Raw genomic sequence first — 144,179 nt, 5'->3', positions numbered from 1 at the left:
TGGTACCTCTGTCAGTCAGTATTTCTTTTGGGAAACCTACCCTGCTGAAAATCTCTAAAAAGCATTTGCCACCTTTTCCACCTCAATAGAGGACAAAGCCATTTCCTAGGGTATCTGGTAGCATAATCCACTACCACTCAGATATACTTTTTCCCTGTGGAACATTGGGTACTCAGAGGCCTCACAATATCTACAGATACCCTCTGAAATGGCTCCTCAGTCACAAGCAAAGGCATCAAAGGAGCTTTCACCTTGTCTCCTGCCTTGCCTACCATTTGGCACTGCTCACAGGTCCTGCAGTACCCTGTAACATCTCTGGAAATTCCAGGCCAATGGAAGTTCTGCATAATACGTCTCTTTGTACATTTTGTGCCCATATGACCTGCAAAGGGAATATCATGGGTTTTGGCTGGAAGTGCCAGACAGTAGGCAGTAGGCACTACCAACTGCTGTATTCTCTCACCGTTTAGCCATCTCTCAGAGGGCCACTCTCTATACAGTACCCTTTGTCCCAGTATACAAAATCCCCCATTCCCTTGAAAATCAGTGCCTCACTAGCTGCCTCTCTCAGGCCTTGTAATGTAAGGTGTGAGAGCTGAGCCTGTCTCAACTCTCCCTTTGTGACCCTTCCCAGCTCCTCTTCCACAGGAAGTCTGGTATCCTCTGACAGCGGTGCCTCACTGTCAGCCTAGGTACTACTACTCACCTCTGCCCTTGCAGTCACTCTATCCGAGGGGCCATCAGTACCCACAAGCAGCTGTGGCTCACCTTCAGTCTCACTGCTACAGTGTAGCTCCCTCCCTGAAGTAACCACCTCACCAGTCCTGGCTGCAAGTATGTGGTCTGACTGGGTCTCCCCTAGGCTACCAGACCCACATGCTTGTCTCCAAGTCTAACTGCATGTAATTGCATTAACACATGGTAGTGCATTATCAAAATCTTTCCCTATAAGGACATCTGCAAGATGGTAGCTTAATACCCCTGTTGTCTCAAGACAACCTACTGTTGGCATTTTGTCATTTCCACTTACTGGATCTCCCACCTTTTGTTCCCCACCTACCTCCATGGAATCTATATGCTACATGACCCCACTGGTTGTATTCAAAACATTTAACCCTAGGACCTGGACATGTACCTGGACTAGTGGCTTCCCCTGCTACTGTCAGATTCTGTTGAGGCAGTCTGGTCTGCCCACCATGGTGTCCTTTACCTGTGCAGTAATGCCCTGCTTGCTAGGTATAGGTCTCCCTTCTTCCCCAGCTCATCTACAGTAAGTCATTGTCTATCTGCTAACCAGATCCTCATGTCCTCAGGCAAAGTGCTAAGGGCTTGTTCCCTCACCAAAAGGTCTGCCAGCCCTTCTAAAGTGGTGACCTGACATCCACCCATCACCTATGAAAATAAGTGCTTAGTTCAGCAACATATTCGCACACACGTTCATCTGTTTTGAGTCTATGCTCACAAAACTTTTTCCTATAAGCTTCAGGTGTTAGCTTAAAAAAATCTAGCAAACAATTCTTTACAACATTCTAGTTTAAAAAGTCAACATCAGATTGTTTGGAAAGAACATTTACAGCTTTACCACTGAGTAAGGGAGTAAGGAACTGTACCCAGAGCCCTTGGTCAACATCATACTGTTTACATACCCTCTCAAACATATGAATGAAACTATCAAAATTATCCCCCTTTATAAATTGTGGAAGAAATTTACTGACCTTTGTTGCTTCTGACGTTCGGTCACTCCCTTCCCCATTTTCTCCATGACTCTGGCAAAGAGTCAGCATTTCCTTTTCATGTTGCCTCTGCCTCTCTTTCTCGTTAGCTTCCAGGAATAGCTGTTTCTCATTCTCCTCAGCCTGCAGACGTCACAGTTTCTCATTTTCCTCGGTCTCTCTGCTGCTTCTGTTTCCAAACACTTGGCCTCCATCTCAAGTCTCTTTAACTCCAGATGGATTTTTAAGTCCTCTGTAGAAAGGTTGAACTGTTCCTTCTCTGAGTGTTGTACATCTCCACTGCCAGTCTGATCATCCTCCTGATTGCTATTCTCTGATGCAGCTGTGACCAAAGCTGCAATCATGTCTGCTTTAGTCAGGTTTCCATGCACCAGTCCTTTAGCCTGGCACGTCTCAGCCAAATGGCTCCTTGTCAGCTTGCCATGCTCCTCCGTGACATGCTTGCCTGCTCTCCCTGACTAACTAAGCTAATAAAAGAAATAAAACAATTGTGATATGAACTTTGAATGTTCACTGTGTGGCTGATTTAGAGTACAAAAACACCTTCAGTGATCACTGTACACAAGCTACAGGACTTCAATCTCTACACCACTATAAGCCAATTAATATCTGATGTGGCTATCTCACCACAATCAAACAATTAATATTTGATGTGGATATCCTGCCACTGGCAAACAATTAATATGTGATGTCCATGCACTGGCCAAGTAATCAAGGAGCCTCAATCCTCACCACTAACACCAGTAAGGGACATGCACATTGGAAGGATGAACAGTGCACGTGCAGTAAAGTACAATTTCCCTTAAGAGCACACAGAGATCACAGTCAGTCTGGGGCAGGTTTCTCCCTTTCTCACCAGATACCCAATAAGACTTCCCACTGGCACAGCTATAGGATTCAAATCTCAGCTGAGTGGTCAAACTAAAACCTCCAGCAAGAGAAACTAGGTTCTAAATAAATTAATTAAAAAGCAAGGCAAAGTGCTAGTGAGATGATGTGTTCAGGTTCAGAAACAAATACAATATTCCCTCTTTCTCTCTGAGAAAGTTCTTAAGTTAATAATACACATTACTGCTGGGTTAGCTAGATGACATCACTATTTGACACTTGCATCTAGTTCCCAGGCTAAACAGATACCAACAGAATTTAACATGTCTCTATGAAAAATACTTCTCTCTTAGAAGCTGACAATTCTCTCTTAGAAGCTTGCCAGAAACTGGAAGTTGTAAAACAATTACCTTGGAAACCTGTAATTACTTCTGTTTCAAACAACAGAAAGAATTTCCAGCTGTAGACATTTTGTGTCTTTAGCTGAGATAAACTAACTTTATACACATTGTAAAGCACTTTACTTATCAACTTATTTTCTTAGAGTTTTGCAAGTTAACTCTGTATATCCCAATTTTTACTATGAAACATATACACATTTCTGTTCTGTTCCAGCAGGGTGCACTGTGGTTACAATCTTTAAACTCTGTACAGAACATATTTTAATCATAACATATAGTTCTCTTACATATGTAAAACAAGTGTGTGGATCATATTAATAGCTTCAAGTGACATATAATTATTTACAAGATTCCAGCTAGCTGGGCTGGCAGCACCCCGGTTTATCATACCTTGGCAATTTGGCATAGAGTTTGTTGCAGGTGGTCAATACTGGGTATCTATTGCCTCCATCTCTGTCCTATTCCTATTCTCACAATAATGAGAATGCTCTATCTGATGATTCTGGTGTGGTTAGAGGTAGGGTTTAGGTTTAATCTCCTGAGGGTGCAGTAGCCCAATACATTCTGAATATTTAGACAGTGAACCTAAAAATATAAAAATAGAGGCTTTTTCCTTCTCTAGGATTGCCTCTAGGCTAAAGGATGTATTTTCTTGGGAACAGGTGTATGTTCCCCTCGAAATGGACAGATACTATAATTAATAGATAAGAAGCCCCTCATACTGCCCTAATTCCCCTTATTCTGCCAGCCTTGAAGTTTGCTTTCAATGCCACCTATAACTCTCCTGATTCACAGCCATCAGTCCCTAATAAGGCTAATAAACTATATAAAGTTTTTCACACTAATAAATTTCTTTTTTTCATGTTCTGATCTTAGTGCTGATTCTGCAGCCATCACCCCTGCTGCTTCTGCTGTAAACAGGCTCTGTGTCACCCCATCCCAGTTCTTGGGGATAAAGAGGATATACGTAGTCTGGAGACTGAGTAAGATACTTTTTGTCTTCAACTACTTTACCTCTACAATACTCAGGTATTAAGTCTGTATGAGGAAATTTATGCTGAAGTGTGCAAATAGGTTGAGAGAGTTTTCTGCTTTACAACTTATTAAAGGTAGGATTTATTTAAATCAGGTTATATCTAACCTGTCCGAGTATGTAAACATCCTTTAAAAAGGATGTGTGATTGTGCTGATACTATTTCTCTGGCTTCTCCTTCGGCTGCAGTCTTAAGAAGATTTGCTTGAGTATATAATCAAAAGTTTTTAGATCATTTCATGTCAGAAATTATGAATTCCTTCAGTTACAAGAAGAATTTATTTGGGCCTTTTGCTACGCAGGTTCTCAAACATTGGGATGAGATGGATATGCTAATGTAGGCATTTCTAGGATCTTTCAGGTTCATTGGATCTTTCCCTCCAAATCCTCTACCCTTTCAGAAGACAAAGCAAGCAGGTGGTACCACCTGCAAACAGATAGACACCTAAAAATAGATGTCAGAAAGGCCAAATAACAATCCCAGTAAACAAGGACCTTTCCCAAATAAAAGTCAGGTACCAGCCTTTGAATGATTATGCCAGAATTTTGGTCACCTTCCTTCTCTTTTCTGCCCCAGCATCTCTTCTTCTTTCTCAGAATCTGGTCCTTAATGCTCTTTTGTGGCAGCAGATTTTCTCTGACAAATGGATTTTGAAGGTGATCCAGGAAGGATACTGTTTGCAATGCATAGAAAATCCTCCTTACAGTCGGATCTCTCCCCATCCTCCCTTCCAAGTATAGGTGTTTCCCCAAGTTTTCCAACATATGTTCCATAGAAGGAGCAGTCATAGAGACCAGTATTAGACCTGTACCTGTCTTTTCTCAATCTTTTTGTGAAAGTTACAAAATTCAGGATGTTGACCCTTCAAACAGCCTTAACTCTTGTTCTATATCAGAGTGTCATGGCAACCTTAGACCTCAAAAGATGCTTACCTTTCCATTCCATTTGCAAACTTTTTCAAGAGATTTCTAAGATTTAGGGTGCTTGGATCACATTATCAATTCTTTACATTACTCTTTGGGCCATCCATTGCAGCAAGAGTGTTTTGCCCTAGTTGCAGCCCATTGCAGATTGCAGGGTATCTGTATTTTTCCTTATTAAGATGACTTGCTTATCTGTTTAGAGTCCCAGATGTCAGGAGTGGTTAACAAGAGTTTCTTCTATCCTAAGATATTTGAGATTCCAGATAAATGTATAAAAAGCCTCCCTCATCATGCCATCACACAAGATTGTGTTTCAAGGCTGCCTTATAGATACTGTGATGGAAAAGGCTTTCCTTCTTCAAGAGAAGATGGATTTGAATCTGGAAATCTTCCTGAACTTTTCTCATTAGTCTCAGGCTACTGTCAGAGAATTTCTTAGGATACTAAGCTTCAAGGCTTATAAGATTTTCATGATTCTCTTTGTCAAATTATATATGAGAAAGATTCATTGGTATCAAGAACATGTGGGTCCATCGTTCTTATACTCTGGATTTCAGATTCTAATCTTGGGCTCTGTAAAGTCAGAACTGCATTGGTGAAGAGATCAGATAGCTCAGAATCAAGGTCTTCCTTTTTCTTCACCCATCCCAACACAATCTGTAAGACTGATTCCTCAGTTTTGATGGAGCAGCAGTTTCAAAAGGGGGTAAAAGAATAGGAACTGTGGAATAGTTCAAACAGACCAAAGCACATCAGTATCAAAGAAATGTTGGTTGTGATTCATGCCATAAAGTCTCCACATCACCTATGGAACCCAGATCCTCTACAAATCATTACAGACAATAAAACAATGACGTGGTACATAAACATGCGGGGGGGACCAGGTCATACCCTCTGTGCCAGCAGTCAATGATAGCTTGTGAGTTGTCTCATCAGCTTTCTTTAACATTTCAGGCATCTAACATACTGTCAGTGGCAGGCAACATATGCAGGTCCTGGACAGGCCCTCATGAGTGGAAGCTCAATGAAGAGGTCTTTCAGAAACTAGTCCAGATGAAGGTAGATGGGTTCACCTCCTTTCAGAACAGTTGAACAAATTATTTTCTAGGCCTCCTTGTAGGCAAAAAAAAACTATTTAAATGATTTTATTTGTTTTTAAAAGATATCTATAGAACTCACAATAACTATGTATCTATAATGGTGTTTTAAGTGCAATAACCTTAGAAATGCTTTAATAGAAATCTGGTGAACATTTCTAAATAATTCATATCAAATGAATGTAAGCTCCGGTTACGATGGTAACCGCATAAAAGTTCACCCAGTATTATATCTACTAGCATTCTGATGTTCTTATTGCCTTTTGTCTAAACATGGACTTACTGTTGAACTGCACTAAGTTCTTTAAATGTCCACTTGTTTGTTTCTTTAGTTGCATTGGCAACCGTAAACAAGTCTTTCTAGGGCTATACCTGCTAGCATTCTGTTGCGCAGTGTTCTTATTGCTTTTACTTATTCCATTTAAGCACAGAGTTATAGTTGAATTACATCAAGTTCTATAATTGTTTGTTTGTCTAACTTATTATATATATATATATTTACACTTTTAATTAACAAATTGCAACATGAGTTATGTTCAAGACTTATTATTTTAGAATCTGTAAGCACTATTAATGAAAGCATTGCTTCTGACAGTTTGCCAGTTGATTTTGGAAGCTAAGCATTGCTGCTTTAAATATTTAATGAAGTACCTAATTACATAGGGCTTGGTTTTAATCTATGTAATTTATGTAGTATATAAGCACTTTACTGCAGAATTTTCATTTGTCTGATGAAGCGTGGCTGTGACCACGCGAAAGCGCTTACCTTTCAATTATATTCATAATAAAGAAGAGTTTTACTTTTGCTACGGCTGCCGACAATTTCTTTGAACTGTGCATTTGGGAAGTGTATTTTAAACAACAACCGCTCATTACTTCAACTACATTGCGGTGAGATCAGGTTTCTGCTTTTCGCATTTGCACCCGTTTGTGTTACCTGACCTCTTGGAGTTGCAGTTACCTCTTGGTTTTTTTCAATTTTGTCTGTGTGGTAACTGCTCTACGCGATGGATTCCACCAATGTAGAATTAGACTACAGACCAGAGTCGAGGGAACTTTCAGCTATACCAGAAGGATTGCTGCATTACGTCGCTAACCCTTTATTGGCTTTGGAACTAGGTGGGCCAGTTAACATTCCTGCTTCCACCTTACCTGAAGAAAATCTTGCTGAATTCAACTTGGTTGTGAAAGAGTTTGAAGACAAGTTATACCTATTACAAAGGTACGCCTGGCAAAGGCAACATCTTGAAGCATCCATACATCATAGAATTGTACCCCGAGGAATGCGTGTATTTTGCATGCCATCTTATGGAACTAATCATCCGGTGCTCTTGAAAAAGTGGCAGGACCTAAATATTGAACAAGGATTCAGGTACATGTCACTCTTAAATGAATATTTTCTACCACTTGAGACTAAATTACGTACTGAAATAGACATAACCCACAAAAATTTAACTGACAAGTTTAAATCAGATTTTGCTAAAAATAGATTGCAAACTATTTTCTCACAAGTGAATTCTTTCAGTGAGAAACTGAAACAAATCAAACTGAAAAAGTTGCAGAGAGATTTTAATGATTTCCAAACAGGTCAGATTTTTGTCTGGCCCAGATACAATAATGCACAAACTCAATTGCAAAGGCCAGCTTCTTTAACACATGCTAATGACAATGTTATAACTAGTGATGCTGCTTCTACATCTGTTGGTGTTTCAGCCCCGTCTACTCTACCTATAACTGATAATAATTCTGCTCAACTTAGTGAGACGGAATTTCCTAGACTGACTGCTTACTCTGCAACACCACCTCCTAACCAACTAGCTTTTGCTAATATGCACAATGACATTCGTTTAGGCGCTAAACCTAAAGTTGCTCAAGAAGCAAGTCGTTTTTTACCTTATCCCATAAAAACACAGTATCAAGGGAGAGGGCGCTCTCAGAGCAGAGGGCCAAGAAAAAGGAAAAATTCAGAAGAGAGATATGGAACGAATCGAAGGCAAAGGATGTGACTGACATATTTGTTAATTTATCTAACTATGATTTATGTATATCAGATGCTAGCTTGATTAACAAGGGCTTAAATTTCATACCAGCACAGTGCAGTAACTTAGCTGATGTTTTATGTGAGCTACGTATTTTTTGTAGAAATGTAGCCCTTAAATTGTTTTTTAAAAACACCACTACAACAAATAACACTGAAACTCTACAATCTGAATATGTGTCACTAAGACAAAAAAGTAATTTTTCACCTCCATTACCCTTCAGTATTGATTGTTTCTTAAAGGCCTGTGAGAGAGATTTTTATAAACTCTTTTCTACTAAGAAAAACAAAATAGCTTATGTTAACTTAACTTCTGGTGAAATGGCATCTTTGAAGAAGTTCAAGCAGTTTTCTGACATCACCTTTAGACCTGCAGACAAAGGTGGTGGCATTATAGTCATGAATACAGCAGACTATGTTACTTTGATGTTAAATATGTTATCAGATCAAGAAACTTACTCCACTATTTCTCAGAAAAAGTTTGCTCTATTATAACTAATGTACATGCAACATTACATGACCTTCTAATGTGCCGACAAATCACACCAGAAGAATATAAGTACTTGTACATTGAGTTCCCTACTACTCCTACAATAAAAGGCTTGCCCAAGATTCATAAACAGGTACATCCTATACCTCTTAGGCCTATAGTCTCAGGCTGCAATTGGGTAACTGCCACCATTTCGACTGCTCTTGAAAAATATCTTAGGCCTGTAGTGGATTCGGTTCCAACTCTGTTAAGAGATACCTATGATTTATTAAGCAGCCTTAAGAATGTAACACTGAATACTGGGACAGATGAGTATATGCTGATAACATTAGATGTAAAAAATCTTTTTACGTCCATTCCCAATGATTTGGGTTTGGAAGCAATTAGAGAATTACTTGTAAGAGATACCAACTTCTCCTCTGATAAAATTATACTAATTTGTCAGCTCTTGGATCTAGTGCTTAACAATAACATCTTCATGTTTGATAGCATGACGTATTTGCAGACATGGGGTGTAGCTATGGGCACCCATGCTTAAATCATAGTGGTCCTGAATTGGGAAAAAGAACATTTGTTTACCAATCCTGCTTTTAACAAAATTAAGTTCTACAAACGCTTTGTAGACGATGTTCTCCTAATTTGGCAAGGTACCCTAGAGGAATTTACATGTTTCTTACATCACCTAGAAACCACTACTAGTTATCTGAAATTCACAGTGGAAGCATCCATGAAGCAAGTTGAATTTCTGGATGTTACCTTGACACTTACTGAGCAAGGAAAAATCACGTCCTCTATTTTCAGGAAACCTACCTGGACTAATACACTACTTCATTTCAACAGCATGCATCCTAGGCATATGTTCCCAGGAATAGTTAAAAGCCAGTTCACTAGGTTGACTAGACTTTGCCAGGAAAGTACTGTTTTAGAAAAAGAATCTGACCTATTAGAACAATTATTTTTAGATAGAGGTTATAATTTTAAGCTTGTCAACTCCATTAAAAACAATACTATACATTCCACAGAATTTACACCACTCACTGTTAAGAAATATATTTCTTTTAAACATAGAAATAGCAATGACAATATAAAAATACCATACATTTTAAAATATACTAGTGATGTAAAATGTTTGGAGACTGTTATACGGAACAACTGGAACATATTACAGACAGATTATTTAGTAACCAATTTAGTGGGTAACTTTCCTTCCTTCTTGTACAAAAACTGTTCCAACTTGAAACAAATTCTATGTAAAGATTTTGTACTAAATACTAAGAAATCTACCCAAGTAATGGGAACAGTTTCTTGTGGTTCTTGTACCAGGTGTAAAATGATTTGTCTAGATTCCACCTTTACTCATTCCACTCTAGGTTTTACCTACCATATCAATGTTGCAGCTACTTGTCAGACAACAAACCTGGTTTATTTAGCAACTTGTACAAAATGCACAGCATTCTACATTGGATTGACTAAAAGAAGGTTAACTGATCGCATCTATGATCATTTGTACGAAATAAAGAAAGAAATAGACACTAATGCATTAGCACAACATATAATAGAACATAAAGAACATACTTTTCTATTCAGGGTACTTGAAAAAATAAACTTAAATCCCAGGGGCGGAGATAATATAAATAATCTAGCCCTGGCAGAATTAAAGTGGATTTTAAAATTTAATGCTCATAGTTACCCAGGACTGAATACCTCAGTTTCTATTAAACCCATTTTAAATAACAGGAAACGCTAAAATTTATGTACAATTATTATATTTTTTAGATGTACGTTTTTCATTTCTAAAATGTCTTAAAATTATGGTATAAGTTATATAATCTAATATATTTTTATAATAATATTGGTTCAAAACTAGGCATTTTTTACCTGTCATTTTTATTTATGTTTTTTAAATTTATTATTTTTTATATTTCATATGTCTTATACCTTATGGGCAACTAGTATATTTAGCTAAGCTTAAATTTAATACTTATATGCTTATACTTTAATATATAGTTATATTCCTGGGTCTATGTTATATTTAATTCAATTAAACTATTTTTACTAAAATAGATTTTGTTTATTAGCTTTAAGGTAAAGGAAGTATTCTGATATATAAACCCTAACAATTGATTAATTTTAATATGGATTTGTTTATTTATGTATTCTTATCTGTCTGGCTTCATTTTTCTCAGCATTGCTATATATTTTTCAACCTTATTGTTATTTGCGCCCAACTGGATACGTTCATGTTTCAAGTCACTAGTACATTTCAATAGACTTCGTTTCGGGTTCTACTTGGTCTGTGATACACACTTTTTAAAAGTTATATGTCACTTGGTCTGAGTTCCGAATTGTATTTTTTGATGTTTTAATAATGTTTTTATAGTAAGACTTAATCAAGTATGTAAAACTATTTAAATGATTTTATTTGTTTTTAAAAGATATCTATAGAACTCACAATAACTATGTATCTATAATGGTGTTTTAAGTGCAATAACCTTAGAAATGCTTTAATAGAAATCTGGTGAACATTTCTAAATAATTCATATCAAATGAATGTAAGCTCCGGTTACGATGGTAACCGCATAAAAGTTCACCCAGTATTATATCTACTAGCATTCTGATGCGCAAGGTTCTTATTGCCTTTTGTCTAAACATGGACTTACTGTTGAACTGCACTAAGTTCTTTAAATGTCCACTTGTTTGTTTCTTTAGTTGCATTGGCAACCGTAAACAAGTCTTTCTAGGGCTATACCTGCTAGCATTCTGTTGCGCAGTGTTCTTATTGCTTTTACTTATTCCATTTAAGCACAGAGTTATAGTTGAATTACATCAAGTTCTATAATTGTTTGTTTGTCTAACTTATTATATATATATATATATTTACACTTTTAATTAACAAATTGCAACATGAGTTATGTTCAAGACTTATTATTTTAGAATCTGTAAGCACTATTAATGAAAGCATTGCTTCTGACAGTTTGCCAGTTGATTTTGGAAGCTAAGCATTGCTGCTTTAAATATTTAATGAAGTACCTAATTACATAGGGCTTGGTTTTAATCTATGTAATTTATGTAGTATATAAGCACTTTACTGCAGAATTTTCATTTGTCTGATGAAGCGTGGCTGTGACCACGTACCTTTCAATTATATTCATAATAAAGAAGAGTTCTACTTTTGCTACGGCTGCCGACAATTTCTTTGAACTGTGCATTTGGGAAGTGTATTTTAAACAACAACCGCTCATTACTTCAAATACATTGCGGTGAGATCAGGTTTCTGCTTTTCGCATTCGCCTCCTTGTAGGCAGGCATGGATAAAAGAGGTTCTATCATTCCCATGGTCAGGGATGTTCCTATATGCATTTCCACCATTTCTAATGATTTTCAGGGTAAGTCTGAAGATTCAGAAAGAATCTTCAAAAATCACTGTGGTGACTGGCTCCCCCTTCTTATGGAATTGGCCAAAGGCAATCAGCACAAGATTTCTCACGTACTCTGGATCTTCTCACACAAGACAGGTGGAGTTTGATACAGCCCAACCTCAGGCAACTTCAGCTTACTGCCTGGATGATTCAATTTACTGGTTCAACAGTAAGTACTAGGGTAGCTGCCCTTGCAGGCCATTTTCAGCCTAACCAGTTTCCCTTTTTGTGCTGAAAGTAACCTATCCCATTTGGTAACAGATTAGCTTTACGCATTCCATGTTCGATAATTATATATTACCCCTAATAAGAATAACTGGGATCATGTCATAGTTAATTTGAGGGGACCTATGCATAGGATAAAGCATTTAGGATCTGCATTTGTCCATTAGTAGAGAAGGTGGCAGTCCTGGGGTAATGTTTTTGTTTCCTGTAGATCTAAGTTGTGCTTGAAAATGGACAGGGATGAACTTTGTTTTATGTGGATGGGAAGTTTGTTCCACAGCAGCAGTATCCTTTGTGAAATATACCTGTCCCTCCAAGCCTTACTGTTGATATTGCAGAAGCAATTTAGATCCCTAGACCAAGTGTTTCTGATGCCATTTGACTTGCTGTAGTGTAGATAACATGCATGAGTTTAGAAAGATTAAGCAATTAATTTTTAATAACAACTCCAGAGCAGAAGAACTTTCAGCACAAGGACTTAAGCAACAGAAAGTAGAAAGGGTTGTCGGCAAACTTAGGGAGCCTATGACAAGAAAAATAACCAGAGATTCTATTGTGGCATTATAGATATTTTAGAAATTTTATGAAAATTTGTATAAAGCAGAGGAATGTAGAAATCAAAAGAGCACAAACTGAATGGTTTAGGGAACATATAACTATGCCAACATTAGAAAAAGAAGCTGAGACTCAGCTATTAATAGTTAAGATAGGAGGGGAGGGGATGAGATGAAAAAGGTGGTTTACAAACAATTGACAGGAAAGTCTCCATGAACAGATGGTATTCCTGTGAAAGTTTGAAAGTTATTAGGAAAGAAAGTGATAAATATGCGGAAGATTTTATTTTTTAGTGCTTTAAAAGGAGGGGAGGCACCAGCATCTTTGAGAAAGCTGTTGTGGCTGTATTACTCAAACAGGGTAAATATAAATAAGACCCAGTTTAATATAGTTCCATTTCAGTTTTAAATCATGATTATAAGTGTTTATATCTATGCTATGTAAAGGCATGGCAAAGGTTTTATCTATAAACAAGAGCTTCCAGTTTCTCAGTTTTTGTATTAACTTTTGTTTAGTCTCTTCCCACATATCCTTAGCTGCCATAACAGAATCCTTTTTAATCCGTACTCCTAAATATTTAATTTTATCATGTCCACAAAAATATATGTATTGTCAGACCACTTCATGTCTGGGTACATAGTTTATAGCTATAGCCTTTATTTTGTCATTAATGTTATATCTCAAAATGACTTGAAACTCTGTCAAGATGTTCTACAATGCTAACATGTCCTTTTCTGATTTTATCAGGTACAAAATAATATCATCAGCTTTTCTTGTTTACCATACCAGTTATTCCCTGAATTTCTGTATTCCTTATTTTTCTTGCCAATAGCTCTAAATATAAAACAAGTAACAAACAGGAAAGAGGGCATCCCTGCCTGGTTCCTCTGTTCAGAAACATCAGAAAGGAACCCACCCACTTTAATTGTTGCCTCTGATGCCTCATATATCCTCCTAATTAACCTCATTATTATATCATGGAATGCAAATACTTCCATTGCTGTACTCATAAAATCCCAGGTTACTCTGATGAATGCTTTCTCTGCATCAGGATCCACCACCACAGCAATATTTTCTTACACTCTGTTTCCCTCTGGATCTTCATTGCTGCATTAATGTTGTCAAATGCTTGCCTCCCCTCCACAAAGCCACATCTTTGCCATTCTTTTAGCTATCGTAGATAAAAAAACCTTTATAATCATGGTTTAGAATCTAAATGGGCCAATATGAAGCTGGATCTGATGGGTCTTTACTATCTTTAGGTATTACAACTACCACAGCTTTCTTTCAGAATGCTGGTGCTTCCTCTCATTTTAAAATATTGCTAAAGAAAACTTTGCAGATCTTTATCACATTGTTCCCTACTAGCTGCCAAACTTCCGCAGGAATACAGTCTGTTCCTGGAGGCTTTCCTGCAGACTGATTGTACATTACCATTCTTTTCTCCTCCTACCTTAACTGTTAATTGTTGGGCCTCATCTATCTCTAACCTTGGCATACTTAAGTCTTCCATAAATATTTCCATTTGTGCTCATTCCTTTTCCACATTTCTCTGCTTTATACACATTTCCATAAAATTTCCAAAATGTCTCTAATACCTCTACAGGATCTATGGTTATTTTTTTGTTATATGCTTCTTAAATTTGGCAACAATCATTTCTACTTTTTATTGCCTAAGTCATTGTGCTAAATATTTTGTGCACTGGAGTTATTATCAAAAACAGTTGCTTAACAACAGTCTTTCTAAAGTCATGCATATTATCTAGATATTCCTTATTTTCTCATTAGCACTCTGCATTTCCACTTTTTCTTGTTCTGAGAGATTCCCCTTCCTCTACAGTACTTTAACCTTTGTCAGCCCCTCTGAATAATTCCTGTTACTTTTTAACCATATCTCTTTTTCTTTTGTTTCTACCCTATTTTTAAACTCCAGTTTCATTTTATCCATCACACTAGCTATAACTTGTAAAGAAAATTCTTTCTACCCTTATAACTCTCAAATAATTTCCACTACCCACTCCTTAAATTCCTCTCTTTTTTAACAGGTAGGTTGGGAAGTCTCAGTGTTTCGTTTTTACTTCATTACCCTACGTTTGTGTTAGTTGTTGGCACACAATTTGAAATAGTTATTGAGTATGTGTTGAAACTTTCAAGTAAATGCACATCTTCCTTTAAAATATAATTTCTGTCTAGTCTAGCCCAGTTATTATACTTTGTCGATAATATGTAAATTCTCCCCAAGTTTCTACTGTTGAATTTATGTCTTCCATAGCATATATTTTCATACATTTCTTCAGAAATCTACCCTATTTTATTATATTTTCTTTTCTATGTCACCCAGATAAATCCTCTTAGTTGCAAATCTAATTCCAATGACTACCTGTAAGTAATATTCCCTGCTAAAAGGTGAGCATTTCACCCCCAATTTTCTTGAGCTCCATAACGATGGCTTTAGGTAGCCTATAAATACATGACAGTGTAATTATTATCCCTTGACCCTGGAGATTTGTTTTTGGTGCCTTAACGGCTCTGATGTTACCCTGCAACACACATTTCTATCAAGGTTTTTAAATGTTTGCATCAACTGCATTCTGCACATTGTGATACTTGATAACCTGGAGACATATTCTGACAATGATAGCGAGGAAGAAGTTGATGATCTTGAAGTCCATCGAACACAACAGGCTGCACATCTAAAATGTTGGCAACATTTATTGTAGCTGCAGCATGACATCATAACACAGGTCTTTGGATGAAGCTAAGGGAAAACAACCTGCAATAAAATAATACTTCACCACTACAGTATGCATTACTGTGAATTAATACCTGACATAATGCATACAAATGTAACAACAAGAAATCAGTAGCAGCATGTAACACAGAGGTAGCATACAGCAGAAAAATAAATAAATAAATTAATTAATAAGGTAGCATGGGATAAGAGCAATACTTTCACCACTTCAAAATCTAAGGGCAGATGTTATGAGAGCCCACATGACATATGAATCCACTAGGGCAGGACCTCACATCACATCTCCTGTCATGGCTGCCCTGGCATCCATATCCCTGCTCACATTAGTGCCACCAAGCCCAGGATACCTACTAGGTACCCTAACATGTCCACATCCAACTCCAGTACACTCAAGTACACAATCACCCTCAAGGGGTACTGTGGCACAGGCATACACATAGTCACATATTGTGCCAGTTGTGGAGAGGGGCTGCTCTTAGATAATGTTATAGGCCATGGATGCAGCAAACGTATAGCAGTTTGTCCTCATGGCTGGGATAACAACTACTTCTTATGAAAATGGTGATGCTGTTGCCACCTGTTTCACAGGGGTGCTGCTCTAGGACTCTTGTCCCAGTACAGCTATTGACAGCAACTGTAATATGGTATAAAAAGACTTACTGAAGTTGTGCAGTTCCTAATACAGTTTATTTGTGTTGAAAAAATGCAGTCCACAGTATGTATTCCAGATGCTATACGTAACTCCACCTATCGGCTGAGTCACAGTACATGTGCATGGTAGTTTAGGAATGCTTTGGCAGCATCTTCTTAAGGCCCAGGCTGTAGTACCTGGGAAGCCCTGCATTGGCTTTATGCACCTACGCAGGCTGTGCCTCATGTTACTGGATTGTAGTACAATTCCCCATCCTGACACCTTCCCTTTATGATAAAAATCCACCAATACTCTAAATAGCACAGCACCAGATGAAGCATTCCTGTCCAGCCCAATATGTGTTCTTCCCTCAATCAGTGAGCCATTGCCAGATTGTAGACAGGGAAAGTAGGGGGAGGATGTAGGAGAGCCTTTCACGGAGTGTCCAGCACCCCATCCCACATGATCATAAGTGCCCTTATCATCACCATCACTGGCAGCAGCAACACTAGCAGCAGCACCAGCAGCAGTTCCAGCAGCACCAATAGTAGTACCAGCAGTGCCATCATCAGCAGCATTACCAGCAGCAATACTAGCAGCACAAGCAGCAGTCCCAGCAACAGCATCAGTAGCAGTACCAGCATCAGTACCAGTAGCAGTTCTAGCAGCATTACCAGCAGCAATACTAGCAGCAGCACCAGCAGCAGTACCAGGAGTACCAGCAGCAGTTCCAGTAGCACCAGCAGCAGTACCAGCAAAACCAGCAGCATTAACAGTCCCAGCAGCAGTGGCTGTGATGCTGACAGCTGCACAGGTACTGCCTGCATCCCTACAGAGGACCTGACCTCCATGGACAGAGAGAGAGAGAAAGAGAACAGTGTTCACAGTAAAGAGATGTATACTAGACCCAGTAAAAAAGCGCATGTCAGTGTATGATAAACCACATCACTAAACAAATACAGTAATAATGCAGAGACATGTACATACCCAGTGTTCCTGATTCTACAGAGCTCTGGCTGCTGTATGTAGAAGATGGCCTGTCCTAAGACCCTTCAAAGCAAAGACAAAACAGTAGACACACAACAAGATTACACAGACAAGAGGAAGCAGATAACATCAGTGATGAATGTGGAGTGCAAGCAAGACAGAACAGGACATAACCTCACCTGTAGCTGTAGGATAACCATCTCCATACCTCACTGGATGCCATCAGCAACATGTCAGACACCGAAGTCAGAAGCATCATTTTCCTCAGATGACAGCATTATATTGTGGCTAATAGTACCACTGTGGTTTGGGACAACCTGCAAGAAGGTCACCTTCCATGAGCTTGTCACATGTCATTCATTTTATGGCTGCATTCATGTGTGATGCAGAAATGTCCCCCTCACACCATTTTTACATTAACCACACCATCTTCCCAGCACCTCCACCTCTCTTCATTTTGGCCATCAGCATGATTTCTTAGGAAGGGGCCTCATCAATAGATTGCATCTAATAAGACACGGTCTTTAGTAGTAAAACACAGCTTACACTTCTTGCCAGATGGTGCAATAAAGCACATAAGATCAAGCAATAACCTCCCATCAGATGTGCAGAGTCAGGTAAAATAGCACGACAGGATAAAGTGCAGCTTCGCTAACATAACTATTTAAGAGTATTTACTAGTAGTATAGCAGCATGAAGCATGGTCATGTGCTAATGAAGAAATGTATGGTACTCTCAAACTCCACAAACAGCACCTAACATACTACACAGTTATCATGAAGGCATATAAGCATGCTGATGAGATTTAAATACAGCATGATATGTGTGTATACACAGTGATATGTTTCACACCAAAATATTCACAATTCTCAATTTTCAACACAAATAAGCTGTATTAGAAACTGCACAACTTCAGTAAGTCTTTTTTATACCATATTACAGGTGCTGTCAATGATGTGTTAAGGCTTACAATAATAATGCATGGTGGATGCTGGGGTGGTCACAGGTACCCTACTTAGAGCTATTGTACTTTTTTCCAATGGGTATAGCATATATTCAGTATCTATGTTGTCATGAGTCAAGGAGAGCAACATGAAAGCAACTGAATGGCCAAGCAAAATGACTAATGGCTAGCAGACCAGTAGGTGAAATTTGCTCTGTAACACAAACATGCATGTTCCTTGAATGAACCCTTCCTTGCTGTATACACTGAGAACACTGGCAGAAAGAGGTGATTGTCCACCAGCGTGGAGCAAGAAGAAGGCCAGACTGTTGTAGGTCTGGTCTTTCCTTTCTAAAACTGATGTTTGGGCACCCACACTTACCTGAGGGAGGGGCCAGGGCCAACATCTGGGTGCTCCTAGGCAGACTGGGATCCCATAGTTGTCTGAATAGTCTAGCTATAGATGGTCAGGCATGAGTTGCCATGACTCCCAATACCCGCATACATCAATGAGGGAGGAGTGGGCATATCCAACACTGCCTCCAGGTGAGTACGTGTGTAAGAAAAAGAAAGAACAGCAGTAGGTTGCTTATTCAACCTAGCCCCATTTCCATTCTTTTTTTATTGCAGGTGCTACCCAGTTATAGGCAAACCAGGAGATCTGTCAGGAGCAGGAAGAACCCGTCCATAGTTTGCAGGTGCCAAAGCACAAAAGGATAAAATTTATCTCATGTTATTGGATGGTACTGGCATCTAATTTGATAAGGGTGTGTTGGGCCCATGCACACCTTTGGTACCATATAGCTCTGCTCATGCATGCACAGTATGACATGACCAGCTTTGAGGCAATCCCACTGTTCATGCAGATGTCTGTTTAGGTAATTTCACTAGAGTTGAGATTGAATCAAATCTCCTGCTATATGCTGCTAAAAGTGCACATGCCAGTGTATGACAGAGTCGGAGATGTGCCACCCATTTAATAGGAAGACAATTGTAATGGTGTGTGGTGGGTAACATACTGCATCTGCAGTTTGTAAGGAGGTATGCAAGTATGTGTAGGGAGAGCATACCTGAGGTAGTGATGTAGTTCTGCATGGCAATGATACATGCAGCATACCAGTGCAGCAGAGGTCTAGCATATATGTTGAATTGTACAGTCCATCTGTATTTTTGAGACCTAGTTGTGAATCAGTTGTATTTCTGCATTGTGAGGATAGGCATGTTGCAGTGAAATCACAGTGTTCTCATATCTTGTGGTTTCAAGAAAGGGACAGTGGGCATAGTGGCGTAGCTGGTTGAACTCAAGAAAGATGGACATGTGGATATTCAGCAGGCTATTCAGCCAGTTTTGCAGTACTTAGGTGAGTTGGAAGACCTCTTTGGGGCACTGCTGGGGTAGATACAGCAGGATATCCAGCATCTGCCTAAAGTCCTGGGAGGGCATCCCCTCACAGAACGGTGGCTGGATTTTAAACTATTTAATGCCAGCTTTATGTTATAGTATCACAGCAAAACACAGCACTGCAGCAATCAAAGACCCTTCTGTAGAAAATGTAAAAAATATCCAAACAAACAGCAGCAGGGTCACTACGACAAAAAGCATAAAATATCCAAACAAACAGCAGCAGGGTCACCACGACAAAAAACATAAAATATCCAAACAAACAGCAGCAGGGTCACCATGACAAAAAGCATCAAATAATTTATTAGTAACAGGATAAGCGCTTTCAGAAAACAATTTTGTTCGTCAGCTTCTACCATTAACTGACATGAATATAACTATATATACTACTTTTAAAATGCCATAAGCCAATCAGCAGAACTCAAATGGCCCATGCAATTTCCTGGTGAATTACAAAACAGCAGATGTCATTTCCTGATACATCATAACTCATTCTCAAAACAAATAAAAATACGCATATGTGAAAACACATGCTAAAATATATATAAAATATAATAGCATATAAAGGACATAACCATAACACATAAAAATTGGGTAAAACTTCATAAATGTGTTTAACATAACCAAATCACAGTCTTCGAGCTTTCAGCATAGGTTTTAAAGGAATAAAAGCATTTAAACCTGGCAGAACATGCATACGCAGTTCTGCTATACAATATGTTTCCCTTACCTCAGTGGCATTTTGCAAATCTCCACCCCTAATGTTATTGTTGATGGTATCTATAGCCATAAAGATAAAGCTATGATCAGAGTAAAGTGCTACATGTTGAAATAAAGCATTATGTTCTAAATTGTTACGTATAGAATATGGATGTTGTAAAATTCATTCTTTAAACATCTGGTTCATTTTACCAACATAAAAAAAGTGCAATGGTTGCCCTTTGCAATATATAACACATTGCTAATATTGCATGTAGCATATCCTTTATAAGAATAATCCTTATGTGTACTTGGATGTGAAAATGTATTTAAACTATTTATAAAAGGAGATGCTTTGCATCTTTTACAAGGGTATGTGCCTTTCTTTTCTGATGGAAATCTAAAACTGTGTTTTAGTTGGTCTGTAACATAATAGGTCTTTCAAGTTACTATTCCTCTTACAACTGAAGCGAAGTACAGAGCCCACAATATTCCCTATCTGTTCATCCACTAAAAACATTTTCCAATTATTATGTATAATGTTACAAATATATCCACTGTCACCATTAAAATCTGTGTGGGACTCTGACATAAGAGAGTCTGACCCCCCCCCCCCTTATGATTGTTGGCATACCCAACAGAAAACCATGGTTTCCTCTTATTCCTGCATAAAACATCTAAATCTCCAGTGCTTGCATGTATCTCCTTTTCCTTATACCCATGCTCTATCAAATTCTGCACAGTTTTGTCTTTCGGTGACAGAAACTTTTTTCACTACTGCATAATCTAGAAGTTCTTAAAAGTTTGGTACTTGACCTCATTTTGAAAAGCATGCGCAGGGTGCATGCTGTCTCAAACAAGCAAGGTATTCCTCCAGCTATGATTTGCAAAATAATTACATGGTTAGCCTTCCTTCACCATCTAATTCTAACTTCACATCTAAAAATTCAATACATTTCATGTCTACATGTGAAGTAAAACACAAAAAAATCTGTGGTAGACTGCAAATATGTTATAAAATCATACAACTGTTGTAAACTACCTCCCCACAAAAGGACTACGTCATCAACAGATCTGTGGTAAAATAATATCTGCTCATACCATGGATTATTAGCATTTAAAACAAATTCATGCTCCCACTCTGCCAAGACCAAATTCACATAGCTGTTCCCATGGCAACACCGCTGCACTGATGGTATATCACATCATTAAAACAAAAGACATTATTATGCGGAATGATCGTGAGCAAATGACTAACGTGTGTTTCCATTTATTCACAGTGAGCAAGAATGTTGGAGTAAGATGTAGTAACAATTACAAAGGTATCTGATGAAGTCCTAATGTGTTGGGACGAAAACGCAGTTTGTTAATAAAAGAGCGTTAATAAATTCAGTGCTGGACTTGAACTCATTCATATTCATTCACGGCAACGTTTTTGGACTGAGATTGTGGCAGTTTTACTTCCTATACAACTCTTTTGTGGATTACATGTCATAACATCCTTCTCTAAAAAAGAAAACCTCTCATTATAACGACAAAGTCCAAACCAATGTCATTGGGAATAATGGTAAATAAGCTCACAATATCACCAAAATGTAGGAGGTATCAACAGTCAAGGTGTTCCCAAACTCATACAGGTGTTTAAGAAAATGTGCCGTGACTTTGAGTACTGCAGAAGAAGAATCGTCCAGGGGTCTCAATTGCCATTCAACCCAAATAGACAAGGGTTCAGTCACCCAAACATCACCAGCTACTATGGGTCTTGCGGGGGGTTGGTGAAATTTTTGTGAATCTTAGGAAGACCTGTGATACTAGGTAACTTTGGATGTATCACATGAAAATATTCATAAAGCTCAGCAGAAATAATATTGGACATGAAAAGATCATGCAAGTCTTTGTTCACATCACTTAAGAGCTTATTCAGCTCAGACCTGTTCAAGGTGGTGTATGCTGCATCTGCATGTAACATCAAGAGCATATCAGAAATATATTTCTATGTATCAAAAAGCACCGTACTCCCCTCCTTTGTCTGCTGGTCTCACAGTAATGTCCTTGTCATTTATCAAATCATTTAAGGCTTCTAGCTCATGTGATGACAAGTTATAAAGTGTCCAGCTCTGCGTGAATCAGTAAGTAATTCCTAAGTCTCTCTCTCACATACAGTCAAAAAAAGTTTATATAACCAGATGGCTGCTGGGCATATAGGTACTAGGTTTCTTGGGCAACAGCAAAGAATTATTAGCTGCAGTATTGCCAAACTGAATACGTAGGAGAACAGTTCTTGCAAATAGCCTTAAATCAATCACTTCATCTCTCAGTCTAGCTGATTTGGCAGGAATAAATGATAAACCTTTATTTAAGACTTGAAGACTATTATCTGATTATGTTAAACACATTTATGAAGTTTTACACAATTTTTATGTGTTATGGTTATGTTCTTTATATACTTTTATATTTTATATATATTTTAGTATGCGTTTTCACACATGCATATTTTTATTTGTTTTGAGAATGGGTTATGATGTATCAGGAAATGACATCTGCTGTTTTGTAATTCACCAGGAAATTGCATGGGCCATTTGAGTTCTGCTGATTGGCTTATGACATTTTAAAAGTAGTATATATAGTTATATGCATGTCAGTTAATAGTAGGATCTGATGAAGGAAATGTTTTTCTGAAAGTGCTTATCCTGTTACTAATAAATTATTTTATGCTTTTTGTCGTGGTGACCCTGCTCCTGTTTGTTTGGATAGCATTATATTATAACCAACATTATACAGATACTCCGCTTTGTATGCCCAATGGCCTTACACCATGGCTGCTGGGAGTTCTTAGCAAGTCATCACTAATGTGGATGATGATGGTATCTTGCTGCATGTCCCCAGGCACATGGCCCAAAAAGAGCTCCACCTGCATTAGCATCACAGGCAACTGGCATGTCTTGTCCAGGTCTTCCATCCTAGTGCTGCACCTTCATGGTTCCCACAGTGTCTCTAGGAGGCCAGCCACTCCTGGTGTACAAGTCATAGGTCAGAACACTCCTGTATTTTTGTACATGGTCAATTTCTGTATGTAGTTTCTTCCTTCTATGACATGATGTTCCATGTGTTATCATTTATAATGTACATACATGAATTTAGATCTTTATGTATCTTCTACATTTTATGTGTTTATAGTAAACATAAAAAGTCATGCACATGTACGAGGGCATTTCTCTCCGATAGCACATTCTTGTGATGCATTGTGTGGCAGAAATCACTGCTGGGTACACATGGCTTAAAGGGAAATGAGCAGAAGATCTTGATTTCCGGTTCTGTCTTTATGTGGTGCACCACGTAGCCCTGGTTGCATCTGCCCCTGTCAGTATGATAATCATTTATCATTAGGGTCTGTATGTTTCTCTTTGTGCCTGTCTATACTGGGCAACTTTTTGAAGTGGCCTGTAATTACATTTTATTGTCTTATAGCACAGGAGATGCAGGTGGTTATATCTTTAAACAATAGGTGAATGTATCTTTAAACAGTAGGTGAATGCCTTTTTCTTCCTTTCTTCTCCTTTTAAATTTATGAGAGAAAAAGCCACAAGGTTACACACATTTTGCAGGCCAAGTGTGTTATAAGTATTAAATATGAAAGAGAGAAGAAGGAAAAATGTGTAACATCTTTTAAATAAGTTTTTCTTAGCCTGTCATCAACCTTACTGCATGACAAATAACCCAGGTAGTGGATAGGTATAGGCAAAATGTATATAAATCCTCAAACTGGTGGTAAAAGACTGTATAATCTCACAGATATAGCCGATTATCGGTGGTCCATTTAAATATGTACAAAGCACCGTAGAAAGTTCACCCAATTCAGTCACTAAGATAGCTTTGCTTACCTACATATTTACAAATATTTCAAGCACGGGCAATATTGCCCTTCTAGCCTGCCAATTTTTCCCATAATAATTGTCCAAATTGTTCTTAAACATGTCTAAACCAGTGCTTGTTTTAATATAATTTAGTAGTCTATTCTAGGCCTCAACTTCTCTGTCTCAGAGAAGTAATTAGTACATTTCTCATTCTTATATAATGTACTAAACAGATAGTCCAGTGATTCTCAACTGGTCTTTAATAACCCTAGGCATACATTCAGGTAGTTGTTTCTAAACTCCTATAAACTAGTCCATTAGTGGTAGTGGAGTGGGCACACTTTAAAAGTACATGCACATCTTAAGAGTTGCCACCTCCATGACGTCATCAGCAGCTATAACTGTTCTTAACCAAAATCCCACTCTCATGTTCTATCCGAATAAAAGATTCTTTGCAGCCAAGCCAACTGATGAAGTTTGTGCTGAACTTGAATAGAAGTATAAACTGTGACAGCTATGAAACATTTCTTTCAAACCCCTGTCTAATGGTATATCAAGAAATCCCCAGCTCTCAAAAGATTGTTGTATAGGAAACCAAAATTAGAGTATGACAGCAAAGATGATATAGGAAGCAGTATTGTCGGATGCAGCAGAGTAGACTTAAATGACTCTCAGAAACACTTTTGTGCTAATATCTGCATAACCTGCACTAGAAAAGCTATTAAATTATAACAAAAACTGGTAAATTATCTCAGAGAAGTTGAGTTTTAGATAATTTTCCAACTGCGCAAAATTTTTCATAGAAGTATGTACCATGACTATTTCTGGCAAAGCCTCCCCCCTTCAACAAGCTACACAAAGCCTTGGCCTAATGCCTTCTGATTCAGTGGTTAGTGAGTCATCAAAAAGGCATTGTTATTGACATTTTGTTGTGCTTTCAAAAATAATTAGAAATGGGATCTCATTACTGAATCATATTCATGTCAACAAGGAATATATTTCTTACTTAATGAGCTGTGTTTGCATGACACCACTACATGTTCAGTATGCTGTTGTACACATTCAATTATGCCTCTCCTGCAGGAATTTTGTGCAGTTCCAGGCTGGCCAGTTCCACTTCCAGAATTCAGCACTGGTTACAATTTGGCCTTTCCGCATCTTCAGGGATTTTCTGTTTAACCCCTAGTATTTGATTAACTGAGATCAGAGCAAATTCAGGTGCTGCTATATTTTGATGAAGACTTATCACAGCTGTTTATCAGCTCGTTGAAAACAACATTTAAAAACAGTGACTTAATTTAGTACCTTGCTAAACTGCTGCACCATTTCAAAAGAAAGACTCAAGTTTATGTCATTAAGATTAGATTGTAGTGTTATATCTGGTGTTCTATTTTTGGTCAAAGTAAGAATAAAATGACGCTTTTGTGTATGCTTATTTTATAAATAGCTAAATAGGTTTTATGTAAACAGATAAATCTAAGATGTATGATAACAAATGTTTACCACAGGAGTTACAGAGCAAAAACAAAAACAGATTAGCATAATATATAATTATACAGCTAAATGTATTGTATTGTCAGTTGGTACAGTAAGTTAAGGCTGTAAGCTGTGGTACAGGGTTTGAGTCTCATTTGCCCTTATTTGCTTACTGTGTGACCTTTAGTAGGTCACTCAACCAGACATTGTTCCCAGATCACCCATGAAAATGGACTGTGTATCCAGTGGGCTCACCTAGTTAATAAATTATTATTGTTATTATTTATGTAATTACATCAGCATAGCATATATTTTCAAAGTCAGCCATATTAAACATAACTGTAGGAAGCATAGACTCATTGAACAACAATGTTGGCTAACAAAGAGCAAAAAAAGATAGAAAAAACCCATAAGGGAAGCACTGGTCAAGGTTAAATATATTCTTGAATTGGATATTTTGCATTATTCAGAGGAATTGTCACCAAAGCTAACATGCTTTAGTAATGATATAGTGCACATAACTGATTGAGACACATAAAACAGTTGCACTGAACAAAAAACCATTAGCAACTAATTTATACATTTCTGAATCAAACACTTACAGTGCTTGTTAGGCAGGTCACCATTTAAGTTTTGCACTACTGAAAGGGCCTTCTCCAAAACTGTTCCTGCCTAAAAGACGTAGGCGAATCAATGACATAAAAATATGCAAAAAAGAGCTTAAAGCACAATCTTGCTAATGTAAACAAATTCTATTGTTTTAGAGATGCTGGCCAGGTATTTCCATCATGTGGTGATGTAAAACCATGATGCATTATTAGCTACTGACATTACGTTCTGACTAAAGTTTATGACTGGTTAAAGCTGCATTGAAGAAGGTAAATTATTGTATTGGAGATCCATTCATCCTTAACCTCTTTTTCCCATTTTTTTTTTGCACATGTGGTGAGGGTTGTACATATATAATATTAATATGGTGGAAGTTCTTCAGCTTAACTTATTAGAAGGCATTTATTATTTATTTTAGGAATTATATAATTAAGTTAGTATTCTTCTTCTCTGTCCTTCACTGTTGCTGTATTTTCATCACTATTTAGGTGTATTCTTTTACTGTACTTTTCATGTTTTCAGTACAGACTGTTATCTGAATTAAGTGTTTGTAAGGAAATGTGACTGCAAGTGTTACCCATGTCTATTCTGCTATATGCTATTATGAATTATGTCTGTGAGTGTTAATCATTTGTAAATTATAGTGTTTTGCCTATTAGGCCTAGTTTATGAATGAAAAGGGTTCTGGACAAACTCATTTACCATCTTAAGAAATTTAGCAAATAAATCAGCACATAAATGCTACTGTCCTCTGCTTTAAGCATTTCCCCTACCAATTCATGTAGAAGTGTTGCAGTGACATGCACAGACACACACATTCATGAGCACACGTGCGTCCACACACACACACACACACACACACATACACACACACACACACACACACACACACACACACACACACACACACACACACACACACACACACACACACACACACACACACACACAAGCACACACACGCACACACACACACACACACACACACACACACACACACACACACACACACACACACACACACACACACACACACACACACACACACACACACACACACATCTGCCATAGGCAGCGGTGGGTATTTTTTTATCAAACTGTTTACTGCTATTCTTCAAAGTAATGCAGAACTTGGACCTTGGCTTTGAATTGCTCTGTCATGATGTTTCAGTCTTGTTGTATGGATACTGAGCAAAGCACATAACTAATTAACATCAGTTGCACCTTTGCATGGTCACATTTGTATGTGGACTTGTCTTTGAAGACCGCTGTAGTGGAACTTGCCAGGGCCTTCATACTGTAGCACTACAGAGGTCTTTGAATTGTTTCCTCATGATGCACTGTGCAATTCTGTTAGAAACAGGGTTCTGTTTGAATGTTTGAAGGATGTGCTTCGGAATACTAACCCCCGCCCCCACTGACTGCAGAACAAGTAGATTCTTACTAACATACATGAACCAAGACATTTTACAATAGGTTCATAGGTGAGTACTAGGCTAATGGCCCTGGAGTCAACACAAGCCTAGCCCAAAAATATTCCCTGTCATCCTGCTGACGGATGTTAGTTCCTTGTGCCCCTATCGAGCAATGCTGTTGAAGTGATCCCCGGGGTGATTTCCTGTTACCCATCCACTCGTCAAGATTTTTCTTGAAGAGGGATAGTGAAGTGCTCTCCTCGACATGAATGGGGAGTTTATTCTAGAGTATGGTAAGTCTCTGGGTCCCTCCAGCAGGTTCTTTTTAATGTGGTGATGAGGTTGAGGTCTTTGGAGTATGTGGTGCGGAGGGATTGAGACTTTTTCAGATGAATCATGTCTAGCAACACTGGGTCACACATGGCTTTGTATGTTAGGCAGAGATCCCCTCTAAGTAGGTGATATGAGACGGAGTATAGCTGTAGTTTTTTGAGTCTGTCTGCATAGGGCATGTGTTTGAGTCCTAGGATCCTCTTTGTGAGGAATTTTTGTGGCCTCTCCAGTTGTTGCAGGTGTCTAGTGAGGTACATGCCAAATGGGACATTGTACTCTATAATGGGTCTAATGAGGGATGAGTAGAGAGGGATTATAACTTCTTTCTTCCTGGATGAGAAACATTTTGTAATGAGGTGTGCCACATAGAAGGACTTTCTAACTACAGTGGCAACATGGTTGTTGAAGGAGAGGTTGCTATCTACTTGTGTCCCTAGATCTCTTATCACACCTTGGATATTGAAAGGGCTACCGTCAATGTGGTACTTCGTGGGGACCATGTTTTTTCTGAAGGGGATGACGATGCAGTTTTTAACATTGAGCTTAAGACCTTGATTCTGGCACCAGTCGTTGGCATCCGTGAGGCCTTTTTGTAGGATGTCTACGTCGGCTTGAGAATTAATAATAGCTCCCAGTTTGCAGTCATCTGCAAGTTTGGTCAACCAGAGTCCTTTGGTGTTGGCCTGAACTTCAGAGAAGTAGATACCAAACAGGAGAGGACCCATGACAGATCCCCTGTGGGACTCCACTTGTAACTGCCCAGTAGTCAGATTTGTAGTCCACTGCTTTCACAGTGTGGGTTCTGTCCGTGAGCCAGTTGGCAACCCATCTTATATTGTAGGGTTAATTCCAAGGTTAGTGAGTCTGTCAATGATCCTTGAGTGGGAGATGGTGTCAAAGGCCTTGGCCAGATCGAGGTAGGCTGTCTGGACTACCTTGCCTTCATCGAACACTTTGGTGACAGATTCGAAGAAGTCTATCAGGTTGAGCAGACATGATCTGCCCTTCACAAACCCAAACTGTAAGGGCAGATCATGTCTACCCTTACAGTTTGGGTTTGTGATGGGCAGATCATGTCTGCGCTTCACAAACCCAAACTGTAAGGGGGCCAGGGTTTGAAGGTTCCCTATATCCCTATTTATGAGGTCCATAATGATGCGCTCCATGGCCTTACAGATCAGGCTCATCCGGCTGATGGGGCTGTAGTTTCCTGGGTCAGTAGTCGCCACCCTTTGTGGAGTGGAATGACTGTAGTGGTATGCCATTCAGTGGGAACAAAGCCTGAAGTGAGGCTGTGGTTGAACAAGGCACTCAGGTGTGGTGCCAGTTTCCTTTGTAATTCATGTACAACACAACCAGGGATATTATCAGGTTCCATGGAAGCTGTATTTTTGGCTTTGGATCGTGCGGCTTCTACCTGTGCAGCAGTGATATTAGGGATTTGGAAATTCCTCAGGTATTGGAACTTTAGGGGGTGCAGGGGAGAGTAAAGTTTGCACTAAACCTGTCAGCCAAAATATTGGCAATATCTGTTGGTTCAGTATAAGTAATGCCGTTGTGCAGTAGCTCAGAGCACCTCTGCATATTGTTATGCAGATTCTTAACATAACTAAAGAATGTCTTGTGGTTACCTTTAACATCTGTTGCAATTTTGTTTTCATAATTAGCTTTGGAGGATTTGATGAGGAATCTCAGTTTTTGCTGAGACTTACAAGGGCATTTTTCCACTCTTGGGACTTTGCCCTTTTCTCCAACAGTTTTTCCTTCTCTTGTAGAGTTTGTTAATGGCAGGGGATCATCAGATTGGCTTCATTTTAGAAACAGGATCTTGGTTCTGTTTGGTATGGCCTGATCCATGCACTTGTGTAAATGCTCATACAGTGCATTGGTGGATGATTCAGCAGCCATACATCCTTTCCCTGTTTGCATAGATGACGTGAAGTTCGACACTTCTGTCTTTAGAAGCTCAAAATTGGCTTTGGAGAAGTCTTTCACTGTGGTTTCCTCCATGGGGGGTGAGGGTGGGATTTGGATATTGACTGTGATTAACTTGTGGTCAGATCTAACCAGGGAGGAGTTGATTACTGGTGTAGAGCAGCGGTTCCCCCTGTTTGTAATGACCAGGTTGAGAATGTTTCTACCTCTGGTAGGGGTGAGAATGAGTTGCTCCAGGGCGTTGGAATTAATGAATTCCAGAAATCGTTGGGTAAATGAGTTGGAACAGCAGTAATTTTCCCAGCTAATGGAGGGGTAGTTAAAGTCTCCCAGTATAAGGGTATTGGGTTGAACCTTAATGCTTTCCAGAGTGTTCAGGAATGCGGAGTGGAAGTCTTGGGACATTGTGGGGGATCTATAGCAGGCTACAACCTGGACTGCAGTTTTATCCAGTGTTAGTTGTACCTGTAGTATCTCTGATGCATTATGTTGGGCAACCAGTCTGGAGGTGTGTGTATCCTTTATGAAGATGGCTACACCACCGCCTTTGGGACTTCGGTCCACACCTCCTTTAGGGCTTCGGTCCAGGTTTAGAGGCCGAAAGGTATGATATGCAATGTAGCCAGGTAGCACTGGGGTGCTCGCTGGAGCCTTGAACCAGGTCTCTGTTAATGCACAGAGGTCGATGTTCTCCACTTCAAGGAGTGACTCGAGTGAGTGCATTTTGAGATTTAGGCTTCTAGTGTTGAGTAGCATAACCCTCAGGTTACGTTTGCTTGCAGTTGTTATGGTGGCAAATTTCTTTTCAGGGCATTGCCTAAAAAGGCAATATAGGGCCTTTGTCAGTATCCGAAATCCCAGGGGTGACAGATGCAGGCCATCTCTGGCAAAGCATCGAGGTCTGTCGATCATGTCATCCGAGGCAGACAGACACTGGATCCCCTTTGAATGGCACCATAAACTTAGCCAATTGTTGAAGTCAATCATTTTCTGCTTGTACTGTGGTATTATTGTAGGTGACAGTAGTATGCTACTCAGGACTAGGGTCATACCTACCTGGACTACAAGATCTGAGAGCTCCTCCATGTCTCTTTTCATGTAGTCCAGGGAGGTACGTCTCGTTCACACCAACATGGACAATGACCGAGTCATATTTGTACTTGAGAGACCCAAGTGCATGCAGTATGTGGTGAATCCTGTCACCCGACAGGCAGCTGACCATAACTTTCTCATTATTTAACCTAGTGAGTGGGATGTCAGTGTGCCTTACTATTGAGTCACCTATGACTAGTGTATTGGGTAGACTGTTTTGCCGTAGGGGCTTGGGCTGAATGGCACACTGTTTATGTGGGCTATGTGTCTTGTTGGTTGTGTTTGGGTGAGATGGTTGCTTGCATTTCTGCCTCGGAGGTCTTTGTTGTTTGGGCAGATTTTTACTGAGAGCCTCTGCAAAAGTGGGTGTGTGTTTTGTACTACTATGTGAGAGGTGTGGTGGTGTGTGTGATCTGGGAAGCTATGTGTTCTATGAGGTGTGATGTATGTGTTAACCTTCTCCTCTTGACTGGCTAGCCCAATCTTGGTTTGAGAGAGCATGGCCTCTAGTTTGGCTATGTACTTGCATCTCTCACAAGTGGATGTGTTTGGATGTAGGAGGAAAGGGTTGTCTGTGTACATGAGGCAATTGCTACATTGCCTCAGGATGCCCAGGTTCACCAGGTTAATAGGAGAAAGCATAGGGAACTGACCTTTAGACGTGCCTGGATAGGTACTTAGTTATTTAAGTACTGGAGCTGTTTGCTTCTTTTTAAGTACTGAAGCTGTTTTTGTTAGTGCTACTAGCAGTTGATGTGCTTACAATGACAGCTACAAGAGGTTCTGAGCAAGTGCTGGGTTTAGAGCTCTGATTTGAGTGCTCAGAGATGATAATAGCTAGCAAGATCTAAGGGAAAATTTGAAGAGCAGTCTTTAAGCCACCGGTAATAGTTTACCCTAGCTTAGCGGTGCTGCGCGATGCACAAACCCTCACAAACACAGGTTTTTAAGTCAGAAAGTTGAAAGGGATAGAAGCAGCCCAAAACAACCAATAAAATACAATTCCTGAGCTGGAAACCACTCCTCTAGCAATAGATAGGCTAATCAGAGCTTACCACTCCCACTGATAAGCAGAAAGACTTCCTTCTATCTCTGCATGGTCTGGACAACTCAGAAAACAAATATTGCTGTTGTTTTTCAGCTATTCCCGGTAAGGGGTTGCCACAGCGGAACTCCGGTCCGCTAATGATTGGCAGTAGGAGTTTTACGAAATGCCGAGGTGCCAGCTCAATGCCAAACCTTCAACGAAGGCACGCCCATTTACGCATGAATGTCTTTTGAATGCTACCCAACTGCGGGGAGGACATACAGACCCCACACAGAAGGCACTCCCAAGCCCAGCCAAGAATCGAACGGGAGAACCTCTTGCTGTGAGGTAACAACGCTACTGCCATACCAGCAACTCAGAACACAAATACAGTCCTGAAATCAGCAAATCTGAGATCCAGACTATTACTTCATTTTGCACATGAGCTATATGGGTTTCACTGATCTGAAGTCATGCCATTCCTGTATTGTCTTCTTCCTTCTCTTTGCTTTGTTTGTAAGAAATGGCAGGACTAACACATGCATTCATTCTAAAGACAAAAGTAAAAAGAATGTCAAAATAAAAACATTAAATACTGATTATAAACCTTATGAATTAAGTCCATGACCATGTAAAGTTTTGTACTTTCACCTGCATTATGACTGTGTAAATAAACATGACATTTACCAGACTACCTTCAGAAGCACAAGTGGCATTCTGAAAAAACAAAACAAACTATAACAGGATGAGCTGGTGTAACATCCAAACTCAGGTGGTCTTATTATTTTATATACACCAGTAAAACACTGGGATTTCTTTCTATAACTCTATCAACAGCACAACTCTGTGCATTTGTACTTAATTTAATTGATTTTTTGAATGATTTGTTTACTATTTGCAAATGCTGTTGCTTACAATTAAATATCGCATTGCATATATCTGTAGTATAAAAGTCATGGCATTTAAAAACATCAACCATTTAACAAATAGGTACTGTTTTCATAAAAATGTTTGGCAACCTTGCATACACATATTTCTGTCTTTTATTCCTTTTGTGTTTGACCACTAAAATATTTGTCAGAAGAACAGTAAGAGAACATCTTGGCATACTGCATCCTTAATGTGCTGAGCTTCTGCACCAAACTGATCAGGCAAGATTCAGGTGGTAAGACCAAGGAGGAAAGTAATGGCTGTATGCCCAGGGCATTTACAGTAGTCACTAAAGCAGCAGCACTTTGGGACATGGGAGAAAACATGAGGATTGGAAGAAATCCAGACGGACAGAAGGAGAACATGAATATCACCCAGATAGTAAATGGAAATGTCAAATATACACCAGACTCAATAGCTGTGGGGCACCAGTATTAACAGATGATGATCACTGAACAATGATGAGGCAGTCAGGATGTGTGAGTGGGATTTCCTGGACAACCAAGCGAGTGTATGTATTTGTGAGGTGGGTGTAATTTTTACTCAGTGAATACTGACCATGAGCCTAGAATGTGGGAAAGGAAGGGCTGACATGGAACAGCACCTATTAGTCACACATTTGAAAGACTGGGGTGACCACAGAAAACAAGCACTGAAAAGAAATCCAGGAGCTGAGGGATACCCTGCACATCAAACAGTGGATAATAGAAATTTGGGAGGAGGGAGGGGGGTATGAGGACAGCACAATTCATAAGGTAAGGTTCAATACTTTGCCCCTCACCTCTACCTTAGTAATTCATAATAACCTTAACCCTGCCCCTGCCCCTAACCTTAACATGCACCTTACCTTAAAAAAACACATTCTGTAATTCTTCCATTACCACAAACACACACTTACACACAGAGACACACACACGCATGCACACACTAAATTTATCTCCTCACCTAACCCTTACCTTAACCATAAAACACTCACATGCACACAAAATCTATCCCCTTCCATCTCCCTTACCCTTACCCTAAAACACACATATTTGCGCACACTTCCATCCCCACCACTTGCCTTTGTTGACCAACCATAAGTCACTGAAAACAGCGTTCGCACAAATGGCTTTTCACTCAAAACGTACAGCAGTTCACTTGTATTACACAAGTGAGTGTCAACCAAGTGAAATGCAACCATATATACGTACACACGTGTGTGTGTGTGTGTGTGTGTGTGTGTGTGTGTGTCTGTGTGTGTGTGTGTGTGTGTGTGTGTGTGTGTGTCTGTGTGTGTGTGTGTATATATATATATATATATATATATTTATATTTATATACACACACACATATAAATATCATGTATGTGTGTATAGGTAGATGCAGATATGAGTGTGTGTGTGTGTGTGTGTGTGTGTGTGTGTGTGTGTGTGTGTGTGTGTGTGTATATATATATATATATATATATATATATATTTATATTTATACACACACATACATATAGATATCATGTATGTGTGTATAGGTAGATGCAGATATGAGTGTGTGTGTGTGTGTGTGTGTGTGTGTGTGTGTGTGTGTGTGTGTGTGTGTGTGTGTGTGTGTGTGTGTGAGAAAGTATACATACTGTTATTACTTATGGTTATACTGCTATTAGTCCTACCTTTTCTTCTTGCTTGCAATATATTATACACCATTAGTTCTTGTTATAGTTGTAGTTTCTGAATTCCCTAATCTCTCTTCCTGGCTGTCGCTGTAAAATGTCCTTAGACCACCCTATCTACTCAGTTAAATTGTATAAATAAAAAATAAATGCACACATCCAGTCATTTTCAGAAATATTTTTGTAGCTACTAGGTAGGCTGAGTGTATTGTCACATTCAGTTCAGCAATCCTTTCTTAGTTCCAATGTTAAAAATGGAAACAGTATAATGTGAATGAGTTTTAAGTGATGGTGACAAGCTACCATTTGACTTTTACCTGAAGGAGATGGTACTGTTAATTACTAGTATGACTACATATCCAGCCTTATATGTTTCCCAAAAGCTGCCATCTCACAAAAATGAACAGACTTTTCCTTACAAACTAAAAACTACAAGCATCAGAAATCATTCTCAGGAATGGGTTGCACTAAGTGGAGAAATAAAATACACAAGGTGTTAGAAGAATGAATCTGTAAACATTAAGGTGTTAAAGACAGTGAATGTAAATTTAATACTAACTGATTCATAACTTATCTGTCTTTAAAGTCACTGGCCCAGCCCTCAATTCAGAACCTCCTCAAACATTGTCTGTTACAGTCTTTGGCTACCATAAACTGTTATGCTGCACATTTAGTTTTATGGTAGCTTCTAAATGCATGAGTCATCAAAGTCTATTCTCAGATCTGCAGGGAAAAGCAATAATAATATTTAGGTTTGTAGGGGTTGAGTTTAGACTGAATATACCTAGATATACCAAACTTTGTTTAACATTTAACATGGTGTGTGAATGATTCAATGATTTCTTTTTTTATTTTGTTATTATTTATGTATTTAGTGTATTTCATTATCCCAGATGGACCATTTCAGAATATTTTTTGGAGAAACAATGTTGAGATAGATTGATGAATAATGGGTACTTTACAGGCGCTCATACTTTATACAACATAAAATAAATGTGCATTGTCAAAATGGTAAAAAAATTTAAAATCAAAAACATTATCAAAGTAATGTAATTTATAATTAAATAAAAGCAATTCAGTCCAAAACTTCACAGTCTCCGACCACTCCCACTAAAGATTCAATTACTTCACTTCACACTTCCACTGACACATTACTCCTTTGGTGTGTATCAGTTTAAACATATCACTCAGCATGAGAGGCTTCGGTGATTCATAACTGAAAAGATCAGTGGCCCTAAAAATCTTAGTTATCAGGGCAGACTGGTAGCCCTTTCTCTGTTATAGACTCCTATGTGGAGATCTGCATCTAGCCTTTTAAGGCATGAAAGAGCCATCCCTTTTTAACCCTCAGTTCCTTCACAGAAATAATGATACCTCAAACACCCAGTTAAAAGAAATAAACCTTCATCAACAAATAATTAAGATACATTGGCACGATAGTTTTATATCCCCCACCTCTGGAACAAATGTTCAGTGAATGTTAAATTGAGTTGCACCCTTGCCACCATCAACAGGAAACCTAAATAATTTGATGGGCAGCCTCATATTCTCCCATCCATATCTTATTTCCTCCTTCTTGAAGTTGGAAGAAACTTCTGAATATGAGTTTTTGGTTCGACTTGAAATGATCTGCAGAGTGATTGTCTATTACTTACTGTGAATCTATATATGTGTCCCTGTTTTATGTTTGAAGTCCTGCAAGTGCTAACCTTACAAGATCGAGCCAGGAATATTGAAAACCCGGAAGCTCAAAAGGCATGAAGGGTCATTGTGCAGGATTGCGCCACAGTGGGGAATGGAGTTTTGCTCCTTTCCCAGTTGTTGTGCAATCTTAGAGTTTGTCTATATAATTAGCAGGAGGCATGTGGGGTGCAGGGAGGGCTTGTCCCTCTGCCAAAAAAGTAGTTCTTGTGTTTGCAGATCGTTGGTCCAGCTTCCAGGTTTTTGATATTCCTGGATTAGTCTTGTAAGATTCGTGCTGATGGCACTTTGAGCACATGTTAGGAATCCATACACACACACACACACACACACACACACATATATATATATATATATATATATATATATATATATATATATATATATATATACATATGGCTGCGGTGGTGGTGCTGTGGTAAACATCGGCAAACAGTCTGAAAAGAATGACACAAATGATTAAATATGAGAAAAGACAAGCCAATATCAATAATAATCTGACAGCTGAGAATGCCATATCAAAATCACTTAAGTTGAAGAGGAACAAAACAGAAATGGAAGAAGAGATTCAGATTTTCCAGGGCAGCTAGTTTTCTTGAAGAAAACTGCATGGATAAGGGCAAGAATTCAACCAGATCGTCACACAGCTGACCAAAGTAGTCTGACTTGTAAACTACAAAACTGCATTTCCTGTTGATGGCAAGGGAGAGAAGGGTTAATAATCTAACAGCGTATAAACTAACAGTGTAACCAGGCATACACCATAAAGTGCAGACTCTTTTTCAAAACAAATTATTTATGTAATAAGATGCCTTCTTGTTGCAACAATGTAATTTTCATTCTACAGTAACACTAGCATGATTATCAATCACAGTAACTGTTATTTGGTTGTGTATCAGCTCATGTGCTGCGGTAGTGTTGTCGCCTCACAGTAAGATGTTGTCCTGTTCGATTCTCAGCTAAAGCGTCTTCTGTGTGGAGACATGCGTGAATGGGCGTACCTTCGTTGAAGGTTGTGCGTCAGGGCCGGCAACTCGGCACGTAAAAATCTACTGCCAGTCATTAGCGGACCGGAGTTCCACTGTGGTGACCCCTAACCAGGAAAAAGCCGAAAAGGCATATATATATATATATATATATATATATATATATATATATATATATATATATATATATGTGTGTGTGTGTGTGTGTGTGTGTGTGTGTGTGTGTAGATCTAGATATATATGTATACATACTGACAGTCAGACTAGAAGGACAGGCATGGCCATTGTATTTCAGTATAGTATAAAACAGTAACATACTTCTAAACCAAATTGTAATGGTTAATGGTTATTACACAGTGTTACATATATATAATACACATAAAGCTAAGGAATTATTCACTCGCATAAAAACTTGATGAAATGCAGTAGTTTGTCAACAAGGAGGAAGTGGTGTGGTATTTTATGTTTCTTTAAGTTCTGATAGTTTAAAGCTGGGGCAGCAACATTTTCTTGTTTGAATACTAGAAGTTTTGTTCTGGATTCTTTGGCAGAGCAGCAGTGTGTAATGTTAGGGACTCCATCCAAAAGTTTGGGGCCTGGTACTAATTCATCAGATTTCTGAGTACTGATCAGTCACGTATTGAACTTTTGTCATTACGCCCTTCATATGCTGTCAATTTATTATCTTTCTTACTGATTATTTACAGATGAGGTCTACCCGATCTATATGACAATGTCTGGAGTGTTTTGTTCAGTTGTCACTGCTTCAAATGCAGTCATGGGGAGCTATCAGCAGAATGTGTGAAGGTAATAGTAAAAATGAATATCCTGTGTTGTTCTCTTCTTTATAGTCAGAAGAGCCTAGCTATCTGTCTGTCTATCCATCTATCAATCAATCTATCCATCTGTGTAGGGATCTACTGAAGTTAACCTAAACATCAGTAAATTGGCACTAAATACACTGACCACAAAAGGATGAAGAAAAAAATATTGACTCCCTAACGTGCATGAAGGCCAAATAGGTTGTAATCATGCCAAATGAACTGATGTTGTTGTGTCTTTCGACTTTTCCCAGTTAGGGGTCACCACAGTGGAGCTCCGGTCTGCTAATGATTGGCAGTAGATTTTTACATGCCGAGTTGCCGGCCCTGATGCACAACCTTCAACGAAGGTATGCCCATTCATGCATGTCTCCACACAGAAGACGCTTTAGCTGAGAATCGAACAGGACAACATCTTACTGTGAGGCGACAACACTACCACAGCACATGAACTGATACACAACCAAATAACAGTTACTGTGATTGATAATCATGCTAGTGTTACTGTAGAATGAAAATTACATTGTTGCAACAAGAAGGCATCTTATTACATAAATAATTTGTTTTGAAAAAGAGTCTGCACTTTATGGTGTATGCCTGGTTACACTGTTAGTTTATACGCTGTTAGATTATTAACCCTTCTCTCCCTTGCCATCAACAGGAAATGCAGTTTTGTAGTTTACAAGTCAGACTACTTTGGTCAGCTGTGTGACGATCTGGTTTAATTCTTGCCCTTATCCATGCAGTTTTCTTCAAGAAAACTAGCTGCCCTGGAAAATCTGAATCTCTTCTTCCATTTCTGTTTTGTTCCTCTTCAACTTAGGTGATTTTGATATGGCATTCTCAGCTGTCAGATTATTATTGATATTAGCTTGTCTTTTCTCATATTTAATCATTTGTGTCATTCTTTTCAGACTGTTTGCCGATGTTTTTTGTCTGTATCTCATGATAAATGTTACATACTGAACTGGAAGTGCTCTTCCCAGGCTTCTTCTGTAAAAAGGCTTTAGGTCAGTGGGCCAAGCCTGATGGATAAACATAATTGTACTTCCCAAGAGCTGTTCTGGCAGGCACTGGTGGCATAACACTGACAGGTACAGCTACCACAGGGGGCATAACACTGACAGGAACAGGTAGCACAGGGGGCATAACACTGACAGGTACAGGTGGCACAGAGGGCATAACACTGACAGGTACAGGTGGCACAGAGGGCATAACGCTGATAGGTACAGGTGGCATGGGGGCATAACACTGATAGGTAGAAAAGACAAGTTACCAGCAGGCACTACTGGCATAACATTCACGGGTACATGTGGCATGATAGCAGCAGGCATAGATGGCATAAAACTGACAGGTATAAGTGGCACAACTGACATGACATCAGCAGGCACTGGTGCCATACCTTGACAGGTATATGTAGTACAGGTGACATGATGTAAGGCACTGGTGACTTAACACTGACATGTACAGATGGTATGACACTAACAGGCACTGGTGGCATACCATTAACAGGTGCAGGTGACAAAAATTAAATGACACCAGTAGGCAGTGGTGGCATACACTGACAAGTATAGGTGGCACAGGAGACATGACACGGACAGGCACTGCTGACATATGTGATATGACACTGGCAAGTACTGGTGACATGACAGTGACAGGTATAGTTGGTATGACACCCCCAGGCACTGGTGACACTATGGCAAGTACCAGTGACATAGGTGACATGACACTGGCAGGCACTGGTGGCATAATGCTGACAGGTAGAGTTGGTATGACTCCAGCAGGCACTGGGATAATTATAGTGACATGTACAGGTGGCACAGGTGACATGACACTGGCATGCACTGGTGGCATAACACTGACAGCTATAGGGGTTATAACACCAGCAGGCACTGGTGGCATAACGCTGACAGGTACAGGGGGTATAACACCAGCAGTCACTGGTAGCATAACAATGACAGGTACAGGGGGTATAATACCAGCAGGCACTGGGATATAACACCAGCAGGCACTGGTGGCATAACACTGACAGGTATTGGTTACATAGGTGACATGGAAATTTCCAAAGGATCTGTTTTGTTAGAGGATATTAGCCGAAGACTGTTTGGTTCAGTTAAGCCCAAGTTTCTTTAAAAGTGTGCAGATTCTTCAGATACCCTTCTGAGGGAGGATTTTACATTCCAGTTTGTAGAGGTATGCCACAATCTTTTTTGGTGCATCACAAAACATACTGTTTGTCTTGTTCTGGTTAGTCATTATATACTTCTTTTGAAACCAGAGCCCACTTCCAGAAGGTCAAATTGCAGGTATCCTTGGAGAATGAATGTCAGCTGAATTTCAGATAACCTCAAGAAGTGGCATGCATAGAAGACTGTGTGAAAGCAGTACAGTAGTGCATTAAATGTGAAATAAAGGTCCCAAGTCTGAGCACTGAGTATCCCTAATGTAGGTATGGATGGTCTGGAAGATAGTAGCCCCTGTATGCAACATCCAGTTAACATGTCATAAAACTCCTCCTATGCTAACTCTTCCTTCTTTTCTCTCTCTCATCCACAGACTTTAGTACTCATTTATCCACCCTTCCAACCATCAGCTCACATGCTTCACTCCCTCACCTCCCCCTTTTACTTCCATCTTTTATTTTAAAAAGATTGCACCCAAAGATATATATACCTCTCCTTTAAAACCTAAAACTTGAGTTGCCTACAGGACACCATCTCCCTCTAGTTCACATTCCAATGTAGGGAGTACATTGTTACTCCTCTGCTACATTTCTGCAACCTTTGCTTAACTCAAAACTGTACGCCCAATAATGGAAAACAGCAACAATAATACTTCTCACCATAAAATCCAACCACAAGCTATCTAGTTATTACTACCCTTGAGAAAATTTTACAAAAAAAATGGTCTATAATTAACTCTCAAATTACATATGTTAATGCTGCCACCTCTGTTCCAAGAAAAATAAATCTGGAAAAAGGTGAGCTCTACTTCCTCCCCCCCAACCAAATCTTTCCTCTCCTATCCAACAAGAAATGCAATTGGCAAAAGGATTCTTGTTTCTGATTTTGCTGTGGCACTTCCACTGCACTTTGGATCTTCACTGACCCCACCTGTTTAGCTACAGACAAAGGCCTCCTTACTGGAGCCATATTTATAGACTTTACCAGAGTCTTTGACCTGGATGAGTACCCAATCCTATTTAACCAACTCACTAACAATGGGATTAGGCCTGATGCTGTTGTCTGTTTGCAACATTACCCATCCAACTGATATTTTCAGTAAATTTTAACAACAGTACATCTGCAACCATTCTCTTACTTAAAGGATTCCTGGAAAGTTCCTTACTAGCCCCTCTTCTTTTCTTCATTTGAATAAATAAGCTTATACTCAACCTTCTCCAGTGTCCAACCTTACTATACACTGATGACATGCTTATTTTCCACTCCAACCACAAAATCCACTTAATTCAACATGTGCAAAAACATTTCCTCTTTCTCATTAACTGGTTCAGTAGCAAAAAAATGTACCTTATCTCTTCTAAAAATTAAAACTGTGTTCTTCATAACCTCCTCTAAAAGGAAAAGAACCCCAACTCACTTCTTATTCTTGACCAGCATTGCCATTGAGCAGGTTAACATCTTCAGATAACTAGGAGTTTGACTTGATTCCTCACTTAACCTCCATCATCATTTCAAAAATAAATCTGGAAAAAGGTGAACTCCCTACTCTCCTGTCCCAGCAAAATTTCCTCTTTCCTCTCCTATCCAACAAGAAATGCAATTGGCAAAAGGATTCTTGTGGCCTACCTCTTTTAGCATTTGCCTTCTAAAGAAACTCCTCCACTATTAAATCAATCTCCAACTTCATCTGCTGCTTCATTACCCTTTCCCTAAAATATGAACACCACTGTTTTACAGTAGCCAAAGATCACTGTCTGCCAGTTTAGCAATGAACCAGTCTACTCCTTGGCTCCCAACTTTTCTGGCTACTGAAAGAAAACTTCTGCCTTTTTCTTTTATATAGCTCACTAAGACAGGCTCCATCATATAACCTTAGATCTTTTAGCTACTCAGGACCTGTCTTGAAAGTAGTTAAATCTAGACTTCTGACCACTCACTTTCTACCTTTGGACCCAAACTCTGGAGGGATCTTGCCTCCAGTCTTAAAGACCTCTCTAACTAATCTTCCTTTCAGGCAGAACATAGAGAACATTTTACAGCACAAGCTGCTTGTAAATTATCTAGTTCAGATCATATAACCTAGTATCACTAATCACAGGCACATACTGCCTATCATTTTCACTATACCATCTCTTCTCTAACTTCTAACATGTCACTGCTCTAACTGATGTAAATGTTTCTGTTGATTACATTCATAAACTATTTTTACTATTGTATATTAATTATTCCTTTGGATTTTGTGCTCTTTTGTTGTATAAATGATTTTTATTTTTTTCCCATTGATGGATGTTCACATTCGGGTGGAGACAGAAATTGGGCTAGAAGGATCAGCGCTCTACCCCAGTTAGCAAACTGTATAAAAGAATAAATAAGCATGACATAAATCATTCAGTTCCTACCTTTTCTTTGACCTCACTTCTCATCCTGAACATTATTCTGCATATATTGTTCCCACAAATTCCATTTATTTCTATGTGATTTTTCTCCTTCCCTTTTCTAAAGATCACTCTTTCAGTTCCTGTATCTCTTATACAATATTCAGTATTTCAAATCTGTTTAGATTTTGATTTACATTTTTAATGACTGCTTTTTTTTGGCAGCCAGCAGGAATAAAATATTAAAATTAATAAGGCCTTACTATGTTTAGAAAATTCTGATCCTGTGTCCCAGCTCAAAAGAATAATGTCCTTAGTTACAGCAATTTTCTCTCCTAGTATTTCTGATAGAGTATGGATTTTTTTAAATCTTCCAACTCATTACACTCTCAACAACATGTTCCCAGTTACCTCTTTCTTCCAGATCACATCTCCAATATGTGCTGTCTTCCTGTGTAAAAATTCTTTGAAGTCTACTTGGGGTATAAAAATACCTATGCAAGCACTTCCATGTAAAAATCCTAAATCTTTAGTTTTATTGTTCAGCCATAAATATGTCCTTCCATTATTCCCATGTAAATTACTTTTCCAGTCTCTCTTCCCAGTCTTTTCCACCTTACTATGATTGCTTCTTATAGTTAGCATGCAATATATATACTGTTCTAATTATCCCATTTTTAACAGCAGCTTCTGTTCTCCTTTCTCCATTGATATATTAGCTTTATTGTTAGAATACTTTCTGGAGCTTTATGAACACAGTATCCTGCAGAGAAGTTACTATTCTACTTAAGGGTCTGCATCTAAAGTCCCACGTCTCCTTATTTCGTGAAGTCTCCCCTGCTCCTTCATCGTCCCTTTCCACTTGAATTATAATCTTCTGCTTCTGTTGTGTATTTGAGCCTTAACGGTGTAGCTCTAAAATATCCCTTCAAATCAGATAATCCTAAACCAGCGTATTCTAGTGGAAGAGTCAACTTATCCTACTTAACTCTTGACCTTTTTCCTCACTAAATAAATTTCTTCTATTCTTTATTAATTATTGTGGACAACTTTTCTTCTGGTTGATAAAAATATGACGGACTTGGATATAAAACTAAAGGGGCTAAAAACATTTTCACTAATTGTTTCTTGCCATCCATGTGACTAAACAAGAGTTTCCATTATCTCAGTTTTTGTATTATGACTGACTTGGATATAAAACAGTGGTGCAGTGGTTAATGTTGTCACATCACAGCAAAAAGCTCTCCAGTTCGATTCTCAGCTGGGGTACCTTCTGTGCGGAGTCTGCATGTCCTCCCTGCATTCATGTGGATTTCCTTCGGGTACACCGGTTTTCTCCCACATTCCAAAGATATGCATTTGGAGCATTTCTCCCCAGGCCTCTACTGAAAATAGGCTCTGTCCTAGTCAGACTTTCCCAGTCATCAAATGTTAAGTAAGTAAAATTGTCTTTTTGTTATTGACTTCCCACATAACCTTAGCTGCTATAACAGAAGCCTTTTAATCCAAACTCGTACATAATTCATCTTATCATGCCCCCATAAATATGGGTATTACTAAACCAATTCATGCATCGGTACATAATTTATGCCTATTGCCTTTGTTTTATCTTCATTCATTTTTATACCCTGAAATGACTTGTCTCAAAGTGTTCCACAACACTGCATTTATCAAGTGCAAAATAATATAATCTGTAAATAAAGCCAATGTTTCTTGATTACCATACCAATTATATACTTGAATTTCTGACTCCCTTATTTTCTTTGCCAGTGGTTGTAAATATAAAGCAAATAACAAGGGATAAAGAAGATAGCCCTGCTAGGTCCCTCTATTCAAATGCAATTTATTGGAGAGGAACCATCCCTCTTTAATTCATGACTCTGATCCTTCATATAGCCTCCTAATTATTTTATTGTATCTGGGAATACAACTGTTTTCATTGTCCTGTTCATAAAATCCCATCTTACTCTGTTGAATACTTTCGCTTCATCAACACCCACCAACAACATCAGTATTTTCTTAAATTCTGCTTCCCTATGGATCATCATTGTTCTAGTAATGTTGTCAAATGTTTGCCTCCCATCCACAAACACCACATTATTCCAAGTCTATCAGTTTTGTATACATCTTTGCTATTCTTTTAGTTAGTTATAGACATAAGCACTTTATAATCATGGGTTAAAATTAAAATTGGTGTACATGAGGTTGGGTCTGATGGGTATTTACTCTCTTTGGGTAATGCAGCCACCGCAAATTTCTTCTGTGATGCTGATGCTTCCCTGCCATTTAAAATATTGTTAAACAAATCTTCCAGATCTTTATCACTTTCTTCCCTCCTAACATAAAAAGCTCCACAGAATACCCTCTATTCCATGAGCCTCCCCAGCAGATTGATTACACATCACTGTTTTTTTTATCTTATCTCTTCCTATTCTATTAGTTGTTGAGCCTCATTTTCTTTTAATCTTGGCATAATTAAGTATTCCATAAATATTTCCATCTGTGCTCTTCCTTGTTTACCACATTCCTCTGCATTATACCAATTTTCATAAAATTTCCGAAATATCTCTAAGAATGTATAGGATCTCTGGTTATTTTTCTTGTCATAAGCTCCCTGTGTTTGGTAACACCCCTTTCTACTTTCTCTTATTAAAAAGTAGTTTCTTAACAGAAATCTTTCTAAATTCATACCTATTATCCAAATACTCCCTTATTTTCTCTTAAGCACTCTGTAGATGCTGGTCTTCTTGTTCTGCGATATTCCCCTTATTCTGCAATACTTTAACCTTTATCAGCCCCTTCAAATAATTCCTACTGCTTATTAACCATATTTCTTTCTCTTTAATTTCTACCCTATTCTTGAACTCCAGATTTCTTTTATGCCAATAACAAGCTATCCCGTATGAAGAAATTTCCATCTTACCTAATAACTTTCAAATAATTTGTACTACCCAGTCCTTGAATTCCTCTCATTTTATTAAGTAGGTGAGAAAGTGCAAGTTTCTCATTTTTACTTCATTACCCTGCATTTTTATCTTAGTTTTTATTGGTGCATGGTCTGAAATAGTTAGTGTTTGTTGTCAAAGCTTTCAATTAAATGCATCTGTTTCTGTGAGATCTAATTATATACAGTCTAGCCCAGTTATTGTTTCTTGGGGAATACTATATAAATGCTGGCCAAGTTCCTACTTCAGAATTCACTTCTTCCATACCAAATACTTTCCTAAATTTCTTCAGAAATTTACCCTCTGTTATTATATTTTCTCTTGTAGGTCCCACTGATACATTCTCACTATTGCAAATCAAATTCCAGTCTACATCTATAAGTAATATTCCCTGCTGAAAGTTTATTTCTTCCAAGATTATCTTAAGCTCCAGAATAGCAGGTTTTGGTGGAATATAAATGCATGCCAGAGTAACCCTCCTTCCTTGCCGAGGGTCCATTACACCCACAAATCTACCATTATTGTCTTTTCTCCTCTTCTAACACTGTTGTTCTTCTTTCGGCTTTTCCCGGTTAGGGGTTGCCACGGCGGAACTCTGGTCTGCTAATGATTGGCAGTAGATTTTTACAGTGCTGAGGTGCCAGCTCAATGCCCAACCTTCAACGAAGGCACGCCCATTCATGCATGTCTTTCAAAGGCCACTTGACTGCGGGGAGGACATGCAGACTCCACATAGAAAGTGCTCCAGCCAAGAATTGAACAGGAGAACCTCTTGCTGTGAGGTGACAACACTACTGCTGCACCACCGTGGCTATTTCTAATAATCAGAATTATTACCCCCCTTTTTCTTTGTTTCTGATATTCTGCTGACTATCCATTCTGAAATCCTTTCTTTGTGAAATTCAAATGCTCATTTCTTTTGAAATGTGTCTTTTGAAGCCTTGCAATTTTCACTTTGCAATTCTTAATATAATTCAATACTCATTCCTTTTTGTCTTTACCTGTAAGACCATTTACATTCCAAGATACTATGGATAGAGTAGCCATTTTGATAAAAGGCTATTCTTTCCACTAATTATACATGAACTTTTTTGTATGTGTATTTTCTTTTTTTTTGTCTTATATGCACACACTAGTGTTCATCAGGCTGATTTTTATACAGCTGTTTCTTCTCATTTCCATTTGAATGTGTGTTACATTTCTCAAGAATTTTTGCTTTAATGAAAACCCTCAAACAAAAAACTAAATACTTTTTTCAAAATATCTTCATTCCCTAATAACTTCGAACAAACACAGAAAACTATGTACATTTTAACAAAAGAAGTTTAACCTTCCAGATGGGAATAATTGCCCCAAACTGACAGTTGTAACCACAGGCATAACCTAATGTAAAATTAAGGTTACTCATGACAAAAGCACATGGTACAGCCTGTGTTCCTACTTTCTTTTCTTATCTCTATTCTGCACCCAGATGTGATAAAACAGCTTGTATGCTTTCAAGAGACATTATTATTTGGCCCTAAGAAAAAGTGCAGTGGCTCCCATTAAAGAAAACTAAATTATGCACTGTTCTATCAAATGTATTGATGTATGAAGACTGCTGGATAATCTACAATCTCTTATTTACTTCCCATTTTTCAATGAGCTGCTTCTCATTGTACCTTTACATTTTGCATTTCTCCAGGCAAAGAATGCTTAGAACTTTCAAGATTAATGGCTTGCACCTGCAGACATCTTATCTCCACATAAAAGTAGTAAGTGATATGAAAAAATAGAGATAACTTGCAGATGTATGAAGGAATCTTTGCACATTTCACTTAGAACAGAATATACAGAATTCCCCTGACTATCTTCTTGTCTGACCCTGAAAACATTTGCTAATGGAAAAAAGCTAATAGCTTTGCAGATGCAAGAAGCTTAGCATTTTTATGGCTTTCATCTTTAGTCTTATTGTTCAAGCCTATTTACTTATAGAAAAACTTGTTTGTAGCTAAGTCAAGGTTATTAATCTAGACATCCATCCTTATAGAAACAATTATCATCTTATTTCTACATATAACATTATCAGTACACCTTTACAGTCTACCCCACCCTAGCAGCCCAAGATCACAGCATTATATTAAGTTAAACTTGTTTCTGTTCAGCCTTTCTTCTCATTTCTTGTTATACTGTAAAACATACTTTTCATACAACTGAAAAAGGTAATTGTTTATTTTAATATATTTTACTTTTACACATACAACAGTCATTGGATCATAGGAGGTTACTGAAAAGTCACTGAAAAGACCCCACATTTAAAATACCCCTGACTGTACAATACATCTAGTTTATATCATGAACTGTTGTATATAAATACTAAAAAGAACAAAAAACTGTTTACTTACAGTTACTTTTTTCCTTTTAGTATCCTTCTAAACATTAAATACATAATGTATGTTATCCTACACATTTAGCATACCCAACAAAAGTCCAGTCTTTTCTCAGCCACTTTTATTTGCAAAGTTGTATTTCACAAATATAATTGATGCTTCATAACCTTACATTGATTCAGTAATTTCAGTGTTCCTGGTCTTCTTCCTGGTCATCTCCATTTCCAAACAATAGACTGTGGTTGAAGCCCAAGGTATCTCTGATTGTTTTAGTCAGTTTGTGTGCTTTTTTGTTTCTCAAGCATTTTCCTTTCGAACATTGGAAATATTTTACTGGCAAAGTCTCATATGAGCTTTATTGTCTAAAGAATAAGAAGCAGAGTCCCATTCTATTATTTGTCTCACCGTTTGTTGGATAAACTTTTTCTTTCCTCAGTAGCCTATTCTGAATAAAAAAAACAATCTTTGATCTACCAGGAAAAAAAATACTCTGAAGACAGCTGGATACAGCAGCTTAAATCTCACACCTGCTTCTCAGCATTCCTTGATTGCTGGTATAAATTTGCTTCTCTTCTTCCTTGTTTACAGTAAATAATAATTTTCCACAAACACTGTATTGACTCCAATTTTTAACATTTTCCCTTCTGTCATAGTTTTGTCAGGATCAACTCTTTCTGCTGTTATAATTGCATCTGTACTAATGTAGGTATTGGCTACTTTCTCATGGCCAGGTTTGGAACATACACACGGTGTGCTCTTTCTCTTAACAAATCCTGCTGTGGAGCACCAATCTTGTTGCTTATTTGTGCTTTCATACAATTAATATGTTCTGTTTCTTCCAGTGTCGCTGGTACAGTAGAAAATTTCAGGTTTTCTCTGCACACTCTGTCTTCGGACTTTGCCATTTTTTGAAACAGCTCTTCTTGAGAGGCCTCATACTCAGCCAATCCTTTCTTTGTTTCAGACTCTGATTTATTGCAATTTTATCAATTTATTTGAATTGCTAGTTAGTGTGTGTGTGTGTGTGTGTGTGTGTGTGTGTGTGTGTGTGTGTGTGTGTGTGTGTGTGTGTGTGTGTGTGTGTGTGTGTGTGTGTGTGTGTGTGTGTGTGTGTGTGTGTGTGTGCCTTCTGTGAAGGTTGGGCACTGGGTTGGCAACTCAGCACTGTCAAAACACCACTGCCAATCAATCTGCGGCGACCCCTAACTGGGAAAAGCTGAAAGACATTGCTTTATCTGAATTGCTTGTTAAAATTTGTTCTGTTTTTTTTTAATCTTTTGTTATTTGAATTTATATATGCTTTCAATGTTTCATTTATTTTATTCACTTCTCAGTACATTTTATTTTTTTCTCCAAATTACTGGAAGCCATCTTTTGAACCAAAGCTAAAGCTTGAACTGCTTTTGTTGAACAGTTGCAGAATCCTTCCCAGGTAGTGTTTTCTATTCACCTTTTCTGTTTCATTTTCTTCCAGATTCTCCAAATTATTTCTTTGTTGGCATCCAGGCAGTGTATTTAATAGCAAGTAACCAAAATGTATCCAAGTAACAGATTCAATAGTAATTCTTTTTCTGTTTCTGTTTTCACACTGTGTGAGCTAAAATTTAAGCTGTTGATCAGTGTGCGACCATCTTGGAAGTCCTACATTACATTTTCTTGATGACAATTAGCCTAGAAGTTCAACTCCATTGAATATCACACCTCTTTTTCATCTCTGCCTTCTATCTTACCCTTTTCCTTCCTTTTCACGTAATCTTGAATTTCACTGTGGATTTATTGACCACAACCAATTCCAGTAATTCTGTGGTAAGGCTAGTTGTAAGTATTACATAGTTTATTAAATTTCAGCCTGTCCTGTTGTAGCTTTGAGTTTTACCAGAAGATCAAGCATTATCCGTTTGCTTCAGGAGGTGTGTAAGATCATATTTGCAAATTTGCAATAATGTCTACCTGGTGAATAGTGTCAAAGGCCTTGGCCAGTCCAGATATGCTATATTTACTGCATAACTACTATCCACTGCTTCACAGACTTTTTCAAGAAAATTAATGAGGTTAATGAGGCAGGACCTTCTTTTGACAATTCCAAATTGATGAGAGTCCATGGTTAAGAGATTTTTAATGTCTAGTTTAATGAGGTGTGACAGATATGTTCCATACCTTTACATATGAGGCTAGTGAGACTAATGGGTCTATAGTTTCCAGGTTTCAGGAATATAACTAGTGGAAAGTACTAGATTAAATAGGTTAAGTAGGGTTCAGATAAGCCATATTTTACACTGATAATTGGACAAGCTGGCATGTTATCTGGGCCCATGGATGAGAAATTCTTAGGACTGACAGAACTTAATCAAAAAACAACAAATCCGCTGTTGCCGAGCTAGAAAGACTGAAAAACCAAATTGCCATCAGTCAACAGAAGTGCAGATAAAATGAATCAGTGTATCATTTAAAATACAAATGTTTTATTCAAGAAGTAACAGTCAGTTAAACACTTTCATCTCACGAGACTTCATCAGAACTGTTGCACATCACAAGCTAACTTCTTTAATACCAAGCCACAGCAATTAAACAATTAGTAATTCAATTAATAAATAAAAAACTCAATTATCTCATAATAAAACTTAAAAAATAAATATAGTAAAATTCCACTAGGTAGAAAAAATTATATATTACACAATTGATGAACATTTAAAGAAATAACAGTTCTTATAACATGCAATTTACTTTGATGCTCAGAACAGGAAGCTTAGAAAAATGAACTTGTTAATTTAAGTAAAATAATGCCTTTTGGCTTTTCCCGGTTAGGGTTCACCACAGTGGACTGCCGGTCCACTTAAGATTGGCAGATTTTTACAGCGCCGAAGTGCCAGCCTGACTTCCAACCTTCAATGAAGGAAGACCCACTCATGCACACACCTACCTGCATGTCTTTAAACATCACTCAAACACAGGGAAGACATGCAGACTCCACACAGAAGGTGCTCCAGCCAAGAATTGAACTGGAGAACCTCTTGCTGTGAGGCAACAACACTAACCACTGCACCACCACAGCCACACAAACTTGTTAATTTAAGTATATAAACAAATATTAACTTAAAAGAAAAACTATATGTATATATTGTAGATATGGATATAATATTACGGTAAGTGTAAGAATAAAATGAATAATAATTGAAACTGGAGGGGCATAAAAGGCATAAACAAGGTGTATAGATATGTGTATTATTACCTTAAAGTTTGTCAGCCCTTAATTTCAAAACAGGAAGCAATGATGCTTGGTCATTCAATCCAGAGGGAACACTGGCATTCAGTCTCAACTGCCACCACAGTTCACAGTACTCCAAAAAAGTTCCCATTGTCCCCCCAGGGCTAAGGTCAACTTGTTCTATCACTGAAAATAGAAATACACTCCCAGCACACTCACTCACTCACATGCCTCACTGGAGCATTAGTATATACTCATTTATTAATATCATTTTAATGTTCATTAATTCTGGTCCTAAGGGACCTCTCAGTTTTTTCTCATGTGTTAGGCAAAACAGACCTTGCAATATGCAAAGTATACAACTCCTTTTGAGTGGCAATTAAAGTACTTGTTAGCCATGACGGTCATCTCAATTCCAGGAATATGCAGACTTTCTAAATGTGCAATGTATATGCATTGTTTGCAAGTACCACATTTATATGTTCCTTTTGTGGTTTTATTGGAAATTGTTGTATGTTTCTTACTCCCCTTTTCCAGGATAGCTTTTAAATTGGGTACCCTCTTAAACGTAAAAGTAAGGGAAGTCTTAAGAATACCCAAAGTGTTTGGCATCCTTGAAAACAGATCCCAATATTTCCTAATAATTTTCTGAAACTCTTGAATCTTGATTGTACCTTAAACAAAAAGCCCTGTTATAGTTCTTTCCATTTGGTCTATCAGAATGAAAAGTTGCGACATCAACTTTGCCTACACCTAACAAAGGCCTATATTTTGGGGTCTATATTAAAAGAACGAAGAGGTGTTTCAGCGAACACCTCTTGGTCGACACGTAATGAGCGAATGCACTAAAGTGCGAATGCTCAAAACAGCAGTTTCTTTCCCTGGGAAAGAAACCGCTAGCACACACACACACACACACACACACACACACACACACACACACACACACACACACACAAATACACACTCACACACACACATGCACTTTAAAACACAATGTGGGGGGCTGTGCCCCCCACACCCCCCCAACTAAATATAGCAACTCCGAGATCACACTACAATGAGGAAAGGGGCGAGCACACAGGGAAGGCCAAGTGGTTTCTTTCCCAGGGAAAGAAATCGCTGTTTTGAGTGTTCACACTTTAGTGCGTTCGCTCATTATGTGTTGACCAAGAGGTGTTCACTGAAACACTTCTTTGGTCTTTTAATATAGACCCTATATTTTGTAGGGTCCATATTATTTTAGCAAACGCAGTGAATTGCGAATGCTGTTTAGTCGAACGTCATTACCCAAAATGCAAAATACCAAAAGCACGGAACAGTGATTTTTTTCCTAGAGAAAAAAAAAATCACTGGGCTGTTTTTGGGACTTTGCCATTTCCTCCACTGTGGTGTGATCTCAGAGTTCATATATTTAAGTAGGGGTGGTGTGGGGGGGCAAAGCCCCCAACTTTATTTTGTGTTTTGATTTTTTTTTTTTATGGATCAGCGATTGTTTTCCCTGGGAAAAGAATTGCTGATCTGTGTGTTCGATATTTTGGGTTTTCAGGGATTGTGGGTCGATTATATAGCGTTCGCAATTCAGTGCATTCGCTTCTATAATATAGACCCATTTTGTACCCCATCCTTGTAAGACTTCAAATGCTACACTATTGATGGTAGTGAGGAGATAGTCTGTTTCCTTAAAAATGTTTAATCAATATAATCTGAACTTGTTCCATAGTGATTACAGGGTATGAACATGACGGTGGAATCTTTGGAAAAACAATAATTGTGAGTGGAATAAAATTAGCACTAAATACGTCAGTTAGAATATTAGTTGTTTCCCTTAATTGAGTAGCTGTGAACATTGTTGGATAGTGGTTCTTAACTTATTGGCATAGTTAAAGAAAGATTTGTAGTCATATTTGATTTTCGTGACTGTTTTAAGTTCATATTCAGCTTTGCGCTTCCTAATGATTGCCATAAGTTCTTACTATGTTGCTTAAATGTGCTCTTAAGGTAAGTAGAATGAGCCTTCCTTTAGGTATTAAGCAATTTCTTCATTCTGTTATACAATTTATTTATGAGTATTCCACCATGGGGTGTTTTTAAATTTGTCATTATATTTGGTGATGATAGGACTATCTTATCAGTATAACTATTTAAGTGGAAGTAGAAGTCAGGGATATAGGCTGCAGCTCTATTAATGGGAACCACAGCAAAATGCATTTAGGTTTCCAAGTAACTGAAGAAGGTTTGCTTTTGAGAAGTCATTAAACACAGGTATATTTGCAAGAATGGTATCACCAGTTTTAAATGAAAAAAGTAATGATTTATGAAATGATTTAACAGGAGAAGATGATATGTATGGAAGTATGCAAGAAGTGGATGTATTTAAGAGGATTAGCTCAAGGGTTTTTGGGGCCCCTATTAGGATGGTTAACTAATTGCTTAACGCAGTTAGCATTTCTAATGTCAAGGAAGTAACGAGTGTGCCATCCAGTGACAGTGTAGGCCAGTCAGTTTATCGATAGATAGTTGAAGCCCTTTACTTGAAAGGTGTTGGGTTTAATAGGGATTTCAGCTAAGATGTTAAAACAGTTGTCGCACTCAGAAGGGGGAATAGGGGATGTTCTATAGCTAACTATAAAATGGGAATCATCTTGTTTAAGGTGATTTGAACATCTAGGAATTCAGATTTGGTATTCCATGTAATCTTCCATGATATGATAATATCCTTGACAAGTACTGATACCACACACACACACACACACACACACACACACACACACACACACACACACACACACACACACACACACACACACACACACACACACACACCTGAAGACATGATAAGCATCAAAAGCAGGAATAGAGGGAATGTTTTCATAGTTTGGAAACCATGACATTGTAACTACTATGTCAAGGTATTCAGGTTGTAGAAAGGTGTCAGTTTTCAGCCTTTTTTGTTTAGACTCCTGGTGTTGGGTAAAGCCATTTTAATGAGTTCCAAATTAGATTTTATTAGGGTGGAATGCCTAGCAGATGGATCCTGCCTAAAAAGACATAATGGGGGAAGCAAAAGCTTTAGTTAGAGTGTGAAAGCCTTTGCAAGAGAGGTGCAGACCATCCCTAGTAGTGCAGGAAGGCTTGCTAGCCATCTCGTCCAAGCTGACATGTACTGAATCCCTCAAATGACACCAGCCACATAGCCAGTTATCTTGTCTTGGAATCTCTGCAATCTACATCATTCTTGGTGATTTGCCCCACAAAACCAGTGTCTGTCCTGCCATGAACACATGTATAGAAAGCTCAGGCATATCTTTCTGTGGATCTACTTTGAAAGGTCAAACCTCATATAATCAAAATTCATTTTTTCGAGATGAAAATCGCAAAAACTTAAATACCCAAACTGCAAATTTTTCCCAGGGTAAGTAAACACTTGCCCAACATGCCCTTTTCTCCACTGTAGTGCGATCCCAAAGTTGGTATATATAGTTAAGGGATTTTTACTTACTTTGGTGTGTGTTTCATTTAAGTTTGGGCAAGAGTTCACTTAGCCTGGGAAAAATTGTCTGTTTGGGTATTTAAGCTTTCCCTATTTTTGCTTCACAAAAGTGGATTTCAGTTATATGAGGTTCAACCTTTCAAAATAGATCCCTTTCTGCACATCTCCCTGGGTAGAGTGCCTAAGGTCATTCATCCCCATGTGGGCCTCAGTCAGACCATAATTGTATGTTATATCCTGGATTCAGGTTCAGGAAAGACAACTGTCACATTATTTTTATCGAGCCTGGAGAGAGAGTAGTATCCATATGCGTTACAATAGAGTCACCTGTTATTATAACATTATTTTGTGTATATGCAGCCTCGTTGGGACTATTAATGCTCTATTAATGGGAACCACAGCAAAATGCATTTAGGTTTCCAAGTAACTGAAGAAGGTTTGCTTTTGAGAAGTCATTAAACACAGGAATATTTGCAAGAATGGTATCACCAGTTTTAAATGAAAAAAGTAATGATTTATGAAATGATTTAACAGGAGAAGATGATATGTATGGAAGTATGCAAGAAGTGGATGTATTTAAGAGGATTAGTTCAAGGGTTTTTGGGGCCCCTGTTAGGATGGTTAACTAATTGCTTAACGCAGTTAGCATTTCTAATGTCAAGGAAGTAACGAGTGTGCCATCCAGTGACAGTGTAGGCCAGTCAGTTTATCAATAGATAGTTGAAGCCCTTTACTTGAAAGGTGTTGGGTTTAATAGGGATTTCAGCTAAGATGTTAAAACAGTTGTCGCGCTCAGAAGGGGTATAGGGGATGTTCTATAGCTAACTATAAAATGGGAATAATCTTGTTTAAGGTGATTTGAACATCTAGGAATTCAGATTTGGTATTCCATGTAATCTTCCATGATATGATAATATCCTTGACAAGTACTGATACCACACACACACACACACACACACACACACACACACACACACACACACACACACACACACACACACACACACACACACACACACACCTGCAAGACATGATAAGCATCAAAAGCAGGAATAGAGGGAATGTTTTCATAATTTGGAAACCATGACTTTGTAACTACTATGTCAAGGTATTCAGGTTGTAGGAAGGTGTCAGTTTTCAGCCTTTTCTGTTTAGACTCCTGGTGTTGGGTAAAGCCATTTTAATGAGTTCCAAATTAGATTTTATTAGGGTGGAATGCCTAGCAGATGGATCCTGCCTAAAAAGACATAATGGGGGAAGCAAAAGCTTTAGTTAGAGTGTGAAAGCCTTGGCAAGAGAGGTGAAGACCATCCCTAGTAGTGCAGGAAGGCTTGCTAGCCATCTCGTCCAAGCTGACATGTACTGAATCCCTCGAATGACACCAGCCACATAGCCAGTTATCTTGTCTTGGAATCTCTGCAATCTACATCATTCTTGGTGATTGCAAAATGCCCCTCAAAACCAGTGTCTGTCCTGCCATGAACACATGTATAGAAAGCTCAGGCATATCTTTCTGTGGATCTACTTTGAAAGGTCAAACCTCATATAATCAAAATTCATTTTTTCAAGATGAAAATCGCAAAAACTTAAATACCCAAACTGCAAATTTTTCCCAGGGTAAGTAAACACTTGCCCAACATGCCCTTTTCTCCACTGTAGTGCGATCCCAAAGTTGGTATATATATTTAAGGGATTTTTACTTACTTTGGTGTGTGTTTCATTTAAGTTTGGGCAAGAGTTCACTTAGCCTGGGAAAAATTGTCTGTTTGGGTATTTAAGCTTTCCCTATTTTTGCTTCACAAAAGTGGATTTCAGTTATATGAGGTTCAACCTTTCAAAATAGATCCCTTTCTGCACATCTCCCTGGGTAGAGTGCCTAAGGTCATTCATCCCCATGTGGGCCTCAGTCAGACCATAATTGTATGTTATATCCTGGATTCAGGTTCAGGAAAGATAACTGTCACCTTATTTTTATCGAGCCTGGAGAGAGTAGTATCCATATGCGTTACAATAGAGTCACCTGTTATTATAACATTATTTTGTGTATATGCAGCCTCATTGGGACAATTAATGCTCTATTAATGGGAACCACAGCAAAATGCATTTAGGTTTCCAAGTAACTGAAGATGGTTTGCTTTTGAGAAGTCATTAAACACAGGTATATTTGCAAGAATGGCATCACCAGTTTTAAATGAAAAAAGTAATGATTTATGAAATGATTTAACAGGAGAAGATGATATGTATGGAAGTATGCAAGAAGTGGATGTATTTAAGAGGATTAGCTCAAGGGTTTTTGGGGCCCCTGTTAGGATGGTTAACTAATTGCTTAACGCAGTTAGCATTTCTAATGTCAAGGAAGTAACGAGTGTGCCATCCAGTGACAGTGTAGGCCAGTCAGTTTATCGATAGATAGTTGAAGCCCTTTACTTGAAAGGTGCTGGGTTTAATAGGGATTTCAGCTAAGATGTTAAAACAGTTGTCGCGCTCAGAAGGGGCTATAGGGGATGTTCTATAGCTAACTATAAAATGGGAATCATCTTGTTTAAGGTGATTTGAACATCTAGGAATTCAGATTTGGTATTCCATGTAATCTTCCATGATATGATAATATCCTTGACAAGTACTGATACTACACACACACACACACACACACACACACACACACACACACACACACACACACACACACACACACCTGCAAGACATGATAAGCATCAAAAGCAGGAATAGAGGGAATGTTTTCATAGTTTGGAAACCATGACATTGTAACTACTATGTCAAGGTATTCAGGTTGTAGGAAGGTGTCAGTTTTCAGCCTTTTTTGTTTAGACTCCTGGTGTTGGGTAAAGCCATTTTAATGAGTTCCAAATTAGATTTTATTAGGGTGGAATGCCTAGCAGATGGATCCTGCCTAAAAAGACATAATGGGGGAAGCAAAAGCTTTAGTTAGAGTGTGAAAGCCTTGGCAAGAGAGGTGCAGACCATCCCTAGTAGTGCAGGAAGGCTTGCTAGCCATCTCATCCAAGCTGACATGTACTGAATCCCTCGAATGACACCAGCCACATAGCCAGTTATCTTGTCTTGGAATCTCTGCAATCTACATCATTCTTGGTGATTGCAAAATGCCCCTCAAAACCAGTGTCTGTCCTGCCATGAACATATGTATAGAAAGCTCAGGCATATCTTTCTGTGGATCTACTTTGAAAGGTCAAACCTCATATAATCAAAATTCATTGTTTCAAGATGAAAATCGCAAAAACTTAAATACCCAAACTGCAAATTTTTCCCAGGGTAAGTAAACACTTGCCCAACATGCCCTTTTCTCCACTGTAGTGCGATCCCAAAGTTGGTATATATAGTTAAGGGATTTTTACTTACTTTGGTGTGTGTTTCATTTAAGTTTGGGCAAGAGTTCACTTAGCCTGGGAAAAATTGTCTGTTTGGGTATTTAAACTTTCCCTATTTTTGCTTCACAAAAGTGGATTTCAGTTATATGAGGTTCAACCTTTCAAAATAGATCCCTTTCTGCACATCTCCCTGGGTAGAGCGCCTAAGGTCATTCATCCCCATGTGGGCCTCAGTCAGACCATAATTGTATGTTATATCCTGGATTCAGGTTCAGGAAAGACAACTGTCACCTTATTTTTATCGAGCCTGGAGAGAGTAGTATCCATATGCGTTACAACAGAGTCACCTGTTATTATAACATTTTTTTTGTGTATATGCAGCCTCATTGGGACTTAAGGGCATAGTGCCAACATCCTTACAATCCTTAGATGTATGTGTACTGGTTGTGGGTGTGCAGGGTGAACTTGGGTTTGTTGTTGTGTGGGATAATGACTGAGATTTCTTAATAACCTCAGCATAAGTTGGTTTGGTGGAGGTGTTTTGGTGTGTGTGTGTGTGTGTGTGTGTGTGTGTGTGTGTGTGTGTGTGTGTGTGTGTGTGTGTGTGTGTTTTACTCTGTACGTTTGGAACATGGTGAGTAGGTGCCATCCAAGTGCAGCAAATACTTACTGCTCTCACTTAATGAATCATTGTGAGGTAACACCAACAAGTTTTGATAAGCATGAGGCAGTTGCTACACTGCCTTAAAATACGTAGTGCTATCTGTCTGGCTACAGAATTGGCAAATGCTTTCTCCATTTCACAATGTGAAACACTCCTTCTGTTTTTTCTTGTTCTGCACTGTACTGTACCTTTACCATACATGACCCTTTGGAGGAGAGCGTGCTACCACAACCCACACCTTCAGTTATATGTCTAGGAAAGTGTCCTGGACACCAGACACTTAGGGCCAAATTCATCTGTAGGTAGAAACCGTTCAGCTTACTGACTGTCACAAGATTAAAAGCAATCAGTAGGTCCCTTTTACTAATAATTTTCTTATTATTGCATTCTGGTACAAATGCTGGGGAAATAAATAGACATCAAAGGGTATGCCTGACTTAGGCTCCCTGTCATACACTGCTTGAATATTGTGAATGTGCAGGTAAAGCCAGACTGTGTCTTTTGTCAGACATACTTACATGTTTTTTCAACAATGTGTGTGTTCTGGCTTTAATCCATGAAGCTGCCTGATAGCAGGTCTTGGGGTGCTTAATATACCCCTTATGCAGACTTCTAGGAGTAGGAGGTTTACATAATATAGTGTAGTCTGGGGAGAAGCTAATGGGAAAGCTATGAGATGTTTTTGCAGTTTTTAACCAGAGGTGTGAGACCACAATGCCACTCTTGTATAAATTAAGAAATGTTACCTTGCCTATTACCAGTCCTGTGCATGGCCAGTGTTCAGACTGTGGGCTTTCCTCTGGGCCTGGATATGATGAGCCGAGGGAGGTTGCCCATAGGATAGAAACATTATGCAAGATTGGAGGGAACCAGTCATCTGGAGGTGTAGGAATGTACAGGAAGGGAAAAAATTAGAAGCTGAGATGTGAAAGAGCCCACGACCTACAAAAGTTGAAAGGAAAGTTAAAATAAAGGTTTTAACTATTGCAAATGACAAGGAGAACAATAGAAGTTAACAGAGTTAAGAGGAAGTGCAACTACTACATGAGGGCTCCAGCTAATATATATACAAATGGGGGAAGCTAATGTATTTCGTTTTGGGCCTGACAGGGCAGAGAGCCTAGGGTTTTGATGTATGGTAACAAATATTTTTTTTTCTGTATTTTTTATTTCCATGCTTGCTCCTGACTCTGTCAAGCCGCCTGCACTATCCTGAGTCCGTTTGAGTTCCTTTACATATCCCCAGTACAGCACTGACAAACGATTGGACGGTCCATCTTCCAGGCAGGAGGTTTGAGCCCATATCAGCATTCCAACAGTGAGGACATTACTATTGGGCCAGACCTTACATCTGATGGCTGACATGAGCTCCCACATTAAAACAGGCATTCTACATCTTATCTATGCTTGTGTGTATGTCCACCCACAAACTGTGCAAACATCACCAGACTGGGAGCTTCCTGGCCCTGACCATTTTGGTGTGGTGCAAGCTTCCATTTGCATTATGGTATTCAGCTGATGGAAACCATCTCTCTCTTTCTCTCCTTCTGGAAGGGTGGGCCAGCCCCAGCCTTTCACTTCCATCCTGCCTTGCATGGCTGTTTCAGAGTCTGAGCCTGTAGTCGAACTTTGGTCATAGCTGTGGCTTTATTTCTTTATGCTACAGACTTTGCTTGGTATGAAGACAGATTGACATGTTGGAGTAAGGGTACAAGTCTGTTTGTATATGTTAGGGGTATAGGTAGGGGGGACATATATAAAACAGAGACAGACAAGGAGGGCAACAAAGGGGGAGGCTGGATGAGATAAGGGAAAATGAAGAAATGAGAGGATATGAGACAAAAGGGGAGCAGGGGAAAAACAAGAGTAGGGTTGGGAGAGGAATGTTGTAGCAAACATAGACAAAATTGTGAAATAGAAACTAGACCAGTGATACCTGTAAAGTGACTTGGTGTTCAGTGCAGATAATTACACCACTATAGTGAACATAATCTTTTAGAGGACAGAAAATTTTTCAGTGGTCAATGATTGTGCTATTATGGTTTACTACAATGGATAAATTAAAGTGACAGGATAACTGTACTCATCTCATGACTGCCCCTCCCCGTCTACAGTCAGTATACCAGGAAGGATACAGCAATGTAATTCAACACCTTTTAGCCCAGGCTACAGTTATATTGTAAGCATATGAAATATTTACACATAAATATCAACATACTGCTACTTATGGTCACAAGGGGTAGGGGGTCAGATAAACTGGGTCCCAAAATAATGCAGGAGTATCTTGACAAATAGAGGAGATAGGAAGAGGGTTGGTAAAAATACAGCCGTGGGATTGCAGTCTGACACTTCAGGAAAAGCAGCAGCATTTAATATGTTTAATTTCGTAACATATGGCCACAATTAACCTTAGGAACCACAGAGCTGTGAAGAATAAGTTAATTACTCTGGAAGCTGCAGAATTTTGGCTTCTAGCCTTCTCCGCTAATAAAGATTTACAGCATGTAGTTTAATGTAATTAATTTCAGAACGCAGCCTGCAAAACATTTTATAATTCACTCATCTACAGAGAATAAATTACTTTGTCTGTCAGGCGCTTTAGCTATTAAATCATTATAACTTACTATAATTATGATTTACAGTTTGTAGTTTTCACAAAAACATTTAGACTAACAAGCTTTATTTTTTTGCTATGTTTTTGCTCCTGCCTCAAAAAACTTTGCACTCACAACATGCAGTTTATGCATACAAATTAAGTATGGCCTTTGTTACAGTTTGAACTGGTTTATACAGTGGTTCTTCTTCACCAAAGTTGAATTTGTTTTTGCTCAGTGGCAATTCTATTTGATGTTGCATGGCAAAATACAGAGAAGTAATCAAGTCAAGTGAGGGAAAAGACTCAAGAATTTTCCTTTTTAACCACTTGTTCCTAGCCTGGTTCTGTGAATGCGGTTGTTGCAAGAGGAGATTTCTAAAGGTGCACTTACTCCAAAACCGATTGTTTATGGGCAGGGTACAGATGGTAAAACCTCCTTCAATGGGGAGGATCTATGCCCCATACATAAAAAACACACCAGCTTTTATCTTACATTGGAAATAGTTTTAGAACAGAGGGCATTTGGAAATCCATTCTGTGTTAAAGACATTAAGTTACTACTTAAACCTGAAATGCAGCAAACTTTGAGAGAAGCAGAACATGGGCAGCAAAGATTGGTTCTTGGTCAGAGAGTGGTTTAGGATTAAAATGCCATATCATGTGTTGATAGCACTTCCTCCTTTCCTTTTTCTCAGAATTCATAACGTATTGCCAGTACCACTCTGTTGGTACCTAGCTCAGGATACAAATTCCTTAACAGTGATAACTGGTTGTACAATCTCCTGCCAGATATCGCCAGAGTGCTGCATAGAACCCTTTGTTTCTATAAAGCTGATGGCGGCATAGTACTGACAACTCAAGCTGTAAAAGTTTAGTCGTCCACTGTGTATCAGCTTAGTGCCACAGAAAGATTTGTTATTTTAGCTTTTAGGAATATTTTGTCATATTAACTCACTGGCAATCAGTGTTTTTTTACTGCGTTGACTATGTATAATTTAATAACTTCAACTTCTATCTGCTATCAACTTAACTGTAGGCTTTACATTTAGCATATGCGTGTCTAATAGTATATTTATTTATATTTGTTGATCAGTGAAGTCCAATTTGGTTATGCTCCTCTTTTCAGTGGAGGCCTGGGGGGAAAATATCCACAAATTACAGGCTGATTTGGAGAAATTGCAATATCAAAACAAATATTCACACTAGTAATAACACTTGATTAGCAGTAAAATAGTCAGAATTTTAGATACATCAAGGAAACATTATAAGAAGCAAATATACACTTACAGAAATAACAATTGAATGCTGTAGAGGGGTTGCATAGTTTTGAAAAGGACACCCATTTATCATGTCACAGAGTGTACATGTCAGATGCTATATAGCTTTCATTTCTGTCAAATACTGTATATAATTATTTTCTTTACAGTAATGTCACTTCTGATAGGACAAGGACACAAGTTAGTATGTGCTGTTATTTATTTATTTATTAACTTTAGCTTTAGCTGGTTTGGCTAATGATTAGGGGCTAAGGGTACTAGCTGCTAGTACAAGGGTCTAGGGGACTACTAAAGGGGCGGTGAATACCGCACAACGTGGCTGGGCTAATATATGCCTTCAGGCAGATAGCTCAGTACCAACCTATGAACCTATGAACCTATTAGGTTTGTTGGCACTTAGACATCTGCCAATGGGATGAGTATAGTACGCACGTATTGTTATTGAGTCTACAGATGGGATGAGTATAGTACACACATATTGTTATTGAGTCTACAGATGGGATGAGTATAGTACGCACATATTGTTATTGAGTCTACAGATGGGATGAGTATAGTACGCACATATTTTTATTGAGTCTACCAATGGGATGAGTATAGTACGCACATATTGTTATTGAATCTGCCAATGGGATGAGTATAGTATGCACGTATTGTTATTGAGTCTACAGATGGGATGAGTATAGTACGCACATATTGTTATTGAGTCTGCCAATGGGATGAGTATAGTACGCACGTATTGTTATTGAGTCTACAGATGGGATGAGTATAGTACGCACATATTGTTATTGAGTCTACCAATGGGATGAGTATAGTACGTACATATTGTTATTGAATCTGCCAATGGGATGAGTATAGTATGCACATATTGTTATTGAGTCTACCGATGGGATGAGTATAGTACGCACATATTGTTATTGAGTCTACCGATGGGATGAGTATAGTACGCACATATTGTTATTGAGTCTACTGATGGGATTAGTATAGTATGCGCATATTGTTATTGAGTCTACTGATGGGATGAGTATAGTACGCACATATTGTTATTGAGTCTACCGATGGGATGAGTATAGTACGCACATATTGTTATTGAGTCTACCGATGGGATGAGTATAGTATGCACATATTGTTATTGAGTCTACCGATGGGATGAGTATAGTATTCACATATTGTTATTGAGTCTACCGATGGGATGAGTATAGTACGCACATATTGTTATTGAGTCTACTGATGGGATAAGTATAATATGCACATATTGTTATTGAGTCTACTGATGGGATGAGTATAGTACGCACATATTGTTATTGAGTCTACCGATGGGATGAGTATAGTACACACATATTGTTATTGAGTCTACTGATGGGATTAGTATAGTACGCACATATTGTTATTGAGTCTACCGATGGGATTAGTATAGTATGCACATATTGTTATTGAGTCTACTGATGGGATTAGTATAGTACGCACATATTGTTATTCAGTCTACCAATGGGATGAGTATAGTACGCACATATTGTTATTGAGTCTACTGATGGGATTAGTATAGTATGCACATATTGTTATTGAGTCTACCGATGGGATGAGTATAGTACGCACATATTGTTATTGAGTCTACTGATGGGATTAGTATAGTATGCACATATTGTTATTGAGTCTACCGATGGGATGAATATAGTACGCACATATTGTTATTCAGTCTACCAATGGGATGAGTATAGTATGCACATATTGTTATTGAGTCTACTGATGGGATTAGTATAGTATGCACATATTGTTATTGAGTCTACAGATGGGATAAGTATAATATGCACATATTGTTATTGAGTCTACTGATGGGATTAGTATAGTATGCACATATTGTTATTGAGTCTACTGATGGGATTAGTATAGTATGCGCATATTGTTATTGAGTCTACCGATGGGATGAGTATAGTACGCACATATTGTTATTGAGTCTACTGATGGGATTAGTATAGTATGCACATATTGTTATTGAGTCTACTGATGGGATGAGTATAGTACGCACATATTGTTATTGAGTCTACAGATGGGATGAGTATAGTACGCACATATTGTTATTGAGTCTACCAATGGGATGAGTATAGTACGCACATATTGTTATTGAGTCTACAGATGGGATAAGTATAATATGCACATATTGTTATTGAGTCTACTGATGGGATTAGTATAGTATGCGCATATTGTTATTGAGTCTACCGATGGGATGAGTATAGTACGCACATATTGTTATTGAGTCTACCGATGGGATGAGTATAGTACGCACATATTGTTATTGAGTCTACTGATGGGATTAGTATAGTACGCACATATTGTTATTGAGTCTACTGATGGGATTAGTATAGTACGCACATATTGTTTTTGAGACTACTGATGGGATTAGTATAGTATGCACATATTGTTATTGAGTCTACCAATGGGATGAGTATAGTACGCACATATTGTTATTGAGTCTACTGATGGGATTAGTATAGTATGCACATATTGTTATTGAGACTACTCATGGGATTAGTATAGTACGCACATATTGTTATTGAGTCTACCGATGGGATGAGTATAGTACGCACATATTGTTATTGAGTCTACTTATGGGATTAGTATAGTATGCACATATTGTTATTGAGTCTACTGATGGGATGAGTATAGTACGCACATATTGTTATTGAGTCTACAGATGGGATAAGTATAATATGCACATATTGTTATTGAGTCTACTGATGGGATTAGTATAGTATGCGCATATTGTTATTGAGTCTACCAATGGGATGAGTATAGTACGCACATATTGTTATTCAGTCTACCAATGGGATAAGTATAATATGCACATATTGTTATTGAGACTACTGATGGGATTAGTATAGTATGCGCATATTGTTATTGAGTCTACTGATGGGATGAGTATAGTACGCACATATTGTTATTGAGTCTACTGATGGGATTAGTATAGTATGCACATATTGTTATTGAGTCTACCAATGGGATGAGTATAGTACGCACATATTGTTATTGAGTCTACCGATGGGATGAGTATAGTACGCACATATTGTTATTGAGTCTACTGATGGGATTAGTATAGTATGCACATATTGTTATTGAGACTACTGATGGGATTAGTATAGTACGCACATATTGTTATTGAGTCTACCGATGGGATAAGTATAATATGCACATATTGTTATTGAGACTACTGATGGGATTAGTATAGTATGCACATATTGTTAATAAAGTAGGATTTGAAGGTTAGCTTAAAGCAGTGGAGCGTTTGGTGTTGTTTTACTTTAGAAGGTAAGCTGCTCCAGAGTTTGGAGATGTAAACAGAGTAAAGGACATCATCGTGAAAGTTGTTGTATCTATGTTTTAGTTAGGAGGTGATTTTCAGAGAAGTTTGCTAAGTGCATTTATGGTTGTATTACCTTGTATGCTGCTTGCAGTTGTTCATAAACCTAAGCTGCATAGAAGACACAAATAACATTAGTTTGTACTGTTACCTTTGTAGTCACCAGTACTAAATCTGCCAGCTGTTTAGTTACTTTAGCTCAGCAAAGATTCTGTTGTCACATGTTTAAGTCAGTAAAATTATTTCAGGTAAGTATAAATACTGAGTGCTGGCTATACTATATAGTTTGCCTTTCCTCTGGAACATCTAGGTTATTTGTATAAACATAAGAAGCTATACCCATGGCAAAAATCTCATACTGTTATGTTTAGATGAGATTGTAACTAATCCTGGCCTACAGAGTCATAAAGTTTGAATTATACAAGACTCACTAAGTAACTTACCAACCAGCAAAGCCAAAATATAGTAAACTTAAGTGTCAGGGTATACGCATTATAATTCTATATGTCCAAGCCTGGCTATAAAGTATCAGACCACATGTATCGTCTGTGACAAAAACATAGATCAAGCTCTTCATACTGAATCTGAAATTTGGTATTCCTGAATGCACATTATAGGTGAGAACCTATTGCCAAAAAAAATGTTTATTATTTATTTTACATTTGTTGACCGGACTAGTCCAGCTGGATTAATGTCCATTTTCAGTGGAGGCCCGGGGAGAAAAGCTCCAGAGGTTAAAAACAGTTATTGGAAATACATAAAAAGACAAAGTACAAATGTATTATACAAAGGGAAAAAAATGTAAGTACAAATATTAAAGATCTTAACTAATCAGAATCATTCTTGGTCAGAAAGAAGTGAGGTCAGAGGTTAGCAACTAGCAAAACAATATAATAAGGTATCAAATCATAAACACAAACAATTCCTGTTTTTTTTTTTTTTTAGTGAGTTAAGTAATATTTACAATAAAGGGATAATATCTCAGTTGAAGTAGAAGATGAAATACAAGTGGATAAGAAAAGTTTATAACAAACATAAGGGTGCCAACAGGCTAGTCTGGGTTGGTACAAGAGATGTGCATTCGTGTAAGAAGCATGTTAATGCATTCGTGTAAGATAGTTTCAGATTTACAGTGATGGCCACTCAACACCCTATAAATCCTGGTAGAGAAAGCCTGCTTGTATCTGTTCTCTTGGTACACAAAATTCCTTAATGCTGGTTTTGAGAACATCCTGATTTGGATCTTAACTAGAAATTCAGAAAATGTAGTTTGTCGCTCTTTTCCCACTTATATAAATAATTAGCTACCTACCTACACATACCTCTCAACTCTCTAGAATTTTCCTGAATGTCTAGATTTTTGCCTCATGTTTTTAGTCTGCTCCTCATGAAATTTGTTGTTTTCTGGTAAAACACTAGGACTGAAGTCAGTAAACAATGGCAGACATTTGAATTTCAAACTTCATATTCTAGACAAAATACATACCAATGCAAAACCTGTTATTCTAGAAACTTTCTAAGTTTATAAGAGCAGTATTTAAAATTTGTCCCTGATTTATGGGCCTTTTGCCCCCCCCCCCCCCATTATTTTTGGTTTTGTCTAGAATTTGCAAGTTTAATGTATTATTATATGGAAATGCTGCCCCAAGATTAGCCACTATAAGAAACCTAAGATACCTGCACATGGACAAGATCAGCCAAATTTTAAAATCTACAAAGCGGTCCTTCATTACTCATCTTCCTGACATTAATGTCCTTCATTAACTAATCACCTGATTTAATCTGATTTAGCATGCTTTAATATTGTACTTGTAGGTCTTGTAATTGGCTTCTTTATGTCAAGACAAGCCGGCATCAAAAGTAACAGACTCCACCAGTCAACAACAAAAAATCTTCATGAAGCAATGTCAATTGCAGAAAAAGGATGGAGAGCAGACAAAGCTTTCAGACATGAACATAGTAAAACTGGTTTAAAGGTCTATGAAACAACCACCAAATGACTAATAGACAAAATAAGAAGGATTACTCTGCAACTTTCCAGTGAACCAATATTTTAAATATTTCCTTTAGAAAGACTGTAAATTTGATGGGAACATTGCATTCAGTCTTAGATAACCTCTTCTGACTAAACTCACACATTATGACAAATTATATTTTTCAAGCATATTTTTGTATGCTTACAGATTCTCCAATAGAAAACGTTCCTAAACAAGATTTTGTGAAGTTAAATCCATCAACGTGAAAGGTGAACCATTTTAGTTAAATCCAGTAACATCACAGTAATACTTAAACTACTTAGAAAGATCAAACAGTATGGTTCTGCATTAAAGTAGATTGCCTTCTTACAGCCTTCCAGAGGCAGATTGCTAACTATAATAGGAGTATAGATGATGGGGACTTCCTGACATTTGGAAGGAAGCTATAATAATAAATCTCTTTAAGACTGATAACAAACACAAATATGAGAACACTCTGCCCCCTCCCCACGAAGTACTCAAGGAAAGAGATCAATAGTCAGCTTTCATCTTCAAGGCCATGATAAGCGATCACATTCAACATGGATTCAGAAGAGGCAGGACGCTCATTCAAACAGCTGTCATAAAACTAGTCATTATATTTCCATCAGCATAGAGAAAAATGTCATACTGCAGTCATTTTTTTAGATTTCTGTAAAGCCTTTAATTTTATGACCCAATGACTGGTGGATAAGAGCTGTAACACTACATTTATGAAATTCTGTCAAGGTACCTGTCAGAAAAAAGGCAGGCTGTTGCCTACCAGAATGTTCTCTCTGAATTATACCTGTCCAGTACCTGAGTTTACTCAAGAATCTGTCTATAGTTCACTCCTATTCTAAATACACTCCAGCAAAAAGAAACCTGAACACAAGGAGAAGTCCACTGATACAACACACTGATTGTAGTACGTTTATGTATAATGTTGTTTTTCTTTCTGCTTTTTCCGGTTAGGGGTCGCCACAGCGAAATTCCAGTCCGCTAATGATTGGCAGTCAATTTTTATGGTGCTGAGGTACCAGCCCAATGCCCAACCTTCAATGAAAACACGCCCATTCACACGTCTTTCGACCACCACTTGACCGCAGGGAGGACATGCAGACTCCACACAGAAGGCTCTCCAGCTGAGAATCGAACGGGAGAACCTCTTGCTGTGAGGCGACAATGCTACCGCTGCACCACCGCGGCTTAAAACAAAGTTGTTGCGAGAACTGCAGTTCAGTTTTAATCCCATAAATGCCTGTATGAAAATAAGAGGCTTAGCCTGAATGAAAAAGAAATGATTTATTTGGCTAGCAAGAACCCTTACTCATGAATACCTCAAATTCAGCTAGAATTATTATGCCAGCTTTTGGCCCCGTGGGATAAGTTGTGAGCTGAAAATACTTGCACACTGTCTTAGACAAGGATCTTTCATTCCAGGAAGATATAGGATGCATAACAATAGAACCAACTGTGAAATGCATGACTTCTGTAGAACCAATTTGTTCCTGACAGCTGAAACTAGAATTGCTATAGCACAGGCCTTTCTTCTACTCAGTCTGTTGTAGTGCATCCCAGTTATTGATAACATTGCCACCCATATGACATACAACCCCAGTAATGCAGGCAACAAGTTTGCCAGGTTTATCATACAAGAGTACACAAATTCCTGAGCCAAATGTAGCCACAGCAGCATGGAGTTCATACAAATTAACAAAATAAAATTTTTGAAAGTCTTACAAACTGAAGTGGGAACTAGACTAATAGAATTCTTCCAAGATAGCAAGCACTGTTTTTCAACAGTTTAAGAGATAGCTTTACTCACAGGTATCACCAGATAGTCCAATACCAAAATCAGACTGACTATACACTTTGCAGTCTGAGATGGAAGAGCTCTATACAGTCAGCAAAAACAAGACCTGGAGCTGACTGTGGCTCAGACCATCAACTTCATATTGCAAAGTTTAGAATTAAATTAAATCAAACAAAATGAGAAAAGTCTCCAGACCAACTAGATATGAGCTCAAAGCAATTCCAAATTAATATGTAATGGAGTTGAAGAACAGATTTAAAGGATTAGACCTGGCGGATAGAGCAGATGAAAAAGTAAGGCAGACGTTTGTGATACTGTCCAGGAATTGGTTACAAAAATATTGCAAATAGGAAAAAAAATGATTAAGAAAACAAAATGTCATTTTGTGTGTGTGTGGAGGTTTTAGAAATGATGGACAAAAGAAGGAGAGCAAATAGTAATGAAGAGCGGAAAATAGATTAAACTACATGTGCAGTTACAGAGAATAGGAAGCTAAGATAAAGAGGCATATGTAAATGAGCATTGCAATAATAGAAAAAGATGTTATGGGAAAGACTGAAGATCTCTTCAAGAAGACTTGGCAGTGGTAAAGGAAATTTACAGGTGTAACTGGGCTTGATAAATGATGGGATGGAACTAGCAGAAGCAGAAAATATTTAAATGAAGTGCCAGAAATATGCAGAATAGTCATATCAGAAGGGCACTAACATCATTTATACATGTCATGGAATGTTCTCTAATCCAGAATCAGATAAAAACACAGAGATGAAGTTGAGGGCCCTAAAAAGTTGTGCTAGTAACTAGGCTGCAAAAGTGATCGAATTATAGCTGTATTATCTACAAATCCTCAAAATGATGCTTTTGCAGTGTTGCTTAGGCTTTGCCAGCAGATTTGAAAAACATGATATGGACTGGAACAGGTCAGTTTAAATTCCAGTTTCAAAAAAGGGCAATGATAAAGGATGCCCCAGTGTACTGAATAGTTGCAATGCATTTGATAGCAAGGTAAAGCCAAAGATCCTGCAGGTTAGATTCCAGTCGTATGTGGACTGAGAACTGCCAGATATACAAGATGGTTTTAGATGGGGGGCAGGACCAGGGCTACCAAAATCCTCTGGATAACAGAGAAAGTAATGGGGTTCAGAAAATATTTACTTTTATTTCTCTGACTGATCTAAAACCTGACTTTGTGGACTATAACAAACTTTGGCAAGTACTTAAATGGGTTTGCCAGGTCTCGTAATTTGCCACCTAAGGAATCGTTATGCAGAGGAAGAAGCAAGCGGTAGAACCAAGTGCATAAATATCCGACTGGTTCAAAACTGTGAAAGCAGTGTAACAAGACCGTATATTGTCACCCCATTTATTTAATTTATACATTTAATATATCATGCAAAATGCTGGGCTAAACAAATCAGAGTCTTTAATCAAAACTGTTGGAAGAAATATTAGCAACCTGAGATATGCATGTAATACCATTCTGGTGGCTAAAATTGAGGATGACTATAATAGCCTGTTGAGGAAGGTGAAAGTAAAAAGTATAAAAGCTGGCTTGCTGCAGAACATTTAAACATAGTCATCCTGCTGTATCAATTCTTTGTAAATAGATGGGAAGAAATTTCCTGAGTGCGTGATTTCCACTATGGCAAGTCTTGATATGATTTTAAAGAGCAATGACATCACACTGTCAGGAGAGGTATGTATAGTCAGAATAGCAAAGCTATGGTTTTGCCATTAATAGCATATGGTTTTGAGAGCTGGATTGTAAGGAAATATGTGCAGTGGAAAATCGGTGCTTTTCAGCTGTGGTGTTGAAAATAAAATTTTGAGAATTCCATGGACTGCAAGAAGCTGAAATCAGTCAATATTTAAGAAAATAAACAGAGTGCTCACTGGAAGATCTGATAGTAAAAATAAAGCTCAAATGCTGTGGCCATGTCATATGAAGACAGGGTACTAGAGATGACAGCAGTAGTGGTAATGATTGAAGCAGAAAAGGCTAATATGAATACACAGCATTACTGAAGTAACAAATAAGGTCATAGGTTTATAGCAGGCCAGTCACCACCAGGGTCTTTTTAAGCCTAACCATGCAACCCAACCATTTTTGTTCCTGAGTTCCTTGGACTCCTATATTGTGGAGTATGTTAGTAAGGAGATAGCTAAGGGCTACTTGTGTGGGGGATATATTAGTTGGGGATTAATTTACTCACTGTCAACCTATGCCCAGCAGAGACATAGGGGCCAGGCCAGGGATGAATTTATAATTTCCCATCTAATGATCAAGGCTTCTTTTGAACAGGGTCAGGAATGAACTTTGCTTCACATAGATGGGGAACTTATTCCATAGTGCTGGGATCCTTTGAGACACATACTGGTCCCTCCAGAAGGTTCTATTTATGTGCAGACAAAGTTCAGGTCCTTGGATCTAGTGTTTCTGGTGGTGTTTTTCTTGTGGATGTACAAAGGATCCATCAGAGCTGGATATGAGGATGCCTTATATGCTAGGCATAGATCACCTCTCAATAACCTGTAGGAGACTAACAACAGCAATAGGACCTTAAGGTGATCTGTGTAGGACAGGGTATTCATACCCTGGACTCTCCTGGTGAGGAACCTTTGAGGGTGTTCCAATTGCTGCAAGTGCCTGATGGGGTATATGCCAAAGAGGGCCCTGTACTTAATGATGAGTCTGATAAGGGATGAGTACAGTGGTGCTATTACTTCTGTGGACCTGGAACCATACCCTTGCTTAAGAGTTGGGTGACTTAGAGTATGAATTCATGAGTATGACACCACATGCTCAGAGTGCTGTAGTTCTTGAGGTTATGAAGGGCCAGACTTGACTAAATGACTAAAAAACTATTTCTTTACCCTTTACTAATCCTATTAATTTGCTCCTTCTGATAACCCTTTTTCATAAATATCAACTCTGAATTAATTCCTGTTCAGTTCAGATAGCTTGTCTGGTAAACATAATCTTGATGGATGAGCTGCTTGGTCTTTAGTTTAGTTGCTTGTATCATACCATGGGGTGGCTGCTACTCACATGAAAATAGTTATTTGTGAAGATCATTTTCCTTAACAGTAGATTATTTTTTCCATTCAACATCCAGAATAGTTCAGCATGTTAAAATACAATTCCTTCTTTGTAACTTTAAATTGTAATATTGAATTAATAGATAATTTTACATATATATCAGCAAATGTTTCAGGGTCTAACCAGACTGAAAATAAATAATCTGTAAAGTGTTTACAACATTTTGCACATTCAAACATTTAAGATTTGTATAATTGTGTCTCTAGTCTGCTAATGCCAGATTTGTGCACACTGCAGCCACAACTGCCTCCATAGTGACAACCTTAAGCTGATTGAAATACTTTACTTCAAAAACAAAAAAATAGTGTATAAAATAAGTTGTAAAATGACCCACTAAGTCCACAGATGGAGTCAAAACTACCATATGGTTGCTTTGAGAACACACCAGACAAGAGTACTGAACTAAGGGAGCTGTACATTTCACACAGATACCAGAAAAGAACTAAAATTTTCACAAGAGACCTGATACTGTTATCATGGATGAGGATCCCTCTGGGTATTTCTATTTGTTTGATATGTCTAGTGAGGCACATCCCAAAGGGGACTCTGTATTCAGTAATTGGCCTAATCAATGGTAAATATAAGGGGACAATGACATTTTTAGATCTGGATGATACTCCTTTGACAGTTAGCTATGCTGAGTAGAAGGACTTTATGAATACTGTCATTGCATGATGATAAAAGGAGAGGGAATTATCAACCCAAGTTCCAAGGTCTCTAACACCATTTTCATTTTGGAGTGGGGGTACTGTCTATGTTGTATGCTGTGGAGTGGGGGGTAGTCTAGAAAATGTGACAATATTTCACTTTTTATCATTTAAGCTAAGCTCATTTTAGAACCCCAGGTATTTATCAGTGTAAGTTCTCACTGAAGGGAGACTTGACATTGACTCCCAGTTTACAGTTATCTACAAAGTTGGTTAGCCAGTTCTCAGTTCATGGTCTGGAGATCAGAAAAGTGAATGGCAAACTAAAGAACTCCCAGCAGTGAGTCCAGTGGGACACCACTAGTCACCTTCATGCCTTCTGCTACCTGCACAATGTAGGTTCTGCCCTTTAGCCATTCTGCTATCCATCTATTATGTGGTATGGCATCAAACGTCTTGGCCAGATCAAAGTATACTATGTGAACAACTTTGCCACTGTTAATAGCCTGTGCTGACCTTTCAAAGATGTTAAGTACATTCATTAGGCAGGATTTACTCTTGACAAAGCCAAACTGCTGTGGATCTAGTGCAATGAGATTTTTAGTATCATAGTTTATCAGTTCATTTATTAAAGACAAATATAACTAAATACATATTCCATAGCTTTACAGATATCACTTGTCAGGCTGATGGTCCTGTAATTCCCAGGGTCGGTAGCAGGGCCACCCTTGTAAAGTTGTATCAGTAACTCTGTGTGCCAAACTGCAGGGACAAAGTCAGTGTCTAAACTCAGGGTAAATAGTTTGAATGGCTCTGCCAGGGCATGTTTAGTACTGCTTATAAAACAGACAGTTATATTATCAGGTCCCATGGAGGAGGTATTTTTTGCCTTGGAAAGCATCTTTAGTATATGTTCTTCGGTAATGATACAAGGTCTGAGAGGTTTAAGGACAAATGGGCTTTGGAAGTCATCTGTAGGATGAAATTTAAATTGAAGTTCTCTGCTAGCATGCGTGCAGTATCTACCACGTCAGACTAGATGGTGTCATTATGAATGCATTCAGAGCAATGTTGGGTGTTATTTCATCATTTCCTAATGTAGTTAAAAAAGGATTTGTAATTATCCTTAACTTCAGATGTTAACCAAAAATCATGGGCTGCTTTAGTCGATCTAATAGTAATGTTTATTCTTTTTCAATTTTCTGATGTTATTCTTGATAAGAGGGTACTTTAATATGTTGTATACTTTAAGGAGTTTTTCTTTAAGTATAGAGTTTTTTTTCTGTTGGTAAATCACCGGGGTGGTTTGTTTTTAAATTCCCCATTATATTTAGATCTGGTTAAGATCGTTAGTTCTTTACATCTGTTTAAGGACAAATCTACTTACAGGGTAAATGTCTGGAGTGATGCTGCCATAAGTGAATTTTGAAACTTCATCATAGAATTTGATGAGATTAGTACATTTAAAATCCTTGAATTCTGATATATTGATTCAACAGGTGCAGAGATTTTGAAGATGAAGTTCACTCTTTTATGATCCAGCATAACCATGAAGGGAGATACCAGGATATAAAACATGAAGAAGCCAAATTTGTAAAGACCAGGACAAACATATTAAGATCTCATGTAGGTCTGTTAAAAATCTAGTCCTAGCAGTTTTTGTTTATTAAATGTAAGATAGAGGTATAGATGCTTCAGTTTTGTTGAGGGGTAGTTAAATTCTCCAAAAATAATGAAGTTCCTGTTAATAGGGAGTTCATGAAGTACATTTAGGAAGCTTACATAGTTTTCAGGAAACAAAAAGTATGTTCTGTAAAAGGCTATAAACTAATAATTGGCCCTGTTTAGTGGGATTTGGAGCTTGATGAGATTCATTTGTGGCACTGGAGAATCTGCTTAGTGTTGATACAGACCCTCATAAATATTGAGATACCACTGCAGTTGTCATCAGGTCCCAAGGCATGATTGGCACAAAATCTGTTGGCTTTGTATAAAATATAAAATGCAATCTGATGTCTATTTTCATCTGATTCAACATGTGGGATATCGGATCCAGTTGGATACAACTTTGGTGCCTTATACCAGAATATTGGATCCGGGAGCTCTGACTCCTCCCTTACACAGTATTTCACTCTCCTGCCTGAATTACCTCAGATCAAGTTCGTTGAGTGACTCCAGCTGGTTTTAAATAAAGTAGGAAGTAACAGAGAAAAGAAGAAAATGTTGAGGGAAATCCACTATAGAGAAAAGTGAAAAAAATGGGCAGACAGGGTCCAGACTAGGTGTGGCCAATCCCTTTGCATCCCAGTAGCAGTTGAATATGGGCAGGGATGAACTTTGTTTTACATAGTCATGGAGTCTATTTCAGAGCAGTGGTGACTACTGTGAGATATGCTTGTCCATTGAAACTGTTCTGCTGATGTTGCAGAAAAAGTTTAGATCTCTAGACTAAGTATTCTGATGCCATTTGACTTGCTGATGTGCAGTAAATCCATCAATACTGGGTCAGGACATAGGTCACCTTTAGCAGTCTGTAGGACACAGAGTATAGTGACAAGGCTTTGAGTTGGTCCATATAGGACATATTGTTAGGTCTTGTGCCCTTTTAGTAAGATATCTCTGGGGCATTCCAATTGTTGCATGTATCTGGACAGATGCATGCCATAGGGCGCATTATACTCAATGATTTGTATAATGAGCTGGACAATAACATCTCTCAGTCTAGACACTGTCCCTTTGTTTATAAGTTGTGCAGTATAGAATTTAAACCAAATTTCAGTAATTACACAAACATGGATGTGTTCCAAATGCAAGAAATCCACAAAGTCGGGCACTTTATTTTTGAGACTTCTGATATTGACCAGAAACACCTTAATATGTACCTGGTTTGAATTTGATATGTTAGTTAAGATGGGATATCCATTACCTGGATGCTACCTAAAATTGACACTATGGGACAGCAAAAGCTTTAGCCAATGTGAGAAAGTCTTCGAACAAAAGGTGCATGTCATCCTTTGCAAAACAAACTGGACTGTCAAGCGTCTCTTCCCACACTGACACATACTGAATGAAAAATAAGAAAAACCACCACAAATATGAAGTAAAATACTCTTTTAATGAGCGCTTTCGTCAGTAGATACACTTGACTTCATCAGATTACATAAAACATTGACATCACTTCCTTTTAAAAGCCAGACACCACCACATGACCACAATCAATTTCCTCTACAGGATTCAAATTTTATTGCAACACTGTTTCTCAAGCTGTATTGCCTCTACAGGATTCAGGTTGTATTGCAACACTATGTTTTAAAACTAAACATTGAAATATATGTGAAACTTGATTAAGAAATAATAATAAAAAAATTGCAAGACAAAACAAACTACAATAGTGTTTGTTCTTCACACTAACCCATATGTATAAATAAATAACAAACATCAATCCAGTATACTGTTGATAGACTAAGACAGTATAAAAAGATGTATTATAAACATACATTGATCACATTTTCCCCTACTTTGCTTATTTGCTGTGCAAGTTAAAACATTACAAAACTATCAAAGATAAAATTCAGCTTTCAGTTTTAAATAAGTAGAGAGGGAAATAATATCATTCAACTCGGAGGGGGGTTGTTGGCATTTAATCTTAACTGCCACATACATTCTCTAAATTTGAGGAAGAATTCTCGTGGACCCCCCCATTGTTAAGAACAACTTGGTCAAAGGCAATACATTTAAACCTATGGTCAGGATTTTCCTTGATATGCAATGCTAATGTATTTATTTCATTGGCTTTTTTAATATCATAATTGTGTTGGTATACATGCACTTTGAAAGCCTTTTTAGTCTTGCCTATGTAAAATCCTTCACAGGATTGGCATAAGGCTGCATAAACTAAAAAAGTGCTGTTACAATTCAACCTATGGTTCAAATGTATTAGACCATAATGTGGAATATGTAAAGTGTCTGTTTCAAAAATACTGGAACACTGTGTACAATGACCACCTTTGGTCATCCATCCTTTTCCATAGGTTTTATAACCTTCTGTGTTTTGCTCAAGCACATTTTTAAAACAGGCATCTTTTTTATATACACCACATGGCTTTTCCCCCACATTTTTTAACAATTCTTGATCTCCCTTAAAAATAAACCAATTCTTATTTAATATGTCCTTGATGTCATAAAATAATGGGTTATAAGTTAAAATAAGGGCCTTGCTGAAATCTTGGGTCATGTTTGTATCTTCACTCAAAATGTTAATATTAGGGGTAACAATACCAGATGTATCAGTCCCTAATAATGGAAGAAAGTGTCCACATACCCTTTTTTCCGTGACATCATTAAGAATTGATTCAATAAAATTGTTAGGATACACTCTTTGCTGTAACATACCCCTCAACTTGTCCCTCTCTTCATAGAACATTTCTATGTCACTGATCATACGTGCCAATCTAACACATTGGCCTTTGACAAGTGACTTTTTTTGAAAGTCAGGGTGTCCATTCTCATAGTGTAAGAGGGTATTAGAATTTGTGGGTTTTCTGTGTATCATGGTTTTTAAAGTTCTGTTCTACTTCATTTTTGATAATAAATATATCCAAAAAATTGATCTTGTCACTGCTTTGTTCCATAGTGAAATTTAAAAAAGATGTACTAATATTTAAAAATTCAAAAAATATCTGAAATTCATTTTCACTGCCTTCCCAGAATATTAATATATCGTCCAAAAATCTCCCATAGAATTTACACAGCTTGAATAGCTCTGAGTGAGTTCCCACTGGGCAAAAACTATACTGGCAAACAGGGGGGCACAGGCCGCCCCCATTGTTACGCCTGTTGTCTGTTTGAATAGCTGGTTCTCAAATATGATGTGATTGTTGTTAAGGACCAATTCCATTAAAGTTCTAAACATTAATATCCTTTCATGCCTTATATTTGTTACTGCATAAAAAATCATAAAATAGGTCAAGGCCCTCTTCATGTGGTATTACGCTAAATAAATCTTTTATATCAATGGTAGCCAAAATTAATTTATTACTATATAATTCTTTCTTGATTTTCTTCAAACAATCCCATGAATCCTTGAGTATATGTTGGTAATCAAGAAGCGTTTGGCTAAAGGTGTTGTTTTCAATGCTTTTGCATCCACAATAGGCCTTGGGGGGGTCTGATGCTTTTATGTATCTTGGGGATTCCAAATAATGGAGTTTTGGGGTACATTTGTGTTAGAAAGCTATGTTCTTCCTGTGTTATCTGATAATAAATCATTCAAAGTGACATCAATATTTCTGTTAACTATATTAAACTCATTTAGAGAGCTTTCCACATAACAGTCTCCATATAGAATCCCCAACATTTTGTCTATGCACATTTGTTGGTCCATGACCACCAAACCTCCCCCCTTATCAGGCTTCATAATTCTAATGGATTTATTGGAACAAATACTCTGGAAAAGTCTTGTTTCACACTCTGTTAAATTAAATGTAGTAATTTTGGATTTGTTTAACAACATTCTGATATCATTCATACACATATTTTCAAATAAATGAATAGTAGGGTGGGGTGGAGGGTTGAATGTACTCGTTCTTGTATAACCCTTAACTGGTTCATAGGTACCATTCTTCTGAAAAAAGCTATTTAAATTTAATTTCCTAGTATATATTTTTAAATCTAGGAGATACTTGTCAACATTAACATTTCTTAATGGTACAAAATTCATGCCCTTTTCAAATAAAGAGGCCCATTCACCAGAACAGTTTCACTACTGTAACTGTAAATCGTAAAATCATTATGTTCATTAGTCACAACAGTACACACCATGTTCAACAAAAAATTGACACATAGTGAATCCACCTGGAATTACATTACCTATTTACCCAATTGTTGACGCCAATAATAATTTTTTTTGTTGTTGTACCTAGGCATCAGTCTTGGAGAAGGAAGAATTCCACTAAGAACTATAATCTTGTCTGCACTTGTGACATGCATGGCAAGTTTTGATATATCTCTCTGCATATCCCTCTGGGATTTGCATTTCAAGTCATTAACCCCAGTGTGGACTACCATAACACTGTATCCATATTTGTTAGGTGAACTGTTCTTAAAGGCCCTTGAGATATCACAGATCTTAGCACTGAAACAGTTCATTATCATCTTGTCTTTGTCCAGCCTAGTGACAGAAAAATCAATGTGCATTTTATTTGTAAAGTGGTCTGGTGTTTGAGATAATTTAACTCATAGTGAATGTTTGTTGAAGGTGTGCCTGAAGGTGATGTCTTATTGGATTTTCACTGAGACCTAGTCTTCACAAGTGTAGAGGCTTTGGCAATGATTTTTTACAGATTCAGTATAAGGCTTTTTAGTGTGGATTTCTGTAGCATGCAATGTTTCTGTATGTTCCCTCACACCCTTTTGTGTGTGTGTGAGAATGAGGCATCCATACTTGTTAAATATGTACATCTCCCACTAACAATTTCTTGTGTTGAATATGAGTTCATTATCTGTGAGCATAAGGCAGTTGCTACACTGCCTAAAGATACCTGTAATAGGAGGCTATTAGCTGAAGGGAAACAAGCAGTCTGAGCTTCCATCTTGGTCCAAAGATTATGAGAATTAATTAGGATTACACAAAGTACTATAAGTACCAAAGAGATGGTCTGTATGATAGAAGAATGTAGCTATTCAGATATATGAACTAAATTAGGTTTTATTGGTAGGGGCATATGGCATGTTATTATATGATCTAAATGAGATACATTAGGTTTGGTCAGTGGGGATACATCACCTGTTATTCTATGATCTAAATGAGATAAATTAGGTTTGGTTTGGTTTGTTGGGTGGACAGTGCAAAACCCCTATCTACTGTGGAGCTTGAGCTATGTGGGAGAACCACAGGCTGTTTTGGACAGAGTAAAGCAGCAAAGAGCTACTTAGAGCTCTGTAAAGCAGCTGTGAGTTGACAGAAGGGTGGGAGGATGGCATAATGGTTAAGGTGTTTACCTTGGAGACACAAGATGCAGGGTTTGATTCTCACATAGGGTAATTGGCTAGGCTTAAAATGGCCCACAAGGGCAGTTAGCCTAGTATGAAACTATAATATAAGAAGCTACTTGGAGGATACATGGTATACAGGGTGGAATGTTGAGCAATTGAGCATAGCTGGTTTCAGTTCTATCACTAGTCCCACTAATAGAATTAGGGTGAGGTAAGTGATATTAATACAGGTGGGGATTAAAATGCCTGCTTCTGCACAGATCACACCTCATACCTTACCCTGCTGGGTAAGCACAGCATCGCACAATTTGAACAATTTATAGCAGCACTTTCAAAACCTAAAAAAAAAATATCAAGTGAGCACACTGGCCAGTAGCAAATAAAAGTCTTCAAGGTTCTACAGCAGTCTGAGGCCTTGAAATAGCTTGAATCCATAGCTGCCCCAAAAAGAGTAATTGAGAGCAATTCTTAGCTAGATTATTAAAAACACAAAAAAGTGTACAGTTATCAATGTAAACTAAGTAGAAAAGCAGAACAGCATGTATTCCAGATGTTGCAGGATTAGTATTTTATTCAAATCCAATAGAGTAGGCTGTGATGAAAGGAGGTACCGCCAGCACACCTAGATGGAATTATGTAAATAATTATATGCCACGTTTCAATAGACAGAAAGTATCTTGGGTTTTGCTCTGCTAGACCTCTAGACCAAAACCCAAGATACCTTTCTGTCTGTTGAAACGTGTCTCACAAACTCCCAGCTCATTCTAAATCCCAACAACACTAAGCTTCTTCTTTTTAGCCCAACCAGATTGCCCTCATCTTCCCAGTCCTTTAAAGTCTTGTCCAAGAATAAAATTATATTCTCCCCAATTACTCACACAGCTTGAGGTCGAAACTGACAATAACTTGAAATTTGATATTCACATAGTCCAAACTATCAAAACGATTCACAAGGAAATAGGACTCCTATACAGAAACAAACAATTTCTTACAAAGAACACAAAAGCTACCATAGCTCGCACCCACCCACCTTCTATCAACCCTCCTCTATGCCTTCCTAGTATTAACCAATCTCCCTAAAACAGATCTAATCCAACTGGAATCTTGCTATAATAAAATAGCAAGATTTGCCACTGGTTCCTCACACAGATCACATCACTTTATATCATTTAAACAACTAATTTGGCTTGAACTCCCCCAGCGTTTACACTTTAATCAACTAACCCTTGCCCACAAAATTCTCCACCAACCTGATAAAACCCATTCTGTCCATAATCTCATTCAACCATATACCACAGCTCGATCTCTTTGCTCCAGTAACCAACACCTACTAGATACCACCAAAGCCAACAACATAGGTGGGAAATCTTTCTTCTCTTAACTATATTCCTAAAATATGGAATAAGCTGTAATCCCAATAACTTACAACAGCTCTATCTCTCAATTTAAAAAGCTCCTCAAGTCACACCTAATGGATACCTGGCTATGCTCTTGTAACTTCCCTAGGTAGGCCTTTATGAGTTCCCAGGAAATCTAATGCCCTTTATTGTATTTTAAACTAATAGCAAAGCAAGTAGTAACTACATTTGTGTGTAATAACCTCTTTATCATTTCAATTTAATTTGTAGCATTATTATGTATAATGCACTTCTATGTAATGAACTGTATGCTTCAACATTTTGTAATTATTATTTACTAGTAATATGGTTATCTTGTATGTTTGTAAACTGCTGAAATGTCTGTAACTGTTACTGTATATATTCTATGTTTCTGAAGCTTTTCTCCCCGGGCCTCCGCTGAAAAAGTATCTGTGTCTAGTTGGACTTTCCCAGTAAACAAATGTAAAATAAAATAAAAATAAAATGTCATTGGTGAATATTGAAATATTTTATACAAGATGCTTGTGTTACAAATGTATTAGAACTGTATGTCATGTGTATATCAAACTGTTTTGTACAGAAGTGTGTGTTGAAAACATATTTGTAAAATGCTGTGTTTGAAATGTAACCACAGTGTGCCTACTGCATTATTATAACTGTTTAAATGTATCTGTTTTAACAGAAAAAAACAGAGTGTTAACCTCAGTCCAGCAAACTTTAGAAAAATATCTGAAATTAAATCACTTTATAGGCTAGGCCATAAAGAGGCTATCTCACAGGTTTCAAGGCAGCCAGATACACAAAGTCTGTACTAGGACGCTTTCTTTATTGTCTTTGGGGTGAACTAATCACTTCTCTGAAAGCACGGAGAATGCAATTGTTTTATGACTTCCAGCACCTGACAAAGATCTGAGCAAAAGCCCTTGTATGTGTATTTTTACAGGTAGGTGCTAAATACTGCCAGCAATGGGGATTTTGTCTGGGAATTAGAAGTCAGATTACCAGAAATTATGTAATTCTGCAAGCTACCCCAGCAGTAATATTTTAGATATTTTATTTTGAGAAGTCTCTTAGTGAGACAGAGCATTCTGTATTTTGTCTTGGACCTGGCAACTAGAAGAACCATTTACCACATGATGTGTCTTGCTCTAGTAAGTAACTAGCAAACAGTATAATTCTGTTAGATTCAGTCAGGAATATAGTGAAGCTTAGTTTAGGTATTATTTTTCTTTATTTGTTTGAGACTGTCCTGCAGTGTTGTTTTAAACATTTCCTGTGGTTTTGAACTCTGATGTCACTGTGAATATATACTTAGTATTTTCTTATTCTTTTATTATTTATTATTAAATATATTTAAACCTTTCATTGAGGCTGATCTTTGTAGAGAGATTTAAGTTTTGAGAGCACTTGCATATTTATTTGGTGACACTGTGTGGGCCACTTCTAATAGCCTTGCTCTTGGTCAAACTATCATTTGTATTAATATTACACAGTAAGACTGGACACCCTTTGTTAAGGACCTTAAAGTAGATGTCATGGGATTCTTTTGGCAATGATAACTACCTTATAGTCTGGACAAAAGGGGACATAGCTAGTAAACCTGTTCCAGCCTTTCCCAGGTGTGTGTGTGTGTGTGTGTGTGTGTGTGTGTGTGTGTGTGTGTGTGTGTGTGTGTGTGTGTGTGTGTGTCAGCTACTTGAGCAAGGTCATGAAGCACTGGTTGGACAGAGAGAGTGTTGGAGGACTTGGCTTGGAGTCCTGGCTAAGGACTCAACTGTATAGTTGTCCCAGTGGGGAGTCTTATTGGGGATCTGTAGACAGAGGAACCAAGCCCGGACTGACTGTGGTCTTTGTGTGCTCTTAAGAGAAATTGCAGTTGATGCAGAAGGCTGTATCTAGAAATACTGTGTGCATACCCAGTGAACGTCCCCCCACAAGTGCCAGTGGTGAGGATTGAGGCTCCTTGATTACTGGCCCAGTGCTTGGATATCCACGTCACTTATTTGTTGGCAATGGTGGGTCATCACATATTGGTGGGCAGTGGTGGGATATCCATATCACATATTGGCTGCCAGTAGTGGGATCACCACATCACATATTGGGATTCAGTGGTGTGGATGTTGATCTCTTGTAGCCTGTAAACAGTGGTCACTAAAGAAGGTATTTGTACTGTCAAGCAGTTAGACAGGGAGAGTAGTTAAGGATGTCCGCAGAGGATTATGGCAAACTGACAAGGAGCCATTTGGCTGAGATGTGCCAAGCCAAAGGACTGGTGCATGCCAACCTGACTAAAATGGAAATGATTGCAACCTTAGCCACAGTTGCATCACAGACCAGAAACCAGAAATACAGCCAGACTGGCCTTGAGGATGTACAGCTCTCAGAAAATGGGCAGTTCATTTTTTCCTCAGAGGACTTAGAAATCCATCTGGAGTTTAATAGACTTGAACTGGAGGCCAAACGTTTGAAACTAGAATCAGCAGAGACTGCATCTTTTGGAGGCTGAAGAAAAGGAGAAACATATGGAATTAGAATTAGCAGAGAGACTGAGATATCTGGAAGCTGAAGAAAATGAGAGGAAGAGGCATCATGAATAGGCAATGCTGACTCTTTGCCAGAGTCATGGAGGTAATGGGGAAGGGAGTAACTGAACCCCAGATGCAATAATGGTCAGTAAATTTCTTCCACAATTTACAGAGAGTGATAATTATGATAGTTTACTCCCACTCTACTTTCCCTCATATCTGAAGCCCCTGCACTTACACAATTTTTCTTCTAGCCACTAATCTCATTATACCTTGTTTCTTTTCATTATATTACCTACAACCTTAACTTCCCTTCCTGCTTACCTGCTGGATTTATTATTGTTGTTTCTCCTGTTACAAATTATTACTACACTTTTTATATATATAGCTATGTACTGTTCCATTGAGTACATTATGTTTTTCTTATCCATTGTATTCATAAGATTGTTTTACTCTGTAATATTGTTACTTTGTCTCTATTCGTAGGTATTTGTATGTCTGTTTGGGGCTTTTCCCCTTGGGTCTCCACTGAAAAAGGGTAAATTCTTACCCAGCTGGACCAACCCGGTTAACAAATGCGAAATAAATATGTTTCAAAGGGTATGTAAACAGTATAATGTTGACCAAGGGCTCTGGGTACCATTCCTGACCCCCTTACTTCATGGTAAAGCTGTAACTGCTATTTCTAAATTGTCAGATACTAATTGCATAAAGTATAATACAGTTAAAAATTGTTTATTGGAATGCTTTAGGTTAACACCTGAAGCTTATAGAAAAAGTTTTGTGAGCATAGATGCAATGCAAATGTGTGTGATTATATTGCTGAGTTAAGCACTTATTTTCATAGGTGGGTGAGTGGTGTCAAGTCACCACTTTTCAAGGGCTGGCAGACCTTTTGGTAAGGGAACAAACTCTTAGCACTTTGCCTGTGGACATGAGAATCTGGTTGGCAGATAGAGAATGCAATACCATAGATGAGTTGGGGGGGACCTATACCTAGCAAGCAGGCATCACTGCACAGGAAAGGGATACCCAGTGCTGCACATGGGTCTAAGAGAACCCATGGTGGGCAACCTAAACTGTCCCAACAGAGTCCGCCAGTAACAGGGAAGTCACTAGTTCAGGCTCATTGCCAGGATCAAGGATTAAATGTTTTAAATGTAACCGTTGGGCCATGTGGTATATAGATGTCCACAGAGCCAAGGTGGGGAACAAAAGGTAGGGGAGCCAGCAAATGGGAATAACAGAATGCCTGTGGCAAGTTGTCTGGAGATGACAAAGGTAGCATACTACCACAAGAGGTTATATCCTATCTTAGTAGAAGAGAAACAGGCCACTGCTAAGAGAGACACAGCCTCTGACCTAACCATTGTGAAGCAATGGTTAAAGAGGAGCACTACTTGCTTAGGCAGTCTACTCCAGTCAGAGCTTTAGGAGAGACCCCATTCCAAATACCTTTGGCTAGGGTTCACCTTGACTAGGACTGTGGAAAAGGAAGCAAGCAAGTAAGTGTCTTTGAAGATATCCTGGCAGATTTCCTGATAGGGAATGATTTTGATAATGCAGTAAGTTGTGTGCATGCAGTTACACGCAGTCAGGCTTGGAGACAGGCATGTGGGTTTGGTAGCCTAGTGGAGACCCAGACAGACCACACACTTGAAGCCAGGACTGGTGAGGTGGTTATTTCAGAGACAGAGCTACCCTGTAGCAGTGAGACTCGAGATGAGCCACAGCTGCTTGTGGGTACTGATGTTCCGTTGGACAGAGTGAGTGCAAGGGTACCAGGCTGAGAATGAGGCACTGCTGTCAAAGGATACCAGACTTCCTGTGGAAGGGGAGCTGGGAATGCTTACAAAGATATTGCTGAGGCAGGCTCAGCTGTCAGACCCTACATCACAAGGCTTGAGGGAGGTAGCTAGGGAGGCGCCTGATTCTCAAGGAAAAGGGAAATCTGTGCACTGGAACAAACAGTTACTGTATAGAGAGTGGACCCCTGAGGAAGGGCTGGAAAGTGAGGTAATACAGCAGTTGGTAGTGCCCAGAGCCTACTGTCTGGCACTTCTAGCCTTAGCCCATGACACTCCCTTTGCAGGAAATATAGGCATAAAGCATACCAAGAGATGTATTATGCGGAACTTTTACTGGCCTGGGATTTCTAGGAATGTAACAGGGTACTGCAGGACCTGTCAGCAGTGCCATGAGGTAGGCAAGGCAAGAGACAAGGTCAAAGCTTCTTTGGTGACTTTACCTGTGATTGAGGAGCCATTTCAGAGGATAGCTATGGATATTGCAGGGCCTCTGAGTACCCCAAGTTCCACAGGGAAGAAGTATATCCTAGTGGTAGTAGATTATGCTACCAGATATGCTGAAATGGTGACCCTGTCCTACATTGAGGCAGAAAAAGTGGCAAATGCTTTGTTAGACATTTTCAGCAGGGTAGGTTTCCCAATAGAAATACTGACTGGCATGGGTGCCAATTTCATGTTAGACATGCTGGCTTGTCTGTGGAAGCGCTGTAGGGTAAAGCACCTAAAGACCACCCCTACCACCCCCAGACTAATGGCCTTGTGGTGAAGTTAAACTCTACACTAAAAAACATGCTATGGGAATTTGCCCTCCAGTTTAAAAGGGAGTGGGATAAGTATTTGCCTCATCATCTATTGTTTGCTTATAGAGAGGTACCCCAGGAATCCACAGATTTCTCACCTTTTGAGTTGCTGTATGGGCATAGGGTGAGGGGACCTCTAGATTTGATTCGCAATGAGTGGGAAAGTGAGTGTGAATTCCACAAGGGGTCTGTTGTGGCATATGTCTTGAACCTTAGGACAAGGCTGAGGGAACTCATGGGCTTGGCGCAGAAGAACCTGGCATAAACTCAACAGCAGAAAAAGGTCTAGTATGACAGGAATGCTTGAGCCAGAGAGTATGCTGTGGGGCAGCAGGTTATGGTTCTCATTTCTGTCAGACACAACAAGCTGCCGACAGCTGGGGAGGGACCCTTCAAAGTTGTAAGGAAGGTGAGTGAAGTTAACTACATGGTAGAACTGCTAGGCAAGAGGCGGGGGCACAAACTGTAGCATATTAACATGAAGAAACCTTACCATGATAGAGAGGCCCATGTGGTAAATATTTGCAGTGGAAGGCTGGAGGAGTCTGAGAGGGATCTATGGCTACAGGGAGCCAGCCAAAAAAATCCCAAGTTACTATGGTGGAGCCTATGGTTGAAGGCATATGATATGACAATGCAACACTGTAATGGGGCAGCAATGAAAAGGCAGCTGGGATCTCAAGACAGGGTATAGGATGAAGTATTCCCAGATAGGCTTATCCCTCTCAAGCAGCATTTCTCAAGGGGATCTTGAAAAACTAGCTTGAGTCTTCTAAGGGGGGGAAGAAGTGTGATGACAGGAGGTACTACCAGCACAGCTAGCTGGAATTTGATCTCTGATCAGTACTAGCAAGAAACTACGATCCCTCATAAAATCATCTAAGGCCAGCTTCCAAAGAAAAATTGCACAAGATGCTAAAGATAATCACAAGGCCTTCTTCAGTTATGTCAGGAACCTGGGTGGAAACTCCCAGATATGCTCTGAGTTAGTGCAAAATGACAAAAAATACACTGAACCCACAGACATTGCCAACATCCTGGCAGACAGATTCAGTACAACCCCCCCTCCCCCAAAAGAGCAAATGTCTATCCCAAAAGTGTGTAGACTCCCCTGACATCACAGATGCACAGGTGAGAGCTGCCCTCTCCAAAGCAAAAAACACAGCATCAATGGGACTGGACAGTGTCCCGGGCTGCATCTTACACGAGCTTCAAGAAGAACTGAATCCTCATATAAAGTCACTGTTCAACCTCAGATTCACTACAGGATATGTAACCAAGGAATGGCCTACACCAACAGTGGTCCCACTCCACAAAGGTGGTGCCACAATGGACCCCAGGAACTATCGCCCTATAAGCCTGACAACCCTGGTCTGCAAAGCTATGGAGCGTATCATCATGGAACTCATAAACAAAGACATTGGGAACCTCCAAACACTGGATCCCACCCAATTTGGCTTTGTTAAGGGCAGATCTTGCCTCTTAAACCTGGTCGACTTCTTTGAAACAATCACCAAGGCAATAGATGAAGGGAAGGTAGTCCACACAGCCTACCAGGACCTTGCAAAGCCTTTGACACAATACCCCACTCGGGCATCATAAATAAGCTCACCAGCTTAAATATCAACCCCTATGTCACAAGATGGGTTGCAAACTGGCTCAGGGATAGAACCCACATGGTCAGAATTGCAGGTGCCATGTCAGACTCTAAACCAGTTACAAGTGGCATCCCACAAGGCTCGGTCCTGGGACCTCTCTTGTTCGGTATATATTTCTCGGAGGTACAGGCTAACACGGGAGGATTATGGCTGACCAAGTTTGCAGATGACTGCAAACTGGGTGCCATAATCGACTCGCCGACTGACACAAGCATCCTCCAAAAGGGTCTCACAGAGATGGATAACTGGTGCCAGAGCCATGGCCTAAAGCTAAATGCCAAAAAGTGCATAGTCATCCCCTTTGGGAAAAACAAAGTGCCCACAAACTACCACATAGGTGGAAATCCATTAAGTATGGAAGAAGTAATTAGGGATTTGGGGACGCAAGTAGATAGCAATCTCTCCTTTGACAATCACATTGCCAAAGTGGTTAGAAAGACCTTCTATATAGCCCACCTTATCACGAAAGGGTTCACATCTAGATCAAGAGAGGTCATTGTGCCCCTCTACTCATCACTCATCAGGCCCATAATTGAATACAGTGCCCCATTTGGGATGTACCTTACCCGATACCTGCAGCAACTGGAAAGACTCCAAAAGTACCTCACCAAGAGGATCAAGGGACTCAAACAGATGCCCTACGCAGTTAGGCTAAAGAAACTCCAGCTCTACTCAGTTGCTTACCGCCTACTCAGAGGCGATCTGTGCCTGACATATAAAGCCATGTCCAACCCAGATTTAATGGACATGCTCCACCTCAGGAAATCCAAATCCCTTAGAACTACATGCTCCAGAGACTTAAACCTCAGCACAGAAATAAATATAACATGCTGGAGGGACAGATTCATATCCCAGAGGCTCCCCTCACTCTGGAACAAAATCCCAATCCAGGTTAGGCAGAGCCCCTCAATGACCCTCTTCAAGAGAAATCTTGACGAGTGGATGGGAGATCATAGGTTTACCCCGGGGATCTCTTCTGTGTCCCTACTAGACAGAGGCACAGTAAACTAACATTAAAAGGGCTATCTTCTGTGACCTTCTATACAGAGGCACAGTCAAATTATCTAAAAGAGTGGCAAAAGCCAAACACACTTTGGCTAGGCTTATAAATGCCCTAGGGCAGATAGCCTAGTATCAACCTATGAACCTATTATATGTCATTAGTGAATATTGAAATGATTTATACAAGATGCTTGTTTTACAAATGTATTAGAACTATATGTCGTGTATATCAAACTGCTTTGTACTGACATGTGTGTTGAAAAGGTGTTTGTAAAGTGCTTTATTTGAAATGTAACCACAGTGTGCCTACTGCAGAGACCAGAAATGTACATGCACTATTGTAACTGTTTAAATGTACCTGTTTTAACAGAGGAAACTCAAGGGTTAACCTCAATACAGCAAACTTTAGAAAAATATCTGAAATTAAATCACTCTATAGGCTGGGCCATAAACAGGCTATCTCACAGGTTTCAAGGTAGCCAGAGACACAAAGTCTGAACTAGGAAGCTTTCTTTATTGTCTTTGGGGTGAACTAATCACTACTCGGAAAGCATGAAAAATGCAATTGTTTTATGAATTCCAGCACCTGCCAAAGATCTGAGCAAAAGCCCTTGTATGTGTATTTTTACGGGTAGGTGCTAAATACTACCAGCTGCCAGCAGTGGGGGTTTTGCCTGGAACTAGAAGTCAGATGACCAGAAATTATGTCATTCTGGAAGCTCTCTCAGCAGTAATATTTTAGATATTGTTTTGAGAATTCTCTTAGTGAAACAGAGCATTCTGTATTTTCTCTTGGACCTGACAAGAAGAAGAACCATTCACCACATCATCTACCTTGCTCTAGTAAGTAAGTTACTAGCGAACAGTATTATTCTGTTAGATTCAGTCAAGAATATAGTGAAGCTTAGTTTAGATATTATTTATCTTTATTTGTTTGAAATTGTTCTGCAATGTTGTTTTAAATATGTCTTGTGGCTTTGAACTCTGATGTCACTGTGAATATATATTTAGTATTTTCTTGTTCTTTTATTATGTATTATTAAATGCATTTAAGTTTTCTTTGTGACTGATCTTTGTAGAGATATTTAGCTTTTGAGAGTACTTGCATATTTATTTGGTGACACTCTGTGGGGGCCACTCCACTGCCATTTGTATTAATATTAATATTAGACAGTAGTAAGACTGGACACCTTTGTTAAGAGCCTTAAAGTAGCTGTCAAGGGGTTCTGGTGGCAGTGGTAACTACCTTGTAGTCTGGGCAAAAGGGGACATAGCTAGTAAACCTGTGCCAGTCTTTCCCAGGTGTGTGTGTGTGTTTGTGTGTGTGTGTGTGTGTGTGTGTGTGTGTGTGTGTGTGTGTGTGTGTGTGTGTGTGTGTGTGTGTGTGTGTGTGTGTGTGTGTGTGTGTGTGTGTGTGTGTGTGTGTGTGTGTGTGTGTGTGTGTGTGTGTGTGTGTGTGTGTGTGTGTATGCGCGCACATGCAAATCAAATCTCCAAGAGTGTCAGCTACTTGGATAGTGGCACGAAGCACTGGTTGGACAGAGACAGTGTTGGAGGACTTGGCTTGGAACCCTGGCTAAGGACTCAACTCTATAGCTGTGCCAGTGGAGAGTCTTTTTGGGAATTTATAGAGAGAACCAGCCCCAGACTGACTATGGTCTCTGTTAGGGAAATTGCACTTGATGCAGAGGGCTGCATCTGGAAATACTGTGTGTGTACCTGTAATCCTCCCAGTGAATATCCCCCCACAGGTGCCAGTGGTGAGGAGTGAGGCTCCTTGATTACTGGCCCAGAGGTGGGATATCCACATCACATATTGGATGGCAGTGGTGGGTCGTCACACCTTGGCCACAGTCGAGAGTGTAACAGCTTAACGTGTAGCAGCTTGCAAGAAATGGTCATTCCTGTTGAAGTAGCCGTGTGCCCACTGTAGTCATACTAAAATGCTAAAAATGTTAAATTGACTTTTAACCCTTTCACAAATCTATGTATCATAGTGTATATGTTTCATTTAAGTCATTTTTACCAATGTAGTGTTTAGATGGCATGCATGAGTAAAGCAGTTATCTTATCCTAACAACGTCATATCTAAAATTATATCTCTTCTTGTATCTGTTACTATTCTGTTTTGCCCTTCTAAGGGCAGGATGAGTATTTATTTTCATGTTTTATGGAGGCATCTATACCTAGGGTATGTGTACAAATATTCCAGGTTGGAGAAAATGGTCAAATGATCAACGGACATTATCCAGGACCAGACCTTCTGGAAAAGGTCACGCCACTTCCTTTTAAAGGCAGCATCTAAAAGGCAGATATTCTTTCAGAATGCTCTCTTTTCTTTGCACATAGATAACATTTCCAAATGATTCATTTACATAACCCTTGGGATCTTCAAAATGATATCCCACCCCCTTTGTTTTCTTTTTTGTCAGGTCCTCTCCTCAGGTGTGTGGACAAAATTTCAAGTTGCTTAGAAAATTGGCTGAAGCTTTCAAATGAACCTTTAGACATTTTGAAGACAAGCTATTTGACTGTTTTTTTATGTAAACATCTACTCCATACTTTTCCACAGGCTTCCAAGTTCTGCCTTTGCAGAACAATACTTAGTCTGCGAAACAGATGAGAAAAAGTGTAATGGACTGGATCCTACTCCCCCATTACATGTAAACACATGATTTTTTTTCTAGTACATGAGAAGGAAGACTAATGGAAACTATTACCGGATTTATTCATCCTAATAATGCAACTCAAGGTGAAGACATTGAGTACATTCATGATCTAAGTCCTCCTTCCTTTGCTGCTGTTTGTGGTGGGCTTGAATGATCTTTCTTGATCCTAAGAATACATACTGGTATGTACTAGTGGTCAAACCACACAGGAGGTCCTTAAGGTTTATAATGAAGCGTGATCATTACCAGTTTTCTTTCTAACTTTTTTACTAGCAACAACTTCCAGTTATTCCCCAAGTGCCTTGATCTAATGTTTGTACGTGTCATACTTAGGGGATTTGTACCTACCCTTATCTGGATGACTTCCTAATTTGGGTCTCATCCAACCACTGGTTGCTGGACCAGTACAGAGTTCTAATTCTGTTTGTGGTCTCCCCAGTATTTGTAGTGGAGAAGTAGAAATAGTCCCACTTCAGTAAAATTTGTTTCTGCAGACCTTGCTAGATACATTTTAAGAAGGATTTTTTTACAGATTAAATGATACATTATGTGGTATCTTCTTTCAGTGTGCTACTTTTCATTATAGCCTGTGCCCAAGCTTGCTTGGGATGTTCATATCTCAGCCATCAACGTGATGGTACAGAATATAGAACTTCACATGGCAAAGCTTCTATATAGCTGCATATTCTGAGAGACTAGGCAGAGAAATGTTTAAACCAGAAAATTTCTTTGATGCCTTCTATGCTCAGGGAAGTAGCATACTGCTGTGTCTCTGCTCTGCAAAGTAACACCATACCCTTCCTTCTGTTTCCAATGTCCAGGGATCTAATAACAGATTCATCACATGTGGCTGTGGGAGTTTCAACTGGAGTACAAAGTTCTGGTATCTTTGACAGGTAATAAAATAACAATTTAAAGAAAACACTGACAAGGAGTCTAGCAATCAAGTCATTCAAAATGATTCTTGTTCAAAAAATTCTTTAGGTTGTTAACCAACAAACCACAGTATTGTAGCATTTAGATAAACAAGGTGCCACAGGGGTGTCCCAGTTTTGCAGGATAGCCGTACATTTATAGGAATTTGCCTTGTATCTGAATCTTCTTTCATCAGGGGAAACAGAGTGATCTGCACTTCACATAATTTCTTTGCATTCTCATATTCATTTTTATTTCTTTTTTATTTATACCATGATACTTTTGGATTCAACTTCTTTTGTCTGATTTTTGTTTTTATTCTGTTTCTTGTTTCCAATTGTGTGTTTTTGTTATTGGTTCTTTCAGTATTTTTGTGAAATGTGCCATAATAAAGCTGAGGCTGAGTTATACTTAATCGAGCTCAAGTTGAAGGTGTTTTAACTTTTCTCTTATATCTGTGTTTTCCCAGAATGTGACATTTTAAGTTCATAGGCGATTACTAGGATAACAATCCCCAAGGGGCCTTTTTAAACCTAACCATGCTTCCAAATGTATCTGAAAAATGTTGATATCCTAGAGCTATTTTAAGGGCTATATATTGGCTTGGGCATGGATAATCAAGTACGTATAGTTTGCCTCTGTCTAATAGAGACATAGGTGCCAGACAGGGTAAATTTCTAATTCCCCATCCACTTGTCCAAGTTATGCTTGAATTGGGTTACAACAGAATTCTGCTTCACATGGATAGGAAACCTTTTCCAGAGAAGGAGTAGTCTATGAGACACATACTTTTCCCTCCAACATGTCCTATTTATGTTGCAGATAAGGTTTGGGTTCCTAGATTAAGTAATTCTGATGCTATTTGTTTTGTGAATGTACAACCTTTAGCATCCTTATTTGTCGAGTATCTCTGTCTGTAGTGCAATCTCAAAAGCTCTTAGAAGCAAAAGGTTTGATTTAGATAACATTTTGATTTGGAATGATTTGTTTTGAATACTACTAAAAGATCTTTCTGATCCCTGTCAGAAGGACGTAACTGGTACTTGCAAATAATGCAACTGTGAAAAACAGGATCCAGTTGTTGAGAAAATGTAAATCTTAAAAATTCCTGTAATGCTGTGATGACAGACATACCCTGTAGTGCTGTTATCACTAGACACACCCTGTAGTGCTGTGATCAGTACACACACCCCTACTACTTGTGTGCATTAGCTTTGAACGTGCTGTACTGCATAGAAGACTTAGGGATACCACAATCTAGGATTTAGTATACATTGACCACATTTGGATTTTCACTTTCATTTTTCCAAGAACTTCAGCAGAGGTCCTTGGAATTACAGTAGGAACCCAACCTCTCTGCTAATACTTCATCCAAGTTTGCAACAAACCTATATTGTTTCATTTTTGTAGCATAACCGGAGTTCCTCTGTGGTGACCCCTAACCGGGAAAAGCCGAAAGACACAAACAAAACTGTATTACAGTCACTAGGTAATGACTGATATCTCAATTTGTAACATGAAGCTAGGTATGCAATAGGTATACTTGTATTGATGTTACAAGCTCCAAGAACCTGAGAAATGTGGATTAAGATTGGTAAAAAGTTTGTGTGAATTTTAAAAGTCTTAAACGTAACTGTTTCTGTTACGTTACGTTATGTTCTGTCATGAGTAGGCTACACCTTGCTATCCCTCCTTCACACACACACACGGACACAGACAAACAGTGCCTACTGTTTGCAGTGAACAGAACACTCTTTGTCTGTAATTATTGGTTTAGATTTGTAATGACCCTTTAAAATCTGTATGATAATTTGTTCTTAACTTTTATCTTTTATTTTAAGTGACACCGAACTAAACTATAAAATAGCCTTACACTCAGTAATGTCACCTCATGAATTGTAGCAGGTATATATCATTGTGATATAAGGAAATATTGTCAGCCCAGCTATCTGGAATTTTGTAAATGATTCTATGTCATTTGTGAATATTGATATGATTTATACAGAACTGTATGTTATGTACTGTGCTAAAATGTAACCACAGCATGCCCTGCTGACTTAGAACAGAAATGCATATAAACTATATACCTGTGCAAATGTATGTTTTAACAGTAGAAACTAGAACATAATAGGGTTAACTTGAAAACCTTCAAGAAAATAAGTTGAAATTAATCTGCTTTATTATTGTGCTATAAAAGTTATCTCTCACTTTCAGTGTAGCAGACACAAAGTCTAGAGCTAAAAGCTTTTGTATTGTCTTGAAAGAGATGTAATTACTAGGTTTAAAATGTAAAAATGTTTTATTGTTTTACAACTCCCAAGATCTGCAAACATCTGAGAGAGATGTATTTTTCACACAGAGATGTTAAAATGTCTTAGTTTTGTATAGCCTGGGAACTGAAGTCAGCTGACAAAAAGTGATGTCATCCAAGCTAACCCAGCAGTAATAGTTGATATTAATTTAAGAACTCTCTCAGAGAGAGACTGTGCATTTTGTATTTTGTCTTGGACCTAGCAAGAACATCCACTCATCATCATCTTCTGCACTTGCCTTCCTGTAAGTAAAATGTAGGGCATAGTATCTCTTTTAGATATAGATAGGAATATAATAATGATTATTTAGATGCTTTCTGTATTTATTTGAGACTGTCCTGCAATGTTGTTTTAAAATATCTCCTGTGATTCTGAACTCTGAAGTTACTGTGCTGATTTACTAAGTATTGTCTTGTTCTTTAATTCATTATTAAGTATATCTAAACATATCCTTGTGGCTGATATTTGTGAGACGTATTTAAGCTCTTACAGTACTTGCATATGTATTTGGTGACACTGTACAGACCACTATTAAATAGCCTTTAAAGTCTTGGTCAGACTACCATTTGGATAATAATAACATTACACTGTAGGACTGGACACCATTTGTAAGGGCCTTATAGTAGCTAATAGGTAGGGGGTGGTGGCAGTGGAAACTACCATATTACAGTCTGGCCAGAAGGGGGCATAGCTAGTAAACCTATGCCAGCCTTCTCCAGGTGTGTGTGTGTGTGTGTGTGTGTGTGTGTCTATATATATATATATATATATATATATATATATATATATATATATATATATATATATATATATATATAGATAGATAGCAAATATCAAATTTGTGTGCATCAGCTATTTGGGCAGGGACACAAAGCACTGGTTGGACAGAGAGGGTGCTGGAGGTCTTAGCTGTGCCAGTGGGGAGTCCTATTGGGGATCTGGAGAAAGAGGGAGAAACCAGCCCCGGACTGACTGTGATCTTTGTGTGCTCTTAAGGGAATTGCACTTTACCATGTGTGTGTACTTGTCATCCTCCCAAAGTGTACGTCCCCTAGCTGTTGCCAGTGGTGAGGATTGAGGCTCCTTGATTACTGGGCCAGTGCAGGGGTATCACAATCATCAGTGTTAATGCTTGCAGAGGAGCGTTCAATCCCTCACTTCAAACTGCACAGACCTGTAATGTTTTCAATAATGTCAGCGGACACTATAAACGCAAACTGCAGTACTTTAATGCATGACTTCTTAACAATATGACCAGATTGAACGAGCAGTTAAATGGTATTGGAAGGGAAAATATAACACATAGTCCCTAGAAATTGGACAAAGGAAATATAATTTCATAATGAACTGGAAAGAAGGAAGAGATTTGTTAATAATAGATGCTATGAAACAGGAGAAGGAGTTTAAAAGTCACATCCCTGTTTAATAGTTAATTTAAGCTGAGGCACAGGTTGCAAGTAATAATATTGTGGGGTATGTTGTCATTTCTCTTTGTCTTCCATCTGTGACAAAATTAGCAGCAAAAACTTTTATTGCCATGTCACACAATCTGTGAACACAAAGACCTGGAACACAGGCATGAAATAATACCTTTTATTGGCCCAACATAGGTTTTGTAGCTAATCAAACTTTCAGGCTAGCCCAAAAGCTCAAGTAATTGCAAAAACTGGCCGTGAGCTAAAAGAAACACCTCTAGCAATTATCTGTATAGTAATCCAGCAAACTTCAAGCAGAACAAAAGCAATACTCCACAGAAACAAGACCGAGATAAATAACATAAAACATGCACTGTTCTTAAAATACAAATAAACGTTTAATAAAAAGAGGTGAGCACTTTTACAGTCTAAAATTGCTTCATCAGACCACATGAACAACAAACCATACCATTAAACAGTATCAATTACATAATTAATTAGAAAGAGCCCGTAGTAGCAACAGACATTTCACATTGCATATCATCAGTTAACATATCAAGGATTTCATTCATAAAACCAAGTCATCTCTATAAAACACAATTCCAAAGAAATAAAATAAATACAACATAAAAAGAAAAACACAAAAAATAAAAATGCAATAAAGTAAACAACTGTGTCATCTCTTTAACTTCCGAGCTTTTAATATGGGTTTCAAGGAAACAAATCATTCAACCCTGCCCCTTTATGTGAACTAAATTTCAAGATCCAGCGCAGTTCTACACACTCGGTTTCATTCACGAAATCCTCAATCTAAGATCTTCATGTATAACTTCTAAAACACTAAAAATAAACGTATGTCCATCACCCCTCTCATTCATATGCTTAGCAAGCGTAGTGTAGTTAAGTTCTTTATGAGTACAAAAATAATGTTCCCCAATATGTTCTTGCAGATGTCTGTTGATTCTTATCCTGGGCATTTAGCAAATTACTTTAGATACAAGCTTTTCTTATGTGAGGCTACTCACTGATTTTTTTTTACCTGTTGAACAGGATTTGTGTACCAAGATACAGCACCAGCAGGATGAATTGTACAATGTGGTCAATAGTGATTTGGCTGATAATAGATCAGGTTTACATTTATGAACGTAAACTAACAGAAGAAAAGGAAACTTCAGCGGGAAATTGATGATTTTAAAAACAATCTTTGGGATTGTGTCTTATAGAGATGACTTGATTTTATGAATGAAATCTTTGATATGTTATGTGATGATATGCAATGTGAGAAGTTCATTGCTACTATTGGCTGTTTGTAATTAATTATGTAATTGATACTATTTAATGATATGGTTTGTTGGTCTGATGAAGCAATTTTTGACTGGGAAAGTGCTCAACTCTTGTTATTGAATGTTTATTTGTATTTTACAAACAGTGCTCGTTTTATGTTATCTCTGTCTTGTTTCTGTGGAGTATTGCTTCTGTTCTGCTTGAAGTTTGCTGGATTACTACACAATTAATTGCCAGAGGTGCTGCTTTTTGCTCACGTCTTGTTTTGTTCTGTGACCTCTGATGAGCAAGGCCAAGGGATATACATCTGATTTAGAACATGATTTGCCACGGTTGAATAGGGTGCAGAAGAATGAATGGCTACTCAACTTTGTTCAAATGGAGAACAATCCATTTTTAATAGGGGATATACAACCCGATGAGTGTGACAGAACTTTGCTCGAAGGTGAGACCTTAAAAATGAGTGAGTTATTGAGGAGCCTAGAGAATGACTTATACCAGCTTAAGAGACTGCAATGTTAGAGGTTCCATATGGAAGCCTGCTGTATGCTGAAGGTTATACCAATAGGCTTACTTGTATTTACTATGCCCACTTATGGAGATTCTTATCCTGGGCTGCTGGCTAAGTGACAGCAAATTATTTAGATACAAACTTTTCTTATATGAGACTGCTCATTGATTTTTTTTTACCTGTTGAACAAGATTTGTGTAGCAAGATACAGCACCAGCAGGATGAATTGTACAATGTGGTCAATAGTGATTTGGCTGATCTACGTATTGGTGAGATAATAGATCAGGTTTGCATTTATGAACATTTTATTTTATTTATTTATTTAAGTTTGATGACTGGGAAGTCCACTGGGCCAAGAAGACCCTGTTTTCAGTGGATATCTGGGGAGAAAAGCTCCACAATAATTGCAAGTTACATTTCACATGTTACAAAAGGACATAGTTCATACAGCTAATTAAACATTTACAGATAAGCTCCATGATATTTGCAATTGGCTTGTCACAATGTTACAAAAATTAAATGACATAATTCAGTAAAGAAATGTCAACATTTACATAAAGTGAATATTTTTGTTATAAACTCAATTGTAGGTTTAACATTTCAAAATATGTAGCTACTAGCCATTAGTAGGTTACGAAAATATTGTCATGGAGAGGGTAATAGCATAATTGAGATTGGAGAGTATAGTACAATAGATACTAGAGAGAAAATTAGTTTTTGGTAGGGGAGGGATGTTTTGGGTAGGATGAAGTAATAGTAGAGGTAGATGGATGAGTCAGTGCAAGGAAGAATGGGGGGGGTTAAGTTGGAGCTTGGCAAGGGCATTCCCATTTGGAAGAAAGATGAGAAAGTAGCTGAGATTTGAAATGTGTATGGTTAGGTAGGTTGCGTAGGTGTATGGGGAGAGATCTCCCCTATTTAGCTAAGGAGTGGGGCAGCAGTAGATTGCCAGGAGGTCGTGCAGGTTTGTGGACCTGAGGTAGATTTTGTTTTTTGGATCTGAGTGAGCGGTTGGGAATATAAGGTTTTAAGGAAGTAGCCAGTTGAGGGTGAGGAGGGAGTGGTAGTGGTGGGATGAGTTTTTTAAATTGGCTGCAAATTTGAAGATCTTGTGGTAGCAGGATTCAAGTTTGGACCAAAAGTCAAGATGGAGATTGGTGAAAAGAGGAGAACCATACATAAGGGAGGGAGTAGGAAGGTGGATGCAAGAGTTTGATGGGTAGAGGGGCTTAAGAAGCGGTTGTGCCTGAACAGGAGACCTTACTTTTGGTAGGTTTTCTTGATTGCGGAGCAGATGTGGGTGTCAAATTTTCGTTCTTCATCAATAATGATGCCAAGAAGCTTGGTGTTGGGAATGATTTTAAGGAGTGTGTGTAAGGGTGCTGTTACAGCTGAAGAAAGTGAAACTTCAATGTGGCACTGATGATCTTAACAACAATCATATTTTTGCTTGACCCAGAGATAAACGGACGGTGGCTGTATCTGAACATAATTCACTACAAGTGAGAACGGAAGCCACCATGGTAACACTTACTATAAAAGGGGAAGAGATACTCCCCACTCATAGTAAAGGCTCAGTATACGCCACTCCTCAGGATGAAAGTGTAGAGCTGGAATGGGTGGTACGAAGGAAAGTACTGAATGCTGTCAACAATCAGGTTTTTCCACTATCATTACCCTTCCGCAGCAATGGGAAGAAATCTGTGGAGGGAATAGTAAACCAGAGCAACAGAAAAGGAAGCAGTTTTCACTAAGCAAACATATGGACTACAAAGAAAATGTGGACACGAGCCGACAGAATTTAGTTTGGAATATTTCTGAGAGACATTTAACTAAGGGCTCACCTCTTTTTATTAAACGTTTATTTGTATTTTATGAACAGTGCTTGCTTTATTTTATTTTATTTATCTTGGTCTTGTTTCTGTGGTGTATTGCTTTTGTTCTGCTTGTAATTGCAAAAACTGTATTGGTCCAATAAAATATATTTCATCACGTCTGTCCTCCTGTATCTTTATGATCTGAAGTAGTAAACTTCATTTATCTGCAACCTGTGGGTATTCAGATCTACATCGGATCCGAGCCAGCAACATTTTATCAAACATCTGCTCCAAGCTCCTCCCCTTACCCATAATCCCTCACATCTCCTACCTACCCCCAGATCTTGTTTGCCACTTCATGTGTACGCATCGTGATCTCTATAGCTCCAAGTTGGCTATAGTGAGTGGAATTTTTGGTACATATATTTAGTGTATGAGAGTAGTGTTTGTGAGCAACCCTTCCTCCTCTTCGTTGTTTTGTCTGTTTGTTTAAAAAAAAAAAAAATTGTTTAGAAAGTTTGTGTTTTCAGAAGTAGAGTAGGCCTAACCAAACCTTGTGTGTGTGTGCATTGTTAGTTTAGTGTTTGGCTGAGTGGAGTGTGATTATGGCTGACCAGCCGAAACCAACATTTAAAAAATGCACAGAGTGTGGCCACAAGCTTTCACCAGCTGATGGCCACACGCTGTGTGTTATTTGCCCGGGCGTTCCCCACCTTAGTCTGCCATGTAGTGTGTGTACAGGGTTCAACCCCATGGCCCTGAAAGAGAGGAAGGTGAAACTGGTAGCTAAGGGTGTGCTACCAGTTTCTGCCTAACACACAATGGCCTCGACATCGGCTCCAGTAGCCGACCCCCCCCCCCCCAGGCTGGAACTCAACCTCACTCTAAGACTGCTGTGACAGGGACTAAGACAAAGGATAAGGACAAGAGGGAGAAAGATAAAGAGAAATGGGTGGAAAGGCACCACAAATGATCCCCGGAGTGGGAGCCAATTCCCAGTCTACCCTCAATAATTGTTAGGACCACTTCTTCTGGGGTCCATTCTCCAAGGTTCTCTCCGGAGCTGACGGAGGCCTCAATCCAGAGGTCTTCCTCGAGGGTGTCTCACAGAGCCAGATCCAAGTCGGTCACCTCCTCAAGGTCGACTTGGAATCTGTCGGCGCTTGATGTGGACAGGATGATGCGGAGATTCATTTGGACCCAAATCCAAATGGGAGCCTTGCCAAGCCCCTCTCTGACTGGAGAGGGGACCTCTTTGCTCTTCTTCCATCCTATCTCTCCTTCCCTGACCTGTGATTTCAGGGTTTATGGATCCGAGGATCCTCGGAGCTGGGGGTTTGGTGCTGACGGTTCCTCCAACCTTGACACCAGCCATTACCTTGAGTTCCTCAGATCAGACTTGTTCTGATCCAAGCAACTCTTGGGGCCAAGAACAGGGAGCTGGATCCAAGGGAATGGAGATGTCTTCAGCTCTGACTTTGTCGGATCCGAGCCTTTCATTCGGAACCCTGGCTACCTTGGCCTCGGCTCCGATTCTCACGATGGAGCCAGGGAGAACTTCTTCCTTGTTGCTTGCCAAGGAGGTGAGCTCTCCTTCAGTCTTTAACGTGGTGGAGAGGGTTCACTCCCAGGGATTGAGACCCCAGCCTATTGCTTCAGACTCCACCCAGGCTGCCGTGGATTTGGTCATGACTCATATCAGCTTCTCCCAGGGACAACCTGTGATAGAGGACCCCCAGGTGGATCCTGTTGTGGAACCCCCCGTGACTTACGAGCCCTATTCAGATAGTCCCACTGAGGAGGCTCCCCATAAGCATTCATGTAAGAGGAGCCACATGGACTCCCCTGAGTCCCTCACAGAAGATACTGACTTGGATGAAGGTGAGGATTCCCCCAGGTCACTTCCCGAGGATGTCTCCTTTGGAGACATCATAGAAATCCTCCGCCAGAGAGGAGGTTGGTCAGCCCCAAAACCCTCTACGGATGAGTCAGTATTACTGGAGGCCTTTGGCACAGGCCCATCTACATCCTGGGTGTCCCCTCTTGCAGATCCATTAGTGGATCTTCTTACTACATGGGCATGGAAGGAACCTGACATCATAGAGCCAATACCCAAATGCCCAGACTGGATCCTTTCTCCTGCCACAGACAGACAGGCTTGGTACAAGGGATCCCCTGTGGATGCTATGGTGGTGGCAGCTGCCATAAAGAGAGAACTGGCTCAGGAAGGTTCTTTAGTCCACCCTCTGGACAAAGAGTCTAGGGCGGTGGATCACTTTGGGAAGCGAGTCTTTTCTTCAGTAACATTTTCCATACGAGCACCGAATTATTTGGCACACATCATCTGACTCCAGAGAGACCTAGTCATGGAATTCGTTGTGTCACCCCCAGAGTCTTTGTCGCCAGAGGAGAAGAAACTGTTCTCGGTGAAAATGTCAACTCTGAAATCCATTTCAAACACGTCCATGCATCTTCTTTCCCATGCCACAGAAGGAGCAGCTAGGGCAGCTGGGACCGGCGTAGCCATGAGGCGGCATGCTTGGCTCAGACTCTGTCAATTCACGGACCCCTTCAATGCATCATTTACAAATGCTCCCTTTGACGGTTCCTCCCTGTTTGGTAAGACAGTTCGTGACACCCTGGTCCAGAGTGAGAAGGACAGGAAGGCTCTGTCTGCCATCGGAGTCCGCACCTATAGCCCTCAAAGATCCTTTTCTGGGAATCAGAGAGGGCAGACGAAGATGTGGTTCCGAAAACCTCAGTTTTCCTGGGACATCCAGGACAACTCGTCCCCTAGAGGTAGAGAGGGACAAGACAGACACCGCCCCAGAGGCAGAGGGGGCCCAAGGAACTTTGGGTCTAGAGAGACCTTCTTGGACAGACCCGCGCAGCAACCCTAATGGGTTGCTCGACTGTCCTACTCTGGAGACAGTCGGGGAAAGATTGTCATTGCACCTAACAGCATGGGAGTCCATTGCAATGGACTGTTGGGTGCTCCAAATAATATCCAGAGGATACACCATCCCGTTCATTGCCCCACCCATCCAATCAAAGCACCTCTCGAATGTTCCACCCACCCAAAGGGAGACCGCAGCACATGAAATTTCAAAGCTGCTTTACAATCAGGCCAAGAAACTGGTCCCCCCAGATCAGTCCAGATCAGGCGTTTACTCCAGGTTCTTTTTAGTGCCAAAAAAAGATGGGGGACCTCAGACCAATATTGAACCTGTCAACCCTGAACCTGTCTGTAGCCAAGCAGAAATTCCAGATGGTCACCTTGCAGTCCATTCTACCTTACCTCTGAGAATGTGACTGGACCTCTAGGATGCTTACTACCACATCAAAATTTGCAGAAGCTCCAGAAGATTCCTTCACTTCCAGCTGGGAACCAATCATTTCCAGTTCAGAGCCCTACCCTGCGGTCCCACCACAGCCCCCAGTGTGTTTACCAAGGTTATGGCAGTCATAGCGGCTCACCTGAGACTTCAGGAAATTCAGGTGTTTCCTTACCTAGATGATTGGCTCCTCACTGCTGCCACCAAGTGTCTACTTTGCATGGTTAGAGACTCCTTCCTGCATCTTGTAGTCAATCTAGGGATTACTATCAACATCTCCAAGTCTCGCTAGAACCCGACACAGACCTTGGAATTCATAGGGGCACAGTTGGATACTCTACTGTTGCAGGTTTTTCTCACTCAGGACAGGGTCCAGAACCTATGGGCCCATGTGACAGTGATCCTCTGCCCCAGTATGCCAATGGTGAATGACGTTCTCCGAGCCCTAGGCTCCATAGCCACAGCGATTTCAATTCTTCCATGTGCGCGCCTTCACATGAGGGTTGCTCAGTGGACTCTGGCAGTTCAGTGGTCTTGGTTAGACTTCCTCATGGACTACCCTATACGAACCAGAGCCTGCAAGAGTTCTCTTCTTTGGTGCCTCCATTTGCTGGAAATCTTGGCAGGTCGTCCTTTCTTAACAACCCCAGCCCAAGCCACAGTGACCACGGATGCCTTCCAGCTTGGGTGTGGCACATTTTGGGAAGGACGGTCCAAGGCACGTGGTCCCAGACCAAGACCAGATTGCATATCAATGTTCTGGAGATGAAGGCAGTGCTTTTAGCATTGCAAGCCTTTCACGATGTTCTTCCCCTGGGGATGATTGCAGTTCAGTCAGACAACATGTCTGTTGTCTGTTACATCAGCAAACAAGGAGGGAAGAGATCTTACCCTCTCTGCTGCAAGGCCACAAGTGTGGGAGTGGACGATCTCCACCAGTCGGTTTCTGATTGCAACGCACATCCCGGGACACTCCAACATTTTAACAGACAGACTGAGTCGGGCTATTCTAATGCCATATGAGTGGTCTCTGAAACAGTCAGTAGCAGAGGAGATCTTCCTCGCGTGGGGTCACCCTTGCTGCAATCTCTTCCGATCTCCTTCCAATGTGAAGTGCAGTGAGTTCTTTTCTCTGATCCCCTCACCAGGGGACTCCCCCCAGAGATGCTCTAGTCCATGCTTGGTCTCCCTGGTTACTGTATGCCAACCCCCCACTACCTCTCATTCCAAAGTTTCTTCAGAAAGCTTACCGACTGGGGTGCAAAGTGATCCTCATTGCCGTTCCGGCCTCATCAAGTTTGGTTCCCCTTCCTCTGGTCTTATGCTCTAACTCCTCCATGCATTCTGGTTCCCTGCCCGGATCTCATCTCCCATCCCCAGGCATCAGTCCACCCTATCTGGACAGCCTCAAGCTGACGGCTTGGTTGTTCCAGTTCCCTTGATCGCTAGGACTTCTGGTCTATCATCTTCAGTAAAGAGTATTTTGGTGGCATCCCACAAAGCTTCCACTAAAAAAGTTTATCGCAGCAAATGGAAATGCTTCTCCATTTGGGATTCTCAGAGGAACTTAGATCCATTTACAGCCCCGGTTCCTGCAGTGTTGGAGTTTTTGTCCTATATTTTCCAACAAGGGGCTAGTTCCTCTACAGTGAAAGTACAACTGGCAGCCATATCTAATTTTCATGTTGGCAAAAATCTGAATGCTCTGGCCTCTTTGAGATTGTGTAAGGCCTTTCTAAAAGGTACTTTTCTTTTGCGTTTCCCGGTTAAGAATTCTGTCCCTTCTTGGGACCTTACCCCGGTTCTACAGGCGTTGGTGGCACCCCCATTCAAACCAGCAGCATCCTGGAAGATAGCTTTTCTAGTGGCCATTACCTCAGCTAGAAGAGTTTCTGAGATCCAAGCTTTGTCTGCTGTGCCCCCTTACTTGATCATTCATACAGGGTTTCGCTTCACATGAATCCTTCTTTCTTACTGAAAGTTGCTTCTCAATCTAGTATTAACCAGATGATTAATCTGCCTGTGTTCTTTCCAAATTTCCAGAACAAGGGTGAATATAAACTGCATTTGCTAGATGTTCATAGACAGCTTCATTTCTATTTACACAGGACTAAACAATTCCGTAAGTCTGACCAATTATTCGTGTCCTTTTCCAAACCCTTTTTGGGCAAGGCCATTTCCAAGGTTTCCTTAGGTAGATGGATTACATAATGTATACGGCAGGTTTATAGGGATAAAGGCCTATCCCCACCCGGTCCTATTAAAGCTCATTCTACCAGATCTATGGCAACTTCTGCTGCCTTTTGGTCTAGGGTTTCTCTGGATGATATCTGTGCAGCAGCGACCTGGGCAAGGTCACATACATTTATTTCTCATTATAAGTTGGATTTGATCTCTAGAGGGAGATCATCCTTTGGCTGTGCGATTCTCAGGAATATCTGTCCATGAGGGCCTCCCAGGAGTTTTGGTAGCTGGGGACTCTGTCCCACAGGTTGCAGATAAATGAAGTTAACTACTTCAGATAAAGAAGATATGTACTCACCATAACGCTCCATCTGAGTAGTTATACTTAATTTCCTGCAACCGCCCCTCCCTCCTTCCCCCAAACCTGTTCTAGGTTAGTGTTATTGAGTTGCTAATAGTTTGATTAGTGGAAAATTCGATCTGGGGGAAGGTAGAAGATGTGAGGGATTATGAGTAAGTGGAGGAGCTTGGAGCTTGGAGCAGATGCTTGATAAAATGTTGCCAGCTCAGATCCGATATGGATCCGAATACCCATAGGTTGCAGAAAATGAAGTATAATTATTCAGATGGAACATTATGGTGAGTACATAACTTCTTTTTTTCTAGCAATGAACTAACATTATATTTCTTAATTATATTTTTCTAACACAATCTGTAAGAAATGCAAGTACTTATTTGAGCTGGAGGCTTATCTCTCACTGTAGTCCTCATTCAATAAGCAGCAGCCTTGCACTGCACAGGACCCTCTCTGTATAACTTATCCTGAGAATACTCAGACTGTACAGGGCCTTTCCTCTATAACGTATCCTGCGTATACTCACACTGCACAGGGCCCTCCCTCTATAACTTATCCTTATCATACTCACACTGCACAGGGCCCTTCTTCTATAACTTATCCTAAGCATACTCACACTGCACAGGGCCGTCCCTCTATAACTTATCCTGAGCATACTCACACTGCACAGAACACCCCCCACATAACCTATCCTGAGTATGCTTAAACTGAACAGGATCTCCCTATAATTTATCTTGAGCAGACTTACACTGCACAGTATCTCCCTTCCCATAATTTATCCAGAGCACACAAACACTGCACAGGACACCCCCCCCCCATAACTTCTACTTAGCACACATACAGTGCGCATGATACCCCAATAACTTATTCTGAGCACACATACACTGTACAGGACACCACCCATAACTTATCTTGAGTATAAATACAATGTGCATGATACCCCCATAACTTCACTTCACATACCCCCTATACATGCCTACACCACATGATCCTGCATCCAGTTCACATACCCTATACATGCTCATGTCACCCAGTCCTGCATCCACTTCACATACCCCCTATACATGCCCATACCACCTAATCCTGCATCCAGTTCTCATACCCCCTATACATGCCCACACCACCTGATCCTGCATCCAGTTCACATACCCCATACGTGCACACACCATCTGATCCTGCATCCATTTCACATATCCCTATACTTGACCACACCACTCAATCCTGCATCGAGCTCACATACCCCTATATTTGCCTACCCCTCCCAATCCTGCATCCAGTTCACATACCCTTATACATACCCATGTCACTCAGTCCTGCGTCCACTTCACATACCCCCTATACATGCCCATGTCACCCGATCCTGTATCCAGTTCACATACCCCTATACATGCCCATGTCACCCAGTCCTGCATCCACCTCACATACCCCCTATATATGCTCACACCACCCAATCTTGCATCCAGCTCACATTCCCCTATACATGCCCACACTACCAGATCCTACATCTAGTTCATATATACCCTATACATACCCATACCACCTCTTCCTGCATCCAGTTCACATACCCCATACATGCCCACACCACCTGATCCTGGATCCAGTTGACATACCCCTATACCTGCCCATCCTGCATTCACTTCACATACCCCCTATACATGCCCATACCACCTGATCTTGCATCCTGCTCACATGCCCCTATATATGCCCACACCACCCAATCCTGCATCCAGTCCAAAGCCATAAGGAAGGGTGGGTGCTTGTGGCTGAGAAAGAGAAGGGGGAAATGAAGGAGAGAAAAAATGAGGGGAGATGCCATTAATCTCATGGTGATTGAAAAAGGAATCAAGGAGAAGACAGACATCGGGGGGTGTGTTCATTTATGAGGGAGGAGAAGGAATGCAGAGAACAAGGAAAGACATTATGTTTGCAACTGTGGTATAAAACTGAACTTAATGGGAGATGCAGTATATCCACAATACAGAAATGTTTGTTTATATGTTAGGTTTTACCAATGAATACCACTAAATATTATAAGATGGATTGGTCATGCTATGTGTTCAGATATGATTATGTGAATAAAAGTAGGAGAAATATCAATTAACTGCTTGTTAATGGAGACTTTATTATAATAAGTTTGGGAACATAATTGTCACACATAAATAACCTATATTTATTGTTTGTTGATTAGGTTAGTCCCACTAGGCTAGTGGCCTCTTTCAGAGGAGACCTGAGATAGTATTTATAATGATAGAAGAAATTTGGCCAGGACACTGGGAAACTCCCCTTACTCTTTTTGATAAGTGCCATGGGATCTTTTGCATTCATGTAATTATATATGATTAATTTTGCTGGTCTTAATATGATTAGTCTCAATACTAATCATGTGACAAGATTTTTATGTATGTAAGTATTTTTTAACTTTACTTCTTAATTCTAATGAAGTCCGCATTTATTTTAGTACAAAAGCACTTAATTCATTCTATTTTTAAGAATAAAAGGAGTTGGAATTATTTTTTTGTCCTTGGCAGTTATTTTGAGCTGTTGTCTCTAGCAGATTTACTTTTGGTTATTTAGTTTGAACTGTTAGGCTGACATTTGGTTTTCGAATCTTTTACATCCACCTGATCTGCCACCAACTCATGCAGGTTGATGCTTGGTTTAATGCCTCATCCAAAAGATGATACACTCAGCAAAACAGCCTTCCATAATGTTTCATTGCAGTATCAGCAGTTTTGAAAATTAATCCAGTTACCTGGAGTAGGAGTAGAACCTACAGCCAGCAACATAGGTGAGTCTAAGTTCTTTTCTGCATCAGCAACACTAAAGTGTGTAAATAACCAGCGTACCTGCCAGATTAATGTACTGGGTGCTGTGATCATTAGCAAAGTGTGTAACATGACTAAGCTAGAGGTAGGGGCGCTGTTTGGTTACAGTGAATATTTATCCACTAAATAAAATTTAAGTGTACTTTATTGCTCCTTATGGAAGATGTAGGGCATGGAATATGTCCTTGCAAAAGATAGATTACTCAAAGATGTTTAGAATTATTTCTGGTCTGATTTGCTGTAGACATAATAATGTTGAAAATAGAGTAGCATAAAGGTATGATAAGTCTTCCAGACAAATAACCTTGGTTTAATGAAGGAAAATAATTTAATTCTTAAACCAGCATAAATAAGTAAGACCATCAGAAATATAAGAAATAGGACATCTAAGCTTCAATAAGACTAACTACACCAAAATTAGGCATATAACACCAAATACAACAAAAAATATGACACAATTTTCAAAAGCAGCTTAAGAGGGAGATATAGAAGAGTAAATCCAATTTCAATTAAAATTACCTATAACATTAGCTTCAACTCATGAGTCTATGTGCTGATTAACTTTTTGTTTGCCTTTAATTAAATGAATTTTTTTTATTAATTTAAGTTTGTTGACTTTTGAACCGCTTACTTAGGAACTTGTCAATGTGCTTACAGTTTAGGTTACTGGCTTGTTATACAACTGATTACAGCTGTGTTTGTGCAGTTTGTAGTCTAGTTTCTGGTAAAGTGGTTTATTTGAATAGCTGAAAGAATATTTAAGTATACTGTCACAGGTCTGTGTTAGTATTTTATTCAACTAATGATTGACATCTCTGCTCTTGGTGTTCCCTTTTCTCCAACGTCTCCTAGTCCCCTTACCTTTAGAACAATCCAAGCTGATAAATACTTCCTGAGTTATCTTCTGAGTATTAGTTCATCCTCAGTAACTCAACAGCATTGTTGGCTAAGCCTACAATAGTTGAAATAATGCTGGCTTAGTATAAACTTGTTTAACATATGGGAGTAAGGCATACTATTCAAGTCTGTCAACCTGTAGTATTTATTGCAGTCTTTCTATACCTAAAGTAGGAAAAACATTAATTGTTTTTCTAGTATTTGAACAGAACTACATGAACATTAATTGCCTGTTTCCGAAAGAACTGTTAACATGCATTTCTCTTTGTCATCATCATCATCATCATCAAGCCCTTTTCCTCATTCCCTACATGGGGTCAGAGTGTCATGTTAACTGTTGTCATTTCTCTTGATTTAATGACACACTTCTGCCTTCTTTGGCACTCATGTCTGACTGTTGCTGATCTTCTCTCACACAATCCATCCACCTCTTTACTGGACTCTGTCATTTCCTCTTGCCTTTTTCCTGTCTGTCCCAAATCTTCTTCATGGGATTGACTTCTGTTTTCTACATGTGCCCAAACCACCATAATCATTTATCTGTGAGCTTTTCTGCAATTGGAGCTACTTTGGTTTTTTCACTTATGTCTTCATTTCTTCATCTGTCCCACAGTGTGCATCGTGCCACGTGTCTCAAGCACTTCATCTCCATCACCTCTAGCTTCCTCTTCTCCTTTGCCTTTACTCTCCAGGTTCTGTACCATGCAGTAGTACTGGTCACACCACTGTTTCTACACCTTAATTTTAAGCTTCCTTGGCATTCTTCTGTCATTCACTATATCTGACACTCTGTGCCAGTTGACTGCAGCCCCTCTGATTCTAGCTTTGACTTCCTCATTCAGACTTCCTTTCTCCTCAACCACCCCTTCCAAATACTTGAAGCTGTTAACCTGTTCCACTGTCTTCCCTTCTAGCTCGATTATCAGCTTCTTCTGATTCCCCCAGTTTGCTGCCATTACGTGTCTTTTATCTGTACTCAGTTTGATCCCATGTGCCTTCAGTTTTGCATTCCATTCCCCTATCCTTTGCTGAAGTTCTTGTTCACAGTCTGTCTGTAATGCCACATCATCTGTATACAGCAACTTTATTGATATGTCCACACTGATCTGTTTGCTAATGTAGTCCATCACTAGTATGAAAGCAGTGGGCTCAGACCCGAACACTGGTGCACACCCAGTCCATCTGGGAGCCCCACTGTGAGACCAAACACTGTTCGTACTTGAGTCATTGGGTCTTTGTACACAGCCTACACTAATTCTACCAATGTTTCTAGGACTTCAAACCACCGCAAGACAGCCCAAATCAACTTTCTTGAGAGCTTGTCATATGCTTTCTCCAAGTTTAAGAATGTCCAGTTGGACTCTTTCCTCACCTGTAGCTTCTTCTCAGCTGTCTGTCTCACTGAAAACATTGGGTCAGTTGTGCAGCATCCTGGTGTGAATCCGAACTGCTCATCTCCCACCTTACTTTCTACTACTGTGTGTATCTGTTTATAAATCAACCTCTCCACAACTATCATGCAGTGTGACAGGAGTTTGATACCTCTGTACTTCCCACAGTTGTGGGTGTCCCCTTTGTTCTTGTACACTGGCACGAGTATACTTATTCTCCAGTCATCTGGAATATGCCTTTCTCTCCACACTGCTATGAGTACACTCAGGAGCCATTTCTTCCCATCTCACCCAGCAACTTTATCATATCTACTGTGACTTCATCTGAGCCTACTGTTTTCCCTGACTTAATTTTGCTTAGTGCTGTTTTTGCTTCTTCTGTGGTGAGCTCCTCTTCTTCTACTCTTCATCACAGGCTGTGTCTGGGGCAATACAGCTTCTCTGCCAGAAGTGCTCCTTTCATCTCCCTTTAACTTCCTGTGGACTGGTGAGCAGGTTGCTGCAGGCATCCATTATTAAGGGTGTCTGACTATCTTCTTTATCTTTCTATCTTTGCCTTGCAACCTGATATGTGCCACTTATTGAGTTAGTTTCTAGAAGCTGGTAGAGTGCTTCTGATGCCCTGTTCTTTGCCATTGCAACTCATGTCTTAGCCTCTTTGTTAGCCAACCAATATTCCTTCCTAGCCTGATCCATCTTTTCTATCTCCCATTTTTTCCTGGACTCCTCCTTTCTTTTGATGACTTCCTGAACTTCTGCATTCCAGCACCAGCTTTCCCTATATACCTTATTTCCATACCTGACTGGGCCACATATCTGATCAGTAGTCCTCACACATGCTGTTTTGACGTACAGCCATACTTCTTCAACTCCACCTATTTCTTCCTCTTCTTGGGATGCTAGAACCCTGAGTAATCCTTAAACTGTTGTGCTTTCTTTTCAGTCAACTTCCAGGTCTTCAGCCTGGTCTCTGTTGACCTTACAGCTGATTTTGGCAACCACTGGTTTATGCTGTGAATGGACTATTTCAGTGGGGATGACTTTGCAATCAGTGATTCTACCCAAATGCTCTTTCCTTACTAGGAGGAACTCAATTTGAGTTGCATGTCGGTCACTTTTGTATGTGATCTATTGACGATCTCTCTTTCTGAACCATGTGTTGGCTGCTATCAAGCCATTTACCAGACAGTAGTCTAGAATGGCTTCTCCTTCTTTATTCCTGTTGCACAACCCATGTGGACTGAGGCAGTCCTCATATCCTGTTCTGTCTGTCCCAGTATGTGCATTCAAGTCACCCATTATCAATATAAGCACTTCTCTTGAATTTGAAAAATATTAGGTGTGAACCAGTGACTTCTGAAAGACCTGTGACATTGCCTCATCAAAAAGAAATACTGACATTATTGATCATTTTTCTAGGAGTAAGGAATGTTTAGGAAAATTATATGTGTTTGTTCGTTGTTAGTTAAAGTGGGCAAGTAGGCTAGACCAAAATATGTTTTCAGACACAACCGTGGCAACAACCAACAACATACAGTAAATAGCAAATAATTTAACATGAATGAAGTGCAGAATAAGATGAAGATGTTATATCAGACGTTTTCTAGCATATAGATGACAATATTTATAGATTGATAAACATTTAGCTTAGATAGTGATACAGTTTTGACTATGGAATTTTAAGAGTGTTTTGATTAAAGCATTTTGATAAAGCTCTGAAACAGGATTTTTGAATTTAGCCTATCAACCGCATATTACCAGACTTGAAGTATGTTATGTATTTACTCATTAGAATTTGTTTACTGGGAAAGTTCAACTAAAGAGAAAAAAAAAAGTTTTTAACAATGGCCTGGGGAGAAATGCTCCAAACAGACTACATATATAACATGAAGTGATAAGGAATGACACTAAATGCACAGTTACAATGGTATACTTGTACAAGAATCAGTGCACTGAATATTAATAAATGGTAAACATAAAAATAATTATACAAGAATTGTAGTTATTGACCAAAATATCAGGAATTGTTCAGGTGGAAAGAGATTAAAAAAGTTAAATTTATTATTAGGGTGTATTACTTATATTTATGGGGTGTTATAATACATTAAAGGGTAAAAATTTATTTTCTGCAAATAAGTAGAAAAAGTAAGAAAAAACAGTATAGTAACTATGCATGTTTGGCATCCATACTATGTGGCATAACTGTTCCATGAATAGCACAGCTGCAAGGAGAACTGCAGATAAGAATGGCTGCCTAATTCCTGAAGTAATTACCAACACAGGTGCAAGGAGACAGGAATGACTCCCTAAGTCCTGGAAGTTGTCACATAATTCACATTGAAACAGAACAAACATCAGCTTATTTACACACTGTATAACATCAAGCAAATACCAAAGTATTGACTTCATAAACAGGATCCAAATGGTACCAAAAACTATATAAAAAGACTGTAAAACTAAATGTTGGAAGCTGGGTGTTTTGTAGGAACATGGTTCTGAGGTAAATGGAGAATCATCATCTGTATCTGTAATGAGAAACAAACCTTGCACAGTAAAAGCTGTAATGTGTAGTACATGTAGTCTGTTATACAGATACGTTGTTTTATTAGTAACTGCACTTAAATTGGTTAAAGTCATCATCTCCTTTCGGCTGTTCCCATTAGGGTCACCACAGCGGATCATCAGTTTCCATTTCTTCCTGTCCTCTGCATTTTGCTCTGTCACACCAACCGCCTGCATGTCCTCTCTCACCACATCCATAAACCTTATCTTAGGCCTTCCTCTTTTCCACTTATCTGGCAGTTCCATCCTTAGCATCTTTTTCCCAATATACCCAGTATCCCTCCTTAGCACATGTCCAAATCAACACAATCTCACCTCTCTTGCTTTGTCTCCAAACTGTCCAAACTGAGCTGACCCTCTACTATACTGATTCCTAATCCTGTCCATCCTAGTCACACCTAGTGCAAATCATAACATCTTTAACTCTGCCACATCCAGCTCTGACTCCTGCCTTTTTGTCAATGCCACCGTCTCCAACCCATATAACATAACTGGTCTCACTACCCACTTGTAGACCTTCCCTTTCACTCTTACTGGTCCCCTTCTGTCACAAATCACTCCTGACACTCTTATCCACCCATTCCAACCTGCCTGTACTCTCTTTTTTACCTCTCTTCCACACTCACCATTACTCTGAACTGTCAATCCCAAGTACTTAAACTCATCCACCTTTACCAACTCTACTCCCTGCATCCTAGCCATTCCTCTACCCTCCTTCTCATTTACACACATACATTCTGTCTTAGCCCTGCTGACCTTCATTCCTCTCCTCTCTAGAGCATATCTCTACCTCTCCAGATCTCCTTAACCTGGTCCCTACTCTCACTACAGATCACAATGTCATCTGCAAATATCATAGTCCATGGGGCCTCCTGTCTGATCTCATCTGTCAACCTGTCCATCACCACTGCAAATAAGAAAGGGCTCAGAGCTGATCCTTGATGTAATCCCACTTACCACCTTAAATGTATCTGTCACTCCCACCACAGTCCTCACCACTGTCACACTACCCTCGTACATATCTTGTACCACTCTTACATACTTCTCTGCCACTCCCGACTTCCTCATACAATACCACAACTCCTCTCTAGGCACCCTGTCATATGCTTTCTCTAAGTCCACAAAGACACAATGCAACTCCTTCTGACCTTCTCTGTATTTCTCCAAAAACACTCTCAGAGCAAACATTGCATCTGTAGTGCTCTTTCCTGGCATGAAACCATACTGCTGATCACTAATCATCACCTCCCTTCTTAACCTAGCTTCCACTACTCTTTCCCATAACTTCAAGCTGTGACTGATCAGTTTTATCCCTCTGTAGTTACTACAGCTCTGCACATCCCCCTTATTCTTAAAGATAGGTACCAAAACACTTTTTCTCCACTCCTCAGGCATCCTCTGACATTACAAAATTTCATTAAACAATCTAGTTAAAAATTCCACTGCCATTTCTCGTAAGAACCTCCATGCTTCCACTGGTATGTCATCTGGGCCAACAGCCTTTCCATTCTTCATCCTCTTCATAGCTGTCCTTACTTCCTCCTCATCACCCTATTATCCTCCCTCTTTTTAAAATATGTATTCACCACAGTCATGTCCATCCTTTTTGCAAAATCCACAATCATCTGACCTTCTGCATTCCTCTCCTTAACACCATACCTACCCATCACTTCCTGATCCCCTCTGTTCACTTCACCAACATGCCCATTGAAGTCCACTCCAATCACTAGTCTCTCACCCTTGGGTACACTCACCACCACTTCATCCAACTCACTCCAAAATTTTTCTTTCTCATCCATGACACACCCAACTTGTGGAGCATATGCACTAACAACATTCATCATTTCACCATCAATTTCGAGCTTCATAAACATCACTCTATTAGACACTCTCTTTACCTCCAAAACACTCTTGGCATACTGTTCCTTTAGGATAACCAGTACCCCATTTCTCCTGCCATCCACACCATGATAGAACAATTTGAATCCACCTCCTATACACCTGGCCTTACTTTCCTTCCATCTGGTCTCTTGCACGCACAATATATCAACCTTCCTTCTCTCCATCATATCAGCTAGCTCTCTCCCTATACCAGTCATACTGCCAACATTCAAAGTTCCTACCCTCACTACTACACTCCTAACCTTCCTCCTCTCTTCCTGCCTTTGGGCGTGCCTTCCCCCTCCTCTTCTCCTTCGCCAACAGTAGCCCAATTTCCGCCAGAACCCTGTTGGCTAACAGTACTGGTGGCGGTCGTTGTTAACCCGGGCCTCGACCTATCCGGTATGGAAATATAAAATGTTGTCCACATAAGTCATTTGGCAGAAGTTTTACACCAGATGCCCTTCCCTGATGCAACCCTCCCCATTTACCTGGGCTTGGGACCGGCACAAAGAAATGCACTGGCTTGTGCATCCCCAGTGGCTGGGTTAAATTGGTTAAAGTATGGTACTGTAAAGTATACGTTTGATAAATCCATCAGCTTGCTAAAAATCAGTGGCAAGGCTAGCCTGTATTCAAACACAGGGGAAATGGTGCTCTGTATAGGGTCACTCCAGTAAAGGCATAGTAACTAAAATTTATGTATATGAGTGAGTCCTGAATAGGAGCACCCTGGTCTTATACAACTTGCAGCAGTACAGTTTTCAGACATCTGAATCTAGAGTGAGACTGCTGTGCAGTACAGTCACAGTGCAATACATTTTCCAAGTTGATGAATTCCAAGGTTTCAAATCTGCAACTGCCAGTTTTGTTTCACCAGATTTTTGAGTGACTATGGGTGAATTTCCAGCCATCTGCAGACTAACAGCCTGATCACCTGTCTAGCTGCTGTGTGGTAAGACTTTTTTTTGTGTCACATACAGTATGGATGCCATTAGGGACTATAGTAAAACATGTAAACAGAGTTTTACTGTTAATGTAGCAGAATGACCAGATAAAATCTGGGGCGGAATACAATGTTAGTAAGAACAGCATATTGGTAAATGTAAAACCTTACTAGGGCAAGTTGATGTACGGGCATTATGCAAATGGGTTTCAACATTTGACTGGTATCTCAAAACAAAAGAACATGTGGTATGACAGTAAATGTTTATTGTGCGAGATATAAAAGTACAGTTCAGACCACTGTTGAAAAGTTAAACCGTAGGGGAAAAAAAATCTTCTGATGGTAAAGAACCAGATAAGGGCAGTACACTTACATTATATCCAGATGTTAAACAATTATGTCCATTCACTACATGTGAAATGTTGATTTCAGAGTTACAACAGCAGTCAAATCAGTTACTGACAGAACCCCCTATATATCTTGTTACACCTTTTAGAGACTATGTACAAAAGTGGAATGAGGCCACTATGCAGCAAAAAACAGATAATGACAGGGATGAGGTTCATGATAAATCGACAGAGGAGTTTAATAAACTTTTAAAAGACAGACTAAGTGAGCTTAGAAAGTTTAGAAAATATATACAAACACTTCTCCAAAAGTGCATAGGGTCTCTACATTCAGCAGAGCAGACTACTGAAAAGTATCAGAAAGCCTGTGAAGAATTACAGGAAATAATTGGAACTCTTCAGCAGCAGTTACAGGATAAGGAAAATCTGGTTGGTGAATATCAGAAAGCCTGTAATGAATTATAGAAAGAAATTCCAGATCTTAAGCAACAGTTACAGGGCAAGGAATAGCTAGTTAGTGATGTTCAGGATAAACTAATACAAACTAACGCTCTAATAGAAGAGTTAAAAAAACTGCAAAAGACAAAGCTAGTGCAGGTCATAGAGCAGGAAACTCTAGCAGATTTGTACCAACAAAGCATGCCACAGTGGAATGATAAAAAAGGCATATTTTACAACTTTCTTACATTTGAAGAATGTGTTGCATACACAGCAGGATGTGATGTATGGATGGACATATACCTTTGGATTTTTATTCCCAAATGTTTTAAAACATTCATCTAGTTAAATCAGAATGCTTATAAATTAGACAGTAAAATAGGGCATTTGACTGCTGTTTTCATGGCATACATACAGAGGCAGCCTCTGACAACTAAGTTGTTAGATAATTTCAAACTCACCATCTCAGATAAATTAATGGAGCAAGCTGACCATTTTAAGATAGTGTTTTAGATAATCTATCAGAAGTCAGAAAGGGACATGCAACAAAGGGAAATACAGAAACAGTTAGTACATTGCTTTTTAGAGCAAGTAAAAGGGCTCCCAGGGGATATTAAATGCATTTATGAGGAAACGTCAGATACCCTCACTGACTTAGTACAAAAACTAATGATGGGATGGACTATGGCAGATGATGGGGCATTATACTTGCATCATATTTTTCCCTTGCAGGAAAGTAGTGAGCCATTTGAGGTAATAAGTGAGGTAAGAGGTTGAGGTAGATGGCGATGGTGAAATCAACCTCTACTGGAGAGAGCTGTGTCAGCACTTCTGGCTCCAAGTTTAAAAGCAGGTGATGAGCAAAAGGTGCCAATATGCTTTTTCTGTAAAAAGATAGGGCATGGTAAACAAAATTGTGATCATTACAAAGTTTGGTGCAAGAAGAAGGAAGAACAGGGTGTGTTTGCAAAAACAAGATTCACAAGACAAGTCAAATAAACAGGTCAGTGTACAGAGACCTTACAATATTGGTAAAGATAGCTATAAGGTTCATCAGTACACAGGGAATGGGGATGTATGTCCCGTAGATTTTTAGGCAACTTCGCCTGTAAATCCAAAATATTTGGAAGAGCAGGCAGAAGGGATAGCTAGACAACAGTTATGGAAAGATATTTGAAAAATCTAAATATGTGGATCACTCAGACACAGAGGAAGATGACAAAAACATGCAGTGTGGCATGTTGCATTTGATAATAAAGGTGAGGATGAGTGGATTCCCTTACAATAGGGGTGTGCCCTCCCTACTCTGGTATCTTTCCTGACTATCTTTAAAAAGGGTCAAGATGGATGACCACTGATTAATATCTGGGTAGAGGGGTCACTATAACAAAATGTTTTGTTGGATACAGGAGAGACAATATCCATCACAAATAGACAGTTACCTGTAAATCCTATGAAAAAGATATGCATCTCTGCATTTTATGGTACAGGATGCTATGCAGTAAGTAGCCAAGATGTAGACATAAAGTTTCATCAGGAGGGGCAGTCATGGAAGGGTGCATTTTTAATCCATCCATTCCATTCAACTACCATTATTGGTATGGATATTTGAAGACCTTTGGGCATAGTAATTGATTTGCCTAACAATATTTTATGGATAGGAGACAGGGAAAAATGAGAGGGAGAGGTAAGTGCAGTTTGCTGTGCAATCTCTGTACCTGAAAAACCTGACAAGCCTACAGGACATGTAAATAGAGACAGTGAGGATATGTGGCAGCATTTACAACAGCAATTCCCAAACCTGCGGTCCAAGGGACTCAGTGATTGTGGAAAACTAGAAATACCGGTAGGTGTGGGTAGTGATCAGAACAACATACTGCCATTTCAAAAGCAGTATTCCATTCCTAGGGAGCAGAGGAACATATGGAAAAATGTATTGCAGAATGGAAAAAGGAAGGAATCATACAAAAAGGCAACAGTCCCACAAATTTACCAATCTGGCCAGTTAAAAAGAAATATGGTAATTACTGTCTTGCCATTGATTTACAAAAGGTTACTCAGTACATAACTCCTAGAGCACACCTAATTCCAGGAGTCACAGAACTGGCTGCACGTATTAAACCACAATGTAAGTGGTTTACAGTGATAGAGTTAGCAAATGTTTTTATTATTTTTTATTTATTTATTTATTTATTTTTTGCTGTACCACTCAGAAAGAGAGACTGTCCATGATTTGCCTTCACATTTAAAAATCAGCAATATTTCATGACAAGGTTACCTCAGAGATTTCAAAATAGTCCAGTTATTTTTCATCAGATGGTAGGGTCCATTCTGCAACATTTAGAAAAAGATGATTCAGTACTGCATTACATTGATGATATATTAATTCAGTCTGAAACAATAGAGGAGCACGTATGGCTTATTAAAAAAGTTTTCCATACTCTGCAGCAGGAAAGGTTTAAGATTAAAAGTGACATTTCAGTTCATTACACAGGAAGTTAAATTTCTAGGTACTGTCATTAAATCATCAGGAAGGTCTCCCTGCCCAATGTGAGTGCAAGGCATTTTACAAATGGAAAAGCCATTGACAATAGCAGATTTACACAAATTTATAGGAATCATGAACTATAATAGGGAATTTATAGAGGATTATGCAGCTATGGCTGCTCCTCTATACAAAATGTTACAGGAACAAAAGAACTCCACTCTTTTAGAGTGGTGACCTCTTGAAAACAAAGCATTTTTGCAAACGAAGGTAAAGTTAGCACAAGCTACAGAATTAATAGCACCCACACCAAAGTTACCATTTGTATTACAAATAGCAGCAGGAAAAAAGTCATTATCTGTTGTACTATTACAGGAATAGCCACATGGTGGCGACAGTAGAATGGAAAAAACATTATGTCCAGTGACCTTTTCTAGCAGTAAAATGACCCCAGTGGAAATGGGCTATCATCCATGCATTCAGCAACTGTTAGCCTTTTACTGGGACATTAATCAAATGAGTATCTGACTGTATTTCCAGCATTATAGTACAAACACCACATCAAGCAGTGAAAGCTTTAGTAGACAATTTTGAAATGAATAAAATCACAGATGGTGTTAAGTCAAGCATTATTTGCAAAATGGATGGTACTTTTCGGAATGAAAACTGTCACCATACAAACAGGGAACAAATATTTGTCAAATCATGGGATATGAAGGAAAACAGCAGGAACACCCTTTCTTACAGGAAAGGGGTAGATAGAGCAGAGTGCCATCTCACTGATTGAAGTTTGTCAGTGAGATAGCTGGAGAACCATGCAACTGTATCTAGGGAGAAGTTGAGGTCAGACAGTTTGTGCAGAAGCAGGGAGTGAGAAACTGTATTGAATGCCTTTGAGAGATCAAGGAATAGGCAAGAGATAGGTTTATGACCATCTCTGGCTAAAGAAATAGTGTTGAGAAAGGATAGTAGAGCTGTAGAGGTAGTATGTTTAGGTTGGAAACCATGCTGTGTAGGAGTGAGCAATTTTCCCTGTATGAGATATTGCATAACTTGTTTATGTATACATTTCACCAAGACGTGAGATAAAGGGGAGAGGATAGCAATAGGTCTGAAATTGGAGATTTCAGAAGCGTTACCTCCTTTGTGAATGGGTAGTGTATAGAATTGTTTCCAACTTGATGGAACTTTGGATTCGGAGATGGAGCGATTGATTATGATAGATACAGGCTGAGAAAGAGAGTGTGCTGCCATCTGGAGAAAATATGAAGGGATGTTGTCAACAGATACAGAGCGTGGTTTTAACTTAGAGGGTAGAGTTTTGATATAGGTAGTGGGAACTGGATTAAGGGAGAAAGTGTTTGCTGAGTTAGTAGATGGAGAAGGTTCAGAACTGTTAGGAGCATTTGGTGTTTGAGGAGTTAGGGTTGGGGTTGAATAGTTTGAATATTGATTCTATAAAATAGGTGTTAAAGGTGTTGGCTGTTTCTACAGGTGATTTGTCTGAGCATGGATTAGGTGGGGTAGGGTTGCCAGGGTGTCGTATTTGGTTTACAGCATTCCAGAAATTTTTAGGATCAGATTTTAGAGTTGTTGTGGGGCTGTAGTAGAAATATTTTTTATCTTTATTGATGAGTTTTTTGGACTGATTTCTAAGTTATTTATACCTTTGCAAGTTCACAGGGAGTTTAGATTGTGCCCATGTTTTCCATGCCCTATCTCTGGCTTTCATAAGTGTGTGAGTAGTTTTAGATAGCCAGGGGGATATATTAGCTTTTATCTGTACTTTCCGGAGTGGGGCTAGTGAGTCTAAGATGTTAAGGAAAGCTGTTTTGAAAGTTTGGACTGCTTCATCAAGTGGGAACTGTGTGAGGAAGTTCCAATTTAATCTATAGAGTAGGGTATTAAATGTTACAGGGTTAAAGTTAGAGAGTTTATGACAGGTGATGAATCTGTGTAATTTAGAGAGATGGTGAGTATACCTGAGCACTTTAATTGGCGAATGGTCACTCAGGGAGTCAGGAAGAGTTTCAGGGCTGTGGTATTTGGAAGGATTTGAAAGAAGCATCCACTCTATTAGTGTGCTGGGAGAGTGAGAGTTATTAGTATGGGTTGGTTGAGAGATAAGTTGTGTAAATCCATATAGATTTATATGAAGTAGAGAGTTTAGATTACAGAGGGTTTGCCATTTTATGTTTATGTCCCCGAGGAGGATGGTTTCATTAGGAAGTTTTGGGAGAGATATGAGAGAATATTTTCCAGCAAGGGGATGTTGTTCCCAGGTGGAACGTAGGTGGCTACTACAGTAATGGTAGTATATTCATTGAGCTTAAGGATGGCTGCTAGTACTTCTGCTGGAGTAAAGGATGGGATGGATTGCATAGGGTGGGAGATAGTGAGGTTACTGGAGTAAGCAATGGCAAATCCTCCTCCTTTTTTGTTAAGACGGTCTAGGCAAAGTATATTATATCCGGGGGGGGGTATCTTTATCTAAGTGTTGGGGTTTTAGCCAAGTTTTAGTTAGGGAAATAATATCAGGGATGTGAGTAGCTATCCATGAATGAAATTGGCTGAGTAGTGAATGTTTTACCAAAATGGGTATAGGCAATTCCCACCAAAACCATGATAGCAAAGGCAGCAGCAGAAGCCTTATAGAAAAATATTTTCTAGCATTGGGGGTGACCAAGATTTATTGAGTCAGACAATGTTCCACAGTTTGTTAGTGATTTAATAACCAAATGTGTAATCTGTTAGGAATTCAGCAAAGATTTCATGTGCCTTTTCATTACACAGTTAAACGGAATTGTAGAACGAATGAATCACATGTTCAAGGAGCCTCTCAAAAAGCCATGTCTTGAAAAGGGAAAAGTATGGGTATAACATTTACCAGGCATTCTTATGGGCATAAGGGCAATACCTAACAGTAAGACAGGAATATCTCCTTATGAAATCATGACAGCAAGAAAAATGCCACTACAGTTACCTTTTTTATCCTGATACACCAGATGGTAAACCTATGTTAGAAATCAGCAAGCATCAGCAATTGTTAAAGCAGCTTACAAAAATATGTGATTACAATGCAAGAGAGCAAGCTTTCCATCTATGGAGAAAGGTCCCAATATTACCACTGGAAGAAAACCTTCCCTGTGGACCAAAGGTATTAGTAAAATTGCTCCAGACAGAATGGGCCTGGGTTAGCAATTGGCAGGGACCTTTCGAAGTAGTGGAACAAATAGGTCCACTGGTGTACAAAATAAAAGGGAGAAACAAAAAAAAAACAGAACAGTTCTAGTGCATAGAGATCAAATGAGAGTAGTTAAAAGCAGTGAAGAAATGAAGTCACAAAAATGACATGCATGTATTTTCTTTTCAGAAAATGAAAATGAAGCTACCTAAAGTGCACCTATTTGGAATACAGAAGAGCAAAAGGCAGACAACAACAAATGTAAATAATTTTGTAAATATATCCACATTGAAGTTTGTGTTACACCAATATCTATTTTGTTTTTTTACAGGTTTTTGTAATTGTATACTAGCATCAGGAATAGCAGAGACCCCATCAGAAAAAGGTATACAAAAGTAGTATTACTAATAATGTAAGGTTGTTATAACATTCTGTAAATTTGTGTAAATGGAAAATGTTACCTTCCAGTTTTGAAATGTTTACTGAAATAGCCCCAAGGTTTGTGTGTATTGTAACAAATCAAAATTTAACATTTACTAAGCAACATCCCTTTGTAGGATGTCTTAATAATATAACTCACCTGACAAGACATAACGAAACATATGTGTTCATTCCAGAAAGCAAGGTGGCAATGCCTTTACGATGGGATCCACAAGCATCGTCAATGATTAATGTAGGATTTTCATTAGAATTGTTGCATAAAGTCATAAATGAAATTAAACAGTTAATACAACAGTTCCAAAGGGTAAATAAGACTATTCTAAGTCATGAATTAAATTCTGTATCTGTAAAAGACAAATTAATAAAGTCAGCTGAAAAAACTGAAGCAGATGCAACCTATAATTGGTGGGACATTTTTACAGGCTAGTCTGCAAAAGGAAAAAAGTTTTTAGACTGGATTATACACCCAATTCTGGAAGTAAGGCTTGTTATCATTGTACTGTCTGGAATTGTGCTTTAACCTGTTGTATCAAGAAAAAGCTAAAGGTTTTGTTTCCTAATGTGTTTTCTGTAAATCGTGAAAAAGATTATGATCTGACCAAAGAATACATATCAATGTAAACTGTTTTGTGTGTTTTTAACACAAAGGGGTAACCGTTTAATACATTAATGGATTAAAAATTTATTTTCTGAAAATAAGTAGAAAAAGTAAGAAAAATAGATTAGTAGTTACTATGCATGTTTGACATCCATTGAGCCTGTAGTATAGTACAGCAGAGAGGAAGGAGAAGCTTTAGTAATGATTGTGTATTGTATTCACATAAAAAAGTGGTAGGGGAGTAGACAATATTATATTTGTGTTGTTTCCTGCTAGTGGAGATGAACTGAGGAGATTCTGAGTTTCAAATAGAGATAAGAAATAGAGTGGAAAGAAGCAGAAGATGAGTGACAGAGTAAAGAAAATGTTTTAGGCTAAGCAAGATGAGACAGCAAATGGTGAGGAACAAATGCTAAATTACTGAGTAAAAGAAGACTCGTACAGACATATTGGAGATGGGGTAGGGATATTTACAATATTTGCAGATAGCTTCATATAATAATATAAGTTACAAACATATTTGCCATTTTAGTTAACAGGTCTCAGAAATGATATTTAAGTTATGAGAGGTTACCCAGGAGTTGAACAAGTGCAAAGCCAACAGTCTGATAGATAGGTATTTCTTAAGATCAATTTTGAGAGTCTGGAAGCTATTAGTTAATGTCAGTGAGAGTGGGAGGGACTTTCATATTTTAGTAATGTAACTTGAGCATAGGGCATCTCTTGCTGAGTTATTGGACTTGTGAATGTTAAGAAGTTTGTCTTGGGAGTCTGTCTTGATTGTGCTGAATGATTTCTGTCAGGGTTGGGCATTTTTCTGGTCTGGGTACTATACTGTGAGACATGATTAGTAGACAGTAGGTGAGGTAATAAGGCAGGTCATGCCACTTTAGTTGTTTTAACTCATTAACACCTACGTGATATGGAGTGTCACACCTCTACCAGCCTACACACATCTTGCATTCTAAAGCATTTCAAAAAAATCAAGTTAAAATGAATAAGATAAACAAATGAAAATATTTTGTGAACAATAAAAGGTATTAAAACTATACAAATAGCAATGTTTTCAGTAAGAAGTATTCTATACAGAGATAATAGTTCATCCACAGTCTTTCCATAAATGCTATAATATATTGTAGTGCATGGAAGGTGATGATTATGGTCTGATATTTGGAAAAAGACTAAACCAGGTAAGTGCCCGAGTTGCTCACGACCTGACCATAACAAATGATGTTAAGTTGTCTCTCTCGCCTTCATTCTTGCTGGTTGGGTTTGGAGCCGATCTTCGGCTCTGACTCGGCCATTTTCTAAAGCTCTAGAGCTATTTACTGGCTCGAGGCCTCCCTATATCCCACAATGCCTGGCGCTAGATCCCCAGATCTCATTTGCCGCTTCAGCTATGAGGTTGCGCTTTACTGGCTCAGGTCGTATTCATCTTTTTGTGATAATTAGTTGTTAAATTTTAGTATATATTTCAAGCTTTTTAGTAGTGTAGTACTGTTAGATTAGTTGTAGTAGTAGTACCTTTGTTTTCTGCCTTTTAGGAAACTCGTTTTAATTAGAGAATTTCTCCCCTCCCCCCCATCTCCCTAAAGTAGGCCGTTTAAATTAGAGGCTATCCCCTTCCCTTTTATAAACCTTTTTCCAGTAGGAAGTAGTGTTTAGCCCTTGTAGTTAAAGATAACTTTCTTTTTATTTTTTGCTAGTATTGTTACTCTCTTTAATTTTTTGTGTGAAGGTGTGGGACTAGTGTGTGTGTGTGTTTCTTTACACTAGTCTAATATACTTCCATTGGTATCCCTTTTTCTTTAGCATGTCAAAGGATACCAAGGTATCAGGGTTCAAGAAGTGTGACTCGTGCTGTCAGAAAATGTCTCTGACAGACGGTCACACTTCTTGTGTTTATTGTTTGGGCGCCCTACACCTGCAGGACTCTTGCTCGGTATGTCATGCCTTTAGTCCGGGAGTCCTGCAGGAGCATAGGAACAAGTTGATTCTCAGGGGGTTACTTAAACCCGAGGGGTCTCCGGTGAAGTCTCAGCCAGTGAAAACCCCTAAGCCCACCAAGCCGTCGGCTCCCAGTACAGAACCATTGGCAGGTGGAGCGTCTGCTTCCATTTCAGTTCCGGCTGGAACCGAAGTATCTAAATCTCACTCGGCTCCGACCTTGGTGTCAGAACCATCAGGGAGCCATAAGCAATGTAGGTCACCATCCCTAGAGTCAATTCTCTTGGCTCTGGGGTCGCCCTTACTACAATCTGAACAGAGCCATCAGTCCCACTCTTCTCGGTCCTCGAGGCTATCTGATCATGACTTGGAAAGAGTGGTTAGTAGTCTCTTCAAATCGCAGGCCCTGGCTAAAATGTCAACTAGCCCTCCTCATCAGGCTGTGGCTGTTCCTGTTTCCGAAGTAGTTCCTCCTCCGACTCCTCCTGCCAGTTCGGAGCCGTAGTTTGTTGGGGCTCGGATCTTGGAAACGTCGGTGCCGATGCTTCCCCTTTCGGCTCCGTCGTCTGCTCCGATTTCTTCAATGGTTCCGTCCTTGGAGGGATCTGGGTGCCGAGACTCCCTCGTCAGCTTTGAGGGGGTGAGTGGCATCAGACCCTTGTCCGACCCCGTTCTCCCTCTTGGAACCTCGGCGCAGGTAAGCTTGGCTCCTACATCGGCCTCGGAGCCATCCCTTTCGGTGCCGGGGAGGATTCCTGTCTCTTCAGAGCGGGGCCCCTCTTCTCTGCCGGAGAGGGGCGCCTTCAAGGTCATGAGCAGTATGCTGACTTCCGAGTCTGCACCTCGATCAGCACCTTCAGCTCCTCCCCCCAGGGTGCCTGGTTCGGTCTCTGCCCCTCCTCCAGACCCCAAGCGAGGGGATCAGATGCTCCAGGTCACCCCACTGGGTGTATCTTCTTCTTCCAAAGCCTCCCCTGAGATTTCAGAGGAGCCCCCTCATAAGAGGAAATGTAAGAGGTTGTCTCTGTACCCAGAAGCCTGGCGTCTCATCACACAAGACAGATGGGTACGGTCTATCATATCCTGAGTCTGTCACGTCAGATACCGACTTGGACGATTCGGAAGGGTCCCCAAGATCCCCCTCTGAAGATGTCTCTTTTTCAGACATCCTTGAGATCCTTAGGCAGAGGGGGAACTGGACTGCCCTTAACCCTTCTGAGGACGAGTCGGTATTCCTGGACGTGTTTGGCTCTCTCCCCTCCACCTCCTGGGTGTCTCCGCCTTTCGATCCATTGATGGAAGTAGTGGCTCGGAAGGCGTGGTCAGCCCCGGACACACTGGAACCAACCCCTCGCAGGCCCACTAAGTTTATTTCGGCCCCTCAAGATAAACAGTTTTTGACAAAGGGTGTCCCTGTTGATGCCATGGTGGTAGCAGCGGCCACGAAAAAGGAGTTGGCTGACACTTCTGTACCTGTCCATCCCCCTAATAAAGAGTCTAGGATGATGGACAGATACGGGAAGCAGATGTTTTCTTCAGCAACCTTCTCCATGCGGTCAATGAATTACTTGTGCCACTTCACCCACCTCCAGAGGGATCTCCTCAAGGAGCTAGGTGATACCCTTCAAGATCCATCAGCTGTGGGGGCTCAAGACAAGATTAACTCCCAGCTGGTGACTCTTAATTCTATCGTCACCTCCTCCATGCAGCTCATTTCGTATGCAGCTGATGGGGCGAGTAGGGCCGCAGGCGCAGGCGTGGCTTTGAGAAGACATGCCTGGATGCGGTTATGTAACTTTGCTGATCCTTTCAAGGCGTCTTTCACCAATACCCCTTTTGATGGTTCGGCTCTGGTTGGACCTCAAGTGAAAGATACCCTTACCAGGTGGGAGCAGGAAGGCAAGTCTCTCTCTGCCGTGGGAGTCCATTTTTCCACTCCCTCTAGACCATACCCTAAAGGTCAGAAGAGTGAAAAGATGTGGTTCCGGAAACCCCAGGGAGCCGTGCCTGACACACGTGGTGAGTTTCCCTCCAGAGGCAGAGGAGGAAACAACAATAGACACCGCCTGTGGGGCAGAGGGGGTCTGCAGAATCAGGGCAGCAGAGAATCTTTCTCTGACAAGCCCTTCCAGCACCCCTGAGGGGCTGCCCGGCTGTCTGCCTTTGGAGGGACTCGGGGGAAGGTTGTCTCTGTACCCAGAAGCCTGGCGTCTCATCACACAAGACAGATGGGTACGGTCTATCATATCCGGAGGTTACAAAATCCCTTTTGTCCACACCCCCTTAAAATCAAACAATCCCATCCCAGATGTTCCACCCGGTCTAAGGGAACATGCAGTACAAGAAATTTCAAAACTGCTAAAAAAACGGGCCATCCAACAAGTCCCAGCAGACCAGCAAGGATCCGGAATTTACTCAAAGTTCTTTTTGGTACCAAAAAAGACAGGGGACTGGAGACCCATTTTGGATCTCAGTAGGCTAAACAAGTCTGTTCAAAGAACGAAGTTCCAGATGGTCACGCTTCAGTCCATTCTACCCTTTTTGGGTCAGGACAATTGGATGTGCTCCATAGATCTTCAGGATGCGTACTACCATATCAAAATGGACAGGCATTCCAGAAGGTTTCTCCGCTTCCGGCTGGGAGCCAGTCATTACCAGTTCAGAGCCCTGCCCTTTGGTCTCACCACAGCTCCCAGGGTGTTCACCAAATGCATGGCAGTGGTTACCGCTCACCTGAGACGGCAAGGATTCCAGGTGTTTCCATATCTAGACAACTGGCTCCTTACTGCTACCACCAGACATCAATTGCTGAGAGCCAGGGACTATACCATCCAAACATGCTCCAACTGAGGTATCTCAATAAATTTAGAAAAGTCTGCATTGTCGCCTTGTCAGTCTTTAACCTTTATAGGCGCAAGATTAAATATGAAAGATCTGTCTGCAAGACTTCCAATAGACAGAGTGGCAGACATTCGCCGACACGTACAGGTATTATTAGGATGCATAAAGATTCAGGCCAGATTCGTCCTAAAAACCTTGGGTCTCATGGCAGCAGCGATCATATTAGTTCCCCTGGCTCGTTTTCACATGAGGATTCTCCAGTGGATGCTTTTCACCCAATGGTCCTTTCAACAACTTCCTATGTCTCACAAGATAATAATCACACAGTCATGCAAAGACCACTTGTCATGATGGATGGTCTCCCCATCAGTACCCCAGGGCAGACCATTTGTCCTTCCTCCTCCAGTTGCCACGGTGACCACGGATGCCTCCCTAATCGGGTGGGGGGCATTTTCAGGGCAGGACTGTCCAGGGCACCTGGCAACCCCAAGAGTACCACTTGCACATAAATGTCTTGGAGATGAGGGTGGTGATTTTAGAGTTGCAAGCTCTTCAGAACTCTCTACCCACTGGGACCATTGCAATTCAGACAGACAATATGTCTGTAGTGTGGTACATCAACAAGCAGGGCAGAACCAAGTCCTATCCCTTATGTCGAGAAGCACTCAGACTATGGCAGTGGGCGATCTCCTGTCAACGGTTTCTGACAGCAACGCACATCCCTGGGAAGTCCAATGTCATAGCGGACAAGCTAAGCAGAGCTATTCTCATGCCTCATGAGTGGTCTCTCAATCGGACGGTAGTGGACAAAATCTTCTGCAAATGGGGTCAGCCTTGCTGCGACCTTTTCGCAACTCCTCTCAACAGCAAGTGCGACAGTTTCTTCATTCTCTTCCCCCTTCCCTGACACTCCCCCAGAGACAGTCTAGTTCACGATTGGCCCCAGGGACTTCTGTATGCATTCCCACCCTTTCCCCTAATTCCCAAACTAATTCAGAAAGCTACCATGCTGGGTTGCAGGATAATCCTCATTGCCCCCTACTGGCCTCAACAAATCTGGTTCCCATTTCTGCATCCTCACCTTCTAGAGCAGAATTGGAATCTGGACCCAGTTTTGGATCTCCTGATCCATCAGTCAGGCAGGCTGCATCAATCTCTTCAGTCTCTCAGCCTCACTGCTTAGTTGCTCCACTTCCAACCTTAGCCAGGCTTCCCAGTATTTCCCATTCTGTGCATGAGATTATCCTTTCTTCGCACAAACCTACAACCAGGAAGACTTATGCTAGTAAGTGGAAATGTTTCTCTTTCTGGGCAGAGGCTAGAAATATAGATCCTTTTACGGCCCCTGTCCATAACGTTCTAGACTTTTTAGCAGAACTTTTTCAAGCGGGCTCATATTCTGCCACCATTAGAGTTCAATTAGCAGCAATCTCAAATTTCCATACAGGCCTGTCAGAAACCAGCATCATGTCCCATAAGCTTTGCAAAGCTTTTCTTAAAGGAACAATTTTGCTCAGGCCTCCAGTGAGAGATCCCCCGCCTCCGTGGGACTTGAATTTGATCCTAGCTTCCTTGATACTGCCTCCTTTTGAACCGCAGCTTCCTGTTCCTTGAAATTGCTTTCTTGGAAAACCCTCTTTGGTGGCCATTACTTCAGCGAGGAGAGTTTCTGAACTTCAAGCCCTATATGTTCGTCCTCCTTACCTAATTTTCCATAAGGATAGGGTTTCACTCAGGACTAATCCTTCGTTCCTTCCTAAGGTCCCCTCCGAAAATAATTTGAATCAATCCATTGATCTACCAATTTTTTTTCCAAATTATTCCAACAAAGCTGAACACAAATTACACCAGTTGGACATTCATAGGCAATTACATTTCTGTTTGCATAGAACTGAGCAAATAAGGAAATCAGACCAACTCTTCCTGTCCTATGGGAAGGGTAAGCAGGGTGGACCAGTGTCTAAAGTAACCTTATCCAGGTGGGTATCCTCTATTATTACCCTTATTTATCAGTTGAGAAATAAAGAACTCCCTGCTAAACCTAAAGGCCACTCTACTAGGGCTTTAGCTACGTCGGTAGCCTTTCAAGCAAGACTACCAATGGAAACCATTTGTGCGGCGGCCACATGGGCCACCGCTCATACCTTCATTTCACATTATAAATTGGATGTGGCCTCTAGGAGTAGAGCTGATTTTGGTTCCACTGTGCTCAAGAGTCTGTTCCGATGAGCCACCCAGGACTAAGGTGCTAGGGACGCTGTCCCAATCAGCAAGAATGAAGGCGAGAGAGACAACTTAACATTAAGAAGTTATGTACCTACCATAACGTTCCATGTTAGTTGTCTTCTTCTCGCCTCCTTTCTTGCATCCCACCCTCTATCCCCCTAGCCTAGATAGACCGAGAAGAGTCCTCCCACGAGTCTTGTCACTGGCTGAGTCTTACCCGATTTATGTCCTCTATCTTTTCTTTAGCCCTATAGCTGAAGTCTTGCTTTTGGGACAGTTGTCCTCTTGTATTGTTATGGTGTTAGGTCTTTCAAATGAGATCTGGGGATCTAGCGCCAGGCATTGTGGGATATAGGGAGGCCTTGAGCCAGTAAATAGCTCTCGAGCTTTAGAAAATGGCCGAGTCAGAGCCGAAGATCGGCTCCGAACCCAACCAGCAAGAAAGAAGGCGAGAAGAAGACAACTAACATGGAGTGTTATGGTAGGTACATAACTTCTTATTAAGCACCCTCTGCTTATGTTGTTAAGGCCATGTCTACCACTCAGCAGTAAAATCTGCCTGCACTGACTAGCAAATGACAGCAGCAGAGCAAAATATTTGATTCTGTCTGCTGTCCATACCCTTAATGTGTTCCTAACTTCCTGTAAAAAAAAAAAAAAAAAACTTACAAAATTGCTAGAATAACAGGATGTGTAACAACAACCACAAACAAATCTAAACTGGAGATAAGGAACCAAACAACAAAGCCAGTGACTTGAAGATAAAAAACTAAGAGCTTTAATTTCTCTGATGTCTCAGCACAATTGCCTTCCAGGAGTAAAAACCTTCTCTACTCAAATGACACACCTTATGTAATCCTAACAATTGCATCATAAAGTAATTAAACCATTGAAATCTCTAAAATAAAATATTTAAAGTATCATGCGTCAATTAAATTCCACATTAATTCCTTTGGGAACCATGGTATCAAATTTAAGCATATACAGTGTTCCCTTATACAAAAATGTATTTTTTCTGCTAATTTCTCCATAATAAGAATAGTCAACCTTTTCTAAAACAATAGCTTGTAAGCCATCCATAGAGCCCCCATGTGCTTGCCAAAAATGTTCAGCCATTGAACTTTGTTCCTTTCTGTTATTAATGTCACGGACATGTTCTAACACCCTTGTTTTGAATGCCTTTTTCGATTCTCCTATATAAAGTGTTTCACATGGACATCTGAGGGCATAAACAATGCCCTCTGTGTTACACTTCAATTCCCCTTTAACTTCAAATCTTAACCCATTTATATAATCAAAACTAGACACAATTTGTTTATGTGCTTTGCATTTTCCACATATACTGGCACCTAAATTCTTCACTGTTTTGTTTAAAATTCACTGTGGGATTATTAAATTTACTTTTACTAAAAACTTTTAATATTTCGACCCACTTTATATGAAGTTTTTAAAACTTTAGGCATCCATGAATCAGCTTTTTTCATTGAACACATAAACTTCCAATGGTTTTTATCCATCTCTACCAGCTTACTACTGAAGCCACTATATATTGTCACAAAATACATGTCAGAATCAGTAGTACATCGACTGTTAACTAAAACTCTCCTCTTAATATTCCTTTGTTCTCCCATATATTCATTTCTAAATTTAAACCACCCCTTTTGTAATATTTCCTTACTATACCCTCTCTCTTCAAACATTAAACATATATTTAATATCTCATTCTGAAAATCCCTTTCATCAGTACATAATCTATGGAGATGTATAAATTCACCATATGGTAAAGATTCAATAGTATGTATAGGGTGACAGCTGGACACTTTTAAATAATGTATATTTCCTTGAAACTTCCTATGTATTTTCGTTTTTAGTCTTCCTCCTTCACTAAGATCCAATTCTACATACAAAAAAGAAACTTTCAACCCTATTTGGATGCCACCAAATTTCAAATTGAATCTGTTCACTTGTAACCCATCTAAAACATCTCAACATCTTGTTTGGATCTTGTAACAGGATGTGTTTGCCTACATAATGTGAAGGATAGAATTTTGAAACACAAATGCATGTCATTATTTAGTGACTTCAATCCTCAGCGGTGTGTCTGAAAACCACAGATTTTTTGAGGAACAAACAAAAAATATAACCCAACAATTTGGACGTTCTGCAAAAATCTAGGCAGTAGAGAGGCATTAAAGGTAAGTGTAAATGTGACAGACAGCGTTTCACTGTATTTCTGACAAAGTGTTACGTCTTTGAAAGCCAACAAAACACTTAACGATTTTTTTTCCCTGTAACTAATAGTACATGGAGCAGATAAAGCTCCATACACTACAAAGAATTATGATCGCCTCTGTATTTTAGGTTCTTAACATGAATGCCAAGCTTCACCTCTCTAGCTTCCTCAGTTCCATCTATTTCAGAAGCTAAGGAATTTTCTTTTAAAGATAGGCCCCGAACAAGATGCTCCCCATCTGTGGACCCTTTTATAGACCGACCGCCAAATCCTTTCTTGGAAAGACCTAGATCCCTGTTGGTCTCCTCAGTCCATTCCACCAAGAGCCTTACGGAGTCTGATGTTATGAGGCTGGTGGGCCAGCTGCTGGTGGCAAGGGGTTAACTGTTTCATTGGTTGCTAGCCTCTCTAACTCTGAAATCTTTCCTGTCTCTTCACCAGTTTTTGCTGCTCCTCTGACTCCAACTGAGCCTTCGGAGTTCCTGGCTCTGACAGTCCCAGTTTCAACTGTATTGGTGCCAATTAGATCCTCATCTCTGGCACTGGTTACTACCTTGAGCTCTTTGGTTCTGTCAGATCTGGAGACCTCTTGGAGTCGATTCTGTTGGCTGGGGCTGTTGGTTCCAGGGAGCATGGATCCACTGCAGTGTTGGCGAAGCTGTCCGTACTCCTCAGGATATTGACACATGTGAGCTCAACTCCGGCTTTGGCTTCAGAGGTGGCTTCCTCAGTGAAGGGTGGGACCATGGATTGGAATGAGACTATCTCTGTTCCAGGGTCCCCTTTCCTCTATGGCGGGCCTGTTTTTCAGTCCAAGGAGAGGGCCTTGTCCTCTGTGGGCTCACAATCGATACCATTTTTGTTGGGCCACCATCCTGGTCTTTCCCCTCACCGAGAGGTACCACCAGCCTCTGACCTGGGACAGCGGCACAGAAACCGCAGGATTCAACCGTGGTGATGATGTCCTCTTCAGACACCTCCCCTACCAGCCCCACCAAGGAGGTGCCCCTGAAGAGAAAGTGCAAGAGGAAGCACTTGGACTCCCTTGAAGTGTCTTACACAGAAGATACTGATTTCGATGAAGGGGAAGGTTCCTCAAGATCACCCCTGGAAGATGTCTAATTTGGAGACATATTAGAGATCCTGAAGCAAAGGCATGACTGGACTTCCCAGCAGCCTTCCTTGGAGTAGTCGTTATACCTACAGGCATTCTGTGACCGACCATCTACTTCTTGGATCTCTCCACCCGCTGACGATCTGATTAAGCTGATTACCTAGTGTGCTTGGAGGATATCTGATTCCATTGAACCAATTCCAAAGAGACTGGACCGCATTTTGTCTGCTCCTGAGGATCACCAACATTGGGCTATAGGAATACCAGTAGATGCCATGGTGGTTGCAGCAGCCACAAAAAAGGAACTTGCTGATGAAAGTTCAACTATCCATCCTCCTAACAAAGACTCTGGGATTATGGATAGCTTTGGGAAGCATGTATGTGCTAAACTTGACCTTTGCTCTTAGGTCCTTGAATTTCATGGCACATTTTACGAGACTACAGAGAGATCTGATAAAGGAGTTATCAGATACTCTGACATGAGCTGTAGCTAAGGGAGTGCAGGATAAAGTAGCTTCCAGCTGGCAACCCTTGAATCCATAAGTAATTCATCCATGAGGCTTATTGCACATGCAGCTGAAGGGACAACTAAGGCAGCAGGTTCTGGTGTAGCCATGAGGAGAGACACCTGTATGCACTTATGTGAGTTTGTGGAGCCATTCAAGTCTTCTTTCATCAATTCTCCTTTTGATGGAACATATCATTTTGGCCCCAAAGTTAGAGAGAGACCCTTGCCAGACATGAGAAGGATGGAAAGACCCTTTAGTCCCAAGGATCTTTGCAGAACTCACATGGCAACAAGTCCCCCCTAGGTGGGGGGGGGTAATAATGGAAGATGCCATCCATGAGGCAGAGGCGGTCCGCAGAATTAGGGTTCCAGGGATTCGTTCCCTGGTAACTCCTATCAGCATTCCTGAATGGAAGTTCCAGATGGTCACGCTTCAGTCCATTCTACCCTTTTTGGGTCAGGACAATTGGATGTGCTCCATAGATCTTCAGGATGCGTACTACCATATCAAAATGGACAGGCATTCCAGAAGGTTTCTCCGCTTCCGGCTGGGAGCCAGTCATTACCAGTTCAGAGCCCTGCCCTTTGGTCTCACCACAGCCCCCAGGGTGTTCACCAAATGCATGGCAGTGGTTACCGCTCACCTGAGACGGCAAGGATTCCAGGTGTTTCCATATCTAGACAACTGGCTCCTTACTGCTACCACCAGACATCAATTGCTGAGAGCCAGGGACTATACCATCCAAACATGCTCCAACCTAGGTATCTCAATAAATTTAGAAAAGTCTGCATTGTCGCCTTGTCAGTCTTTAACCTTTATAGGCGCAAGATTAAATATGAAAGATCTGTCTGCAAGACTTCCAATAGACAGAGTGGCAGACATTCGCCGACACGTACAGGTATTATTAGGATGCATAAAGATTCAGGCCAGATTCGTCCTAAAAACCTTGGGTCTCATGGCAGCAGCGATCATATTAGTTCCCCTGGCTCATTTTCACATGAGGATTCTCCAGTGGATGCTTTTCACCCAATGGTCCTTTCAACAACTTCCTATGTCTCACAAGATAATAATCACACAGTCATGCAAAGACCACTTGTCATGATGGATGGTCTCCCCATCAGTACCCCAGGGCAGACCATTTGTCCTTCCTCCTCCAGTTGCCACGGTGACCACGGATGCCTCCCTAATCGGGTGGGGGCGGCATTTTCAGGGCAGGACTGTCCAGGGCACCTGGCAACCCCAAGAGTACCACTTGCACATAAATGTCTTGGAGATGAGGGTGGTGATTTTAGAGTTGCAAGCTCTTCAGAACTCTCTACCCACTGGGACCATTGCAATTCAGACAGACAATATGTCTGTAGTGTGGTACATCAACAAGCAGGGCGGAACCAAGTCCTATCCCTTATGTCGAGAAGCACTCAGACTATGGCAGTGGGCGATCTCCTGTCAACGGTTTCTGACAGCAACGCACATCCCTGGGAAGTCCAATGTCATAGCGGACAAGCTAAGCAGAGCTATTCTCATGCCTCATGAGTGGTCTCTCAATCGGACGGTAGTGGACAAAATCTTCTGCAAATGGGGTCAGCCTTGCTGCGACCTTTTCGCAACTCCTCTCAACAGCAAGTGCGACAGTTTCTTCATTCTCTTCCCCCTTCCCTGACACTCCCCCAGAGACGGTCTAGTTCACGATTGGCCCCAGGGACTTCTGTATGCATTCCCACCCTTTCCCCTAATTCCCAAACTAATTCAGAAAGCTACCATGCTGGGTTGCAGGATAATCCTCATTGCCCCCTACTGGCCTCGACAAATCTGGTTCCCGTTTCTGCATCCTCACCTTCTAGAGCAGCATTGGAATCTGGACCCAGTTTTGGATCTCCTGATCCATCAGTCAGGCAGGCTGCATCAATCTCTTCAGTCTCTCAGCCTCACTGCTTAGTTGCTCCACTTCCAACCTTAGCCAGGCTTCCCAGTATTTCCCATTCTGTGCATGAGATTATCCTTTCTTCGCACAAACCTACAACCAGGAAGACTTATGCTAGTAAGTGGAAATGTTTCTCTTTCTGGGCAGAGGCTAGAAATATAGATCTTTTACGGCCCCTGTCCATAACGTTCTAGACTTTTTAGCAGAACTTTTTCAAGCGGGCTCATATTCTGCCACCATTAGAGTTCAATTAGCAGCAATCTCAAATTTCCATACAGGCCTGTCAGAAACCAGCATCATGTCCCATAAGCTTTGCAAAGCTTTTCTTAAAGGAACAATTTTGCTCAGGCCTCCAGTGAGAGATCCCCCGCCTCCGTGGGACTTGAATTTGATCCTAGCTTCCTTGATACTGCCTCCTTTTGAACCGGCAGCTTCCTGTTCCTTGAAATTGCTTTCTTGGAAAACCCTCTTTTTGGTGGCCATTACTTCAGCGAGGAGAGTTTCTGAACTTCAAGCCCTATATGTTCGTCCTCCTTACCTAATTTTCCATAAGGATAGGGTTTCACTCAGGACTAATCCTTCGTTCCTTCCTAAGGTCCCCTCCGAAAATAATTTGAATCAATCCATTGATCTACCAATTTTTTTTCCAAATTATTCCAACAAAGCTGAACACAAATTACACCAGTTGGACATTCATAGGCAATTACATTTCTGTTTGCATAGAACTGAGCAAATAAGGAAATCAGACCAACTCTTCCTGTCCTATGGGAAGGGTAAGCAGGGTCGACCAGTGTCTAAAATAACCTTATCCAGGTGGGTATCCTCTATTATTACCCTTATTTATCAGTTGAGGAATAAAGAACTCCCTGCTAAACCTAAAGGCCACTCTACTAGGGCTTTAGCTACGTCGGTAGCCTTTCAAGCAAGACTACCAATGGAAACCATTTGTGCGGCGGCCACATGGGCCACCACTCATACCTTCATTTCACATTATAAATTGGATGTGGACTCTAGGAGTAGAGCTGATTTTGGTTCCACTGTGCTCAAGAGTCTGTTCCGATGAGCCACCCAGGACTAAGGTGCTAGGGACGCTGTCCCAATCAGCAAGAATGAAGGCGAGAGAGACAACTTAACATTAAGAAGTTATGTACCTACCATAACGTTCCATGTTAGTTGTCTTCTTCTCGCCTCCTTTCTTGCATCCCACCCTCTATCCCCCTAGCCTAGATAGACCGAGAAGAGTCCTCCCACGAGTCTTGTCACTGGCTGAGTCTTACCCGATTTATGTCCTCTATCTTTTCTTTAGCCCTATAGCTGAAGTCTTGCTTTTGGGACAGTTGTCCTCTTGTATTGTTATGGTGTTAGGTCTTTCAAATGAGATCTGGGGATCTAGCGCCAGGCGTTGTGGGATATAGGGAGGCCTTGAGCCAGTAAATAGCTCTCGAGCTTTAGAAAATGGCGAGTCAGAGCCGAAGATCGGCTCCGAACCCAACCAGCAAGAAAGAAGGCGAGAAGAAGACAACTAACATGGAGTGTTATGGTAGGTACATAACTTCTTATTAAGCACCCTCTGCTTATGTTGTTAAGGCCATGTCTACCACTCAGCAGTAAAATCTGCCTGCACTGACTAGCAAATGACAGCAGCAGAGCAAAATATTTGATTCTGTCTGCTGTCCATACCCTTAATGTGTTCCTAACTTCCTGTAAAAAAAAAAAAAAAAAACTTACAAAATTGCTAGAATAACAGAATGTGTAACAACAACCACAAACAAATCTAAACTGGAGATAAGGAACCAAACAACAAAGCCAGTGACTTGAAGATAAAAAACTAAGAGCTTTAATTTCTCTGATGTCTCAGCACAATTGCCTTCCAGGAGTAAAAACCTTCTCTACTCAAATGACACACCTTATATAATCCTAACAATTGCATCATAAAGTAATTAAACCATTGAAATCTCTAAAATAAAATATTTAAAGTATCATGCGTCAATTAAATTCCACATTAATTCCTTTTGGAACCATGGTATAAAATTTAAGCATATACAATGTTCCCTTATATAAAAATGTATTTTTTCTGCTAATTTCTCCATAATAAGAATAGTCAACCTTTTCTAAAACAATAGCTTGTAAGCCATCCATAGAGCCCCCATGTGCTTGCCAAAAATGTTTAGCCACTGAACTTTGTTCCTTTCTGTTATTAATGTCACAGACATGTTCTAACACCCTTGTTTTGAATGCCTTTTTCGATTCTCCTATATAAAGTGTTTCACATGGACATCTGAGGGCATAAACAATGCCCTCTGTGTTACACTTCAATTCCCCTTTAACTTCAAATCTTAACCCATTTATATAATCAAAACTAGACACAATTTGTTTATGTGCTTTGCATTTTCCACATATACTGGCACCTAAATTCTTCACTGTTTTGTTTAAAATTCACTGTGGGATTATTAAATTTACTTTTTACTAAAAAACTTTTAATATTTCGACCCACTTTATATGAAGTTTTTAAAACTTTAGGCATCCATGAATCACCTTTTTTCATTGAACACATAAACTTCCAATGGTTTTTATCCATCTCTACCAGCTTACTACTGAAGCCACTATATATTGTCACAAAATACATGTCAGAATCAGTAGTACATCGACTGTTAACTAAAACTCTCCTCTTAATATTCCTTTGTTCTCCCATATATTCATTTCTAAATTTAAACCACCCCTTTTGTAATATTTCCTTACTATACCCTCTCTCTTCAAACATTAAACATATATTTAATATCTCATTCTGAAAATCCCTTTCATCAGTACATAATCTATGGAGATGTATAAATTCACCATATGGTAAAGATTCAATAGTATGTATAGGGTGACAGCTGGACACTTTTAAATAATGTATATTTCCTTGAAACTTCCTATGTATTTTCGTTTTTAGTCTTCCTCCTTCACTAAGATCCAATTCTACATACAAAAAAGAAACTTTCAACCCTATTTGGATGCCACCAAATTTCAAATTGAATCTGTTCACTTGTAACCCATCTAAAGCATCTCAACATCTTGTTTGGATCTTGTAACAGGATGTGTTTGCCTACATAATGTGAAGGATAGAATTTTGAAACACAAATGCATGTCATTATTTAGTGACTTCAGTCCTCAGCGGTGTGTCTGAAAACCACAGATTTTTTGAGGAACAAACAAAAAATATAACCCAACAATTTGGACGTTCTGCAAAAATCTAGGCAGTAGAGAGGCATTAAAGGTAAGTGTAAATGTGACAGCGTTTCACTGTATTTCTGACAAAGTGTTACGTCTTTGAAAGCCAACAAAACACTTAACGATTTTTTTTCCCTGTAACTAATAGTACATGGAGCAGATAAAGCTCCATACACTACAAAGAATTATGATCGCCTCTGTATTTTAGGTTCTTAACATGAATGCCAAGCTTCACCTCTCTAGCTTCCTCAGTTCCATCTATTTCAGAAGCTAAGGAATTTTCTTTTAAAGATAGGCCCCGAACAAGATGCTCCCCATCTGTGGACCCTTTTATAGACCGACCGCCAAATCCTTTCTTGGAAAGACCTAGATCCCTGTTGGTGTCTTCAGTCCATTCCACCAAGAGCCTTACGGAGTCTGATGTTATGAGGCTGGTGGGCCAGCTGCTGGTGGCAAGGGGTTAACTGTTTCATTGGTTGCTAGCCTCTCTAACTCTGAAATCTTTCCTGTCTCTTCACCAGTTTTTGCTGCTCCTCTGACTCCAACTGAGCCTTCGGAGTTCCTGGCTCCGACAGTCCCAGTTTCAACTGTATTGGTGCCAATTAGATCCTCATCTCTGGCACTGGTTACTACCTTGAGCTCTTTGGTTCTGTCAGATCTGGAGACCTCTTGGAGTCGATTCTGTTGGCTGGGGCTGTTGGTTCCAGGGAGCATGGATCCACTGCAGTGTTGGCGAAGCTGTCCGTACTCCTCAGGATATTGACACATGTGAGCTCAACTCCGGCTTTGGCTTCAGAGGTGGCTTCCTCAGTGAAGGGTGGGACCATGGATTGGAATGAGACTATCTCTGTTCCAGGGTCCCCTTTCCTCTATGGCGGGCCTGTTTTTCAGTCCAAGGAGAGGGCCTTGTCCTCTGTGGGCTCACAATCGATACCATTTTTGTTGGGCCACCATCCTGGTCTTTCCCCTCACCGAGAGGTACCACCAGCCTCTGACCAGGGACAGCGGCACAGAAACCTCAGGATTCAACCATGGTGATTATGTCCTCTTCAGACACCTCCCCTACCAGCCCCACCAAGGAGGTGCCCCTGAAGAGAAAGTGCAAGAGGAAGCACTTGGACTCCCTTGAAGTGTCTTACACAGAAGATACTGATTTCGATGAAGGGGAAGGTTCCTCAAGATCACCCCTGGAAGATGTCTAATTTGGAGACATATTAGAGATCCTGAAGCAAAGGCATGACTGGACTTCCCAGCAGCCTTCCTTGGAGTAGTCGTTATACCTACAGGCATTCTGTGACCGACCATCTACTTCTTGGATCTCTCCACCTGCTGACGATCTGATTAAGCTGATTACCTAGTGGGCTTGGAGGATATCTGATTCCATTGAACCAATTCCAAAGAGACTGGACTGCATTTTGTCTGCTCCTGAGGATCACCAACATTGGGCTATAGGAATACCAGTAGATGCCATGGTGGTTGCAGCAGCCACAAAAAAGGAACTTGCTGATGAAAGTTCAACTATCCATCCTCCTAACAAAGACTCTGGGATTATGGATAGCTTTGGGAAGCATGTATGTGCTAAACTTGACCTTTGCTCTTAGGTCCTTGAATTTCATGGCACATTTTACGAGACTACAGAGAGATCTGATAAAGGAGTTATCAGATACTCTGACATGAGCTGTAGCTAAGGGAGTGCAGGATAAAGTAGCTTCCAGCTGGCAACCCTTGAATCCATAAGTAATTCATCCATGAGGCTTATTGCACATGCAGCTGAAGGGACAACTAAGGCAGCAGGTTCTGGTGTAGCCATGAGGAGAGACACCTGTATGCACTTATGTGAGTTTGTGGAGCCATTCAAGTCTTCTTTCATCAATTCTCCTTTTGATGGAACATATCATTTTGGCCCCAAAGTTAGAGAGAGACCCTTGCCAGACATGAGAAGGATGGAAAGACCCTTTAGTCCCAAGGATCTTTGCAGAACTCACATGGCAACAAGTCCCCCCTAGGTGGGGGGGGGGGGTAATAATGGAAGATGCCATCCATGAGGCAGAGGCGGTCCGCAGAATTAGGGTTCCAGGGATTCGTTCCCTGGTAACTCCTATCAGCATTCCTGAATGGAAGCGCGAATGTCATAATCTGGAGGCAGTTGTAGAGCATTTATCCCTGCACCTATCTGCCCAGCTAGATATAAAAATGGACAATTGGGTGCAGAGGATTATAACTAGAGGTTACAATATCCCATTTTCAAAACAATCCAGACAACCAAAAAGTATCCCAGATGTTCCATCCAGTCACAGGGATGCAGCAGTTTTAGAAATTCAATAAACTGTTTGACAAAAGAGTCATCCAGGCAGTACTGCCAGACCAGACTGGATCTAGAATTGACTCCAGATTCTTTTTAGTGCCAAAGAAAACAGGAGACTGAAGACCAATTTTGGATCTCAATGCATTGAACTAGTCAGTTCAGCAAACCAAATTCTGGATGGTTACAGTTCAGTCTATACTTCTGTTCTTAGGAAAAGATGATTGGATGTGCAGGATGCGTATTATCACATAGAAATGAACAAGTGCTCTAGAAGATTTCTGCGCTTCTGGCTGGGAGCCAGTTATTATCAGTTTAGAGCCCTGCCCTTTGGTCTCACCACAGACCTCAGGGTGTTCACCAAATGCATGGCAGTGGTAGCAGCTCACTTCAGACTGTAAGATTCTGCATTTCCATACCTGGACAACTGGCTCATTACCACACACACCATGCATCTACTGTTACAGGCAAGAGACTACATTCTTCAGACTTGCTTCTCGCTGTGGATCACTGTAAACTATGAAAAGTCCTATCTAGAGCCAACACAGCAGTTAGAATTTATAGGAGTGGTACTAATCACTAGCACCAGTATCACGTCTCTTCTCCCAGAAAGACTTCAAAGAATAAAATCATGTCAGCCAGATTATTCGCAGAAAAGCAGTGACTGCAAGACTGTTACAAACTCTTGTATCAATGGCAGCTGCTATCACTTTAGTTCCCTTGGCAAGATTTCACATGCAATCCTGCAATGGCTCTTGATGTCACAGTGGTCTTTACTGAATCAGCCAATGTCCCATCAGGTATTGATCACTGATCTGTACAAGAAAGAATTGAGTTGGTGGTTTCACTCCAATTAAATTTTGTCGGGCCGACCGTTTGTTCCTCCTCAACCCAAGCCATAATGACCACGGATGCATCCCAGATAGGGTGGGGGGCATTATCTGGGAAAGACAGTCAAGGATACTTCGTCCCAGCTGGAGGCCAATTTGCACTTCAGTGTTCTAGAGATGAGGGCAGTGCTGTTAGCATTGCAAGCATTCCAAGAAACCCTCCCAATGTCATGGCAGTGGAGAAAGGCGTGGCAAGATTTCAGTGAAATCAGATTCACTGAAATGTGGGAGGAGCTAACCAAAGTGGTCAGCACAGGAAAGGGGTGGAAGCATATTGTGATGCACTGAGGTACTTGGGTACTTGTGACCTTTCATAAAAGACAGCTGAGGTGGTAGCAGGGAGGACAAGAGAGGTGTAGGAAGAGGTGGTTGCAACTTGCAGTCTCAAAAATGTTTCCTGTACTGAAAGAGAAGACTAGAGAATGCAGTGACTGGCTGTGAAAGGTTTTGGACCTTGCTTTAAGACCACTTCTGTGCAATGAGCATGCTCTTTCATAGCCCAGAAGGGCAATGGTTCCTAACACTGGGCTGGAAAGGTAAAGCTTAAACTTTTAAATGATTAGTGATGATGACAAATATATTTCTGCTTCCAAAAACGAGATAAACATAGCCTACAACAAGATAGACTTGGCCCTTAAATATATGCTACTAGATGGCTGTATTAGTTTTAATACTATTTCCTATC

This window comes from Protopterus annectens, chromosome 7.part0, assembly GCF_019279795.1.
Source record: "Protopterus annectens isolate FY-2018-M chromosome 7.part0, PAN1.0, whole genome shotgun sequence".
In the NCBI taxonomy this organism is placed as follows: Eukaryota; Metazoa; Chordata; order Ceratodontiformes; family Protopteridae; genus Protopterus; species Protopterus annectens.
The sequence above is the reverse complement of the archived record's forward strand: the minus strand, read 5'-3'. Positions refer to the sequence as shown.